General features: G+C 41.2%; 1 protein-coding gene across 3 annotated transcripts; it reads left to right on the top strand.

The window, feature by feature from the left end:
• The first annotated feature begins 66,728 nt into the window (after nt 1-66,728).
• On the top strand, nt 66,729-133,984 carry LOC117475521 (semaphorin-3F-like). Of its 3 annotated transcripts, XM_034121762.1 has the most exons (19): nt 66,729-67,103; nt 69,419-69,580; nt 106,772-106,932; nt 107,245-107,307; nt 107,769-107,888; nt 110,069-110,158; nt 111,845-111,938; nt 114,399-114,518; nt 114,743-114,882; nt 116,233-116,347; nt 122,496-122,565; nt 122,673-122,817; nt 123,317-123,539; nt 124,637-124,725; nt 125,649-125,690; nt 126,606-126,763; nt 127,156-127,223; nt 128,427-128,560; nt 130,674-133,984. In XM_034121762.1, the coding sequence occupies exons 2-19, from the start codon at nt 69,463-69,465 to the stop codon at nt 131,124-131,126; spliced, it is 2,403 nt and encodes an 800-aa protein (XP_033977653.1). In that variant the 5' UTR covers nt 66,729-67,103; nt 69,419-69,462; the 3' UTR covers nt 131,127-133,984. The 3 variants fall into 3 exon arrangements, with proteins under 3 accessions (XP_033977653.1, XP_033977652.1, XP_033977651.1); XM_034121761.1 differs by lacking the exon at nt 110,069-110,158; XM_034121760.1 differs by lacking the exon at nt 110,069-110,158 and having other exon boundaries at nt 127,141-127,223.
• The last annotated feature ends 10,195 nt before the right edge of the window (nt 133,985-144,179 follow it).

Genomic DNA, 144,179 nt, shown 5'->3' with positions numbered 1-144,179 from the left:
TCTATAGATAGGTACTGAAACTTTGGAAATTGCTCCGATTATGACAAAAAAAGTGCATACATTCCTCAAGACAGTAAGGGAACAGGGCAAAACAATTACTAATAAACATCACGACGAAACAGAAAACATGGCAACAATTGTTTTTTTATTGCAATTTCCTGAAATGTTGTGTTTAAATAAGCAAATGATGCATTATCTCATGTTAACTTTTGGTGAAATTAAGGGAAATCTATGTAGTGTAGAAGAAAACTCACTTAAATCTGTGTTTTTTACATTTTCTTTCTTTCAAAGTGACTAGTTTATGAACAATGTTTCTGCAGGGCGTTATATTTATTCCGTTAAGTTTCCATCCTCCACTTTGTTATCACTTGTTGAAAAGTTGATGTCAATTCTTTTCACATTCTCACTCTCTTTCCTCAGTGTTGCAACTCGGTGCCAAAATCCTCCACACACAGCGCTTTCACAAACAGCTTGTTTACTCACGCAGAAAGTGTAGAAAGTGGTTCTCAAAGGGGGTCCGAGGGGCTCTCCGTACAGAGGTGATTATGTCAAAACAAGCTTTTTTTCCCGAAATTATCTTCCAAGTTTCCCAGCAGCTGTCAGGGGCAATTATGGCAGAAAAGACAGAATGAGACAAAGAAGTGGAGAAAGCAAAGGACCCAGGAGCCTGATTCAAAACAGAGATGGGTATGGCAGCTACACTATGTGCCTCATGAAGAACTAGCATCCATTAGTTATAGTGCAGTGTGAGTCTACATTGTTGTTTTTCTCCCAAACAACTTCTACCTTGCCATAGAAATATCTTAAATTCTCCAGATCCTCGCCTCCCTTAATAATAAATGTCAGAAACATTGCCTCGATTTGTCTTTCTGTGCAGCACCCTACTGTCCTGAACCTCCAAACTGTTATCTTTCTGTCCTGGATGACATTCAAAACTGTTTTTTCCCCCCTAAGAATATTAGTGTAGGACCTAAGAGATCAGTAAAACTAAGAGTTATGTGTCAAAGCTCTAATGGTCTGTCGGCAGCTTCCACATAAACAACAGACACGGGCGCGTGGCCTCGCAGCGCAGAGAAACATAAATTAGGCAGAGGTTGTGATCTGGGGCCCTGAAGCCTCTGAGCTGGGGAAGTGAGAGTGTGTTTGTGGAGAGGTGAGTAAAAGTTTGTCTGGAGGTGAAGGCACGGGGGGAGAAGATGCTGTGAGGCTGGGACTGCACGAACTGAGAGCTTGGATTTGGGAGTGTGTTGTTTTTACTCAGCTTGGTCATGAAAGCTCCATCTTTCCAATATTTTTGGAGCTCAGAGGTGTATACCCTTTTTCTATTAACATACAGTACATGACACTTTAAATCCACCATTCGAAGAAAATATCAAAATATTAAAACATCAGAAAAAACTAAAGCATAAGTATATCCATAATAGGGAATGAAGGAAGCCAAATCCTAGTGTCTTAATGTGTTAAGTACAATATGCAACATTGATTAATGTGCAGAAAACAGTAGACAAAAGGGACGTATCTGGTGAAACATTAAACTACATTTATTACAGGTTTCATGTTAGTCACATTTCAATAAGTAACAAATACAGGTTTGGTAAAGTCTGTGTCCAATTGGTTCTTCTTCTGTTATTTATGATCACCTTAATGGTCACCAAAAGAGAATGCTAAGGACACAATGACATTGCTTCAACTATGTTTAGTGGAAAATAAAGTTATCTTTTTCTGTATCAGACAGTACACGAGACAGCACTTTATATAGAGGTAACATTACAAATGCCTTTTATATCAGATGCTTTAAACCTTACAGTAACATTATGTCATATGTTTGAACTGTAGGATTCAGAAACATCTATATCTAGTTAAAAAGGTTAAAGGACACATGTCATGCTTTTCCGGTTATTACCCGTCCCCTTGTGTGTTATGAAGGTTTTTATGCATGTAAACGGTGTGCAGAGTCAAAACCCTCAAAGTACACCCTGTAGCGAGTAAAACTCTAACACAGAAAATACCTCCCCAAAACGCCTCGTTGGAGATACGTCACTGTCCATTTGATTCTTCCGGGTACGGGGTGACGTAACCCCGTACCCGGAACGAAATGGACCAATCCGTGGAGCCGTTACGTTACGTCCGCGGAGCCGTTACGTTAAGCCCCCGCTGATTGGTCCAAATTGACCAATCCACGGACTTCCTCACACACACAGTGCAGGCAGCTCAGCTGATTTCTCCTCCCTGGCTGCAGGCTGATAACAGTCAGTTGGGATCGCGGCGAAATTCTCTCTGCAGACCCATTCTCACAGCGTTTATCAACCTTTTTCTTACTCAATATCAAGCCACACTTATTGTTTTTACTTCGGCTGTGACTTTGTGTGTGCTCAGGATGAGTTTGGCTGTGTTTCGCTGTGTACCGCTAAACAAGGAAACAACACCTCCACGGAGCTCAGCGCGATTCACAACGTCCCGACCAATCAGAGCACACTGTGCTCACAGGGAGGGTGGGGGCTGGAGCTATTGGAGCTACAACGAGCCGTTAAAGGCAGAGAGTGAAATTCAGTGAATACACGTAGTTTACAGAGATGCTGTATGAGAAACCAATGTGAGTTTGGAAAATTGCACAATATAAATCTATTCTAGTAGACCTCAACAATGGAATTATGATCAGTGGAAATGGCCATGACATGTCTCCTTTAAGAAATCTTTCTCTGAGTCTTCAAAATATGAGCCAATAATGGTTCTGTTATCAAGCCTCCGGGCACTAATTCTACTCTCTTGCTGACATCTGACTCTACATCCATTACCTGCCATGGGATCATTGTTACTACTTTAGTTGCCTTACTGTACAAGAGAGGCCTTGTTCTTTGTGACTGTCTTCATGTGAAGCCTTTTGTGCCACAGGGCCTTCTGAACTACCATGTTAAAGCATTAACTTTAGCATTCCTGCTATCTTTGGCTTTAAGCAGACAGTCACTGTTCAACATGGCATTATGATGGTATGCTTCAAAGACCACCCACTCAATACACGCTATGAGAGGGGCTTTTGAAATGTTCTCTCTGTGTCTCTGTAATCAGATTGTGGTTATATGTGTTCTATGTCCCTGTACAATGGGACAAAGTGGAGACGTTATGTCACTGACCACATGGAAGCGAGTCATCACGGTGACATTTAAGTGCTTTATGTGAAAATAAGTTTTTACATACATTACATATTTAGTGTAATATGTAATGTAGCTGGTTGATGAGAAACCGACTTCAAGTTAATTGGTTCTGGCATCTTCCCATCCATTTTGTCGGATGCACTCGCTCAAAATGTTTGTTTTCATCACGATAAGACAAAACAAAATATGCATATCGTGTTCTCATGATCTCATTGAAGTCCAAACTGATTAAAAGCTCTCTGCTTTGTCCAATTTCCCCCTGGAGACACAAAGGTTGCATATTTTTAATGCGACCACTCACTTATCTTGAGTGTGCGTCTTGATTGCGGAGAGGGAGAGTCAAGTCTTTCATCTTTTTCGTAATGATATGAAGCAGACACTGACGTCTCTGAAATCAGCAGCGTAGTGGTATGACAGTTTCCCCTGATTGAGTGTGTTTGTCTGTTGATCTTTTATCTCTCTGTCTGCTGGTATCATTGGAGCTGAGTGTGTAACATGACATTGTCTAGTCCTTTGGGTCTAAGCAGCTGGTTGTGTCACCACTTTAGAGCAGATACAGATAAAAGTTACAATAGGTCAATAAAAAGGACGATGAAATGAGTCATGTCTGAAATATGTTCCCTAAAAGATATATAGTGAGGCTACATCGAGAAGTTTGGTTAGCCTTACTGTCAAAACATGTTAACAACTAAAGAGTCATATACAGAAATATATGTTTCATCTTCACGTCAAATGCATATTTTCTACTTTTTAATTTCTATTTTGATATGTTTCAAATTTTTGAAATGTTTATTTCTACTCTTTTAATTTCTAATGATGTGCAATGCCTTGTTTTTTATGCTGCTGCAACGCAAACATTTCCCAATTTGGGATCAATAAAGTACATCTTATCTAATAGGAACCAAAAATACAGTTACGTTGAAGTTGCACTCAATTGCATTTTGATAAAGTGCCATTTTGAATACAACTTTTTTTTACAGGATTCCCTTCAACACATTAACTTCAATGAAAACATTTCTCTACTAAAATATTTTTTTATGGTGATTAATTGTCTCTTTGTTGTAATTTTCTGTCTCTTTGCAGCTGTTTTCCATCTAATTGTAGGACTCTTTAAAGTAAAGACACTACATACCGATATACACCTGAACATCAGCAGGAGAGGACTCTTTAAAGTAAAGACACTACATACCGATATACACCTGAACATCAGCAGGAGAGGACTCTTTAAAGTAGAGACACTACATACTGATATACACCTGAACATCAGCAGGAGAGGACTCTTTAAAGTAGAGACACTACATACTGATATACACCTGAACATCAGCAGGAGAGGACTCTTTAAAGTAGAGACACTACATACTGATATACACCTGAACATCAGCAGGAGAGGACTCTTTAAAGTAGAGACACTACATACTGATATACACCTGAACATCAGCAGGAGAGGACTCTTTAAAGTAGAGACACTACATACTGATATACAGTACACCCTGAACATCAGCAGGAGAGAGCTCTTTAAAGTAGAGGGACTACGTACACCTGAACATCAGCAGGAGAGGACTCTTTAAAGTAAAGACACTACATACTGATATACACCTGAACATCAGCAGGAGAGGACTCTTTAAAGTAAAGACACTACATACTGATATACACCTGAACATCAGCAGGAGAGGACTCTTTAAAGTAGAGACACTACATACTGATATACTGTACACCTGGACATCAGCAGAAATGTAAAAAAAAATCTACTTTTGCTGGTGCTGTTGCATTTAAAATCAAATAGTTGACTAAAACAAACTTGAAAGAAATCAAATACATAGTGTTGTTTTTTCATTTGTTTATATTTATTATGATAATTGTTGAATGTAAACAAGGTAATAAAGTAAGTACTGAAGTAGCTTTAAGTCAGTGTATTGATCAGGGCAGAGCCAGGTGAGCTAAAGTCACTCAATACAAAGGTAACTTGACAAAAACAGGAGGAACAAACGAGAAAGAATTCTAGTGTTATTTTGAATTTGAATGTCTTTGTATTGATTGTTATTATTAGTTGAATTCTCAGACTAAATCTCTGGTGACTTGAAATTAAAAGCAAGAAGCTAAACTTAGACAGGAGAAACAAACGTGAAATAAATCAAACGTGTCAGTATTGTTATCATTATGATTATTATTTTTTTATTGATTGACAAGACTTTAACTTAACAAGAAAACAATGGACTAAACATAAATATAGAAATGTACTATTAAGTAAATATGAAAAATATAAGATACATATAAAAATGGACTATTAACTAAACATGATAAATATAACATAAATATAAAAATGAACTATTAAGTAAATATGAAAAATATAACTTAAATATGAAAATGAACACTATAAACCAAACATGACGATATAACATAAACCTGATAACTTGTAATGACTAAATGTTCCTCTTATTTAGGGGTGCTAGAAGCAAAGGAATAGTTTATTTATTTTAATATTAAGGTTGTTTTTTTGCCCCTAGTGGCTAAAACTGCACATCACTGTGAGTCTCTTCTGGAACCTTTGTTGATGTCTAACCAGATCTAATAACTGTTAAGTGTTTAAATATATATCCTGACTGGCTGTGAGTATATGTTGTTGCTCACTCACTTTGAGCTTTAGACTGTACTTGAAATGTTTTAATGTCTTACTAATTTTTGATGTTGTGAGTTTGTTTTTTAAAGTTTTTAAAGCCGATGTCAGGGCTGCCTTTGAGTCTTATGTTTTCCTTTTTAGTCATCGTTGATGTTTGGGCGGATACAAGAAAAGGAATTGATGAATCTTCTCCACCGTGGTGTTGTCCTCCTCTGCGTTGTTGGGATCGGCTCATTGGTTTGCTCAGGTGGATCCACCCTCACTTCCTGTTCCACCTCCAACTCCACCTTTACCTCCACAAGCTCCTCCTTCACCACGCAGGGTGCCTTTGGTGGTTTTTTCAGCTGTTTCTTCAGCAAGGCCGCTATCTCTGCATCCTTTTCCTCAACACAACGTTCCTTCTTTTGTTCCAGTTCCTGGTTTCTATCATGCAAAGCAACTATCTCTGCATCCTTTTCCTCAACACAACGTTCCTTCTGTTGTTCCAGTTTGTGGTTTCTCTCATGCAAAGCAACTATCTCTGCATCCTTCTCCTCCACACAACGTTCCTTCTGTTGTTCCAGTTCCTGGTTTCTCTCATGCAAAGCGACTATCTCTGCATCCTTCTCCTCCACACAACGTTCCTTCTGTTGTTCCAGTTCATGGTTTCTCTCATGCAAAGCAACTATCTCTGCATCCTTCTCCTCCACACAACGTTCCTTCTCTTGTTTGAGTTCCTGGTTTGTCTTTTGCAAGGCAGCCATCTCTGCATCCTTCTCCTCAACACAGGGTTCTTTCAGTTGTTTGAGATCCTGGTTTGCCTTTCTCAAGGTGGCCATCACTGCTTTGTCCTTCTCGTGCATCTTGAGGAGCTTTCCATATTTCATGTTCAGTTCCTCATTGTTTCCGCGCAATACTTTCTTCTCAATTTCCAGGGCATTCATTTTAACATCATGCCTCACTTCTGGTTCCACCTCCACTTTCACCTCCACATCCTCCTTCTTGTCCACCTTCTCCTCAACACAACGCTCCTTCTCTTGCTTCAGTGTTTGGTTTTCCTTCAGCAAAGCAGCTATCTCTGCATCTTTCTCCTCAACGCAACGCAACTTTTGTTGTTTGAGTACCTGGTTTGTTGTTTGCAAGGCGGCCATCTTTGCCTCCTCCTTAACACAACGCTCCTTCAGTTTTGTGAGTTCCTGGTTTCTCTCACGCAAATCAGCTATCTTTACAGCTTTGTCAACACAATGATCCTTTTGTTGTTGGAGTTCCTGGTTTCTCTCACGCAGAGCAGCTACCTCTACAGATTTCTCCTCAAGACAACGCTCCTTTTGTTGTTTGAGTTCTTGGTTAGTCTTTTGCAAGGCAGCTATCTCTTTATCCTTCTCCTCCACACAACGCTGCTTCTGTTGTTGGAGTTCCTGATTTGTCTCACGCAAAGCAGCCATCTCTACACCTTGCTCCTCAACACAGGGTTCTTTCAGTTGTTTGAGTTCCTGGTTTGCCTTTCTCAAGGCAGCCATCTCGGCTTCGACCTTCTTGTGTGACCTCTGGAGGTTTCTGTATTTCATGTTCAGGTCCTCATTGTTGACGCGCAAGACGTTCTGCTCAATTTCCTGGGCTTTCACTTTCACATTGTGCTTAAACAGCAAAGCTGATTTCTCTGTATATGCTTTGAGCATCGCTTCCTTCTTTTTAGTGCCTTCAATCTCAAGCTTATCCCTTAAAGTCCTCTCCTGCTCCAGCAACAACTTCATTTCCTGATTTTCTTTTTGCAGAATCTCGAGCTTGACTGCCAGCTCATCTTTATTGTTCATCTCCATCTCTACCGCTGTGACGAAATGACCTGTTGTTTAGCAAACTAAATGTAATTGTTCGACTGAATTAACGTCACAAAAATCCCACAAAAGTTGAGTTCACTTGTGAAGATTATCTCGCTAAAAAACACTGCAAGTATCCCTAATGTTTGCTTGCAACAAAACCTATTTCTGCAATGATCTGACACTAGCTGGACAAATTGCTTCTGTCTGCTGCTCTGGTGCTCTGATGCTCTGATGAATTCTAGAAGATCAATGCAGAATTCAGAATTCTACATGAAGGCAAAAGATGATGTCATAATTCTGAAGGTTCCATTCCAAATAACGAGTGAAGGACATCAGCTAACAGGAAGTAAGAATGGAACCATGCTGTTGCCTAGCAACGCAATTGTGTTTAGATAATATAAAGAAATGTAAACAATCGAAATGCTTTATTAATTCCAATGGGAAGTAAGCAACATGTTCTATTATTAGTACAGCGGATAAGCTCTCATATTATAACAATTGTGCATTTTATGAGAAAAGCATGACATTTCTAACATAGTTAGAGCATACCATAAGGTTTATTTTCAGATGTGGAGGGAAGTCAGATTTGACCCGTGAGGACCGTGAGAGGTCAAATCCAAGATGGCCACCAGTCTCTCGGGTCAAATGTTCAAACACGCTTAATTTTGGAACCAAACATTGTAGAAAAACATTTAAGGTGTCATATCCAACTAAATTAGGGATGCCCAATCATTTGGTGATACTTTTGAGATCGCCAGAATTCAAGAAAATGAATTTAGTTGAAGATAAAGGTAGAAATTGACCAAAAATAAGCTGTCAATCAGTTGAAATTTGGTGTGTGTGTGTGTGTGTGTGTGTGTGTGTGTGTGTGTGTGTGTGTGTGTGTGTGTGTGTGTGTGTGTGTGTGTGTGTGTGTGTGTGTGTGTGTGTGTGTGTGTGTGTGTGTGTGTGTGTGTGTGTGTGTGTGTGTGTGTGTGTGTGTGTGTGTGTGTGTGTGTGTGTGTGTAGGTGTGTAGGTGGATCCAACTAAATTAGGGATGCCCAATCATTTGGTGATACTTTTGAGATCGCCAGAATTCAAGAAAATGCATTTAGGTGAAGATAAAGGTAGAAATTGACCAAAAATTAGCTGTCAATCAGTTGAAATTTGCAAAATGTGTGTGTGTGGTATATTCCAGTGGATTTATGGTCACCCAGCGCTAGCATTACTACAGAGACTGGAGGAATATGGCTTTACTTGGCACAGTCTGCATGCTGATGAAAACATTTGTTTTTGTCTTCAAATACATACTAACATGATTGTGACGAGCATCATATTTGTTCCCCGCCCAACTCTCTAAGTCTAAGTGCTTGAACTCCGTGACAGGAGGATGAAGTATGTATAAATGGATGGAACTATCAACAAAACAGCGTTTTATTCCCCAATGTCATATTTAATAGAAAAATAATAATAATAATGTAAACCAAAGAGGGAGATGGAAAACAGTTCCATGTAGAGCACAAACAGCTCTCTTAACCCTCGCTGTTAACAAAGGGCTGCACTCAACTATAAGGTTCACCGCTGTCCCTTTCCACTTATAGAGGGTTGGGGTTCGATTCCCTGCCTGTCAACCTATAAAGCCAAGGTAGCGCAGCTTTTTTTCTGTTCTTTAGTGGCTCACATGGACATTTAGAGGTCATGCAAAGAAAGGGTTATGTATGTTGTGTGTGTGGCAGAGAGAACATTGGCAAAGGGGATTTGTTTGTCCTAGCATGGCTGTACAATTACAAATACAAAGGTTTACCCATTTAGACTCCATGGCATGGAGAAAAAAACTCATTTTAAATGACTCTAAGGATATAACAAGTTTTAGAAAATTGAAAGATTGATGGATTTTTGCCCACATGCGGTAAACATCTTAATTGAATTTTCTATGTGCAACATGAGGACAATAACCACAAGTGTACTCGCAGTACCTTTTTTCTCTGGCACTGAAGTTGCAAGGTTTCAGCATGTTGTCCCTCTCTAAACCTTTCTGTTCCCCATTCTTCTTTCTCCAATAAGAGGTGCATCATTATTTTTCTATTAAATATGACATTGGGGAATAAAACGCTGTTGTTTTGTTGATAGTTCCATCCATTTATACATACTTCATCCTCCTGTCACGGAGTTCAAGCACTTAGAGAGTTGGGCGGGGAGCAAATATTATGCTCGTCACAATCATGTAAGTATGTATTTGAAGACAAAAACAAATGTTTGCTTCAGCATGCAGACTGTGCCAAGTAAAGCCATATTCCTCCAGTCTCTGTATTAATGCTAGCGCTGGGTGACCACACACACACACACACACACACACACCAAATTTCAACTGATTGACAGCTTATTTTTGGTCAATTTCTACCTTTATCTTCACCTAAATGCATTTTCTTGAATTCTGGCGATCTCAAAAGTATCATCAAATGATTGGGCATCCCTAATTTAGTTGGATATGACACCTTAAATGTTTTTCTACAATGTTTGGTTCCAAAATTAAACGTGTTTGAACATTTGACCCGAGAGACTGGCGGCCATCTTGGATTTGACCTCTCACGGTCCTCACAGGTCAAATCTGACTTCCCTCCACATCTGAAAATAAACCTTATGGTATGCACTAACTATGTTAGAAATGTCATGCTTTTCTCATAAAATGCACAATTGTTGTGCTTATCCGCTGTACTAATAGTACATTTCAAATGTTATTTATGACAAATAAAGTGTAACAAATTCAATAAAACAATAGATAATGATAATAAAGATTGAACCATGGTAGTTGTTCAACAATAACGTGAGGTTTCTTGGAGCTAAATGCTAACAACAACAGGCTAAAATGCTTGTTTGAGTTAATTAGCACCTTGCACACTTTAAGCTGGCTGAATCGAATGACATTACTTTGATTTAGTTCTAAACCAGTCCAACGTAATAGTCAAATCACATTTGTTACCTGAAAATGCAACGTGTTCTCACTTTCAAAACATCATTTTTCACGAGACAAGAGTTAACCAATCCAATCCAGCCACATACTAATTTGAATTCAAACCTGGATCTTTTTCAAGACATTGAGCATTTTGTTGCCTAAAGAAGTCTTTAAATGGTAAAATCACAACGTTAACTAGATGTTGAATTTCATTGGACATCCTTGATGCTACAGCTGTATGCACTCCATAAAAAATAGATGCCAGGGGGCTTTTAGCAGGCTTTCCGTAAATTCTGTATGCTATAAAATAAAATAGGTCCTGCCATTAAGAAGGGATAGTTTTAACACAGGATTTTTACCAGTTGTCAATGACACTAGAGTTAAGGTAAAGCGATCGCTAAAGTGGTTATTTATTATGAGTGGAATCGTGTATGTCTGTACCAAATTTCTGGTAATAATGGAGGGGGAACATGAAAAGCATTACGATCAATTATTTTTGAATTCATGGAGGTCTATAAAAAATGCCATGTCATGCAAATCAGTCTTTTAGTTGTGAAATATTTCAATATGGATTAAGGTGTTGGTCAAACCTAAATACAGACATTTATTATCTGAGCTGCTTTAACGGCTGAGTAAGAAGGGCCACACAGCAGGGATAAAGAAAACCTCTGAGTTGGACCTAGCGGTGTATGAAATGTCATTTTGTGTGTCCCCTGTAACCCGTGATTACAAACGCCAGTGAGGCGCTGAACAGGACATGTTTTCATAGACTTTTTTTCCAAAGAGAGGCACTGCAATTTTCCTTTATTAAGCCTTAAAGTTCGAGAAGAAGGATTGGATTTCCCTCATATTGGGGGACCAGTGCCAGGCATGACTAACTCTGGGTCATGTAAAGAGTTTGCTCGGTGCACACACACATGTGTACGCATGATCAAACATGCACATTGGCGCATAGAAATGTAGTTGCATGCAAAAACACAATTATTTTCTTTCTTTCCAGAGCATTTTAGTTCCCTTTTTAAACACCAATTAGGGTTGTCTGAAAACCGCAGTCACTCTCAGTTGAAAAAAAAAGTTTGATACAAAACAAAAGTCACTTTGACCTTTTCAAATTGACAAGCCGTTCCAGCCACACCCATTACTTGAGAGAATGCCAGCGTTTTCGTGCCCTTTTTGGAACAAGCTCCAATTTATATGGCATTATTGCTGCTATAATAGGCTAAAAAGACCTCCCATTGAAAAAGGATGGATTTAAGACTAGATCTAACGTTTGGATTTGATCTTTTAATATATGTTTTCCTACCTCAAAGCTGCTTAAGGAATGCTTGGGAGGAAAGGAATTTCAATTTCCAGAAATTCACACCAACACAATGACATGATACGCTTCCCCTTCCTCCCGCCCCCCCACCGGCTCGCTAATAGGGTAGGAGTGATTGACAGGAGAGACTCATGCCTTCTGCCCCTCGGACTTCTCCTTGTTAGGAAGCACGGGTTTCTGCACATTTCAAACCAGGAAACAGAGGAATGCAGCTTGCTGTTTTAATGACATTCTGACATGTATTTTTCTTTCTTTGCCTACCGTGTTTTGGCATTGAAACGATCACATCTACAAATTCTCCAAAGTGCTAAACGGAAAATATCTTCCTAGCCTTTTACCTCGTTCTCATTCTTTAGCTCTTCCTGTTTAGCACTTCAGTTATATGTCCCTAATACTTTCTCACCCCACGTGTCCTTCTGTTTCACTGCCCACTGTTGTCCTGCCTGCAGATGTGATTCCCAGGAGCTTTAGGGGCTCCACACTCTGTTACCTGCTGACACTAATCTACACTGAAAGTCTCCAGCCGCTACAAGACCCAACAGCTAGCTGCAAAAAGCTTTTCAGGTCCCACCGTACGTCCATTTCTTTCCAACTGAGTGGACATAGGACTTCTGTGGTGTAGTACATGTTGGTGAACTCTTTCATTCTCACTATGTGCATGAGTGCTTTGGCCCCCATGTGTGTTTTGCCTACATTTTTCTGAATTTCACAGCACCGATAAGTCTTTCCAATAGTATTTAGAAAGACCTGAATAAAATAATATGTGTTCTCTTATTTGTTGTGCTATTTCTCAATCTAGATTGTTTTGTTGTGAGTTTTTCGAGGACTGGAGATATTGGCTGTCGAGATGTCTGCCTTCTTTCCAATCTAATGTTTCTAGATGGCACTAGTGGCAAAAAATGCATTTGAGAAACTCAACAGCAATGTCTCTTTCCAGAAATCCTGACCCCGTGTCCCTTGATATTCCACAGACCTTGTTTTGAGCACTTTCCCGTGGGAACTATTCTCTTTCTACCGAACAACATGCGGCAACCGTATCACCATGCAGAAGAAAGCATGCTTCTTCTTATGGACGTGAAGATCTGTATTATGTATATCTTTTATTTTAGGTTTCACTATCCCTTTAAAAAGCCCTATTATGCTTTTGTGGGTTTTCTCTTTCCTGTATTGTGTATATAGGTTTTTGTACATGTAATTGGCCTCAAAGGCTAAAATCGGAGTTTCTCTCCCACACACTCCCCCCCTCCACCTCCATTGGACTCCTCTGTTTACTTCCGTAACATAGTGACATCAAAATGTAACACTTGCGTATCTATAGAGAGGCGAAGTCCCTCCCTTTCCGGGGGAGCTCCATGGGACCTTATTTCGGAAAAGTTATGCATTGAAGTCAATGGAGAGAGAAAGATTATCTTTCGATCCCGTTTGAATTGTGCCACGAATGTTTGTCAATTTAAAAGATAATTTTACAAGTCAAAAATAAATAAAAATGTGTCGTAAAACTGTGAAGTAACACTTTTTCTTGTGTGAAACCGCTCAATGAACTACATCTCCCGTCTCGCACCACACACCAAGGCGGCCGTCACGTTGGCACATTTCACTTCTTTCTTTCAGAATGAGGCGAAAAGTATTAAAAGAGGTGAAAATCACTCCAGGTCTGGGCGTGTTGAGAGCTGTACATACACACAAGGGGAGTTAGTCGGTTCCGTAAGAGCCAGCATGCGGGACCGGGATTCTGGGATTTGTAGTCTTTCTAGTTGCGTATTTTTCATAGTCTTATATTTCAACAGTTTTACGACAAACTGTGACTTTTTTTACATGGAAATACTTTTTTAAGATTGACAAACATCATATGTGTAATTCGTGGCACAATTCAAACGGGATCGAAAGATAATCTTTCTCTCTCCATTGACTTCAATGCATCATTTTTCCGAAATAAGGTCCCATGGGTCGGAAGTAGATGGGCGGGACTTCGCCTCTCTATTGGCTAGTGCTCTAACATATTGTATAGCTAAGGGGCGGGACAACTCGGTTGACCAATCACGGCCGGCCAGCAACCAATCAGAGCAGACTGGGCTCTGGTTTCAGACAGAGGGTCAAAAAGAGGTGCTGCACAGGCAGTATGAGAAGAAAAAAAAACCGTTTCCAACATTAGAGCATGGAGACATGTCCCAGTAGAAACACAAAATACAAATATGATCTTGAAGAAAAGCATAATAGGGCCCCTTAAAGAAAAGATGTGTTGTCAATTTGGGATTTTTTAGGCTATTGTTGATTAAATGTATGCACACTGCACATGACAAAAGCTGTGTGTGCAATACAACCAATAAGCAACATCAATTGGATGTTGTTTCCAATTATCTGATTACAGTCAAGATCAGCTCACTGCCTAACACAGATTCCTTTAAAAGCCATTGCACAACTGCTGACAAAATCCATCCGGGGTCAGAGAGCAAAAGCATGATTTGTGTTTCCACTTGGGACAGCTGACAGGGACTCCTCCTCGTCCCAAAAATCCCTCGTTGAAAACTTTGAAACACTTCAAAAATAACTTCCACAACAGTTGTAAACATGTCAGCTCACAAAGTGGTGCTCAGAGGCGTCCGGGGAAGAGTCGACGCCGATGAAAGAGCCGAGAACATTGTTGTGAAACCAGAGAGCTCGTGCATGAATCTGATGTTGTGTCATCACTTTTTGGCCTGATTTTGAATCTCTGTTTACAAACTGTGTGTCACGCAACCCGGATCCATTCATCTGTATTTTGTTAAAGTTGGCTTGAAAAGTCATTGTTGTCATCACTGAGGTCAACATCCAGTCAACATTTAACAGAAATCATGACGATCCAGGCCTCCTGCATTAATCAGCGGAGAGCCGCAGCGTGTTGCTGTACACGTGGAAATGAGGCTGATGTGATGACAGGCAGGAGTTTGCCAAGAAAATCATAACTCTTCATCAGCGAAGAGAAATAAATCCATGTCTTGTTTTCCCTCCGGACTTATATTTAATATGGAAGAACCACAGTAATTATGCATGAAGACATACTGCATCCATTATTGGGTCAATTTTAAGCTCTAAAATATATATATATTTTATTTGAACGCATTGGTCTTATTTAGAGTTTTCAGAAAAGTTTATATTTGTTTATGGATACTTTTTGGTTTACATGGCTTTATGGCCGTGATTTGAGTACAATTATATTCTTCTTTATTTCGAATAAACAGGCAAACAGGCGGTTACCTTTCTTTTTAATATTGAACATTAATCATTTGAATTGGCAAGTACAGTCTTTGTTGATTCACCAAAATGATTTATGGTGGATCTTACACTTCTCCCCAACACATGAATGCATCATAAATCAGACAAAAATAACACTTGATACATTTACTGTAAGTCTTGACGATGGCAAGTTTTAAGCTTCTGCAAGTGTATTTGTGTAGTGCAATGATATACTTTACTGTATGTAATACTTTGGGGAATGATTGCTTGGTATGTAAAGATGTTTTGATATATGGCTAAAACATGCAAGCAATATTTATACATTTAATTGTGTATCCAATTTAAAGAATTGGCTAAATTTGGATTTGGGGGAATCCCTTGAAAGGATAGTTCAGATTTGTCTGAAGTTGGGTTGAGTAATTTACTTATTTATAATCAGCAGATAGTAGATTGTTGTTGGCACACCCCCAGTTAGAAGAAACAGAGGAGTACCAGCACAGAAGCAAAGCAATGTTCTCCTTTGGGCGAGGGAATATGCAAAGTGTATGGAAAGAAAAGAAAGGTCCACCTTAGAAAATCTATACGACGGCCATATTAATACAGTGATTATGGCAGAGTACCTCATACAACCCAAATTAAACATATCTCAACCATCCGTTTAATGTGTAAAGCAGATAAAAAACGTGCAACAAAGCATTGAATGTGTTTAGTGTTTAAAGAAAACAGGCGGCAGCTTCAATTGAAGCTAAATTTGTCAAAGTAGAGCTCAATGAAGTCGGGTCAGGGGTAATGCCATGTACTGTGTGGACCCCCTGCTACTGACTAAACGTTGAACCTCTGTTCAGTCAGAATGTGGTGAAGGAGCTCACATCATTAGGCCGTCTTGGTAATTAAAAATGATTGACAAGCAGCCGGGTTAATCCAGCAATCCCAGCGTTGCGTAAAATGTCCCCCTGAGCTGTTTGGGTCCTGGCTCCAGTCCACCCAGGGCCCGAGCACATGTGGCCTCCAGATGTGGCCCCTGGGACGGATGCGGTCAGGCACGTGCACGACTCTGTGAAGAGAAGCACTCAGCACAGATAGCCTGCAGTGATTGAAACACGGACACAGTCACATCCCTCATATGTGTCCCCTGAGGGACCGTCCTTTTGGCAACACCCTGTAGATTTCTGAGAAAAGGAAATGTGGACAGTAAGAGAAATACCTGTTGGCCGACATCAACCGCAGACGGATGCAAAATGAAGACATGTGTCTAAAGAATTCACTGATAAAATGTTACATAATCCTACCGATGACATACTCAACCCTGACTTGAACATCTTTACAGTAATTATGATTGATTGGTGCTAAATGTGCACATGCTCTTACAAACTCAGGGACTATGCCAACAATATTAAATCCTCATGCTATAGGTGATGATATCAAGGCTTTAAGAAAGTCTACGGACATACAGCTCTTATTAAAAATGTTCAAATGTTGAGTAAATAATGATGATTTTTAGAATGATCAATCTTTTTTCTTTGACAGCAGGTTTACGGTATGTCTGACCTTTGACACAGAATGAACTAACGCTAAATGCAGGGTGCAAGTGATGAATTACATTTCTTCTCTTTACTGTTAAACAGTTTGTGTATTATAGTAGTATCATATCATTACAACCCACACCTCCTTTCCCTTTTAAAAGATTCACACAGTAACGTTTACTCAGAGTACATTTTAACTGACATACTTTTTATATTGATCTTAAAACATACATTTAAACAAGTGCATTCATTTTTTGTTTACAAATCATCCCACCACTGGTTAAATGGTATAATAAAGTTGACCTTTCTGGAATATGGGGTAAAAATTATCACTGTTGTTCTGGTTTAATCAACACAGAACAACCAACAATATTGTGCTGTTTATTAATAGATGCAACAAGCCATGCAAATGTAAAGACAAGATCAAAACTGAAACATCTATATTTGTCTATGACACTGTACCAATTTTATATAAAAACATCAACATTTACATTTTAAAAACACTTCACTATCAGTATTTTGAGTTGAAGATTTTCACTTCTGTAATCAAGACAGCCCAACACGGTTTGTGGTTACATCATATACTGTATTTTTGACTATATTCTCAAAGGTTTGTCATTGTAAGTTCTACTGGGAAATCAAATCCTGCATCTTTTGTATATTCAGTAGGCAGACCTGCACTAAAATAGATGTAAGACCATCAAATGTGTGTGTATGTTAGTACAGTATGTGTTGGCATTGCCTGTGATCCTGTGGTCGTATGTGTTGGCATTGCCTGTGATCCTGTGGTCGTATGTGTTGGCATTGCCTGTGATCCTGTGGTCGTATGTGTTGGCATTGCCTGTGATCCTGTGGTCGTATATGTTGGCATTGCCTGTGATCCTGTGGTCGTATATGTTGGCATTGCCTGTGATCCTGTGGTCAATGTTAAGTTATTTAAGAGGTAAGTAGAACCGAGGATTGTCAGCATTATAACCCTTTGCAGTTTTATAGGGAAAGGTCCATGACAAGTTGATGAACCTGGAGCCAAAACCTCTGAATATTCACCTTTGGCCTGCCACAAGGAACGTGGATTTTGTGGATTGAGGGTGACAGGGTACACTTATGGGGACATCTTACCAGACAGATTGGTTATACAGAGAAACTGGAAAGGAAAAGAGCAGTGAAGATACAAATTGAGTGGCTGCTTGAGTATGATGTCTTCCTAAGCCCCTTTGAAACATTCCTCACTGTTATATCCCTTTTGGATCAGGATGAAAGATGCTGCAGGTGGAGGAAACTTCGCTGTCATTCATCCCTGGGATAAAAGCACAAAAAAAGCCTTTTTCCTCTCATTTAGACTTTGGAGTCTGGACAACTGGACTCTTCAGTCAGCAGCTCTGTTTGATCATTTGATGCAGTTTGTGCTAACCTTGGAAAGACTGGGAGACATCCTCACCACGTGGCTGCAACCAGAGAACTGAGCGCACATACCTCTGATCTCCACAGCAGTCCCCAGAGAACAGGTTTTCATCTTCATTCCCGATAAATCTCTGCACAAAAACAAGAGATTCTGATATTCTTCAAAGCAGGTTGAGAAAAATCTATAACGTCTGGGTGGAGCCTTTCATCAATATCACATGAGGATCTCACAGTGTTCTCATGTGAAGCTGGCTACAGGGTTTTGCTTTCCTACGACCGCAGAAGGCCGGGGGTTTTCGTGCGGAGCTCTGGGAATGTGGCCGTAGAAGACGTAATGTGGACACTGAAAACAAAGCAGGTCTTGACAGGTTGAAGGTCCAGCGCAATGGAGGGATTGTAGGGGTTTGCCCACAGTTGCAGTTGTTTTAATTGGCTGAAGCTGGATGTCAGCAATACTTACTTCTCCTTCAAAGACAAAAATCAAAGGTTATACGTTTACCTGCCTGTTGTGACCTGAATAATGGATGGATGGATTGATGGATGGACCAAAAATAGCCGCCTCCTCTGTATTTATCATATTACATTGCATTACCTTACATTGTAACCAAACCTTTGTAATGCTACGTAGAGAAGTGAGTCAAAGGCCAGTTGAAAAGATGCGTTTTCGGTTTGCGACATAAGATGTGTAATCTTTCAGCTGATTGGTGCAGAGCAAGGTGTTCATCTGTTGTGTATGGTTTTTGCACGTAGGGATATTGTGCAGAATTCCACTACAAGGCTACAGCTCAAGCAGTCTGAGACACACACATACACAGAGCTTAGCTTAGGATTTAGTTGTCTTGAATTATTTCTTAAGGATGCACACCGTTTTTTACCGAATTCACCTATTTCTCTTTACAGACTTAACGTAAACTAGTAAAACTAATGATAAAAAAAAATGTTTCTCATCCTTTTATTATTATTTACATTTAAAAGAGCTTTGGCCCCAAACACACTGTTGCATGAAAGGTGAAAAAATTCAAATTACCCTTAGATTTTTGTTTTTTTTCCAGTCCAGAAGTGCGTGACCCTGGATCAATAATACAAACAAATCACAAAGAACAATAAAATACAAACACAAAGGTAAAATAGTGTAAAATAAATTAACAAATAGATAATCCAACATGTAAGACTGGCTGTAAGGCGTAGAGGCAAGTCTATGTAAATCTGCATTAAGGTTGGAATCAGAAACAGACAGAGTACAGACTCTGGGACAGCTAGCAGGACTAACTCATAGAGGCCTTTTTTGGAGAGTAAGGGGTTAAAAGTTAACTGATGCACTCCTTTATATGACCATGTCACAAGTTTGCCTCTTCCCTCTTCCGTCTACCTGTCAGTGTTATCTCTCTGTTCAGACTGCAGCCACACCTGTGCGTCTGTCAGTGCTCCGACCTCTCTGCAGACCCTCAGGTTCACACAAAGAAATGCACTGTATGACCCGGCACACACCGAACAAACAGCTTTATTCATCTCCAATCGCTCTCCACCTTTTCTGTTCTCATTCACCCAATTCAAAGGAGGCAGACACCAAAAGAAAGTCGTTATCATATGGTGGAGTGCTAAATGAGCCATTGCTGACAATGATGAAAATCACAACTAATCCCTCATTACAGGAAGCAACAGTACAGTGCAGAAGTTCAGGTCGCGCAGGAAGGACATTCTGGTACCCTGACCTGGAACTGATACTGTTCAGGGTCGGTTTAGATGGAAATCTTTGAGCCTTATAGAAACAAAGTGAGGGGGAGTAGCGTAAAGACCTCCTGCTGTGAAGCTGTGACGGTGAACACTTCTGTTCCTTAAGTCTTCCTGCTTCAGAACACTTCCTCCATAATCGTTATGCTCCGGTCGGCACATTGTCATCTTGCAGATTAGGCATGGAAAGAATAACAGCACCTGACCACACATGATATACTGTAGTGTATATAGTGTAATGAGTCCTAAACCGTGAAAGTACTTCGCATTTACCACTTTTTGTTCCATTGTCTCAAAGTCTTTTTTGGAACTTGTTTATGGTTAGATGCCTGAAATAAAGTCTATGGTTAAAACAAGCTGAAAAGGTTCTGCTCTTACCTGACTCCTAAATGTCCAAAGCTTTGTTAGCAGGTGACAAAAAAAACACATGTCATTTTGCGGACACAAGTCCTCCTATAGCTTACGCTGCATTCACATAACAAGCAGAACAGGTCTCTGCCCTGGCACTGCCATTTAGTTCTACTGACCTTTTTGATACGCAACCAATCAGATGACAAGGGAATGATCAGGCGCAAGCTAGCAAGGGAGGTAACTATATGAATAAAACTTAACTAGCTAAATTCACAGCAAGGTGAATTCATCCAAGGCTCACTTCCTGTGGCATTCATCATGGTGGAATATAAGCGTTAAAAGACCTGCAAGAAATGCAAAAGCCTTGTAGTGAGCAAGCCATGATGTCGTTTTTTTTAATAGCGTAGCATTTTTGAAACATAATGCAAAGTGGTGTAACTACGTGGAGATTATCCTGTGGAACAAAACATGTTGAGTACCAAAAGTGTGTGTCTGCAATATACAAAAAAATCCAATTGGGATACTCCATTGCATTTTGTCAAGGGATCCATGCTATCTTACGGGTCGGCCTGCAAAAATACGTTGCCACTCTTTTGCTTCCTCTTGTGTCTCGTGAAAGCAGAGGGGGGACGGAGTGCTTTGTTGAACGATCAGATCTTGGTATGTGCAGAATTTGTCCAGAGGTTTGAATGTCTGAGCTGTGGCTTGACCTCTCTCTGGGTCCCATCAGGCGTCTCGGCCTCAGACGAGGAGGCAGGAGGTGACTGGCGCTTCACCCTGGAGGAAATGAAAGAGGCGACGGTTCCAATTCCCCGCTGACCTCTCTCCCTTTACATTGTCACTCAGAATGACCTCAGAGAACCTGCCTACAACTTGTATGTCTGTCAAAGGGGCCCCCCTCAGCATGTTTTGAATACTTAACAGTCGCTCATTTACAGAGACATACAGCACACTGTGGTGCTTTCAGAAGAACTGGATAGGAGGAAAGAGTCTGCCGTCTATCAAAATGAGCATTTCCTCTGTCGGTTTGACACATGACAAAGTAACACCTGTGGGACATAAAACAGACCCTGCAGCCTTTCCAACCAGCAACTATTGAAGGTGTTTAGATTTAACAGTCGTATACAAACACACCCTCACTGGTGCATGTGCAATAAGCAGCCAGGAATGAAGCTCAGCTGTGAGGACATTTGGACATAGTCATGGGTCATGTTTATGAGACAATGGACCCCTGGAGACATGCCAAAGGCTACCTATTCTACAGAGTATAGCATATGTTGTTCTTAAATGTCTCTTTGTTCAAATGTGCAGTTTCTTTGTAGTTGAATTATGTCTTTTTGTTGACATTTTTGGTCTTTTAGTGGTAATTGTGTGTCTCTTTGATGTCATTTTGAGTATCTTTGTAGTGACTTGTTGTCCCTCAGAAGTTTAACTGTCTCTCTTTGTGGTTATTTCTTGTCTATTTGTAGTTCATTTTATTATTTTTGTTGTGACTTTTTGACCCTTTGTGTTGATTTTGTGTTTCTTGGAACATGTTTTAGAACTTTGTGGACATTTTGAGTCTCTATGTAGTTGCTTTGCGTCTCGTTGTGGTCGTTCTTTGTCTCTTTGTAGTCATTTCATGTATCTTTGTAGTTCATTTGTGTATCTTTGTATTGATCTTGTGTTTCTTTGCACTTGTTTTGGAACTTTGTGATCATTTTGCATCCCTTTGTATTCATTTTGCCCCTTTTCATAGTCTCTTCGTGATCTGTTTGTGTTCGCTTTGCAGCAATTTTGCCTCACTTTGTAGTTATTTTGGTCCCTTTTTTGGTTTATGTCTCCTTGTAGTCATTTTATCTTTCATTGCAGTCATTTTGAGTGTCTCCCCGGTCGGTTTGTTTACCTTTGGAGTGACATTGTGTAAGTGGGGCTACAAATTTCCTTCGGTAATCCATCCATGGATCCATCCATTTTTCCTCATACACAAAACTGGCTGAGGGTACGACCTTTAAAATGTATCTTGGACATCTGCAGTGATGAAGCAGCAGCTAGAAGTATTCAGTATGAGTAACGTAGTGAGTCAGGTTAAGTAAATATACTGTTAATGGTTACGGCCTTGTGCAATAGGGTGAGGTTGGTGGAAAGAGGGCATGAATCGAGCCAATATTCTTGCTGTGTGTGCCCCTGAGTAAACATGGAGTCATTAGCTTCCTTTCCTCAATGCCTCCTCATGGCCACTTGACCCTCATAAAAGTGATGAACAGTGTGTCTAGAGATGCTTACTTGTGTTAACACTCGTTGGGTTAGACTTTCACCTTATGAAGCACCTTTTACTGTTGGCTCGCCGTCGATTGACAAAGACATATGATAACTTCTCAAACTCACATGACCTGTCTCTCAGTGCCTCCTCGAATCATTGTTAAAAAAGCTCTCCTGCCGCCTTAGACTCATGAATGGGTTTTAAGACGTCTCGAGCCCATCGCTCAGTAAACATACGACATTGGTTAATGCACAGCCAGGATAGTTTCATGGGGTTCACTGTAATGCTACACCACAAGTTGGAGGGCATTAACTCTGCTCGTGTGACTTTAATGGGAACTAAAGGGAGAGAGGAGCCTCCACCTTCGAGACTTCAGCTCTCAGGAGCGTTGGCTAACAAGCAAACATTTTCCTTCCTTCCTTACAAAAGACATACATTCCCCCCTGTGTCTGTTAACAACGACTTTTATAGATCACTGTGTCAGGCCGTTCATTGGTTAAAGTCATGAAGCAAAGAGGAATGTGGTTAATGTATGTCACATAAGCATGAATGAATAGGTCAGCAATACTATGTGACCAAATTGTATGTTATGTACTTTAAAGAGCTTTATTGTTGACCCTTTTGCTAAGCCCTGACCTATTGTTACTATGTCAAGCGTTCCACTCTCACAAAGCACATATGCCATTACTTTCTGAAACAATAGACCCTTTATCGTCCCCCGTCTGAGGCAGGGATGGGACGATATAGGATTTTATTGTGGAGCTTTAAACATCAAATTCAGGCATCATTATCAATGTATAGATTTCAAAATACTGCTGCTGGTTTATAAAGCACTGAATGGTTTAGGCCCTAAATACATTTCTGATCTACTGCTAAATTATGAACCATCCAGATCTCTCAGGTCTTCAGGGACTGGTCAGCGTTCTGTCCCCAGAGTCAGAACTAAACATGGGGAAGCAGCGTTCAGTTATTATGCTCCAAATATCTGGAACAAACTCCCAGAAACCTGCAGGTCCGCTGCAACTCTTACTACTTTTAAATCCAGGCTGAAGACTTTTCTTTTTGCCGCTGCTTTTAATTGACATATTCATATCTTAAAGGTGGGGTAGGTAATTTTGGAGAAACCGGCTCGAGTGCGCTAGAATTTGAAAATACACAGCCGAAAAAAATCTGCCACTTCCTTACAGAGCCCCTCCTCCAACACACACGAACGCGCACATGACCAATGAGGGCACGAGATCAGTTTGTGCACAGATGGAAGGCTGACAGGCAGGTAGGCCATCCAGTTATTTTAGCCGGGCCGGCTCAGATGATTGGTCGTGCTTTTTACAGTATTACGGCTTCCACAGATGACATTTTTTTATGGATTTTTTGTCAAAGCACTTAAGATATTCATTGCTATCGGGATGTTAAGAGCATTCCATGGAATATAACAAAAAGTGTATCTCGAGCCAGTTTCTCAAACTTACCTACCCCACCTTTAAACTGCACTGTAACTTTTTATGCATGTACTTTTTATTCATGTATTTTTTCATTTTTGTAAAGCACCTTGAATTGCCTTGTGTTGAAAGGTGCTATATAAATAAACTTGCCTTGCCTTGTCTAAAATAAAACAGTCTTAAATGTGCACTTTCTGTCTACATACATTCAAATTATGCAAATATGAACTAATGCTAAAGTGATATGTGTAGCTACAAGGCAGTGCAGGGTATAGACAGTTATAGCACTAATGTTATAAAGTATTTCTATTTTGAGAAGAAGAAGAAGCCACATTATTATCCCACACAGGGAAATGCTGTTTTTGACTACATACACAGCACAAATACAGACCTTCACAGGACCTTCACACATTAGGTCAGAATACACACGTGCAAAAACATATGCATATTTTTTTCAATGGAGTCAAGATATTTCACGTCACCATGGATCAGTTCGGGGTTTGGTGCCTTGCTCAAGAGCTCTTCACTGATCTATTGATCTATTCAGCATCACTAAAGAAAAGAGAGTTTTCAAAGTGGCTTAAGGATTGTTAATCTGCTTTCACACCAAGTTCAACCATTGAGCAATGCTGTTACTTAGCGGTGGCACTCGCCCGGGGGTCGCTGCACGAGCCGTATCAGCTCCACACAAGGACCTGGTTTTTATAACTTAATTGAACTCTGACCTTTACGGCGTGTGTCCTAAGACCTTCCAGAAGTGACGGATATTAAAGTTATGAGGGTGCCCGATTTCACACATAGCAGAAAATAAAAGGAATACTGCCATGTCTGCTTTGTATGAAAGGTATTTCCTAACATAATGTCTTTCATCCTTCTGCCCTATTTTGCTTCACCTCTAACTGTGCACATGTGGAGAAAAAGACCACTGGCACTTGCACTTTGGCCACCATCCTGCCTTTTTATATGGGTGTTTTTGCCATTTCCTCATTTGATTTGACCTTTGGTCAGCAGTAGGCCAGCATGGTGGCAGCCAGCCTGCACCATCCACATCTTAATCGCCATCTATCACTTTAAATGATGGAGTAACTTAACACTAAACAGCATACCCAATAAAAACACCCTACCTGATCCCGTAAGCAAGCGCTGGTAGGAGGGCTCATTACGGCTCACATGGGGCACAGTGTCATGCCACGACTCATAAAAAAACACGGTCACAGCAGCTGTGGGGGGGACGCAGCTCACTTACACAAGCATTATTTATGCTGGGGGTGTGTGTGGGAGCAGTGTGGTGCCCTGTCTGTCACGCTGCTCGAGGGGTTCAACCTGGGCTCCGTTTTATAAGCCTTCGGTGCCAGGGGCCCCAGCTCTCACCAGCGTGGGAAAGAGGGTTAACCATCAGGCTATGTGGAGCTTTTTTTTATAGTGCATTGTCCAAAGTGAGAGTGGAGGTTGGAGCCCCCAAAGACCGTGACCTTTGTGACGTCCATAAGCAAACATAGGAATGGCAACATCCGCATTCAAGTGCATAAGTAAATACGGTCATGTATGTGCCTATCTTGAACGTTAAGCTCCTGTTGCTCGTCTCTCTTTAGTATCGGATGTTTTCAGCCAGGATATAAGTGTGTGTTTACAGTATGAGCAACACATCAGAGGGCCCACATCTAAGAGCCTCAGTTGATTATTCTCCAGTCCAACGCTGAATCATACCTCTCTGGGTGAGTGATTCAGCAGTGACCAAAACTGAGGCACTCATATTACGCACATTATCACTACGTCTACTGAAGAGTCATTTAGTGTCATAAGCAGCAGTCGTTTTCGTACACAGTGGGATTAAAAGTTAAATATGTTTGTATGCAAAGTATTCAGATGTGTTTGCTTTCTCCCCTGCTGAAGAAATAGGAGTAATCATTTAAGCAGTGCAATAATTATTCGAAGCTTGAATTAGTTGGGTACTGTTTTGCCGCTATGTCAACTAGTAGATGACCTTGTCTGTGAGGTGCAGGTTGAAGCTTTTTCTTCTGTATTTGAACACCTTTTAAATAAGTATGTATCTTTGTTTCGAAGACCTTGCGACACATTAAGTCCTCTTTTGACCCAGGGGCCACAGCTTTTTTAGTCAAATGCATATTCAATATTTTATAAAGCACACTACAAATATTGGTGGTGCATGTGTGTTAATGTGAGTAGGTTACAAAGATTGGAAAAGACAGGCAAAGCTGTATTTTCCAATCATTTTGAGCTGCGTCTTTCCGGCCCTCCAAAAAGGGCAGATACAATATTTCCTGCATAAATTATTTACTAAGACTCAAGACAATTGTTAGGAACCTAAAGCAGGGAATTGTAACAGGGAATAATTAATGCGGACACGTTAATTTGCTCAATTTTTTAACATTCACTTTGTATCTGCAAAAATGTTGATACAGGAACTTTCACCTGTCACCATTTTGCATTCTAAGCTGATTAGGCATGTATAATGTCCTTTAAATCATCAGTGTGTAACTCAACAAGAACAGCCTCATCTTGGCCCATGCATGTACATACCACTCAACCACTTGGTATGGCTCTTTTAAAGGAGTGATTTAAAAGACATTTTAATGGTATGGCTACAAAGCACACAGTGTAGCTTGTGTCCTAGCAGGTGTCTCTTCTTCCATTCGTCCCATGTGTCCACTCCATCAAAGCTTAACATATGACTGGGCTTCTGGTGGAAGTGCGCAGATACAGCGAGGTTCCCAGGGTAGAGCATGAAAAAGCCTTTAGCGGGGTGTGTTCATGCACCTGTCGGGATACACTGGAGTATTTGTGTGCTGAACGCGCAGGTTCCAGACAGGTTGAAGACGGATGTTTCCACACATTTGTTTCAGGATTTAGATGTTTTCAACACCTGCTTTAAGCCCTTCTGGAACAACTGTCTTGTTTTTATAGCAGAAAACACAACGTCTGGCATGGAAATATAGATAAATAAATGGATTCTGAGATATATCTTTTTGCTTTTCACGATTTCTTATCAGTATCTAAACACGCCTCCTGCCATAGCTATGAAATAATATAAATTAATTACATTTTTCTAATTAACTGTCAGTTTCAGTTGGTTTTAAGAATATTGAATAATATGTAATGTTTTCTGTAATTTAGCTTTGAGCATATGGATTGATTTTTATGAATTGAACTGATAATAATATTTATTGTCAGATTTTGTGGTTGCAAGAATATTAAGTCATATTTAATGCCTGGCATTTTTCTGCAATTTAGTCATTTAACAATATAATTGTATAATTGTTGATTTCTGGGAAAAAAAACTTAAATGTGCTTTTTCACTAATTTACCCCACACGGATTGATTCATTAGAGTGTAGGAAAATGCTTGTGTCCCCAGATGTTTTACATGAGTCCCATCTGCTGATCTGTATTACACTACGTTTATCTTGCCAACTGCCACTTATCTGTTCCTTACCCTAAACAATCAGAGATATCCCCTGAGCTTTTAATTCATCTGCATTGCATCATGGCGGACATCTGGGACCGGTTGTTTGTGGCATTTGAAGCCTCCCGATGAGCGGATGGAACCTGAGACCATGTTCGCTCCCATGAGTTCACGATGTGCTCCATCTCCCCTGCTGCAGCACACTGCAGAGCCCAAACCGCAGCAGACGTTAGTGAATTTGTAAATATTTACCCTGTCGAGGAGCCTATGAATCTGAGGGAGGTGCACCGTCGATGGCGACGCTGACAGAGCGGCAGATATTTTGCCTCTGTGTTTTAAATTTGAGAGGTCGTGATGAAAAGGTGCTGTTGCGATACAGAGCATTCCAGTTTTTTAAGATTAGGGGAAGTTTAAAACCAATCTATAGGAGGATGTGATTAACTTGGGTTGTAGAACTGGCCAACCCTGTCTCCTAAAAAAGTATGTTCCTACACAACCGCATTCTCCCAACGTACTTTCTCTCTGAAAGTTGCAGTTTTTAAAAAGTCACTATTATGCTTTTTGGTGCGTTCCCTTTCCTGTAGTGTGTTATAGGTTTTCCCAAAGTTCCCTCAGAGGGAGTTTCTCTCCCACACACTCCCCCTGCCTGAACAACATAGTGACATCATAATGTAACACTTGCACTTCTATTGGCTAGCACTTCAACACATTGTACTAGATAGGCTAAGGGGCGGGACATCTCTTAGCAGTCGACTAATTACAACAGCACTGGCCAGCTAACCAATCAGAGCAGACTGGGCTCTGGTTTCAGACAGAGGGTGAAAAGAGGTGCTGCAGCACAGGCAGTATGAGGAAAATAAAGAGCTTTTTGAACATTAAAGCATGCAGACATGTCACAAGTAGAGACACGAAATACAAATATGAAGCAAAAAATGAACACAATATGTCCTTTTCAACAATAAACAGAACAGATTAAAACAAAACAAAAACTGCTTGGAAAAGTTTAGTGAAGGATCGTGGTTTGGCTTAAAATTGTGTCAACCTTTTTGAAGTCACAGACATCTGTTTCAAACAAAGTTGACTTCTGGTTTCACACGGGACACGAAAAGCAATCTCCTGGGTAAAAGTCCTGTATTTAAAGGGGTCTTTTTTAGCAATACGTCCAGAGCATCCTCCTACAGTATATTTGCAGACCTTGATCAGAAACGTATTTGTCAATAAAAGACACAATACAGGAAAAAAATATGCTTCCCTTAAAAAGGTCATTAATAATAAAGTTTTGTTGTACGGGAAAGTTATTTTTTGTAAACCAGACTGGAGTGATATTGAACTGAAGCCCAGTAATAGCATCAGTTAACTACTTCCATCCCTGCAAAGATTTTACATTACAGTTCCCTGCTGAGCTTTGAGTGGTTAAGATATCCTGATCTACTGTTTCTCATATTAACCTTACATCTGATTAGACCGATCATAGCAGCTAATGTTGGTCTATGACTGTTCTTTCAAATAAATGAAATGAAAGCTTCGGAGAACCTCTATTTAACCTCTCCCAAGAGAGCATGTAAAAAGCATGTGCTCTAAGAACAAGACCAGAAAGGAGGGGAAAAGGAATGACTTTAAGTCTGATATGAAGCCTGACCTGCTGCCAAGTGATATATCCCAGGAGAGAGGGGTCAAAACGGGCCTCGCTGCTTACAGCCCGCTTCTTTCTAATGAAGATAAAACAGGCACGCTGCACAGCATCTTGCCTGGATTCAAGCCATTACCACGGCTAATTGGTAATTACCAGATTAATCAGCAATGGAGGTAGCTCTCAAGGATTCACTCAGAGGCAGGTTTTTCAATTTGTAGAAGTTTAGTATCAAGTACTTGACTGGATTGTGTGTTTTTGGAACATCGTGTTCTTGTGTCTGCCCGATATACAAACAAAATGAACAGTGGAGTAAACTGCTATTCTGTTTTATTACATCTCAAATATGTCCTCGTAAGTAATTTCATATGCATACATGAATGTTGTTTCTGAGAAGAGCGTATATTACATGCCTCAGGAATGTTCTGAGCATTTCTGAAGCGCCTCCATGGTGTCAGACATGATCTTGCATGTTTAGTCCATGTAGCTGGCAGAATTCCTTCGCTTGCCAACACGACGCTCCAGAAGGGAATTAAAGCATCAATTATGCATTATTTGAATGATTATACAAGCATATGAGATTAGGAAGTGCAGTGATCTTCCATGTTGCAATAACAGCCTGTCTATGTTAGTACAGCACTCCTCATTAGCACCATTCCCATGCACCGCTGGATGTGGGCGAACAAGATAGCCGACATTCACTCTAATTAGCTCCTCTGGTACCCTCAGTTCCCTCTCGGAGCTCAGCACCGGGCCTCACTATCGGGCCTCGCTTTGCTTCCACCATGCAGGGGGTGAGAGATATTGATTGTGCTTCTTTAATGATAAATTCCCTTTGTGCTACTGAAGCCTGTTAGTAGGATCTGTAGAACTGGGCAGACCTTTTCTCTGTGAAATGGTTTTGGCAATAGAAAAATATCAGGGTATATCCTTGGAGTTCTGAATCTAAGATGTGCCGTCTGGAATTTGCCTTGGGTCTTGAAGCAAAGCAGCACTATAGGGAGGAGGGTCAATAGTTTGCTGAGTGCACAGCAAGCAGAACATTTGCAGTAAATTCTTTAAAAAGTATTTGAATGTCATCAAGAATGAGATGCAGTGCCTTTCTGTTACAAAAAAAACATCCTTGTTAGTGACGGACGACGCTGCCCTACCAGTTAGGAAGCAATGTTTGGCAGGTCAGCAATGACAGGAGCAGCAATGGGCATGAGAGGTTGCAAAGAGAAGGGGAATGAAGGGGTTAAGAGGGCACATGGAGGGTCAGAAAGTGGGTGCTGTGAACAACTCGGGGTGAGCAACCCTTTCAGCCAGGGTGTCGGGTGTCTCCACACGACATGCCAGCGTTTATTTAGCACCAGGCAACAAGTTGTTGGGAAACCTAATCTCCTTGCGGGCAGCCGGCAGATCCTCCTTCAGAAAGGGCCGCCCTGATCTCCATGGCGTCTCCCCGCGCTCGTGTCTGTCCTTCCCTGCATGAAGTCCCCTGTTCGGTGACATGGGACGCCTCTTATAGCTCAGCGCTCCGGCTTTTCTACCGCGGTGAAGTCGCCACCTCTCGTGTTACAGGGAATGGTGGGTACTCTGTCAATGATGGCCCAAGGGCAGATGCAGAGCAATGCATGAAGTTGTAAGGTTGGGGGGGTCATCGGTTACTTTCCAAGTATGGCGGTGAAAATAATCCAAAGAAAGAGGAGAACCTTCCTCTTCGAATGTGCTTTCTGGACCTGTTTCAGCAAATGCAACCAGATGGTGTACATGCGACCGCAGAATCAGAGTAACACTTTGGCTGATCAGATGTGGTATAGTTTCCAAATGATCTGTATCCTATTTTAAAAGTGTATGAGCTCTTGACTGTGTATTCAATATCAAAAGTCTTCACATTGCCAACATTGACGTAGGATGACATCATTGATCTAAGAAAGGCACCTTATACTGTTAAAAGAAGGAAGTTGTACCTCTAAATACTGTCATGGATAATGGATTATAAAGTGGAAACAGAGGCTGTGTTAGCGAGCCATCACCCAGATCTCGGACAGGAATGACCTTTTGGCTCACTCGTATCTCATTAGCATGCTAACATTGATTAGAAATTATCTGTGTAGTATTTGAAGGCTTAACTGTAGCGCGGCGTTGTTTGGGGCGGCATGTCAGACACACGCAGAGTCGCGCCTGGCCCGGCTGATTAATGATGGGAAAGGTCAGCCAAACAAACTCTCCGGCTCTCCATTTCCAGACAACAACCAGAGGTGTAGGGTTCACTGTTTTCAATCAGCGGAGGATTTATCAGGGCTGTGTTATCACGGCTGCATGTTGCAAATCTCTGGAACAATGATGTGGCTGTAATGGGTTCCCCCTTAAATGGACTTTTTAACTGGAATCTGACGACCAGAATGAAACTGTGGTGACCCGGTATATTATTGTTAGACTATCAGGTGAAGATAATTTGTGATGTATTGCACAGTTTAAGTGAAAAACAAGCTGTTGGTCAACGAATGGCTTTAGAGTTACTATCTAACGTTGAAATAATGTAAACAATAACTGCGCAAAATGATAAAGTCAGGCATTGTAGTGACAGTGAAAGATGCTGCCATTAAAGAAAGGCAAGAAAAAGTCATTTGAGGATGGAAATGTTGGTTGGTTCACCACATTGGTTCAGACTGAAATAACTGTGGATGGATTGACATTCTGTTAAGTTCATGTTCCCAAGAATTTTCCACCAGCACACCTTTGAGGTTAATATTTCAAGCTATTAGTGAAATATCTCAGCAACTGTTAAATCGATTGCTGTTGTCTACAGACATTCATTGTCCCAAGAGGATGATGCCAATGACTTTTGTGATCCCTGGATGTTACCACAATCCACAATTTCTATCCAAATTGGTAATTAATTAATTAGCAAATTAATTGACCATTTATTCACTTCTCATCTGCCTCTATCATGGATTCATTCGATTTCATGATAGGGATAAGGGAGGAAGGTTTCTGCAATGCAGCATGTAAGCATTTTTTTTAACTTACTGCAAACGTAAATCCGACATTCATAAAAATATGTTATTCCTGACATCATACAAACTTATTTTTAAGCATAGGTTGACTAGCTAAGGTTGTTATTCACTGTGCAATTTTGGGCTGCCTGTGAAAAGTACAAGTAAATGTGAAATCTAATAAAGGATATACATACTGTAGTTTACTGTAGTACATTGTAAACTGAGTTATCACCATATCATGTTTCCCCTGTCGTAACATATCTGAGCCCTACAGTGATGGCTGCAAAGCAATAAGCCCATGCACACGTGTGTTAATGTATTATGAGCAAATAAGAAACAGACATCTGACATCCTCTCAACTTCCAGTACCACATTTCACGATTGCCTTTTAAACGTTCTTTCTTGCTTAGAAGCGACACCTCATCAGCAGTTTCCCATGAACCACACATTTTCAATCACTGCCTCCATATGAATTCTATTTTCACCTGATAATCTGTAATGCGACAATCCGTTTGCGGATTTTGAACGGAGACCCGATACTACCGTGGTCTGTAAAAAATCATGCGCAAACAGCTGTCTGATGAAAAGCAGATGTACAGAAACAAATGTAGAAGTAAGCTGTAAAGATGATGTACTATGTGGCAAAACTGTCGTGGTCATATGACCCATGTGTGTGACATACAGTCGTGGCTTCAGAGCCAGATAACGGAGAGGCTGCGAGGGAACGAGAGGCTTGAAGCCTGTGCGTGAGCGGTTTGGTCAGACAGGCTCCATGTGCGAGTGATAAAAGTGTAAAACCATCCAAACAAAAGGTTTATGAGATCGAATCTCTATCTGTCACATTCTTACAATAATGATAAGACCGGGTCCCATTTGTGCCTGCATCAGTGTCTGACAGACTGGAGTCAACACTTTATAACCACAGCCAGTCACAGCCAAATACACCACAAGAGTTATATAAATGTGCTGATTCTCTGCATAAAATCAATCAATTTCAACCATTCATTGAAAATATATCACCACTGTTTTCTTTCTGGAGTTTTGGTAAGCAGAAATTATTAATGCTTGTGCTGAAAGCAATGCTGGTTTATGAATTCCCCGGCAGAAAACACAATTGAGAGCTGCAGCAAATGGAGTGTACCCACGGCCCACAAGCAATCGTGTGGATCTAAGTCAAATACCCCTATTCCCCATCATGGCACAACAAAGGCTTTCCCAGCAGCCACTTGTTATTCCGTGCGGAGTACTTGCGTGAAGATGCCTCGACCCACAGCGGGGTGAAGCCTCCCCTCTTTTATATCAGGCATTGTTTTACATACTGTCTGTCTTTTGTTTTGAAGTCCAGAGATTAAGAATCACCAGGAACAAGGCAGGTAATCCTCAAAGCATTACAAGGCAATTAAGGCGATTAAAAGATAAGATCAATTTATGATCATGCCGTTCTTTTATGGCAGTTATCACTGGGGATATAAGTGAATGCTCCAGGGAAATGCAGGTAATTAACAGGGCATGATGGGTGTAAACATCAAGCAGTCACACGGGAGACAGGCTCAGATGGAGATGTGTTGTTGTTCATTTGCTCACACAAGCTGAGACCACAAGTGCCAATCTAAGACGTACAGTAGATTGCTTGTTTGCATTCACCAGATTCTGTACAAACATTAGCATTAGCATCCCAAACATGGGCAATCACAACTGCCTGGAGAAAGATTGTTCTTGGTAAAAACTGCTTTCAGTCTACTGTAGGTTTTATGATGCCATGGCAGCCAAAATACTAGAAGTTTGTTTTATTGATGGTGTGGCCAAGAAAGCCTGGTATGCTTTCAAATCAAATCAAATCAAATCAAATCAAGTTTTATTTATATGGCACATTTTTTAACGATTTTTGGTCGAGCCAAAGTGCTGTACATATAATAAAATACCCTACAGTAAAGACACTTTACAGCAAATACAACAGCACAGTTTGTTCAGAATATCAGTATGAGAAAACGACACCCTCTGTCCTTAGACCCTCACATCGTACAAGGAAAAACTTCCAGAGAAAAACCCACATTTCAAAGGGAAAAATGGGAGAAACCTCAGGGAGAGCAACAGAGGAGGGATCCCTCTCCCAGGACGGACAGACGTGCAATAGATGCCATGTGTAAATCGAAGAGATAATACATTTTACAACATAGGTAGACCGAATGTTTGGAAATGCATGTGTCTATAATAAGAAGATGAATCCACGAGGATGTCAACAACAATCCTGTGGGAGCCTTCAGGGAAGCAGCATGACGAGAGCCATGCAGGACCGCAGAGACAGGCCCAGCCACGACCCGAAGTCCACGACTTAATCCAGAACTCAGGATAGAGGATCCAGGGCACAGGACCACAGCAAGAGGATCAGCCTCGACTCCGGATCCCGGCGTCGATATAGACACAAAAGAAGAAACATTTGGCTGGGTTAATCGGAACATGAGAATACACAGACACAGACAGACAGCAGGAAGAACAAGCGCTCCCTTAGGATAGGTTGAGGGAAAAGGGTAGCAAGTAAGAGAGTAAGAAACAGAGGTGGAGAGGCACACGCAGGAACAAAGTCCCCACTGGAGCCTTAGTTGGAAATTGGTGAGAGCTTTGTCTGGTTGTCTCTGCAGTAAGAAACATAGCACAGCTTTATGCGATGCATTTATGTAAAAGGGTGGAGCGTATGAGTGTGGAGGTTCAGTGGAGTACTTAAAAGGTCATAAAGTAAACCTGACCTCTATATCAAGTTATGGCCATACTGGTTAAAACAAAAAGGGAATATTGCTGATGGCATATCCTGGATGCCATCAGTGTGTAGACGTACAGTTTGACTTTGTCCTGTCCTTTATTGGATTTGGAAAGTTTACCCTCCAGCTTCCCTGGTCAATGTTACCCGAGATAGTTGTTTGCCAGACACATTCCTTAAAGAAGGTATGCCTATGTCATGAAAAGTGAAAATAAACAAAATGAACAAGCTATGTTTACACGCTAAGCTAAGTGAAGCTAAACTAGGCATCAATATGATTGTAAAGAGAGTACAAGTCTGATCTTATAGTGTTCCCGATCAAATACTAGCACTAGCTAACTAGTACTTCATGGGGGTAACTAAATTCCTGTGAAATGCAGCTTGCGTTTCTTAGCACAATATTATGTATGCAGCCATGACGTGCATGTTTGAGAAGAGAGACAAGACAAGATTTTTGATGTAAAACCAGTTTGCTCTCAATATTCAGTAAGCTGTACAAAGCGATAGAACTAAAGTTACTTTAAGGTTAACAAACCTACTTATTTAAACCCAAACCATGAACAAGAAGTCTTGCTGCCTTAACCTGAAAGAGGCCAATGGGGAGCAAGTGTGTTCAAAGGGGGTCCTGAACCCCAAAACAGACATTTGGCTTGTGATGTAAAGTTTTGTCCTTCCCTAACCTAATCTGGTGTTTAAGTTGCCTAAACTAACCATATCTCAACCTCGTGTCATTCGTCATGATATCTTCCTAACCTTAACCATATCTCAGATATAAGTGTCAATTTAAGATGTGAGATTTATCAAAGAATGTAATCTAAAGATGTTGACATTCTTGTCTGGCAATATCACACATAAACACTGGAGCTGATAGCTGAGAGCTGGATATGGTTTGGGTTAACCTAATCTAAATGTAACTAAACTTCACACCCTGTAGTGTTTTCAGTACTTTGGGTAATGAAACCCATAGGGACTGCTGGCCTGTTTTAAAACGCTATTGAGAGCAGAAATCAATATTCTAGGTCATCCCCGCAACACAAGAGCACCAACTGGTTTCAATAAAGTTCAGGATGAGGCCAAATCCATTCAGTGTGGGCTGAAAGGGTTCAAGAACCCGTAACATTGGAGTTTGGATTCCCTCACTGTTTATGATTAACATTTCTAAAGTTTAGCTCGTGGCTACAATCCAAGCGAGATTATTGTTGTACACAATCTCCAATGTTTTCCGATGGAAATATGCAGATTCCAAAAGAAGAAAATGCAACACAGCTGTATCTGTCGTTTCCCAAAGCACATGTATAATGATGCAATACAGAGGCCGTAGGTATTTTATTTTGTGCTGCTTTCACAATGATAATGAAGTCTTGAATTGAACCTGATAATACAGTGAAGTGTATCAAAATGCTGATGCTTTTTGGGGATCCAGCCAATAGGTTTTTCACGCTCTCTTTGTTTCAGGGTGAAATAAACAGTCAGTCATAAAGATATCACAAGCAATGATTTCTTTAAACAGAGCCATTGCTAGCATGAGGAGCCCAACCCAGGGTGAAATGAGTTAGTTGTCCCTGTATGCCAAACTTTGGTTTAGCCTTAAAGAACTTTCTCTTCTGGTAATCCCGTTTCAAATTTGTCATAGGGAGCTGATATTTCTGTAATAAAGCTATATTTAAAAAAGGATATCCAAACCAGAAGCATGAGCAGCCCCATCTGCCATGTACAATATTTAAGTGAACCAGTGGAAAGCGGACGTTGCATGCATAGCATTATAAATATACTAGCGTGCCTTGGATTCAGTCTTGAGTTGTTTTGCCTTCAAAGCACGCCTGACTGATAAGAAGGGAGAGATGAAAGGTGTGATAACAAGTCCTGTGCTCCCAGTTTAGAGTTCAACGGCTGCATCTGAGTTATAGAGACTGATCTGGGCCGACTGGGAGCATTTATTGACTCGTGCTATTAGCAATTAGCATTTCTAGTAGACTGTATATAATAAGTGGAGGTGGAGGATTTGCCTGGTACCATCTTGGTTTTTTTGCAACCAGAATTTAAACAAGAGAGTCAAATTATACAAAATTCCGAAAAACATTACAATACAGAAAGTGAAAATATATAACGCTCCCAGACCGGACCCCACTGTGGAATCGACCTTCACACGGTAGCCATGCCCTAAAATGCCCTGAGATTAAAAATGTATGGTTACCACGTTTAGTGAGGTAATAAATCAACTTAGTTATGTCATTTTCTTATAGATTTTTATACAAGTGTACTTCTTTTTGAAAGCAGTTTAGTAAGATTATCATGGCTGCTTTATTTGCAGATTAAAGTGAGCACACATAAATATGGATAATAATCCCTTATATGAACAGGACAGTTCGGTTAATTTCTCTGTTTTATGAAATCCCAGTTAGGAGGCTTCGGCTCACAGTTAAACAGCTTTGTCCTTACCTCCATTTCGATTCAGATTGGACAAAGTTCAAGACAAAGCAATCATATCACCAGACCTTTTAGGTAATTGAATCTTATTGTAAACCTTCTCCCAAATAAGTAGGAGTTTGATTAAAACCTGTATGATCATCTGCCCTCTCTGTCTCCTTTTTAATGATGTTCGCTCGTTCTAATCTCAGCAATAACTGCAGTGTGCATAATTATATCATAAAAGATAGAAATGATGGTTAAATACACCAATTCAAAAGTATTGGTGGTATTCAAACTCAGACGCCTTTGTTCAGTTGGTTGTAGGAACATCATTAACCTATCCATGATTGAATCATGCATTATTTAGTAGGAACATCTAACATGTAAGCCTTTGCAAATATTTCCAAGGTGGTATACGAGGCGCTTTGTTTGGTTTGACGAAGATGGTGGATGATTTAGTTTCCTCGGAGAGAAAGTGAAAAGGTCTTTGTGTGTTTTGTGTCCTGTGTGTTTTCTGTGTGTGTGTCTGTATATGTTTGAGTGGGTGAGAGTGTATTAACCAGACTCTTGGGCTTGACAAGTCTCCTTTAGAGAAGGAAGGAGAGGGGCGGCAGAACAGGGACCGAGGCCTGTCACAGCACATTCAACTGCCAACCAGTTAGGATTAAATTCAGCCAAGTTTAACACTTCGGCCTGCAGATATCCGCTACACTGTAACACGATAAACCAAAAAGGAATTAGCCACCTTTTCCGTAAATGCAAAAAAACAGAAAGCTGCTCTGGCTCGAGTTCATGCTTATTCCCTGATGAAAGTAGGACGTGGAGGCTCATCTAAATGCTCGGTCAGGCCTTCACCATCAGGGCTGTTTATCCACCCCTCCCTTCATCGTGACCTGGCACTTTCTCAGAGTTCACTTTTCTGAAAGCTTCACAGAGCCTCTGCTGGCGTGAAGCGATTGGACCTCTACTTCAGATCACACAACGTTGCCTGTCCTGAATAGTGTTCATTTATAGGTTTTGAGGCCCCATATGTTGTCATTCATCCTCTTTTCCTAATCATGCTGTGTTGTTTTGCCAGTGGTAGTGTTTCCCTACATCTGTTTCTGATTCCTCTGTGGAAAGCAGGAAAATAAATGCATCTCTATCAGCAAAGATTTAGTAGGAAAGCGTAATTGAGATACGGGGATCTTAGGATCAGATTACTCCTGTAAAAGCTTTTATTTCAAGTAAGAGTAATGGCTTACTTCAACTCATTTTCCTTTTCATTTTGATCTATGTACATGTATGGTGTTTGTAAAAAAAAGTTAACCTCTACCACCATTATGGCTCCCTAGAATCACAGTTACACACTGTTGTTAGTTCTCTTGCTCTACGGCAGGGCAATTCATTTTTTTTGTATGTCTTTTATGAATTATAAACCAGTTTTTCACAGAGAATCATTTTCAAAACAGAGAAACATTCATATTCCTTTGGAGTCAGAAGTGTTGATTGGCCACCTGAGTACAATGCATCCATCAGGTTTCCACCGACTATTTAGCTGCTTCATGGGGCAACCACAGTATGTTTGCCAGCTTGTCACTTACTTTTTATATCTGCCCTTTTTAGATACTGGGCAGGTAGCATACCAGCGGCAATCTCTGAAATAGTGACCCTACTTCTCAATGTATTTATAACCTCGGCAAACATGAGTTTATGGTCTCAATTACCAGCTTCTTCAATACAAAATGATCTTCCTTTTGTATACATGTGTCCCATTTAGAGTACAATAGACAATAAAGCAGTGTATGCTTTAAGATGTAGCTTGGGTGTGTCCTTGTTTTCGTCCTAGAACTTAACTCTTTCATATTACGAGTCACCTCAAATATCTTGTTCAGCATTCGATCGCACTTAAAGCTCCACATTCAGCAATTGAGCTTGTTAAAAAAAAGAAAAATTGAGACAGCCAAAATCTGGGCAAATCCAGGCTTCAAAACCATAGTCCACAAACCATTAGCTGATGTCACATTCAGGGCCGGCCCTGACCAATTTGCTGCCCTAGGCAAGATTTTAGCTGGCGCCCCCCCCCCCCCTATTTTAAATTAACACAAATACAAAATTAAAACCTATAGCCTAATTGCACACAAAAAACATTATTTAAAAAAAGGAACAATTTCACATAAACCTCTGGATTTTACTGTAATTTACATTAATTACAGCAGAGGGAGCTGTCCTAATCAAGTGAAGAGAGGGCTGTGATCTACTTCTACATAAAAAATGACACTTGACCCGCCCCCTCGCTCCTCCCCTGCGCAGCCCCGGCTCCGGGGGCAGCGGGGCTGGGGCAGTTCAACTTACCTGATTTGGGGGGGGGGGTTTGCGCCATAGTTTATGGGCGCTGTATGCAATATAGGCGTAGTTCTGTTAAGATAAGATAATAGGATGTACTTTGTTGATCCAAAATCGGGAAATTGTTTTGTTATGAAATTTAAATAAAAAAATGTTTTTAATGTTTAAAAAAATGTTTTTTAATAAAAAGTGTCGGCGCTCCCCGTAGGTTGATGCGCCCTTAGAATTCGCCTGTACTGCCTATGCCAAGGGCTGGCACTGGTCACATTGACCAGGACCGCTCCTTACATTATATATATTAACCCTAACCCTATGTTGGCATACATTGGGTTTATTACCTTAAAGGGGACCTATCATGCAAAATGCACTTTTGTACGTCTTTTACACATGAATGTGTGTCCCCGGTGTTCCAGGGAACTCACCAAGTGTCAGAAAACACAACCCTCTCTATTTTCCTCCATACCCAAATCTCTAAAAAAGGGGCTGCAACGGATCTGATAAAAACTGATCCAGATTTGAACACTGTCCTGACGTTAGGACAGTGGCGCTACGGCTATTGGGCCAACTCCACCAATCAGGAGGAGACAGCCACGGCCATTGCCGTTCGAAAGCGCTGGAGACGATGTAGTACATATGCCAGGCCTGTAGATGGTGCTGTTCTCACAGAATCAGCCCTTGCAAAAACAGAGCTAAAAAAGTGCACATTGAGCGAAATGAGGCATGGCTAAAATGCATGATCTGTTTTGTATTTTGAAAAAAAAAAAGTATAAATATGCCTTATATAGGTATGGTCCTACACTATATTATTCAAATATAGCATGATAGGTCCACTTTAATTTACCTCTAGACAATTTTGTTCAATATAAATATACAGTAAAAACAATATAATGATGTGTGGGTGTATGTTGTGTATTCATTTACATCAAGAATATGTTAAGCAATACTCATCTATTTTTCTTTTTGTTTAATCCCACGGAAACATCAAAACCATTAAAACCATTTTAAGTACTTTCCATCCTTCTTCTTTCCTTCCTTATCTTGTCCTTTAACTTCTCGTATTTAAAGACTAATGGACTCACTTACTTGGAGTTTTGAAAGATAGAGGTCAAGGGTGCTGCAACAATCAGCGAGAAGGAAACCGCGAAAAAACCAGGGTCTTTCTGCTGCAGACCCTGTTGTACATCAGCCAAAGTGATGGTGAAATGTTGTCACATACGGTCCTGAAAACAAGGCACCTCCTTTCAGCACTGTGGTTTGGTCTGACTCAACTACTCTTTAGTCACTGACCTTTAACTTGACACTTAGCTGCGAACAACCACTATTTAGTTATTTATGTTTGGGTCGAGGTGATCGAATTCTTTGGCTAGATTGTACACTAGCGCATTATACAAAATGGATGGTATCAACAGAAACTTCCTGATACTTTGCCAAATTGCCAATTCTCTGCAAAAACTATTTTACGTGTTGCTCATTATTTCACTGCTCTGCCCAGCCACCACATCTGTATTTGATGATGCTTTCAAGCTGAGTTCAAGGTAAGGTCTCTACAAATTACAAGAAAAGTCACTACATTTTATTACAGAATGACAACAGGTATTTTAACTGAAGACAGTGAGTTATAACCAGGCCTCCCATTGAGGAGAGTGGCATTCCTGTACTGAGATATTATCTTTTATTGGATATTTCACTCTAAAGCTGGCTACACACCAACCCGATTTTGGGACTCAGAGGCCGTCAGAGGCAGTCGGGCATTCGCGGCGCCCTACTCAGGTTGGTGTGTCCCGCACCGTCGTCTCTTTACGGCAATCACTCTGATTGGCTGGTCACACTACCGCTGCCTGCTGGTAAGGACAGTTATTGCCACTCGTCGACTGAAGTATTTGCGGTGTGTTCGTAGGCGGGCGGCGTAGCGGGCGGCGTAGCCGACGCAGGCGACGAAGCTGACGTAAAAGTCGGGACGCCTTCGGTACGCGTTCTTTGGTCTCAGGTGGGTGTGTAGCGGCCTTAAGACCAACCACAAATTTCAGCCAACCCCCTGATACCCACATTATTTCCTCAAAACATGTCTTCCAACACTTTCGGACTCTAGCCAGTCACCGCAGTATCCTGTGTGACTTCCCTCGTGGAACAAGTGTTGCTTCTAATTGCCCCCAGGAATATGGGTGATGAGAGGATTCAATGGGGCAGTATTAGTTGGTGCCCTCTGCCAAACAATGATGACATCAGGATGTTCATTTTAATTACCCTCTAATCCTCTCTGCTTTGAACAAGGCTCATGTTAAGCCTGGTGGTAATGGGCTGTCATAAGCCAGAGTAGACATGGTTTAGGCTTGTTGGGATAATCAACCAGCTGATGAAGAATGGAAAATCTGGGAGGAGGAAGCTGGCGGTCAACTCCCACGAGGCTTGAAGTTTCAGTAACTCTCACTTTGTTTTCTCAGTGTGTGAGGGGAACAAAGACATTGAATGTATCAAAGTCTTTTAACTCTGCTACCTTTGTAAGCAGAATGATTGATTTTGAAACAAATTGATTTGGATAAGAAAACATGAGAATGATTTCACTTTTATAATACTTTGTTTTAATTTGATTGTATAATCATTTTGATATTTTTGAGTTTTAGCACAGGTAAACTTTTTAACCTGTGACATATTATGCACTTTTTCAAGGTTCTTATTGGTATGTTGTGCCTCTTCCGTGAGATGTTTACATGCTTTAATGTTCAAAAAGGTCTTCATTTTTCTCACACTGCAATGTCCCACCCCTTAGCAAATCACGTACCATTTGTTGGAGGGCTAGCCAATAGAAGAGCTAGTGTTACATAGTGATGTCACTGTCACATGCACAAAAACGTATATAACACACGCAGCTACTAAAAAATACATAGAAGTAGTACAACTCATGTATCTGTTTTCTGACTTTAATATAACGAGGGTTTGCTCAATAAAGAACAAGAAATATGCACATGTGCAAGAAATAAGTGTAATGTGCCAGCTCTCCTTTGTGTGAATCCCTTGTTTAGAGAATGGCAAATCCTATATAGGTCAATAACTGATTTAATGAATATAGCAAATTAAATAACAGACAAACTAGCATGAGAAATTGGATTTTTCAGTTTTGACCAAAGCCATAATTGTCTGCATTGCTTCTGCATGCGAGCACTGTGAGAAAGCTGGTGGTAGAGCTGCAGGGAAACTGAGCACTGAATTCTTATTCAGATTGTATGTAAATTACCTATTTTCAAAGCTTCCAGAGGGGTGTAATGGATTTAATAACAGCACATTGTGCAATAGCATAAATGTGCACATAGCATCCTACTTTGCATTGCCAACCAGATAATAAATATGTTTAAAGAAATGTATTATTGTGTTTTTAGACAGCTTTACCCATTGCACTTTGGTACAAAGCCATGTGCAATACATTTGGAAATGGCTGGAGGCCAAGCGAGTGTCTGCTGCTCCACACTGCGCACAGCTTACCTTTGATAATGGAGGCTTTGACAGCACTTTATCAGTGATTGCCATGCTGCTACTGGGACTGTGGTCAATGTGTTACAGTGGCTACTGTCAATTAAAATGTAATAACTCTCATAATTAGGCTGTAGTTTATTAATTCTAAATACATTTTAATACTTTAATTTCAGTGTTCATTTTAGTGTTGTTGCAATAAAGTTAGTGTTTGGTACATTTCTACTTGTGGTACCAAGATTTGTGCTCACATCAGTGTGTACCATCATTCACTACATATTATAGCTGACCACATCTGCACTCTTTAACCTCTTAAATGGATGATAAATGACATTCATTTTGTGTTTGCTGGAGAGACAGAATATGCACACAAAGTCTACTGAAAAGTAGGAATTTGACCTCTTGGAGCTGTTCACCCTCAGATGATATCGTAACAGCTGTATTCATCTGCAGAGTGAGTGTGTGAGGGACGCTCTCTTTTGAAGTGTGAAGGGGAGAGCCAGTCAGTCTTTGCAGGTCAGAGTAATTACAGAGCGGCTTTAAGAGAGAGGTCAGAGAGAAGTGTCTGTTCTGGCGTCAGATTGCTGCGTGACAGCCTGAACGCACTCCAGAGGTTAATGCTAATACTGTTAACGCCTTTATGATATGTCCTACTTTGACATTGTGTTTAAATACATGTCAGAGTTTAAAGTCAAGTATCTGGGATCAGAATCACAATCATAATCAGATTACCTTTATTCGTCACAGAATGGAAATGTACATTTGTTACAGCAAGTAAAGAGCCAAAGAAAGCTTAATATTAATTAAGGAGCATGCATACAAATATTTTCAAAATAGAAATTACACAATCTACAATTTACAAAATACACATCCACAACCAGTAACAGTTTTGAGATATAGCACCAGGTGTAACAAGAGTTTAACCGGCAGAGAAACCTTGTCTGCGTGTCCACAATCAGGTTTAAATTTAGTTTAGGCTCCAATTATCACTAACCACCTAAAGCACTGAAATAAGTTCAATAGTTCAATAGGGTTGTGATGGTATTTGTGTAATGTTGATAAGACTTGTTAATCTGATTAATTGGTGCTGGAAAAAATATGTTTTATACCGCTTTCTTTCTCTTCTTGGAGCTGGTTCTTCATATGGAGCGCAGGGACCCAATCTCCCTACAGAACCATTTCACATAATTAAAATAAGTAAAGTCATCAAATACCATTACATTGTACTGTTGGATACAAAATAAAACTTGTTAGGTCCGGTCATTTTTGATAGCCCCTTGTCAACGTTTTAGAAAAATTCAACAAATATATTTAATAAACATTTGAATTATTATATCAATTATAGTTGAAGTTGTATTTTTCGAGATATTTTTTTTATTTAAAAAAAATAAGAATGTGTGATACTATTATCAAAGTCAATTTATTCACAAATATATGATAGACTGAATGTAAACAGGTTTTGTTTTTTTAATGCATTTGTAAGCTAAAATTAAAATAGAGTTACACTTCACTGCTTGTTGGATAAACCCAAGATAGTGCAGATGCAGCAGAGGTGAGAGTGGATCTGTAGAGGTAAGATTAAACCTGTCGTTTGTGTCTATGTGTGGAGTTTGTTGTCGGTCGTCCATGTTACTGTCCCGCTGTGTGACAGAGCCGCTGCTGCTCCACAGCTGTCTCCTGGCTTACTGACGCTGAGATAAAACACTGTAACATGTGTGCCAAACATGAGGTCAGTGTGTGGGAAAGCATGTCAGTCTGTGTGTGTGAATGTGTGTGATAGGTCACAACCCTGGACTGCCCCAGATACCGTGAATAGTCCTATGACAAGCAGCGTTTTAGCACTTTCATAAATCAATTTTAGATCAATGCAATTCACTTCGTCCTTGTTCTAACATCATTGAAGTCTGATTTAAGCAAACATTTATGAGTGTGTCATACAAATGAAAACAGTGTATTTAACCATCGGCGTAATTGAATCTTAGTAAAAAAAAAATGTAAGCAGTATTGCTGCTCTTAAACACTGTGAGGTGTGTCTACTGATGGCGCCAAAAACAACACTATACTGTGCAAATACATATGCACAGTAAATTACACATTGTTTGTTTGACATCTCAATATTGCCCGGTACTTTTGCTCTATGAGCAGAATTTGTAACTCAGAGTCTTGGCCCTATACTAACTTAAAAAATTGATAATTCAGTTTGCAGCTCTTCGAGGCTTTTAATGAAATCGGATGTCATTGATCAAATAGTACAGTGAGGCGAGTCATTTTAGGGGTTGGGGGTGGCAAATAATATTCACAGTTTGACAGTCCCAACGGTGGCGAACAGTCTAGGCTTGATGGCTGGTCAAATTTGAACTTGTTTTTTGACGGTACATGTAACCAGGTCACGCTATGCCAGATGGCCAGTACACCACAAGATGGATTTGTTTATAGTTGTTTTGATGGCCTTTTGATTGAGTGATAGAACCAGTCAAATGCACTCTATAGTGTTAGGGAAGCGTTATGCTAAGCATGGCTCTAGTGCGTCACCAAGCCATGATTTCAGACCCACCCAAATAATACTCAACAGAAAAATTGTATAAACAAGTTTACCAGCCTGGCTCCACAGTTTGGTACTATGTGCTTCACAGTCTTTTCACGTTTTAAACAATTATTTATAGCATTTTTTATGTTTTTAGAATCAAATAATGAATTTTTACTGTCCCCAGACTTGAATTGTTTCCGTAGCATTTGCATATTTCTTCAGGTGGCCAAATTGCACACATGAGAAGACCTTTTCCATGTGCTTAACCAAACAAAGAGTTCATCAAAAGACACCTTCTACTTATTGATGGTGATCTCATTCATGGGCAGCCAGATGACATGTGTCACCATGGTGGAGACATAATGTAGTCCCCCCTCATCTATTTTTCTGCAGCTCTCATTATGTGAGGCTGGGTCCCATGAAAGAAAGAGCAGGTCTGGGCCTGAGATGAAAGGGTATGTCAGTCAGCATCTGCAACAAGGCTGCCCACCTGCTCCTGATACCACAGAGCCGGAGAGCTAATGAGATACCTGCTTGGATTAGAATACAGTATTTCATTAAGGGTCACCGCTCGCTTGCTGATTTCAGCCCAGCTCTGGTATTGAGCGGTGGCAGGACATGGATGCAGGACAATGAGGTAATTATCCGTCACTCGATAACGCTGCCAAATACCAGCAATGCCATGTTGATTGAGTTGCTATCAAATGCCAGGATCATAGGGCTCTTGGGAACAGGTGGTAAATGCTTATCAGAGCCTCAAAAGCCCCTCCCAGGTCCCTCCTAGTCGGCTGATGCTTATTTTATATAATATGTGACAACTGGGTTTATTCTTTTGTGCGATTTTGCCACATTAAATGCACAGGGTTACCTTACTATAGAGTGGCGAAGTCCCTCCCACTTACTTCCGGGGTATGGGACCTTATTTCGGAAAAATTATGCATTGAAGTCAATGGGGAGAGAAAACTTATCTTTCGATCCCGTTTGAATTGTGCCATGAATTACACATATGATGTTTGTCAATCTTAAAAAATCATTTCCATGTCAAAAAAGTCACAGTTTGTCGTAAAACTGTTGAAATATAAGACTATGAAAAATACGTAACTAGAAAGACTACAAATCCCAGAGTCGCGTAAGTGATGTCACAATTGTTTACCTCCACCATTCAGATACCTAAGATCAGCGCAATATAGATATAATCTATCTATATGGCGCTGGCTAAGATAAGATAACTTTAACAAGATGCCTGTGTGCTTAGTACCAGGTTGTTATTATACCAGCAATGGGTCTTGCTCGTTCTTTTGCTTCCCGTCTGATGAAACGACCAGGAGTGGCTTGATCAAGTTAGCTACCTAGCTAGTAGCTAGCACGTTAGTTAGCATTACAGCCTTGTCATTTTTATTAGCCTTAACATGAAGTAACATTAAGTAACCCAAAATGTTAAACAGTAAGAGTAGTAGTCATATTTCGTGAACCCTTTGAATAGTACTGTCACCGGTGTGATCATTCTATAATACACCATTTAATTCCGGGGGAGAAATGCTAACGCTAACGTTAGCATCGGCGATCTTTTCTACTTCATGCTATCTGCACAAATGGTTGACATTAAACATTAAAACGACCAGGCAGTTCAGAGAGAATCAAAGGAAGGCAGGCAGGCAGCTTTGCATGACATTCTTCAGGACGTGTTTCATTGTGGTGATAGTCAATCGTTTGTTGACAAGACAGTAGTGACGGCCATCTTGGTGACGTGTGTGGTTGACCAGAGATGTAGTTCATTTAGCGTTTCACACAAACAAATGTGTTACTTCACAGTTTTACGACACTTTTTTTTTTTTTTTACTTGCAAAATTATCTTTTAAATTGACAAACATCATATGTGTAATTCGTGGCACAATTCAAACGGGATCGAAAGATAATCTTTCTCTCTCCATTGACTTCAATGCATAACTTTTCCGAAATAAGGTCCCATGGAGGTCCACCGGAAGGGGAGGGACTTCGCCACTCTATAGGGTTTAATGTGGTTAGGAAAAACTACTGTGTTTCCTCAATCATGTATGGAGTGCTGCATGATTGGCATACATTTATGGGACAAAGCAGAAGCTAGAATCTCCCCTTGTTCCCTCAACAAAAAGTGATTTTTCCGTTTTGATTGGATTATTGTAGTAAATAAACCCTGTGACAAACATTATCATCATAGTGCAATCTGACCCAAAGTCAAGAGATCTTGCACTATAGTCTTCCAGCATCTCTGGTCGCCTATGGTAGTCACAAGGACCCCTCCAAGGCTTCCATAGGATAAGATCTGAAATGAGTTCACATTTGGTGGAGAAACAGTGTCCAGTAATCTAGTCCTCCATTGAATTAGGGGTTTACTGAGACGTGGGATGTTGCCATATCTGGTATGTTGGGTAAATCTTCAGGGATACATTTTGTACCTTCATCATCATGACATGTCAAGGTCTCGGAGCCCTACATGAGGATGTGCTTCACAGGTGTCCTGAACAGATAAAGTCTCATTGCGTTCGTCAGGTCAGATCGCAATATTTGTCCAGTTTATTGCATGCCAAACAGGTTTTGGGAAATTGGATGTAAATACAACACATACTACATATGTGTATTTCAATATGTCATTAAAAAAATCACATTGTATTTAGTGCATTCCTATAGAAGCAGTGTTACTGGAGCTCAGAGATGGGGTCGTTACTAAAAAAAAGTAATATATTACATATTACATATTACTTTAAAAAAAAGTAATATATTACACTACTTCGTTACTCTCTACATAAAGTAAAACTCGTTACTTTACTCGTTACTTTACTCGCAGGGCCGGCCCGCCCCTCCCTACAGGCAGATCACGCAGACTGCTAACGTTTCAAATGTTCTCTTTAGTTCAGTTTCCATTGTCGCATAAGACTGATCCAGATAGCTCTGACCATGGCTGTCCTCTGTCTCCTGCTATCTGTATTTTGCGCAGTATATCTCTGAACGATGCGATGGTGATTCCACTGTGCAAATGGGCAACATTACCTCTACTATGAAGGATGCTACAAGCCTGTCCATCTCTGCTTTGGTTACCGGTCCTCCAAATTCTAATTTGTGCCGCTTCGGAGTCGGCGGCCGCGACTCACAACATCCTCACTCTGGGTTCGGGGGTCCTTAGCTATTAGCTTCACCTTAGCATGTGTTCTTTGCAGGTGTTTGTTGAGGTTTGACGTGGTGTTTGCAGCAGTGTATAACAGCTTCTGGCCTGGACACAGTTTGCACCTCACCGTCACATTCCTGTCTATTCTTCGGACGAACTCAAAATAATGGGCATACCTCCACCCCTCGAAAGTTATCGCTGACTCAGCCATGTTTATGCAGCACTGCACGTGGAGATGTGGAGGCGCAAGTCGCGCAGATTACGTACATATAAACCTGCGGCGGAAACCCCTCTTGTCTGTCAGTGTGATTATGACTGATTTTATAAAAGTAACGAAGTAACGCGTGTCGGGGCAATGTTAGTAACGCGTTACACTACTCCGTTACCGACAAAAGTAATATTATTACAGTAACGCGTTACTTTGTAACGCGTTACACCCAACTCTGGGGCTGTATACTTCTTTGAATTGCTGTGGGCTAACACGGTGTAACAATTCTTGACTCAGTAAAGAGTAAGCTGCTCAAAAGTGAATAGGTCTATATTATTTAAAAAGATAACAACTGTGGTGCTTCTCACACATTAGCATTTCTAAATAAGAAAAAGGTTTTCTTGCCAGGTTCCTTTGTAGTTGCAGATGAAGTCAGCAATTTACCAAGAAGATTAAAGCTGAATTATTCACCTGTAATTTCTCAATTTGGTTTCTTAAGACCTGCTGATTTTGCCATTGCTCTTACAAACAAATAAGAAAGCCAATAGTGTTATCCACAATCCAGTGGCCAACCGTGGCGAACCGTGTCTATCACAACTGGACCTTCTGTAGACACACACACACACACACACACCTCCCGCCGTTATAATGTCCGTCTTTTCACTGAATTGTCGTCTTGAAAAGGGTACTCACAACAATTCCGCAACAACATCATCTTCGCCTGTTGCACTTGCCATTTCAACGTTAAAAACAATAAAACGGCGTATTAATTGCTTCGTGGCATTTATCTAGATCCTCTGGTCTCGAGCCAGTGAACTACCGGGCCTTCTAGAATCTAGAGTACCCTGGCACCGAGGGAAACTCTGAAAGAATACGCCCATTGGCTACAAATCAATATATGATTGGTTGATCAAACTGTCAATCCAAACGTACGCTCTCATTCAGTGTGAGGGCCAGGGCATTCTATCAAGGATATCGAATACCTTGGTTGAAGGATATTCTACCCAGAGACCCAGAACAATATCTGATTGGTTGCTCTTTTTTTTTTAACACAAAACCACTGAAATGCGTAGTGCATGGACCGAGAAGGACAAACAAATCAACGTAACACTGTAATGTTACATATCAACAACACAGATACCATTCTCATTTATTCATTTTACATACATTTTATTACATTTTATTTATATAATTACATACATTTTTTGTTTGTTTTATCTGAGTGTTCCAGGGTATTCTCTGAATACCTTGAAGGCCCTGACGGTTCGCCACTGCCACAATCACTGGTTGCTATGGCACTTTCCAATTAAAGCGAGACTGAGCTGAGTGCTGCTAATACAGTTCTGTTGAAAGTAACATTAGCATGGCTCTGATCTAGCACATGAAAGCGATGCGTGCCAGACTCGCTTCACCCAACTGGAGACGCTCACATGGTCTAGACACACACAATGCTGGCAGAGAATCCCTGCCTTTAACTATGGGCTGGTCACCATGGATACCACATAATCATCACCAATTTATATTACTCTCCACATGGCACTGTGTGAAGGCCACCCTACCTCAGAGATACAACTCAAAGCATCTGAAATGAAAGCTTTTACTCTTCGTGCCGGTTAAACTATCACAGGATAGAGATCATTATCAAACAGACTGTCATTAACTCCATCTTGTCATGTATGAGCCACGAGCAAGGCTTTGAATATGGGGAAAGAAATCGAGGTATGACTGGATTATGAGGGATTTGAATTTGACTCGAACAATGTTAACTCCAAGGCACACCTTCAGTATCACAGCACATGTGCTACTACAGTACTGCATATGCGCTTTCATTCATGAGGTCTCCCACATGAAACTACCCATACTACAACCACAAAATGCCTCAATAATTTACAAAGTTTCTTTGCCTGTATCTCCTCTGTTTTTATCAGATATTCCTTTTGCTTGGTTGCTCTCCTGGGAACAACAGTGCAGGGCTTTTTCAGAATTGAGAATTTCAATCTGGTTTATTAATTCCCCCCCATTCCATCTCCATGTCAGTCTGAATCCAATAGTAGTATTTTGTTGGCTCAAACTCACCTAGCATGCCATGATTCAGATTTTATTTTACAACTGGCTTTTGTGCACTTTCTGACCTTGTAAATAGTGCCATTGCAGATATTGGTAGGATACTGAAATCTTGGAACTAATCGGCTATCAGTCTGACCATAATTAGCATCTTGGGGCAAGGGGCTATATTTCTGGGGTTTTGGTTTAGCGAGCGGATATAAGCCGAGACTTCCTCTGCCCCGAGCAGGTCAGTTGTTTATAGCTTCATTAGAAAACTTGAAATGCGAGCCTTGAGTTGGATTTGAGAGAGGTCTACGACCATATTGTTTTACAAGTAGCCAGCTTATTAGCACATTTTAAGCTAATAAATAGCAACAATTATCTGTTGTGTCCAACCTGATTAGCCGGACATGGTACATAATTCAGATAAGAAAACAGCTAAAGTTAAAATATGATCTCTTGATATTTAGCTTGTTAAATGTTTACCCTGCTCACCACCTTAGTTCAGCTTGATAGCATGCTAACTTTTGCTTATAAGCTCTTAAAGAATTGATTTCAAAATATTGCTGCTGGTTTATAAAGCACTGAATGGTTTAGGCCCAAAATACATTTCTGATCTCCTGCTAAATTATGAACCATCCAGAACTCTCAGGTCTTCAGGGACTGGTCAGCTTTCTGTCCCCAGAGTCAGAACTAAACATGGAGAAGCAGCGTTCAGTTATTATGCTCCAAATATCTGGAACAAACTCAGAGAAACCTGCAGGTCCACTACAACTCTGACTACTTTTAAATCCAGGCTGAAGACTTTTCTTTTTGCCGCTGCTTTTAACTGAACTATTCACATCTTAAACTGCACTGTAACTTTTATCTATGTATTTTTTCTTTTAATGTTTATTTTATTATCTTTGCTTTTTAATGACTGATTTTAAATGCCATTTTCTTGTCTTTCATTTTTTGTAAAGCACTTTGAATTGCCTTGTTTTGAAAGGTGCTATATAAATAAATTTGCCTTGCCTTGCCTTAACACACAATTCAACTCAGGTTAAAGAGAATGGCATGGTTTTGCATTTGGTCACAAACTAAAAGTGTAAGGCAAATTTATAATTTTGGACCTGATAATAGCGCTACAAGTTAAATTAATGAATCATCAAAGTTAAACTTGGTCATTATCAAACCATACATTTCTTTACAAATGTAATTTCTTGGTAAAAAATCAGATTTTTGTTGAGATATTTAAATCTGGAGCAACATGTCGATCGCGTGGCTAAATATTTGTGCCAAATTTCTTAATTGTGCCACAATTAGGATACTTGCTGGAAGTTTGGGATTTGGTTCTTCACTCTGGGCAGAAGCAATAAGTCTGCAGAAAGTCAGGCTTCATGTGGACTTGATGAATTGTGAATTTAAAAAGCCCTTGGCACAAAAACTTAAATAACAAATTCCTGCACGATCTGAAAATCTGAAAGTGCTAGGAGATGTGGACATTTGGATTCAGCCTGTTTCATTGTCAAACAAACTGCTGTTTGCCATTAAGAACTCCATGCTATTCTTAACTTTATTTCACATTATTGTCCCTTCAAATTAAATATCTATAATATCTAGAGGCAGGAGACCAGTCTGCAACAACTGAAAGTAATAGGTGGGATCCTGAAAGTCACTTATATTGATCTGTTTGTTGTTGTTAATAAAACACAATTTCCTCTTAACAGGCACATTTCCCCATCAATAGACCACCAGAGTCCTCCTGGGGCTGATTGTGATGCAAATTCCCGCAGCAGGAAAGGGGTGAGGTACAGGTAGTGGTCGAAAGAGTGTGTGTATGCATGTTTGTGTGTGTAGGGGGTTTGTGTTGGGTTGTTGTGAGTGTTTGTTTTGACATGAATGCTGAGGAAGAGGCAGAGCAGGACTTCTGTCAGGCAGGAGCTCTGTCAGGCCAGGTCAGAGGTCACTGAGCAGTGTGCTCACTACAACCTCTGATGATGTCGGAAAGTGTTTCTTCAGGCTGAAACATGATGGATGGGTTTGTTTCTGTAAACGGAGGGATTTCTTTCTTCAGTGTCTGAAAGGGATACATGTTTTATGTAACAGTGCTCAAGTGACTGACCATTTAACACAAAGAAAGTTGGTGTGTGTGTGTGTGTGTGTGTGTGTGTGTGTGTGTGTGTGTGTGTGTGTGTGTGCGTGTGTGTGTGTGCGTGTGCGTGTGTGTGTGTGTGTGTGTGTGTGGTATTCAGTTTGATCAGCTGTTGGTAAGCATCACCATGCTGTCATTGTAAGCATGCTAACGTTAGCATTTCAATGTAAAACACTGCCTGCAAGTCCAGCATCAGAGCTGCTAGCATGGCTGTAGACTAGTTTTTGTATTTTGTATTGTATTGAAATACACTATCATAGAGAAATCCTTGATGCTCCTCAGATTTTATTTAGTTTAAAACTGACCAGATAAAGTTTGCTAACTGATGCTAATCACACGTCAACAATGCAGTTGTTTCTCCAGTAGTTAAAAGAAAAGACACAACGTGCTGCAGGTTTGTCCATCTCTTCCAGGACTTTTATTGTGAGACAATATGTTTAATCTGATTTGTCAATCCTTCCTCTCTCATCCCTGGGCTGTGTGTATCCAGACCTCCATCAGAGAGGAGCTTGCTAATACCTGAGTGTGCTGCTGGGCTACATGCTGGGATAGGGGGATTATCTGATCACCTGTTCACGCTGCATTCCCTCACTCTCTATCTGGGAGAGCTGCAGGTTTTATAGTCATGTTTCCCTCTTTAGCCCTCCCTCTGTTATATATTCCCTCGTTACCTTTCCTCACCTGCTAAGTAGTGACAGTCCTCAAATTACTGCCTATTTGCACGCATCCCTGCAGGTATTTCTCACGAGAAAAAAAAACGTCTCATTCAAAGGTAAGCAGTCCTTCCATTGCCACAATTGTTACTCCAGAGCCAAACAAAAGATCCTTTCATCCTTTCGTATTCAGGAGGGAAATAGTGTGTGTGCCCCGGAGACATTTGCTAACACGTTCCTGTAGTGGGTCATTTCCTACTTTAGTACTTCCAATAAAGACAAGCCAGTGGCGTTTACATTTAAGCCAGATGGCAAAGTATTACACTGGAGTTATAACAATACCACTGCCCTTCTATTAAGTCATAAACCTCAAAGTGACGATGCAGTCCATGCCGGACGCATTCCCTAACCCCAATTTCTTCACACCCTATCTCATGATCCATTGAACACATTGAATTGCCAAGATGGGGAGATATGGAAGGGGAATTTTTGGGGATTGACAATTTAGATACACTTGATCCTACAGGCCTCGGGGAGGATTTTGATTGAGGGTTATGCAGTGATCCACGGTGTTTCTTTTCTTCATTTCTCTTTAACATGGGAGGTCTATAGTTCATGATTGCAATTGCCTGAACCCCATCCATAAACCTTTGTTCCATTTTTGTTGTATTTTTGCTTTGACATGCTTGTAGTTTCTTATTGATCTGGGGATCTCTGATATGTTCTGGCCCAAGACTGATCCTTTCAAAGCCCCTTTTACTATCTGATGATATTGCATGATACTTTTATAATGTGCAAGCTTTCGTCAAGGAAGTCATGTTTTACTCTCTGTTTGTCCGTCAGGAGGATTATAGGAAAAAAGGCATATTTGATTAGACTGTGAGAAGAGTGTAGTATGTGTCAATGAAGAACCAATTACAATTAGCAGCGGATGATTATTAATCAGGGGCTGATAGTCAGTCAAAAGGCCCCTCAATTTGGAACAGCAATTCAAAAACAGCTATCAAGATGTTATTTAATCTTGATAGCTTTTATGTGTCAAAAGTAATCTTTTGCGTTGCCTCTATGGTGTCAACACATTGCGACGTAAAGCTTTTGAGCATACCAACGTTGGAAAACTGACTTACACATCTATGCCCAATGGGCCATTGCGGATGTCTGAACTCTTCTAGTGCCATACTAGCAAATGCTTCCTCTTTATTCTCCCTATATCCACTCCTTTTTGTATTTTAGAGGATTGCAAAGGTGTGTTGCATACTGGCAAGGATTTGTTCACAGTCTGTCTGTTGTTCAATCATGTATGCTCTGATAAAAGCAACGTTCAAGTCCTGTCCTAAAAGTTTGAGTAAAGTGAAACAATGCAGATACTAAGTGTATGGATATCTCTTTTACTGTTTCACACACTCCCCAAGACACGCACCCCAAGACATGCAAAGACTGATGGCCCCTTCAATAGTAACCAGGCCAACATGCTAAGCCATTGGCTCCAGTCTGTGCTGTTGCGATCTGCTCATCAATCATGTTACAACTCATACAGTCTCTCTGCACAGCGGATTTATTTCCCCATTTTTTATGAAGCGTATATGACGAGTTCTTCGCCTGTCATCAATACAGCCTGCAGAGAACTAAGAGCCACAGATCCACCCTTGGAAATAAGTAGTGTTTTTGAGTTTGTTCCATCTGCGGCCTGTTTTAATGACCTGGCACCAGTCCGAATGCTTACATTGTCCTCAAACTCCCCTCACACTTTAGACCATACTAAGACTTGAACTCCTGGGTCAAATATGTTTTCCTTATGCAAAACTTAGAGAAGGAGCTTTGAAGTTAAGTATTTTATAAATGTGGGTGAAAGGGTGTTTTCTGGAGCGTGAGTCATGCTAAAAGACTTTGTCTCTTTTGTACATCAGGCTAATGTTTGATGCCAGGGAGCAGATCCGTGCTGGAAATCCCTCTGGAGGTGACACTGCCAATAGTTCGTATAAAGAAAGCATAAAGGGTCTTCAGGGAAGGACAGAAATCCAGCCAAGCCTAGAATCCAAAACGGTTTGTGGTTCAAACGGTTCACGCAGAGGACTGTTTGATGAAGTCTTCTGCTCTGGTTTTGAACGAAATGAAAGCGAGTGTCATTTCACGCAGCGCGGTACTGACAGGATTGCTGTGTTATTGCTAAATTGAAAGCTATTAAAGGACATGACAGATGGTGTTTAGAGGGGGGGCTTTTTAGCACAGGCCTTGACGGAGCTTGCTCGTATATCATCTTAATAGAGGATGAGCCACCATGGCGCTCAACACTACAAATAATTAGAAAGGCATAAAACCAAATGAGTTTGTCACCTGGAGCTCTGGGTAAAACATCTGTAGGATATGAGCACGGGATGATATCTGATCATGATGTGTTTCCCAACTGTCTGCTGAGTCATCCACGCACAGCTGAACCTACAGTGACTCTTTTTTATAGCTGTAAATGGAAAATAATATAAATTGAAATTAGAGACCGAAATAGAATCACATTTTCCAACTGCGGTTTCTACCGATGAAGATGGTTTCATTTGGACAGGTTTGGAGATTTCGGTTGCCACAACAATACAATGAAGGTAACTCGAACTTTCTCAGAGACTACGGAAAAGGACATTTGACAGTTTACGAGGTTATTTTAAGCAGTGGGGCGAGTCTACACTTGTTTTACTGGGGTTGCCCAATTGGAGCACACACACACACACACACACACACACACACACACACACACACACACACACACACACACACACACACACACACACACACACACACACACACACACATACACACACACACACACACACACACACACACACACACACACACACACACACACACACACACACACACACACACAGTCATGATTCCATCATTACATTGAATTACAATGATTTCCTATAACCCTAACATTGGGAATCCCCTATCTTACCTAAACCAAACCCTCACCTAACTTAAAAAGAACATTTTCAACCAATATTATTATAATTTAAAACAAAAGTTGGATTAGCACCAATTTACAATTTCAGATTGATATACTGTAGTCTCATATACTTAAATTACTACACATACCATTATTGCAGTGTCTTGCTGCTTTCCGCACTAACACATCCCCTTCTTCTAACATGGGTCTGTATTTGGCTCTTAATGCCTGATCATTTTTGGCACCTGTCACATAACTTTGTGTTTTTATTGAACAGAAGAAGGACCATTGAGGACATCCAGGGACACACAATGTTCAGCCCAGCCGCCGCTCCCATGACATCATTGAGTCCCAGTGGGTTTAGTTCACACCCAACACAATAAAGGATTAATGTATTATAAAGGATTGATCCTGTTTGCGTAAAATCTGCAAAAGTATATTGTAGTGATTAGGGATAAATCAAAACTTTAAACCAGTAAAGTTAGTGTATCTTTTAGTGATGTTGACAGTGTTACTCTGTTCCCAACGAAACTAATTCAACCCAGGCTTTGGCCTTTAGCGCTGTTGGCGCTGTGTAGTCTACGAACTGAGAGGCAGAGCTGCACAGACATGCAGGCCCACAGCCCTCCGGCACTAAGGCAGACAATACAAGTACCTCACGTAGAGATGTGTCACTGTACTTGACACACAATGTTACTAAATCTCCCGTCACCCTCAGATCTCACATGCAGGCATGTCCCATACAATTTAAGGAATGTGGGGTTATTTTTTTCTCATTGCTATCGCTGCAGTCGGAGATGGCTTTAAGGACATTTTTAGGATGCCGATAGAAATCCTTCCCGTTTCCAGTTTTTATTAGATTCTAGCTCAGAGATTTATGGGTGATACTGAAGTGCCAGTATTTTCCTCAGACTCACACCTACTGTATCTCTGTCAAAGTAGCACAGCAACAGAGACATAATGTGAGTCAGCATACTTGGATTTGGCATAGGAGCGAACAATTGTTTTCAGGATGCCATGCTGTAACAGTTTACCCTTTTTGTGGTGAGTTTCCGTCGCTATTGGGTGGTTCAATGCAAGGCACTGACTAATGTGTGTAGAGCACACCCTTGAATAATGGGACTGTTACCATGGCACTGTTGACCTGTGAGCTGGTAAAGAGGAAAGGACCCAACGTCAGAAGGGAAAGGGAAACAAGGAGTGTTCCTTAGCATCCCTGCAGCTGTAACCTATATGTGACTTTTTTGAAAAAGTGTGACATGGGAAATGTACTTCAGGGAAAAGTTCAAGTGAAAACACAAATGTGAACCCACCCCTGTAACTTTGGGTCAGGGTTTTTAATATCCACACCTACCTACTGTACAAAGGCACCCTTTACACTTTGCTATTGCAATCATACCCAAATAAGGGTATATTGCATTCAGCAATGAACTCAGAATTGTAATTACTTTGATTATTCGTATTATTAAAAGGATTAGTGATAAGAGTATATGCTTTAAATTGTATTTACATGGGTTTGGCTCATCTACTGGGTTTAAATCAGGACATTTTAATTAGGTAGAGATTCTGGGGGTGACTTCATGGTGGGATGGGTGAGGGTGTGGGAGAGGAAGGGAGTTTCCTGTCTCTGCAGAAACAATAGTTGTCAAGGCCAGTCTCGAAGGTTTGCAGGATTAGGTCCCATAGAGAGTTAAAGATAACCTTTCAGCTCAGGCAGCAGCAACTCCCAGCACTTCAACCAAGCTTTACATGGTTGGCATGGAAATAGAGACGCAGATAAAAAGTGGCACTGCCTTTGTTTTACTGGTTGGGATCATGCCACTGATTTACCCTTGCATAGTTATACTTTTCTTTAAAGGTACAGTATATGCTTTCTGGGGCAATTAGTGTCAGAAGTTTACACTGAGTCACATCAAGGAGTAGTACATTTGAAAATCATATATAAAAATGAGAGATTACCTAAAGAAATGTTCTGTTTGAATCCCTATAGGAAATTGACAGGGAAAACGTACAAAAAAGTGAAAATGGTTGCAATGTTCAGGTTTTCCGTCACTCTGCTAAAAACACTGTAGTTACGCATGCTTATATGGGCATTTCATCATTTAACATTGAACCGGTCAACTATCTGAATGTGTTTCAATACTTCACTTGAATTTACATGTCTTTGCTATTGATGTCTATAATCAAATCACGGTGCAATGGGTCAAGCAGGTTTGAACAGTGATCACAGTATTTAGCGCCAATGTCAACATGCCAGGAGCTCAGTCAGATTAGTAGAAGCTGAATATGCTTGACAGGGTCAGGACCTCACAGTTCCTATCAAAAGGCAGGAAGTGAACGGGAGCCTAGAGGAAGTATTGCACTCTTACTCACTATGAGTCCCATGACATCCTCAGGAAACTTCCATGGAGTGGAGCAGTATCAAAAGCACAATAGATAACTAGCCAATGGGAGAGAGGGCACAGATTGTTCCTAATTTTCACGGTCTCTTATCTAACCCTGACCCAAATTCAATGGAAAGGGTCTAGCCACTTTTAGGCAAAGTACTGAGTTTAACTTTGAAGAGGAGAGTTAATGGCATGCACTCTCTGCTTCTCTGTGAGCCAGACTGTCACAATACGTGTTGCTGACAGAGGCGGAAAGAGTGGTATTAGTTATTAGTGCAGTGGTTGTGTAATGGGTTTCTCGTAAGTGTTTGATATTTGTAGAAGCATCTACTGCAGCTGTGGGAACAAAGTGGGTATAATGTGGATAGCTTGTTAATATGAACACAAGATTAGCGAGCACTTGTGTTACCATGCCTTAAATCGGTCAAAGAAACCACCTTAACCAGAATAATAGCTAGCTCACTATACATAATGTTTTATCCATCTTTAATTTGTACAAAAACCAGTAGGTACCAGTAAGTATATACACATGTTGTGGTATTACAGGGGGGTCATGTGTGGGACTTTTTTGTGGCTAGGTAAATTCTTGACATGGACTTTCATGTAAGAAATTGAGTGTGCAAAAGTAGTCCAGTAAGTGAAATAGTACATGTGAAGTATGAAGGTATGCAGCATCACGCAATAGCAGACAATTTGTTGGAGGAAATAGCTCTTGTCAGAGTCTTTCCCATTTTTCCTGTGACTGTTATGCTTTTATTGTCCTGGGATGGTAGCTGGACCTCCCAGATAACTACTTTTACAGATTCAGATATATTTTGATTATGTGTGAAAATGATTTCTCCAACATGCGTATCTAAACACTTCAGTGGCGCAGTGATGTAATCCAGTTTTTACCCCTCCCGAGAGTCCTAGCAGCACAGCATAAACTCTGTCCTCGTTCAGAACCTCCCAGAAGGTTGGTGTGAAGAGGAAGTATGACGCATAGTAAGTATGAATCATATAAGACCCACCTAGAGACTTTTTTACAATCAGACCCAGTCCTCTGCTGAATGAAATCACCATTCAAACTTGGGTGGATGGATTATTTGTTCAAATGTTGCCACTCAACTCTACAGTGACAGCCAAAAAAATACCGGCCTCGGAGAACAGAGGCGTATTGAGAATCTCAAAGTGGGTTGGCTTTTCCCCCGCAGGCCGATGTCTCGGTTTGTGATTTTATTCAATTACATAGTATTTACCTTTCACATAATGTCAACACTGATGTAGAGCAGCGGCGGGTAGAAATTAAGTCACCTGTTCGTTAGCACACACGTTATATTGTGTCCAATGGGCCACAATTTAAACGACACAGAAATATGTGCTCACACACCGTGGTTTGCGTTTGTTTATCCAGCTCGGTCAGGACCAGCTCGGACTTTGTCCCTTTCCCAATTTGATGTGTGAAAAGTGGAAGGAAATCAAAGCCATTTCCTTTATTCTGGCCGCTGTGGGTTGTGGTTCCCTGGGGTAGGAGGGCCGAGACTGGCAGTAAAATATCGTTGAGCGTGCAGAGTCTGGGAAGTGTATGGAGCACCATATGTTGCCAAAAACAACAGAGGAAACCATGGCTCAAATGCACCAACCGCAGGTAGGGGAAAGGAAGGTGGACCAACCGCTGAATTGTAATCTCCGCTCCAAGGAGTTGCATACTCTGGTTCAGTGCGATCAGAGCCTCAAATCCCCTTCTTCCATCCTCTTCCACCTAATTGGTTCTTTTGGTTGTTTGAGTGAACAAACTCACATTCAGTCACTCACCTCAGGAGATATGAAAAGTTTGTTTTAAACACTCTTGAAATGTTGAACAAGTTTTACATTGTGGAGTGTACCTGTGATATCTAGATATGATGCTTTTCTTTTCTCATTTAAATGCTAATAACTTTGAGAACATCATCACAGAAAGTGCTGGGTGCAAAGCTTTTCTGCTATCTTGTTGCAGCACAAGGTGAGCACCTGCCTGCTGAATTTGAAATAAGTCTTGTTGTCGGCGCTCCAGGGCAGTCTGAGCTTTGTTTGAACGCTGTGTGCATTCAGTGTGTGTTTATGCGAGATAGAGTGTGTTAGGCGCAGACATAATGCTTTCAGGAATCAGAATTATGTTCAAATGCCTAATAATGGGTAGACCAAGCCGATGTGAAACAAAGAGCACATTGTGATTTAAATTCACTCCTTTTGAAAGAGGGCCATGGTCTGTGCTTGAAACAGTACCTCAGGTTGTGATCAGAAAGCATTAATGTGATTGCCTTTCTTCAGCAACAAGTAGGGATTACTTCTAAATTCAGTATTTATATAACAGTTACTAATCCCAGTAACGAATCGATCCATTTATTTTGGGGCTAGATTTGTTTACAGAAGTTTCATTCAACACTGATATCAACGATACTATGAGTAGGAATTTCTTAAAAACAATATATTGACAATGTAAATATTAATGCGTAATGATTATTAAATAAATATAGTAGACTATGTTAAGATCCACAGGAAAACTTTGACTTTTTAAACATGTATCTGCTGATACTTAAGTACTTTTACTTGATTAACTTTTTATATGCATCATTCATTTACTTTTAATGCAGTATTTTTACAATATTGCAATGTTTTTTAACTTATGTAAAGAACCTGGATTTGTTTCCACCACTCTTTCTTTGAATCAATGCATGTCACATACCGTTGAAGCAATGTATTTTGGCTTCGTAATGATTTAAAGACACATTTAATGAAGTATGTGTAAGTTTCAAAAGAAAAGTAAGAGTTACAGTTTTTTAGGTAAAAGGCCAAACACTGGTTGTCATACATATTTCCCTCAAAACAGAAGTTAGAAGGAAGGGTTATCAAGAGGTGGAAAAGATGAATCAGAGCAACAGCAAGAGAAGAATCTTGTCACTGCATTTTCACCTCCCCAGCCCAAGATAGAAGCTGACACCTTTCATGGTTCAACCCAATACAAAAACACAAAGCAGCCTCTACAGAGCATGCGACAGAGTGTCACATCTTTCCACACACATTGAAACTGGGATTGTGATATGGATGATCTTTTGAACCATGTAAGAATCACAAATGCTGATATAACACCTGGCATGTGTTCATGCCCTGCAGCAGAGACCCACAGAAAGCACTGTTCACACCTCGCTGGAATGCAGGCTCCTCTGCAGAGCATTAAAACAACTTCATACACCACTAAGATAGATGTCAACAGCGACTTGGAATCAGGCACTGGCAAGATTTTATCACAAATATTACAGTTAAGGCCCACTTAGTAGCAAGAAGTCCTTCTGCGTATTGCACACAACTCTCCTTGGATTCCCATCAAGCAGAAAAGAGGGACTGTGGGCAATCAGGGCCGACAGCTGACTTTTTAAAATGTTTTCAAGCCCTTTTCACTTTCCATTGCACTGCAACACCTACATGTGCTAGTAGTGCTACACATTCCTCAGAGGAGCTGTATATGATAATTGATCATTCAAATGTGCCATCATTCATACCCAACATCATACTGACCCTATCAGACACTCAAATCCAGCACCTGACACTTGTTACGCTGCTATGGACAATCTTGCACTAATGTACATTTCCCAAAGATATTGAAGTGACTGTTATTTTGTATATAACGATTGTTGTGCTTTTATTTATGTCTTAACGTGTGCATATGTATAAATGTGTCTGTTGATTGTGTTTATAGGCTATACATATTTTATACATATTTGTATTTTTGCATTCAGGATTGTGGGAAACGGTATTTCGATCTCTCTGTCTGTACACACAAACTGAAAGATTGACAATAAAGTTGACTTTGACTTTGACTATCCTACCAGCTCTCGAATACAAAGTCTTTGTAGTGTCCGATTGAGCAAATGTGTGAATGGACCTGATCATGGTTGGAGCATTCAAAGCCAGGTAGTGGACATGTTGAAGAAACTCCTACCGTGGCATGTGCGGAGCTAGAAGAAAGCAAACATTGGAGGGCAAATAGGAATGTTCATTTCCATGAAGATGCTAAGGAAATTAGTCTGACAAAAAAACGTTGGTCATGAACTCAAGTAACGTCTAGTGACTTGGTTGTTTTTTTACCAAAGTACGAGTCAGCTTTGTGACAGTGATGTTATCTGTGTCATGACCCACTAGCGCATTGAGTTCCAATAATTCAGGGTTATTGATGGTTCCTAGAAGTAAATCCAACTCAACATCCAACTGACTCTACCCTGCCAGCTCTCCTAATATAAACTCTGTGTAATTTCAGATTGAACGAAAGTGAGAATAGAGCCAATCGTGATCAGGAGCATTAAGCCTTTGGACTTGTTGGTTAAGCATAAACCCCGGTTGACCTTCAACAAAAACGAAGAAACACTGAAAGATGTAAAAGAAAGGGCACTTACACAAAGATGCTGAGGAAACTTGTCAGACTAAAAATCAAGGAATGATAAGTGACTTGGTTGTTTCTGACCAAAATATGAATCGGCTTCATGACTGTGATGTAATCATTTTCATGTCCCAGTAGGGCATTGCATTCCACGAATGCAGAATAATGATGGTTCTTTGAAAAGGCAAATGAATGAAACATTTGTACCAGACATCAAAGTGACTTTATCCTACCAGCTTCCTGGAACACAATATGAGAAATGTCCGATTGAGCCAATGTGCAATAGAGACTATCATGGTCAGTAGCATTATAACAAGCAAATTACTTGGTTGTTTATGACCAAATTCTGTAACCGTGGTGTAATCTGCATCGTGTCTTGCCTGCTGCAAGACACCAATCCTCGCCTAAACCAAACCAAGTACTTACAGTTCCAGAAAATGCTTCTGACACTGACAATCTTTGGTTTTGTTCACCAGATGTCCGGAGTTCACGTGAGAAGACATCTTCAGAAGACTGGACCAGGTGACGAATGTTTAACAATCTTGCCTTGGAGAAGATAAAGGGCCCAACTCTCACCAAATCTGCCGTGTCCTCACTGAATAGATGACTTGTCTGGAACAGGAAGAAGTCAACTCGGACTCATCAAACTGATCCCTTTCTATTTTACCTTTGCCAAGTCACTTAAAAACCAACCTTAATGTTCGGCCAAGCTGCAGAGTGGAGGCGACAGTGCCAATGTCATGACTTTATATGGAAGAAAAGTTGGGCAGGACAGCTTCCTTTGACCCCATTGAGTCGAACACTTCACTAACTTTCTCTCTGACTCCCAGGCGGCTTCATGGTAAATCAAGTACATGCAATTTAAAGCTCCAGATTGAATGAGGGGCAGATAATGTAGGTGTGAAAGGACAGTGAATAGAATATGATTAAAAATGGGAAAAATGTTAAATTTTCTCAATGAGCTTTAGAAAACCTGAAGTCGCTTTGAAGCGTCCAATCAGTGTTTGAATAGAGGAGCAAATTAAGCATTTTAATCGTCTTTTCCGTGTACCATCAAATGAATTACATTGCTCACCCTTTTCTCAAATCAATGGGTACATAACCAAGATAAGACTTTTAATTTCTGATAAGTTGGACTCATCAATTCTTACATTGTCAGTGCTCTAAGTGGCTAAAATTGACTTGAGAGGTCAAATATTCAATGGGAAGAAATGAATGTAACAATGTTATGAACTTGTATAATGAACTTTTAAACACTTTAAAAAGTATAATTCAAGCAAGAAAAGTCAACTTGCATTCAAAAAGGATGTATTTTTAAAGGCACTCACTTGTTGATTGAGAGAAAACTAACACATGTAGACATCCCTTAAGCCAGATCCTGTTGAACAGTTTCCCTCCACACCTCATGTGTGGGTGGCAGATGGTAGCTGACTGGTTGTCACGGTGAAAGAAGATGAAAATACAGGCGACTTATTCAAAGCAAGCAAACACCCCTCCTGCGAAAAACACATAGCAGCTGTAAAACATATAGAATATGAACATACTGTACATTCACAGTCATTTTTTCTTTCTAATCGCTAAAAAGGAAAGCATAAGTTTAAAGTGTCCTAAAAATTGATAAACACATTAGGAAGAACAACACTCTTTAACCCTCCTGTTGTCTTCGGGTCAAATCTGACCGATTTACAACTTTCATCAATCATAACTTTTTTGTTTTACATTCGATTGCATTAAGGCTTTATGATATCCTTCACAGTAGACATTTGAACATATAAAATTGCTGATCACCACTTTCATTGAATTTTGGATGATTTAGTCAACTTTGTCCCGGTCAAAAATGACTGCCATAAAGAAAAGGAATTAGTAACCATCCGGATCAGATCAAACACACACACAAACACCCACACACACACACACACACACACACACTCTATATGTGTTCCCCCGCCCTTATGTGCCCAATCCCCCCATGTGAATCACACCTGACCTGGCACACACACACACACACACACACACACACACACACACACACACACACACACACACACACACACACACACACACACACACACACACACACACACACACACACACACACACACACACACACACACACTCACACACTCTAGATGTGTTCCCCCCCTTATGTGCCCATCCCCCCACATGGATCACACCTGGCACACGCAATACATGTTCAGTGTCTATTCTTTGTATATTTACTGCAGTTTTTCATGTATACCAGTAGTCTGATACAATATTTACAGTTTGAAAGGGTGTTCAATGAAATTTGCTGATGATGAATGGTTTTTGTGTTAATGTAATAGCAGTTAAAACAGGACCGGTCAAATTTGACCGCGAACACCAAAGTAAGGGGGGGGAAACGAAGACAATAGTAGTTAAAAGTAAAAACTGCAAACATTACAACTCCAAGATAAAGGCATTTTTATATACTTTAAAGTTGATGGAATATATATATTTTTGTGTACAGTTGATTTTATTTATGGGACAATTTCACATTCATATAAAGAGATGGATAGACTCCAAACAAGCTGTGCCTTCCAGCTGTTAATAAACTGTCAATATCAGAGGAGACAACATCTAATTTGATGAAGCATTAAACTATCTGTACATTATTCCATTTTGTTGTCCACTATACTTGGAAAAGGGTATACTGCCTGCATTTTCATTAAGGTTTTATGTTACTTTTATTATCTTTTTTACATCTTCCTTTGTTACCGCATGTAGACACCTAATGTATCAAACAAAATACAATTCTCTTCAATTTATGTTTTAAACTTAAACATATTTAGTTAAATTGTATTGGCATTGCATTTGATATCGAAGGAATCCTTAAGTAACTGAAAGTAAGGTTACATTACTTTTACATTGGGATACTTAGTTACTGATTACATTACAGGTTATCAGTAATTGTAATAGCATCATTTTTTTTAACCAAACTTGAATGTAGCCTATAATGTTCATACTGTTCTCTGAGAAAAAGTTTTTAAAAAAAATGTAACGTGTAAATAAATCTATACTGTTTATATATTATGGTCTTGGAAAGGTCAAATTGAAAAATAAAAAAATAAAAAATATTTCTATTGTAACGTTAACCTTTACATTTGATATAAAGGTAATCCAAAAGTAACATACAGTAATCAGATTACATTTAATATACTATTGTGTGATACTTAGTTCCTGATTACATACAGGTAATCAGTCGTTGTAACGGAATATATCTTACCATCCCTGAATTTAATGTATATTGTTGTATGTTATCTTTCTATTGTAACGGAATACATGTAAACTAAGACTCCAAAGTATTAATATAGGATGTTCAATCTTAAAAAAAAGAATATAAAAAAATAAATAATAAAAGACGTAACGGAATACATTTTTAAAGAAACCCTCCCAACCCCTGAATAAAATGAATGTTGTTCACATGTTTTCTTGAACAAATAAGATCGAGAAGAGATCCCTCTCTCCCGGCTGCCCGAGGGGCGGCTCTGCTCAGCCCGCCCTGTGGGTGTGTTTCCGGGCCTCTGCATCCACCTGCTCGCGCTGCCTCCCTCCAGTCAGGAGCGCCCAACTTTCCTGAGGAGGAGCACGCGCCGCTGGACCTCTCTACACCACAGGGACTTTGTTTCCAAAGCTTTTTCCCACGAGATGTTGATTGTGCTCGTGCGACGCCAGTATCTCCTCGCCTCGCGGTCTCGCACAAGCTCCAACTAGAGAAGATTTTCTGCTTTAAATTTTTTTTTTTCATTTTCCCATTGTGCACTGCCAAACTCCGGGGCCAATAACCGCGCAGTGTGCACAGGTACGGACTGCCCTCCTGAGCAGCACCGGGATTTTCTATTCTTATTTCAACTTGGAGACGAAAGTGAGCGAGCTGTTGGATTTGGTTTATTCAATGACTTGCGGGGTTGGATCTGAAGTTATATTCGGAGAGCTGTAACAATAAGGTAAGCGTTATTGTGCTCATTCATATCTATTTAAGCTGCGTTGTTATTTTTTATTTATTTCTAATGCATTATTTTCTCTCATACACATTTCAACCAAAACATCTTATCATCCCGATAGATCACACCGTTTATTCTTACATTATCATTATTACTATTTAGTGTATTGCTATTTCAATTTACGCTGCGCTCTAATACCACACCAGACTGTTTACAGTTCTGTCGTCCATGTGTGGCCAAGGCTGCCAGTCTGTCACACACAGTCTGTATCATTCAGCAACATTCAACCTTTATTTCTGCTTACATTTAGTATCATTCACTGCTGAACAACATAGAGCTCGAAATATACTAATAAAGTTTGATATTATTATATTTTTGTTGCATTTATTCTGATGAAGAAGAGTATTATTGTCTTTTAAATGTTCCACTGAATATACCAGCAGGATTCAGGAGGAAGGTTATGTTGCCGCTGCCCTTACTTGTGGTTAATAGCTGTTGTTTTATTGGTTGCATTACATTTGTCCAACATGTGGCAGTTAATGACTTGCAGACAAATAAGAAACTGAGAGCATTCGTGGATGTAATATCTTCTGAAGGAGCATGGATTTAAATGATTTCATGGTGAACTTACGTATTCATTTTACAACATTAGAATCACCTGAGGACAGTATAAATGTTAATCTTTATAGCACAGTTTGAGCCAGTGGACTCAGTCTTTCAGGCTCCTTGGTGCCTTGTTTGATTTCATCTGCTTGTGTGAAGGACTTGGCCTCTGTCTCAGAATAAACAGCTGGATGGTTAACAAATTGTCAGTAAACAGCCGAGGTTTAAACAGCTGGGTTCTGCTCATAAATCCACTTGCAGCCACGCAGTCTGAGGACTCTTTGGCTCTGAAGGTGCGTTTGAGATGGAGACCTTTTCCAAATATTCAGGGTTTGTAGTCAAAGAAAGAGAGAAGAGCTTTATCAGCTATTTTGGGAATAGTGTGGTGAAAAAAGTTTCATATGGGATATAAGAATGCAGTGCAAGTGGCAACATGGTTCAATGATTGGATGGGGTATATAGCCATAGGGCAGAGTGGCTGTTAGACAAGTCTTTCTGCTGATTTGTGACAGTGTGTGGATCATTGTGGTTGCTCCCTGGTGTTAATGATTTATTAACTGGAGATTTTATTGATGACCTCACCTCATTGTTTGGAGGACTTGTTCAACTGAGCGCTTAAGCCTGTCATCATTTGTAACCCCTTTAGTTAGGAGTTAATATTTTACTTAAATTACACCAATCACAACTTTTTGTGTCTCTTTCTCTAGACCACAACCCGGTATTAGGTGAAGCTATAATTACAGAGCAGCACACACACTCTCATACGGTGTCATGACGTAGGAATGTGTTTTGGGTGCGTGGAGAAGATCACTAGAGTCAGCATGATCTTCCCATCAGTTTGTCACACAGGCACACCCCGAAAAAAACAAACCTAATAGTTCCCAAATGGAAGTGTTTACAAATATCTCTAACAGCTTGGCTCTTCTCCATCAGGACTAATCAGTTTTTATGAAGCTCTCAGAGATCTGGGTGTAATCTCTTCACCTCAGCAGGGATGGGTCCCTTGGGAGCCTTGATTTGACATGTCACATAAACTAATAAAAGAAAACGATGGCAGATTTTCTTTTATTGCAGAGTACAGTTGAAAAAGCATCTTGTCTTCTCACGTGTTTGTAGGCCTGTTGAAATAATTACATTACCCTGTTATTCTACAATATATTAATCTTTTTGACTTATTCTACGATTTATGGACTTTCCATGGATGATTTTCACACTAACATCTCATTGTCTTATGAACATAACCCTGATCATTTTTACGTTTACGACTTATTGTATACCTTTTGGAATTGAACCTCCAGTTTATGTGTTTTTGTCATTGTTAAACCTATACCTAACTTGTAGCTAATATAATTTCATATGTCCCAATGGTCCTAACCATTGGGAATCAGGATTGGCAGTATATTACCTGTGAGGAAAGAATGACTTTATACTCCTTTGCCAATTGTATTTTATTCATTTAGCTGCAATGTTGGTTATAAGAGCCCAAAAATCTATTGTATTTATTGTTTTAGCTGTGTGGTTTTATTTCAATTATAATTCCTTCACTTAGTTCCTTAATCCAATGTCTTGTGTGAATAACTAAACGTTGATTGATCTTTGAAAGTCTGTACTTGCACTATAATGCTAGTATATTGTCATTATTATATCAGGTAGACAATACATCGTCCAAATACAGGTCACAGAACAGGTCTAATAATTTCTTCTTGTCCTTGCAGGTGTTTTTTTTATCTCTCTGTGTGCTGCTGGAGGTTGCTCCACCATGCAGCCGGCCGGTCTGTGGACGGCCCTCTTCCTCCTGGCTCTGTCCAGCTCCGCTCTGGGGAACCTGCTGATCAACGACCCGCTGGCCGCGCCCCGCGTCTTCATCTCCTTCAAAGGTAAGAAGAACCAGAACCTGATCCTGCCCTCTTTACTCCCACCTGCCTCTCATTCCTGGTTTGCAACCGTTGTTAGGACTCTTCTAATCCTGTGCTGGTTTAATCAACTCCGCCATGTGTTTGCTGGTTGTATGACTGATGACTTGACAGCTGTGTAATTGGAGCGATTGTGGCTTCGATAAGCGCTTAGGGGTTGTTGCAAAGGGGGAACTTACAGCATCACCAGACTCGTGTTTCACTGCAAGGAACACCGCAAACAAATCATGCCATTCTGATTTGCTGCCCCCCTCCAATAGACCTCCAGGCGTTTGAATAACCACCAGATGCTTCCATTGGCTAATAACGTACAAACAATTAAGAAAAACAGCTGAACAGAAGCACATATTGAAGCGTCTTGTTCCCTTCGAAACAATATACATGATTGTTGTTTTAGCCGATCCAATGCAGCGTCTTTATCTTCAATCATCTTTATTGTGGAATCCCTAAATTGGAGGCACAAAGAGAGACGGGATAATAAGCAGCATGTAATAACTCTACGGCCATTATGTGATTATTCCCCGGGGATGCAGACGTGTACTTTAGGGGAGCTGTGTTGGTGCGTTCCAGCGCCCGTGCTTACGTTAGGTGAGATGCCGCCGGGTTTCCAAAAGGGGTGCAGAGTGAGAGCGAGGGTATTATCAAGAGCAAATTGCCAGGATCAGCCGAGCAGAGCCACGTCCCCGAGGCCTGTCCTGCTCCGAGATCAAGCCTTTGATTAGCATCCAGAAGAGGAAAGCCGAGGGAGAGAGAGCAGAGCGCCCCTGTTTGCTTTGCTTTCCATTTCCCAGCGCTCCCCGCGTACAAGTTGACTTAATTAAGTGGACTGGCACAGTTCATTGTCGAAGGCGTTTTCCTGCTTTAATCAAGTAGGATTTACCACATCAGTGAGCACACATCCAGAGCTCAGCAGTATTTCTTTTTCTCCTGAATATCATTTTAGTCCCACAAACGCTGTGTTGTTTTCAAGAGAGTAAATTGTGTTTCACTCTATAGGCTGTTGTATAGGTGCATCTTTGGATGGCTGAACTCACTAGAAATATATGTGAAAGCAGAATACTGTGGGGCAAAGTGGAAAAAGCTCGGCTCTGCTGCTTACCTGCGTGTTTGCCTCTCCAGTCAATATGAATTTCACAGTCTACTGCCGCTGCCTCTCTCAGAGGAATGCACCCCCCCTCTCCATTCAATATTATGACTCTCTCTCCCTTAATTGCTTTCTGAGAGGCCCTTGTAGTCCTTACCTTGGCAAGAAGGCTGCACTACTTCCCCTGATGCATCATGATGTGTTAAGTTTGTGCTTGAGCTGCTCGCTGTTTTCGTCTGAGCGGCAACTTTAATGGAACCAGAATGAAGACAAAGTGTGCACGATATGCAGGCTTTTATTTTACGACACTCAGGAAAAGAATGTGTTAATAATCAGTCCCCTGTTTATTGTTATTGATCATTATGGCAGCACTGTTAAGGAAAAGTTAGATTGAGGCTATAAAGCGGGATGTTTCTCTCTGCGTTGAACTCGACACATGTTTCAAACTGATTAACTCGGTAGCTTGAGGAACGAAGTTGAGAACCGCGACCTCCATCTGGGAGGCCCTCACTTCCCTATTAAAGCAGGTAGAGTAAATCATGGGACCTAATTGCTTGGTGTAATGCGCACAGGAGGAGGTATTGGGTATCCAAATATTTAGAAGATATAAGCAGAAAAATGCATCCACTTGTACACATTTCAATGAGATTAGAGTGTGTAGAGTCTGGGGGGGATAAACCTTGGAAGTAGACTTTGTTCGGGCTTATCAGGTTTTTTCTGAGCTAGCAAGCTGAGTCGGCAAAAAGAAAGAAGTCTGCCTGAGTTCAGACAGCAAATAAATGAAATCAATGTCAGACGAGTGTTTTGTGGAACGAGAGATGGAGCAAAACAAATCCGCCGTGGATAATCAGTAGATTTTAAGGTTAGTTTAGACAAGACTGCTGTCGCCAGAAACCCCCAACAGAGGGATCAGAGCAAATAGTTGAGGGGCTGAGAATATGCTAGTTACACACCCAAAGTGACTCATGGGCAAGACACTTGATTGTATAGTTCAGTGTTTGGAGCAAATGTCATCTACAGTATGTGAGCATCTTGCGCTTATTTGAAGTATTGATTATTCTGCTGATTATTCTTGCAATACTTAATTTTCTTATAGAAAATAGTGTAAAATGTCTGTTATAGCGTCCCACAGCTCAAGGCAATGTATTTAGATTGCATATTTTCTACAACCATGTGTCCAAAACCTAAACATATTCAGTTTGTTGACATATGTTACAAACAAAGCAACAAATCCTCAAATTTGAGAATCTGGAAACAGTGTGTTTTCACCAATCTTTGCTTGAACTGTTACTAAAACTGTTAATCGATTACCAACTGTCTTCACCAAAACGCCAATGTTGACTTATTGATAAATCAACTACCTGTTGCAATAGCATTTTTATCCGAAGTGGGAACATCTTATAATAAAACCATTTATTTTGTTGGTGAATATTTCTTATCTGGAATAGTTTAAAACTTGCTTTGGAGACATGTAGGTGTTTAAGCTAGTGACCATGATTATTCATCGTGTACAGGAGTGAAGTACTAAGTCAAGCCGTCACTCTTTAACTCCGTTACAATCTAGTCCCGCCAAATCAGCCCGCTCTTTTTTTTTTAAGCTTTCCATCAAGGGAACTAGTGAATTAACATGTGAAAGGATGGTGTGGGAGCATCGCCTCTCCGTGAGACTCCTAAGTCATGCAAGTGCCTTTGAGGCGTAAATCCATTAAGAGGTCGACTGATTTAAATGTGCTGTTTTTTTTAGATTCTTGCTTTTGTATTACACTGTGAAAAACACTGCGTTTTCTGAATGAACAAAGCACTCTCCAGGGAAGTTTTGCCATGAGTGTAACATATCGCTGCTGGCCCACATTCCCTCCATGACATATTTGAGTTCATGCATTAAGAAGATCCCAATCTAAATCCATGCTTATGCTCTGGCACATAAACCACTGCTTCCACAACTTCATTCACTCACAAACTGAAGCACTGTCCAAGCTTTGTGCAATCGTTGACACGGTAGAGGTAACAGGCAACTAAAAGCCTTCAGTGGCATTTTAAAGGTCTTTAAACAACAGCTTTCTGCTTAGATAAACAGACAGCAGGTAAACATTTGTTCGGAGTAAACAGAGGCACAGGGTCAAGTATCCCCACGATTGTACATTTTTGTGCAGACGTCATCTCATGCTGAGGGTGGGGCCATGCATCGCACCATGAAGTCACGTGAGAACCGTCAACACCTCACTGGGTGTAAATGAAACTAAAACTGCTGCTTTTACGGCTACAGCGATTGAATTATGGTGTGTCAGTACAAAAGAAAAGTCCCTTAAATGCCATAACATAATAAGGATTACAGCCTAAAAGCTCCCCCCCCCCTCCTCCTACTGTGTACATACAAGGCCAAATCCACACGTGAAACACCACAATGTGGGTCAGCTTTGCCACAATGCACAAAGCTCAGCACTGACGGGGCAGGTGGCAGTGAAAGGAAGCAGCTCTGGCCCGTCATTATTCCACATATTTCTCATCTGCACGCCCTCCTGTGAAGGGCTAACAGCAGGCTCCTATTTTTACTCCTCAGCAAAAGTCTTCAGTCTATATCGGGTGTGACTGTGTGTGTGACTGTGTGTGTGTGTGTGTGTGTGGGTGGGTGGGTGGGTGGCAGCGTAAAAGGTTAGAAACTCCCCTTTGGGGTTAAATGCCAGGCATTCTGATATGCGTCACCCCTTGTTATGCAGTCATTTGTCTTTTTAATGCCCAGGAATAACAACAGATAAGGATTACATATAATAAATGTGCGCTAAAAAGCAGCTTAGGAGTGAGGTAATTGTTTTGATAAGTCAACAGTTTGCTATCAGTTCATCTCTGCGCTTGCCCCATTACTGCCGCCCCGTCACTCATACTAGTCAATGTTTAAACTGTTATTACTGTCGTGCACACAACACTCTCCGGTGGTCACTTTCTTCTCTGCGCTCCGGAGGTACATATCAGTGGTCAGGATTTTCTTATCAGACCTGATTGGCTGTGGCAGAATGCATTTATGAGGCTGGAGCCAAGTATAATCTATATTGATTTTTGGGTCAACATCATTTTTTTTTAATTTAGTATATTTGCATCTAGACCTCTTTTGCTGCTCTATCAGCTAAATGCAACCTGACTTATTTTTATGTTTAATAACAAATTATTATAATCTTATATAAATATTTTTTTTGTATGTATATTTGAAATGATTGTTTATACTATTTCTATTATTATTTATGTTTTATTAATATTATTATTTTTATTTTTATTTTCTTTAATTTCTTCTTTTTCTCTGTAGATCCCACACAAACACACGTTGTCATTTGTTTTCGATTTACCTTGTAAATTCTCTTTTGTCTGTATATCTGACACTGTACTTGTCTCTACCTGCACTGTCAGTATATAAAATACTCAATAAAAATACAATATGCAAAATATCTTGTAGATTTGCTCCGGGGGATTTTCTATTATGATTAGCCGCTGTCTAATTTCCAAGACACCCGGAGCACATTGGCATACCTCCGCCCTAACTGAAATGTTGCAGTATTGTTGAACCACATGCAGGAGCCACTAAACCGCTGCCCCAGTAGTTTGGCACTGCCGCTGTGATCTCTAATTACACTTTGTGAGAGCTGAGTCCATATATCCCAACGGCAGCAAAGTAATGACTGACAAAGCACTGAAAACCACTATTGCTTTGGCCATGTCCCAGACCTCAGCTTCTCTCCACACACAGCAGCTAAGCCAGGTTATATTTAGTGTAAAACTCTCTTCTCCCTCAGCAGGCGCACAGCGGTCATTTGTAGCTCCGCGGTTCACCATTGAGCGCAGTCGGCAGGGTGGTGGCGGCGGTTTAAGTGCAAACGCAGCTTGGTTCGGAACAACTTGCACTCTGCTGTGATCCGGCTGTCAGGAGTGCCACTTTATTGTTAGGTGCTGGCTAGCTAGGAGCCATCTTTGACTGTGTAAAACATTTGACATGTGATTGAGTGGGTGTAGAGAAGACAGCGCGTGATGAAGCGAAAAGTGTGAGGCCCAGAAGCAGTGTTAATCCTTCATTGTGATGCACGTGACTTGTATGTGTTTGTATCTTGGAGGTCACCATACAGAAGCTCCCTAAGCTTTGTGGAGTGGAATTTGCGTCACATTTCAAGCCAAATATCAGACATAGTACACATGCCTTCACCTGTTTTGTTTTTTTAAAGATATTTTTCAGGCCACCAGTGCCTTTGTTGAAGTGACAGTGTTGAAAGGGGGAGACAGAGGCGATGGCATGTGGTAAATGTAGAGCTGGATTTGATCCTGTGTCCTCCACACGGGAACCATGTTTAGTTTAGTTCATTCAAAATCATGTTGCAGATGCTTAATACTGAAATCATGTCAACAAATCGTAAATATCACCTTGAAATGCATTAATCTCATTCGAAAAGACTTTGTTCTGAGCTCATAGTTTGATCTCCAACTGTCATGGTACTCTTCATTGCATTTTCATATCAAAATCATGCAACAGCCGTGCTAAAATGACATGTGATGGCTGACCTGCCGCATTCCTCCGTCCAAACTCGGAGCATGTATGATTATCTAGGTAATCGTTAGACGCCTACATGTCCAATAGTCTCAGGTTGACAGGTCCAGGAGATCGATTAGCTATCTGCCTGTGAGCCTCTGTCACATCAACTATGTCACCTACTTGGTGTATGACTGATGGGTCTATGATTGCAAATTATTTCCGGACCAATTGGTACATTGTTTGAATTGGTAATGCATTGAATATGATTGTGACAGCTGGAAGAAAAGTGCACTTTGGTCACATCTGATGCACACCACAAATGGAATTCAATAAATCTATGTGGATGGTATTTCAACGCTTCATAGAGTTGAGGCACAACATTCTGTATATAAAGCTTTTAGTAGCAATTTGCTTGGAAAGATTTATGAACATCAATGCATTTTATTTTGGCATGTTATCCACACAAAGTAATGTAATGTGTGCAATGCATTTATTTGAATATGTCTCAAATTCTTCTCCATGAAGCTTTGCAATTCACTGTTATATCTGTCAGCCTTGCGAATCATTGTTATAGAAGGCAATATTGCTCCTTTTCTCACCCCTCTCTCCTTGTCAGGTGTATGTGTGGGACAGGAGTGTGATTTTTTTCCTCAAAAAAGATGAGCATGTTGGCACCTTTCAGCACATTGCCCCTGAATCCAGAAGCAATCTCTGTGCTTGTCTCTGATGGTGCCAGCTTCCCTTTGCAGATAAGATCGCGGTCACAGTGTCATCTCAAAGCCGAGTCAGCCAACCATCAGCACTGTCTGCCTCCCACCCAGCGCTGATAGAATATCTGTTTTATTCTCTCCTTCCCATGGTTGTTAAACGCACACAACCCTTTCTTTATTAAGGCAGATGAATCGAGTCATTGTGCTTGAGTGTTATAGAATATAGCCACTTGGCACCTTGGTGTAGTTGATTCTGACACCATATGGCCGAGAGGTTGTAAAGTGTATCGCTGGCAGTTTGGGTGGTCCTAATATTTGATTAAGAGGAAACTGTATCAGCGCTTGCCTACTGATTCTCCAACATCTGGCCAATGGTTGCTGGATATATCTTAGATGTGCATGTGTTTGCAGGTAACAAGGCTCTCTGAGGGATTATTGTGTGCAGGGGAAAGTGAAGGTGACACAGTGTCGTCTAAATATAGTCCAACTCATCTTTGAATGCTCGGTTTCCTGCCGCAGTTATGTCTGTCTTCCCTCCCCTTCTCATTTCTCTTCCCCTGGCATGGGAACGGTAGTAAATGCACGGCGCCCGGGGTGTTTGGGATTCCTGGCATGGAAGTCCTGCTCTCTTTTAGCATCTGCAGAAAGAGGGATATGTTGTGTTGAGAGCGTGGTGTTCCCCTCTTTGGTCAGGGCTTCACCTGAGGAGCAGACCCCTGAGTCGGGTTACGGTGCTCTGTCAGTGCCTCGCCTCCACTGAAAACAAGATCGTGTCTCCAAAAGACTGAGGACCCAGTGTTGTCTGTCCGGCTTGTCTTTCACAGGCATGTTGTTGCATCTGTTGCACCCCCCCCAACCTCTCCTCATCAGACCAAAAAAGAAAAAATACCAGCCGAATTGTCCAGATACTGTGAATCACTTTCTCCTCACTAGTGCACCACATCCTCCCATGTGCTTTTTATTTATGGGACTACAATTGTATGTTTTCAATTAAAATGGCCAAAACTACAGGATTAGAGCAGCAATTACAAACAGAGCGGAGCTAACGCAATTATGTATTGCAGAATATAGGCCAACATGATAGAGATGTAATTGATTTCACATGTTCAAACCAAAGACAGTAGTTGGTTATTTCCTGTAATCAAAGAAGGAAGGTTTTACTCTGACTATGGTTGCTAAAGTGACATCATGGGAGCCCTGTCAGGTGGCATTACACTTTAAGAAACTCCTCAGTGCTGTAGAGAAAACTGTCACTCAGCATCCTTTGTTATTATACTACCCCTTTGTTCAAGAAACTGTCAACAGATAATAATGAAGAGTTCTCAAGACATGACATTGTTCTCAATCTGAGCCTGCGACTCGGTATCTAGCACACCAGCCAAGCTTCTAGGTTGGTCCTTTTTCTAGGTGGCATAATTACAACTTCCTGTGGGATTGTGTGTCTTTTCTCCCCTGTGAAAGCAGGGCATTATGGGGACTGGATAAACAGGTTGAGGAATCAGTCTGGCTTTGTCTCTGTAACGCCGTTGGGACTGAACACTGTATATTCTTAGCGCTGGTGTTTCTCTTGTGGCAGATTAAGGTGTCAGGTAGAATAATGGTCCAGGCGGATTAGACACGTTCGTGCAGCTGAAACCTGCCCTCGGGTTTACACTTTACAATGTGATCTAATGTGATAGATTAACCTCCAACTAAGGAACTTGTGTTGAGCGAAGGAAGAACCCAACATTTTTTGGAGCAGATCCAAATATTTTTTACTTCAAAATGGCCTTGGCCGAAGTCTGCCCTCTCCTAGTACCGTTAAGTGTTTTTTTAAGGGAAACAGTAAAATTGGAGAAGAAGGCGTTAGGGTTAGAGGATGTCGGAGAATATGCATGAAAAAAGGAAATCATTTGGCACACGGGTGAACAAATATACATTGAGCACCTGCTAGGAAGTGCTACTTGTGTGTCTCGATTTGACCATGACGGCCTAGCATTTAGCAAACCCAGACAAATCACGTTGTCTTAGTTCAACAGACAAGGACATGCACTTTATATTTGCTGTTTTAAAAATGGACAGTCAAAGTATTCCCTTCGGCCCCTGTCCAAGTCATCCAGAACAGGGCAAACTGCCTGGTCTTCCACTTCTGCAAATTCTCCCAGTATCTCCTCCCTCCCTTCCTCCCTCCCTTCCTTCACTCACTACCCTGGCTGTCTGTTACTTACTGGTATCATATTCAAAGCCCAGTGCTGTGGCATACCATCCTTTGAAGGGATCTGCTCCCCCGTACTTCCAGGCCTGTAACTCCAGCCCTACACAACACAACGCCCTCTCCCTGCTCTGCGTTTAGGTACAAGAAGACTCTTGGCTCCCACTTTGCTACGAAACGCCAAGTCATCACTTGTTCACTCTTGTTCCTTCCTTCCGGCTCCCGAAAGGTTACATCGCTCTGGTCTGCCCAGCGGTGTCACTCCCAGTTTTGCTCACAGTAGTTTTTATTTCGAAAGAAACACTTACAGTGTCCTTGGGTTAAAAATGTTTTTCATGCATCAAACCTTTTTCTTTCATGGACAAGGTGTAGTTATGAGAAACATCAGATTCATGCGCTTGTTTTATTAGTTGGCTGCTTTTTTTTTGTTGATCTTGGAATAAAATACCAAAGACTGAAGTTGATCTTCTGCGGCTTGGATTGTATTTGGACATTTATAGTATTATTTTTACATCTTATATGTATGGGGCACTTCCTGACCAATTCAAGGTTTGCTTAAAGCCCGTCTCCATGCATGTGTAAATCCCTGAAGACGCTAAGTATATGGGAGTTTTTGGGAAAGGTCAAGTGGTGAGGCATGACCCTGACTGAAGAGGTCAAGGCCACTGCACCCACTCTGATCTACAACCTCAACATAATTTCTCACCCTCTGTCAGAGGGAGATTGAGTTTCAGATACGTCTCGCTGCCTCAGAGACTCCGGCCCACTAATGTGACCTCCCTTCTTTGAGGTCTACAGTAAATACACCGTGACTGAGATGCTCCACTGTACCGTAACCTCCGAATGAGGCGGAAAACAAATGTGTGTCATTCACAGATCACACACAAATGATGGGCATTTTGCAAGTAAAGCGGCGACATTGTGAGAGACAATCAGTTTGTACTGCAGTTGTGGCAAAACATATTACCCATATTCATGGACTGTGCATGCAAAATGGAATGGTCACAATAAATTGTTCTAGTTTTCAACATTTTAACCATTTATTCACTTAATAAAATAGTCCAACATCTTGGTGGAATGGGAGGTTTTGATTATTGTCTTATTTGTTAAGTTCTGACCTAGAACAGAACTTAAAATGTACAACAATGTAAACCCTAACCTTTACTCCCCATATAGTTAAAGGGGTAATACAGAATGAAGCATTTGGAGCAACTGCAGTATTGTTATAAGGGATCCTACGGTATTTATTGGATAACATAGCTAATAAGGTATTTAAAGTTCACTTGCCCCTAATCTTTGTTTCACAGTCTTCTTGAAAAAAGGTTGCAATAATACTGATTACAAAAGTAAACATTATGTCACGCCAATGATGATGAGGTAATGGGAATTAAGTGAGTATTTAAACAGCTGAGTATGTTCAAAACCGAGCTACACATGCAAGATTAGAAGCTGTGCATAAATAAACTCTCCGTCTGCAACATGTTCTGCATGTATGATGTGTCTCAGGAGTTAATCAGCGCAGTTTGCTGCATTGATTAGGTGGAGTAATGGATCAGATCAAAAGGTAAAACTGATGGGAACCAGGCCGGATGTGTTTTGGCTTTATATTACAAGTATAAAAAATGTGAACCTACAAGATTAAGTACAGACACGATGCAGCTTCGCAACTGTTTCTACTCTATATAAGGCCATACTGTTCTATTTTTTTAGAAGTTAGAACCAAAGTAGTTTCTGTTAAGACCACAGTAACAGGATGCTATACTGATCATTGTTTCAGAGTTCACTGGAGCATGTTAAGAGTAAATTGCAGTCAGCATTTCACCCAACCCTCCAATCCAATCCTTTCAACATGTTTGCCCCTGCTTCCCACCTCCTCATCTGGTCAGTGATGAGGTCATATACTTTTCCACTTTTGAAAAGGGAAATGAGGCTGTTTAGAAGACACACTGAAGAGTTTAGCCCATAAGAGCACTCGGGGATATTTCAATGCGTGCACTTTGATGCCTTTGTAGTGGCGTGTTTTTGAAATGCTGATTTTGGAGATTTCCCTATTGCTGCCTGTTGGTGGAGTAGGTGTTAATTGCAATGCGTGGGGATGGACTTTCATTTACATCCATTGAGGCCGAGCCAGGGCCAGCGGTGACCCCCCGACAGGCGTTTTTTTGTCAATGACCCATCCTTTCAGGCCTCCCTCCTGTGGTGGAGCCTCCTCTTGAAGAAGTGCACAAGAGGAGCCCTGGCATGCAATTCCCCTTGTTGTTGTTGTTATTTGGCGTCGCCCACACAATCTTCCCCACTGTGACGGCCCTATAGCTGCAGGGGTGTTTGTGTAGGTTTGCCTCTTATTCACAGAAGTTCATTCGCATTCTGGGAGACCTGGGGTGGGCGTCTAACTGGCATCAGACCCTTTTTTTTCAATGAATGCGCTGCATAGCGTCCCGCAGGCCTTTCTCTATGTTCCCTTTAGATTTCTCAGACCAGGTCCAAGGAGGGCCGCTGTGGAGCTGCAAAGGGAGGACGGCGGTTTAGAATGGAGGTGAAAAATGAGGTCCTCGGACGGAGGGAAAATGAAAGTCAGGAGAATCTACAGCCTGGCCTTTTGCCAAACCAGTAGTGGGCGATGTGTTGCAATGTGCACAAGGATTACAAGTATTAGGGATAATGTTTGTGAAACAACTTGGTAATGCCCTAATGATGCTCACTTTGTTCAGTGACGCACCCGTAGTCTTTGATCTTGTAGTGGGGTTTACGTACTCTTGAGCTCTGCGAATCCTCTCATTGTTTTGTCAATCCTGGAATGAGAGGGCATGGTGTTATTATGTGCGCTAAGTCCCTGTTTGACTTATTAACTCAGCTGCTTGTTTTCCTGCTTAGCCCCTTCAATGGAGGGTTAATGAATACTTTATTGCTACTTTACCATGTGGATCAGAGTGAAGGTATTTAATTTCCCCCCTGGGGACGTCCTGTGGCGTTTCCCAGAGTTTCTGAGCAGCCTACTTTGCATTTCCTTTCTGTGAGGAGACAAACAGGCCTAGAGTCCAAGATGAACCTCTCTGTCAGAGGGAGGGCATACGGAGAATATAGGGGACAGCGAGAGGAAGAAGGAAGGCTTGGATTTCACTCCTACTTCGTTCACTCTGAATCCCTCAAACGTCTCTCTCCTGGGCTGCAGTGTAGATCAGGTTTTACCCCCACTTGTCCTATCCCAGTTTTGACATGCTTATGTTGTATCTTCCAGGGTTGAAATAGAAGACGGAGTGGTGCTCGCTGAGAAATTGGAGTTGCAGAAGGTGTAGAAGTTGTTGGATGAGATTTCAAGGGTAGAAAGTCATGTCAGTAATTGTACACTGTTGGACGCGTCTATATTCTGTCACTTCACTGGAGCTGCACAGTGTAATCAGGCCGCCAGCCACACATTTGTCACCATTTTGGCTTTATTCCTGTCCCCTTCAATGCTGTACACTTCCCAGCTCCACTTCAGGTATTGACTGATTTCCTCACCCACCTTTGCAGTGTTTCCCCTTTTCTGCCCACAAATCTGTCAGGCGGATCTCAGTAACGCCGCTCAACCGTAGCGAGTGTTTACTATTTTAAAGCCTGTAATTAAGCAAGTTAACTTCCCCTTCTTCAGTCGTACTACGCGACCAGAGAAGGGTTTCAGGGGGTCTGAGAGGCCACCTCTGTCAAATTTTTTAGACCCCAAAGTGAGGGATAGCTTTTTAATGGAGGCCTCCCTGTAGAAAAAAAAGGCCCTAGCCAGTGAAACCAACTCGAGGGAATATTTAAAAGACAGGCAAAAGAGCAGTAATGAATAAGCAGCTCTTCCTGTTTTGCTAAACGTGGAAGCAGCATTGAGTAAAGGTAATTGATCGGAACTAATTAGTGGCGGAGGGATAAATGATGGTTAGGTGAGATGCTTTTAATGACGCGCTGTGGGGATGGAATGCACTGTGGAGTTAACTCTTCAGCGAGTGGAGCTCAGTCATGTGTTTGTGTTGTGTTTGTGTTAATCTCCAAGGCACCTTAGGACCCATAGGCAGCTCTACAGCGTATACATCAAGTACATTTTCCAAGCTGTTTTTGAGCTACGATTTTTCCCGAAAGAAAGTATTGCATTGGAAAAAGAATAAGCATTGTAGGGCCACTGAAGGTGTTTAAATGTGGACACTTGTTGCCTGTAGTGTATGATCCTGCTGGTTGTGGCCATTAGGAATGCAGCTTTAGGTTTTAGGGTTAGGGTTAGGGTTATCGTGCAAGTTGTCCCATAAGTGTTCTTTATCCTTGGTTTCTTACTAAGAAAACAGTTTTGTTTTTTGAGATGGGGACTAACACTGTATCAAAAACAACCATAACTTTGATATAATTATATAAAGACTCCAGTGCCTTTTGGCTGAAGCAACATCAGAAAAAAAGTGAGCAAAAACCATGGGATTCTTAAATGAAGTGCTGTTGAAGTTGCATAATACCAGCTTGCCATTTTCACTTTTATCAAAACATGGCATGAATAAAAACCTCAAACATAATCCAAAATCCAAGTTGTGTCAAGTTCTGAAATAACTGGCTGATACGAGATTCGCTGGTAGATGTGTTGAGGACTCTTCGCACAGCTGGGGCCGACCTCTGCCTGTTCTCAGTTCGACACGTCCTCCCCAGGTCTCTTCCTTTGCAACATGCTTCCGCTGCTTTGCAACGGTTGTCTCTTGAGATGTCAAAAAAGAAAATCACTTTCATGCCTTAACCAGAGGGGGAAGATCTGAAAAGAGCTGTCATGACCCGGGAACAAACACTGACACACCTGATAGTTTACCTGTCAAAGAGTTTCCTCTCCTTTTTCATTCTCTGCTATAATTTGTGAGTTTTTTTGTGATGGATGCTTTCATCTTATATTTAGCAGGCGTTGATAGCCCTCTGGACATTATCATTCTTTTATCAGTGTCTCAAGTAAGGTCTACATTTGATCAAATGCTATTTCTAAAGGAGATGCAAGATACAACACTATGTCGGTATACCATTAGATATTCTTTCTCTCTTATTTGGCACAACATTTGTTTAGTCAGACATGAGGAGTGGCAAAAAAATGAATGTTGGAAGGGAAGTGCTACTGTTAGATGCTTCATTTCACTGGAAGCTGCAGCCTTGATTCACACTTCACTCTTCACTTGCTTGTTAGGGAATAAAAAAGGCCTTGAGGTTGTTTGTGATAGATATCTGAAAAAACAAGTCTGCACCGGTAATACATCATTGTTAACCTCAGTGAGCAGTGGAGTGGGCAGATATTTATGAGGTATGTCTCTTTTATGCTATGAAACTACTTGGAAAAACCGCTGCTTTAAAAGCGACATGTTATATAATAAAGGGGAGTCAATTAAACACATAATCCTGTGCACAAATGTCTTTTAGCTCTTAGTCTCTGCGTTACAATACAACAATGAGTGTTTCCAGATCTTTTCTTCTGTGGTTCAGAGCAGCTCACCCACAGTATTTTGTTGCCAAACCCAAGTGTGGTTTATACGATTGGTGATGTCTTTTAAGGATAATTACAGTACTGCATGTCTTACTCACTTAACTGCTAAATGAATTGACTGCTGATTTTAATCCAAACTATGATGCAGATGTTCTGATTTTTTTGTATGTGTTCGTCATCAGAAATCCACCAACATCAGTGTAGTAGAAATCCCTATTTGAGATCATGTCAGCTGAGATTTTAGCACGAGTTTTGAGATCACTTTTGAACAGCAACCCTTTAATCACAACAAGCTGTCAGATTGACATCCCAATAATGGGCTGGAGACATGCAATACTTTTCAGTTATGGAAACAGCATTTGCAGAGATCTCCGAGTTGCCTTCAAGTTGATCTAGAAGTTGGAGGTTTAATAAACATAGGACTTTACATAATCTTCACTCTCACTTTTTTCAGTAAGTTTCAAACATCAGCAATTGTATTTTTAAACAGAAATGAATGAAAACCTTCTTAGTGATAGACAAAATGCATCCAAGTTTAATAACCTTTTGTTCTGGAAAGATAAAAGGTTGGTAGTCATCTAACAGTTGCACGATTGTTAGTAAACGGGCTGAGATATGCAGGAGCATTGGCATGACCCTTTCCCTAATTTGTACCCATTAATCCCCCCCCCCCTGTTTCCAGTGGTGATGTATTTCAGTTAATCGCACATCATTCCCAAATATTTTCTTTGCGGTGAACTCTCTCTGGCTCAGATACAAGCCACACATCTCTGATGAATAGTCGACATTCTCTAGATAAACTTGCCTGAGGAAGCAGATTACTCGCTCCTCACACAAAGGTTCCACGAGATCTCTGTTTTGACTTGTCTCGCTTAATTGCTGAGTCAATTAAAATGTTTTTCATAGAAATCATGTGGGCAGGGAAGGGGCCGCGAGGCTCCGTCTTGTTCACAGCTGTGGATTGCCTGCAGTGTTGCAGCAGAGAGAGCGAGCGAGTGAGAGACAGTGAGGTTGGGTTGCCTGAGTGAGCAGCCAACACAAGCGATCGTTTTCCTGTCCAAATCAGATGAATATATTCTGAGATAAGAGTTACTGAGAGGAACCTTTATCAAGATTAAGGCAGAGTACTATAAATCTGTAGGTGCTGTTGATTTAAATAAATACATATTATGCAAATGTTCAGGTTCATATTTGTATTTTGTGCCTCTACTAATGTCTGGATGTAGAATGGGTTGGAGAACTAGCCAATAGAAGCACAAGCTTTACATAGTGATGCCACTATGTAAGGGAAGTAAACAAAGGAGACCAAAGGAGGGGTTTCATTGTCACACTACAGGAAAGGGAATACCTCAAAAAGCACAATAGGGCTTCTTTAAAATGTACTTCTTAGTTTGGTAAAACATCTTAATGGTGCAGTATTTAGGACATGTATAATAAACTAAATGGAGTCACCATTACAATCTTTCTTGCTTTTAAAAATGATGGCAAATTATGTGAGGGTCATCACCATGATGACTATCTATGTATCTCTTGCATGAATAGGGCCAATGATAACATTCCCTATTAACTGCTTACGCATTGGAGCTGAGTTTTGTTCTTTTTGGCAAAGTGTAAAATATCTATCAATGTTGTCTTTTGGGAGAAGAAGGACTCGGCCCATGAGGGGTTTCATACCAAATTGACGGTTAATTGTCGAGGGCTGCAGGGCCACGGACAGTGTGAGAACAGGACATCCACAGTGGAGTTTTCTAGGTCTTTGGTACTTGACAGTGTAAATCTAGATTTGGATATTTTTGTATAAAGGTTCACCTTGTATTACAGATGGATTCTGGGTATTCTCAGGAATTATGGGATGAATAACCTCACACTTTGCCGCCACGCTATGTGCTATCCTCCAGCTACACATTCCTGAAATATTCTACCATTAACCTCATGATAGCTTAGAAAGAAGATCAAATGGATGTATACTTTCCAGTTAAAAGAGTCTTCTTACTGCAGAGTTGTGAGGTGGGTATAGCCTTCAAACTGGATCCAAAACGTCCTGTATCATTGGTAATCTTCTCCACACCTGTAGCAACACGCCTCCACAAACACAGACCCTTGTTTGTTTATTTTAAACAATGCTCTTTTTGGTCTGAATACCCATGTCTTCTTCAAAAAGACGCCCTCAAGGTCCATCAAAGCAGAACATTGCCTAAAACCAGGATAAAGTAGAGATAACTGCAATTATCTCAGTTACTCTCACTGAAAAAAACAACTCTCCGGGCCCGGGATGCTCCCTCCTCCACGCAGGATTCTTGTCTTTAGCATCTAGGAATTCAATCTAAACAAAAGCTGAGTTTTAGTCACTTTGCAATGTATACTTCCGGCCTCTCCTGAAGCTCATTACCTGCTGCCAGAACTTCTCAAGAGGGGGGCCGCGGGGTCACACAGGAGGATATCCTGCCTGTCAGTCAAACGTCAGGGCTGTCAGGTTTTATTTTTCCGCTTTGCAGATTTGAACCCAAGTTGGGGTAAGACGGACTAGTCATTAAAATCTCGCAGAGGGAAGCCGAGTTTTGATTTTCGCCAAAGCTCAATATATTTTTCCACAGCTGTCAAACTGTCTTTATGTCTGCTGCCATGTGTGGAAGTCACCTGCAGGCACGACTGAGTCAAGAGAGACAGGTTTCCTCTGGGTTAATGAGGAAGATGGGAGACAGAGGTGAGGAGGACTTGCAGGGTAGATGTGATTGCTCTAACTTTGTAGAAGTGTTGTTGTTATGTAGACCCCTTCTAGGGTCATATGGGACATGTCGTTTTGCATTTCTTAATTTTGTTGGAGGGAGAGCTTTTAAGTCATTTGACCATAAAGGAATTTGGTATTGGAAAATTAAGTAAAATGAACAGACGTGTTTGTGTGTCGCAGTGGATAGAGCCTTGGTGTTCGGATCAGGGCAGCACAGGTTCAAACCCCACTGCAGTCAACATGTCGTTGTGTCCCTGGGCAAGACACTTCACCCCAAATTGCTCCTGTGGGGATTGCCCACAGTATTGAGTATGTAAGTTGCTTTGGATAAAAGCGTCTAATAAGTAACATGTAATGTAATGAACAATGATTTGGGTTTCATTTAACAGGGTTATAGTTACTGTTTTCTGACAAAAATACTTTCTACATTATCTAAGAAGCATTGGCCTTTAGGGTACAGTTAACTTTTTATTTGCTCCATTTAGACTTGTCTTTGCTCTTCCCCTCCTGTGTGCCCACTCCCCCTCACTCTGCTGTCATGCCCGCCTCAGAAGTTATAAATGGCGGTGGATTTGTGAGCCTTTCATGGGTGTGTGTAGGAGAGTCCCTTTGTAAGCTTCAAATGTTTAGGGTCAAAGCAAGGCTATCATACACCCAGAAGAATTATGGATGTAAGAAGTGCGAGTTTGTTATTGAAGTGATAGAAGGAAGACCTAGAGGGATAGTATATCATACCACTCTACAAAACAACTAGACTGTTGTTAGAGGGAGTGTGGATCCGTCAAATAAGCAGGGGGAATTCTCAGAATGAAACATAAAGAGGGGTTTTCTTCCCCACCTGGCATGAGTGCAACACTATTGGAAAGCGCAGCTCTGACCTCTAAGTGCACTCGGTCTCCCGGAGAGATTTCAGCCTGTGACAGACCATGATGCCGTCCCATTAGCTGAGATAAGGCAGGCAGGGATTGAGAAGCTCAGATCAATGAGTCATTACGGGGAGTGCAGGGCTCTGGCCACAAGCGGCATGCTTATAGTCGTGGCTTAGCGGCAACGCAGGCCAGAAATCCCTCCGCCGCTTCCCACCAACCTGCAGTGAGGCCGTCCTGGAGGGAAAACCCAGCCGGATTTTCTCTGGATTAAAGGCTGATTCCATGTCTAATATGCTATCGAGGAATGATGAGACAGGGCATCAACCTTTCACCTGACACATTTCAGATGTGCAGCGCAGCCAGTAGGTTTCTTACCTTGACATGGTTTACATTAAGCACCATTTATGGATTCTGCTTTTCCGTGGAATGCAATAACTGGCTGATAAAAGATAGCTACTTATGGCGCATTTCCATTGCAGCGCGTAGCTCGCTTTAAGCGTGCCGTGTCGTGCCGTCCCCTTTTTTGGTTGTGCTTCCACTAGGCCTCGTTCCGGCGCGGCACGGCGCGGGGCCACTTTTTCCCCTCTTTTCTGGCCCTAGAAAATTGTGGTTCTATCGGGGCCAACAAACAGGGCTGAGTCGGGCTGAGTATGCTAAACTAGAGAGAGGAGCGCTGGCAAGAGGGCTAGAACTACAACAAGATGGACATATTTGACCGTGATTTAATTGTAATACACGTTTCAAAATGATGCCGAAGTAACAACATACTGATACCGGTTAGTAAAAACCATGAATTAATGCTTTGTCAAGTCTGCAGACAGACGGCAGGCGAAAAACCTTTTAAAATTCGTGTTTTTCTAGATGGAGATTGGCTAAGCTAACGCAGTATATGCCCCGACCGTCCACACTCACAACAACGGCCTATACAGACATAAATTAAGCAGCGACTGTATTCACCATGACACAGGCAGTCTGTGGTGTGTACTTGTTTAACTTTTGTCGAGTTTCTGAACATATATAAGGAGCTGTGAGCTCTGAGTGCTCACAGCTAACGGCTGTGTTGTGTTTCTGGATTTCTCATTGAAGATGACGTCACGGCTCCGCCTACACTGCGTTACTACCCAGTTCCTAAACTGTAATGGAAGCGCAGCATGAAGTGAGTCGGCCCTGTTAAGGCCCAACGCGGCCAAGCCGTACCGAGCCGTACCGAGTGTGGCCGAGGCCGACCGTGTAGTGGAAATGCGCCATTAGAGGTAGGGTAGGTAATTCACTTCAGAAACACTTTGTTATATTCCATGGAATGCTCTTAACATCCCGATAGCAATGAATATATTAAATGCTTTGACAATAAATATATACAAATATTTCATCTGTGGAAGCCGTGGCGCTGTAAAAAGCACGACCAATCGTCTGCCTCGGCCCGCGGCAGATAACTGGATGGCCTACCTGCCTGTCAGCCTTCCATCTCGTGCACAAACTTATCTCGTGCCCTCATTGGCCATGTGCGCGTTCGTGTGTTTTTTCGGTGGTGCACTTTCAAATTCTAGCTTACCTACCCTACCTTTAACAGGTGCTTTCACTGTTAAAGGTAAAGCTGAATGTGAGCACGCCCAGAATCGACCAAAAGGGCACTCGGAGGTTGCAGACCCCCGCTAAGGAGGAATCTTGCAATGTTAACAAAAGAAAAAAATGCATATATCTGCCCTGTGATTCACATCCTGTCCAAAATGTAATGGGGTCTTCCTTGGCCCAGACGACCCCTTCCAACAAGAATCAATACAATTCAGCCTGGAGTTTTAAATAATTCTACTTCAAAACAGACGAACCAACACAAAACTGTTAACTACTGTATGATAGTTGTTTACAACTCATAGTTTGGGTAATAGTTTGACCAATTGCTTTCGCTTTCAGTTTGTCTTCCTCTTCCAAAGAAGTACATTATGGACAACCAAAGGGTTTCTCTACAGCCTCTCTGACTTCTTGTGTTGGTTGCATGTTTAGGACGCATTAGTTGATGTGTATGAATGATTCAACATTTATTTCAACAATATGTTTACTTGCTAGTTTGTTGTGTCCCCACATTGGAACACAAGAGCAAAATAGTAGAAGGAAATACTAAGGGCTGCAAAGATTAGTTAAATGATGAAATCATAACTGCTAACTATTTTGATAATTGATTAAGCTTTAAAAATCGATTCTGGAAAATTGCTATTTTCAAACCCTTAATAAATATAGAGATTTGTTACTTTACTCTGTTTTATATCTTAAGTGGGTATTTCTGGGTTTTAATCCGACAAACCAACATTTGAACACATCACCTTGAAGGTTGAGATTTAATTTGAAAGTTGTAATAAGTTCTACACCTATTCTTTAAATGTTTTGTTTCAGTTTGATGGACCGTGGTACTGAGACCCCTCCCTCATCCCGTGCTCCTGCTTTGGCAGCCCATTTCAAATCCTCCCTGAGGCTCAGCGCTCCCTTAACAGCCACTCCCGGGTTACTCTCTGACTACATTTTGCCTGATATTGATCAAACTTGAAAGGGGAGCCCTTAAGTGAATGTGTAAAAAGTCCTGGTAATCAATGATTGACAGTTGGTATTTCGCTCATCAAGGTCACTTTGCCAATTTCGGCACGATGAAAAGCTGCAGGGCAATCAAGTGATGAGCGAGAAAGAGTGTTTGTTTTGTCTCTTCAGATTTTTGCTGTACCAAAGGGAGGTCAAACTTAGAAGGACTTTCAATCACAGTAGTACTTCAGCAGGACAGAAAACGGCTGAAAGGAGAAACGGGGAAAATCGATCTTTTGTCTCACAAGCATATCTGCACCAAGCTGCTGGAATAATGCTGCTTCAGTCCGCTATTACAGCTACAGCTAATCAAACTGGGACAAAACCACATCTCTGTTTTTCTCCTTTTCAGAATGAGTAAATCACATGTTAGACTGTGTTATTCTTAGCCATTTGATTCCTGTAATATATACACAATGTTGAAAAGAAGATGTATTGCCCTGTAGTCAGAGCTCAGCCAAGACAACCTGTGGATTGGCATTTCCACCCTCACATTACTGCTTAACCTGCGTGCACCTCCAGTCACTAAATGAATTTTGACAAGCACATTTCCTCGTAATGTGTTTAAGTGAAAGTCCTGCTGGGCTGTCGGAGGAAACCAAAACCCATCAAGTTCAGCACTTATAAGCTCCTTATTTGAGTTCACATGTCTGCATCGCTCCTGGTGCAGTTCGTAAAGGTCCCACCTCTTCGAAAACTCATCCCATTTGGCTTGGAATGGGAGAAACAGGAGATGCGTCCCCTGATTTAGAAAACACATTGCCCGAGTTGGGAAAGAAATGAAGTGTTTATGGTGGGGTTTAGAAAAGAGGCCGTACTGAAGGGGTTTGAAAGAAGATGCTTTGGCAATGTGTCTCTCTTTTTCCCCTCGAGGTCTGAGGTTTTGGTCAACATCGCCAAAGACAACACCTCCGTATTCCACCTCAGAGGAACCTTTCACACGCTTCTCTGCCTTCTCTGCCTTCCAACTGGATTACCCTCATTTGTACTTGCTGGTTTTGCACGAGTAGCAGAACAGGCCATTTTCATTTTCTACCCATTACAATATATCATGATAGCTTTGTGTTTATGTTCCTCCAGCTGCTGCATGTCCAAACCATCACAAGTCACACTTGTTGTGTGCGAGGTGCTTAAGCTAACGTGTGTCCATGTGCATGCTATGCATATTATCTGGAGTTTGTGAGACAGAGGGATAACACACACACACACACACACACACACACACACACACACACACACACACACACACACACACACACACACACACACACACACACACACACACACACACACACACACACACACACACACACACACACACACACACACACACACACACACACACACCTCTCTGTCCATCTCCCGCAGTTATTGAGCGGATTGTATCACCCTGTTAGCTGCAGGGAGATTACCAGTGACAAACTGGGATGGCTAAATCGGCTAAACTCTGTGACCCCCCCCCTGCCTCGCTATCTCCGTAACACCACCTTACATGGGCATCGAGCAAGGTCTGCCAAAATAAGTCTTAACTCAGATAATGCTCTGAGGATTTTGGAGCTGAAGAATTTAAATATTATGCCCAAAATTCAGACCAATGTAATCAACTCATAAACCAAATACTGAGGAAATCAAATGGACTTTGTTGGTAACATCTTCCATGATCTAGGGTTAGGGTGTTGGACAATGTGCTGGTGTAGATGCAAATGTTCCACAAGTCTGGATTATTTTTACACAATTCTTACATTAACCCAAATAGAAAGAGAAACTGGTCAGCTGGGGACATCTTCTCCCAGTAGAGTGCTTCCTCACGTCTTAAGGGAACCTATTATCTTGTTCTCACTCAGAAAGAGGATAAGAGCACAGAGACTTAGAAGGCCCTTTAAACACAACCGTGGTTTAGGAGCCAGCAGGCTTATAGCAGAGAGTGCGCACGATTGAATCAGTGACTTCTGATCTTCCCTGCTCTGACCTCTGAACCTTCAGAGGCTGAAGACACCGTGCTGGGTCAGAAGGCGCTAGGGAAGGATTACTCCTGAATAAGCTAGTTCATAAGATAAAGGCAAGGACATGGTTTACTTTCATGCACTGGTAATGTTGAGATGTGTGGACTATTGGCCTCTATACATATCTTTTGGAAAACATTTAGGTGTTTTTTTATTTACTATCTTTATTTCGTTGCATAAAGAATCTCTCTATTTGCGCTGTATGGATGTCGATTCAATCCCAGCCCCTTTCAGTCAACATGTAGATGTGTCCTTGGCAAGATACTTGACCCCCAGTTGTGTCCAATGGCATGGCCAACGGCGTGTGAATGTGGGTGAATGATGACTTGTTAATGTAAAGCGTTTAAGGAGTTGTAAAGACTGGATAAAGCGCTATACAAATACAGTCCATTTACCATATGTAGATTTCTCCTAAATCCCCAAAAGCTAAAGCCTCATTTACATAGTTAAACGTAACATTTCAGAAAACGTTTAGTACAAATGCCTTTGATGTATATAATCAAGCAGGGAACTTTCATTGCGATATATATTTTTTTCTTACCCGTAAAATAACTTTGAATGTAATGTGTTAACAAAATAAACCTACAGTAGCTTTTACTGTATATGATATCTATTCTGGAAATATATGGGAGGCGTGTGGCGCAGTGGGTTGTACGTTGGTGTTCGGATCAGGGGGTCACAGGTTCAAACCCCACTGCAGTCAGCATTTCGTTGTGTCCCTGGGCAAGACACTTCACCCCAAATTGCTCCTGTGGGGATTTCCCACAGTATTAAGTCACTTTGGATAAAAGCGTCTAACAAGTGACATGTAATGTAATGTAATATGCAATTGGACACATATTAGATCATTTTTAAGTTGCATATTATAACATTAACATTATTAAACGTTTGCATAATTCAACTCTAGTGTCTCGTCAATGACTGCAGAACTTTGCCAAATCAGAAGAAGTCAGTCAAGGATCATGCTTGAACAAAACTAGTTTGTACGAAGTTGTGAATGTGTCCTTTTTAGTTTTGTGTTGGAGACGCTGACCATTGCAGGCTTCCCCCGGCTGCAGCCGAAAACATTGAGCTGTTTGGAAAAGGCTAATCTGCTTAATTTCAGATGAGCGCTCTTTGAATAGAGAAGGTAATTGATGAGGCAAAAAGTGATGACTCTGCTGACATACGCGTGGATTGTCTCCTAATCCCACTTCCTGTCCCCAAGGCCTGGGAATCAGGGGCGCATCGGAACTCAACTCATCGCTGATCTGTTCAGAAGGGATGTCCCGTCTTGCTTCGGTCAACATCCACCGCCTCTTGTTCAGAATAACTGATGATAGGACAGAAAAACGGTAAAGGCTTCCGCGGCCCGACTTCTCCTTCACCCTGCCCCCCCCCCCCAAGGAGGAGGGAGATTAGCGCTGAGGTGGCACCACATGCAGTAACACAGGACTGAAGGAGCAGCGGGAGCCTGGTGGGAGGAAGAGACCTGGAGCAGAGCCACAATGGCTGCTGTGACAATCTGTCCTGCCTTCCTGTCACTCTCAGGAAGGGGGCTAGAACAACTGGCCTCCCACACTGCGACCCCACACTGCTGCAACAAACAAGGCATTCATAACCACAGGGCAAGATAGTGGGCCACTGGTGTCACATACATTAGGTTGCTATCCTGTGTCTGGTCAATTGTAAATCTCCCACTGGCCTGTCAGGATGCACCTGAGAGGAATGTATTGTCGCAGCGAGGCAGTTTTCAGCGCCGCCTGACAAAGTTCTCTCAGTGGTGCATTCAAGCTGCCAAGAAAAGCTTTTTCTCTTTAAATCCACTGTTTTCAAGGATAAGATGTTGCTCCATTGTTACAAATAAAACCGTATTTGGATGGAGACTACTTGGACTGCAAAGGATGCAGAATTACTTTAACAGAGCACAGCGTGGAAAACTGTCGACGAGGTATGAGAAAAAAGAATTGAAAATTGAATGCCTGAGCTGGAAGTCAGCCTGTGGGAGCTTAAACCTGCCTTTTTGACGCCTTTTGATGCAATTTATCATGTCAGGAAGTTGACATTAACTTGACATACTCTCTGTTATACCAGAAAGATCAACATTTAAAAAATATATATGAGAAGCAGTGTTATATATAATGACAAGTAAATATTTTCCCATTGGAACCCCAGGGCATTTTCAAAAAAACAACAGATCCGCTGTAAATTCAGCTTTAAAAAAAATGGCTTTGTTGCTAATATTTGACAGATTTATACGTTTTGATACAACTAGAGGTAGAATTTGTGGTATTAAGAGCTGGATGTTGGTTTAAAACAACTTTAATAGGCTACTGTCCACAGTCTATCTCCTATAAGTCTCTTTTTGCTACTGCATAGCAGGGTTTCAGATTCTTTTCGTCCAATATTCCCATGGAGTTTAAGACCTCTCCATTTCCACCAGCTTTAACATTTTTGCGAGGCAGATCCATCTTCATTACAACAAGGCTGTTCTGGTCTCATGCCTGACTGTTTCTCCCAGCTGCACACATCCAGACAGCAGGACCAGATACGGTAGAGTGTGTCTCTGCCCCTGAGTGTGTCCACTATGTGGGGATTACAGTCTGTCATGAGGCTGAGACATGCCAGGTAAAGATAAGGGAGGTTAAAGGTTTCATTCTGGGCTTTATGTTTAATCTTTGTGGCTGCTCCCACAAAGTTCTTCTGCTAATTCTGCATTGCTGTTCCTTTGTTCTTCTGAAGCAAACACTTGAGTGCATGGTTTAAAGGCATTTGCTGAATGCACATACAGGCTGGAGAGATACCATATACCATAGTGATGCATTGGTTCACAGGCTGTATTCATTCACATGTGTATCTCCACTGGGCTGGAACTCAGGGCTGGGAAGTGTTCGAGTGATGGCAGAAAGGTTGCAACCCAGAGCCCAGAGAGTCATGCTGAACATACACTCTCTCTCCTCCTTTTATTCCCCTCGCCCCTGTAAGCACAGCCTCATTGGGATTCTGGACAGGCCATCCAGTAATGCCACTTTACCCCAGGCAATCCCTGCTTCCTGATTCCTCTCAGGCGGAGGAGAGATAACCCTGACCCTGAGTTAATCCCAGATTAAACCAGAACTGCCACTGCTGCCCAGCGACCTCTGAACTCCCCACGTCTCCCCGCCGAGCCCTGCTGACCAGCGCTTGCAAAAAGCAGATTTAATCCATATACTATATACAAGAATTGGACATTTAAACCATCAACATCTTGTTTTTGTGGAGCCAAAAGTGACTTTGTCAGAGTGTGGAGCTGGAAGAAAGAGACCCAGTGGGGCCTGCTAAAATACAAGCTAACATTAGCTAACTAGCTTGCTCAGCAACTGTTATATTAACTAGGATGCTTATTTTGGCTAGCAAAACAATGCTTGAAACAACATGTAAAAAGGTAACAAACTGAAATGAACATCATGCTATCTAAGAGACCTTCGACTTATTATGAAAATGTTAACTGAGACAATAACTCAAGTGAGAGGCAGGGTCATTTTTCTCATACACTTCTCATCCAACTTATATTTGTGGAGTCCCTTGCTCGTCATTCAAAAGACTATAGGCCTATACTATGCATTTCAGACCAGGAGGTTGCCGCTCGGCAGCAACCAGTAACATTTCGGTCGGGTTTCCTGTGATTGAATAATGCAATGAAGGGGTTGCAGGAGGATTGAAGGTGTTGACATGTGGGATGGGAACAGGGCAAGATGTGTCGCTGCTGAGCTGGAGACTGTTAATAAAACACATGTCAGTTAAAACAGAGCCATGTTTGTGCAGATGTGTGCGATTAGATCAAGACTCTCATGGGAGGATCTCCTTCCCTACTTGTTCTCCACGTTTCACAACCCTTCTCAGCTGGATCTCCACCTTTATACGTTTCTGCTAGATTGAGGGAGAAAGGTGCTCCATTTGTTTAGAGAGAGGTCCATCTGTGCACATTATTGGCCTTATAAGATTTAAAGGAGGAAACATCGGAGGAATGTTTTGTAATATAAGTTTTCAGCGTGGATTTCTTATCTTCTCTTGTTCAAGCGATTCTGTACCAAAGCACATCTGTCTGCTGTTACATGAGTTTACATGAAAATGGAGATACATGTGTACCCTCTCTACACCCCACCCCCTCTGCGCCTGTCCATCAGATTCTAGGCTTGGCAGGCAGGAGTAGAGGGGCTTAGGTGATGGGAGCCAGAGGCCCTGTGATAAGACCATTTCTTCGCATGAGAGCTGACAGTGAATACAAATTGGTGCCATTAGCGATTGGGGGGGGGGTTGGTCAGTGGAGGGGTGGGGCACTACAGTGGCTCTAATTATAGAGCGGGTGAGCCCCCCAGGTCGGCAGGGGAGTGGCGGTAACGAGGTGGCGACAGTAGTAAACAGGGAGGTGTCGTGTCTCAAAGAGCATCACTGTGCAACTTGTGGATGTGCAGTCAGGAGTGATGCTTAATGATGTGTGATATGGAAGCGCTTTTACTGTGTATCCATTATGAGGGGTCGCATTTAACACGTGTTGAGACAAGAGAGGGTCACACCTTTTCCCTAGCGAGGGGGCTCACAGCAACAGAATACAAACAACATGCCATGAATAGAAAGTAGCCAGGAGTCAAATCCCTGATTGTGTTTTAGCGTAATTCTGCTTTGGGGATTCATTCCAATGATATGAAGACATATGGATGTCCCTGACTCTTTTCCTACATCACAAAACACACCTAAACCCTTCTACTGTGTGTTTTCAGTTAATAAGACGAAAACACAGAGAGCACCCTAACCAGACAACACCATGGTAGCAAGCTGACAGTCACAGTCTATTTTACTCTTAATGAACATCATGCCGTAACAAAAAAAAGCCTGCATACTAATGATTACGACCATCAAATCAAATCAAATCAAATCAGGTTTTATTTATATAGCACATTTAAAAGCGATTTTTGGTCGAGCCAAAGTGCTGTACATGTAATAAAAACACATTACTACAAATCACAATAAACGACAATAAATTACAACAGATATATCTTAAAAACAAAATAAAAATAAAACACACGGAAAAGTCAGGAATCGTGCTCCGCTCTAACTAGAAAGCCAGAGAGAAGAAGTGTGTTTTTAGTTTTGATTTAAAAACCCCTAGGGTCTGGGCCGACCTCACATGGAGGGGCAGAGTGTTCCAGAGCCTCGGGCCAGCTGCTGCGAAGGCTCGGTGCCCTCGGGTTTTTAGCCTGGTCTTGGGCACTACCAGCAGCAGCTGGTCAGCAGACCTTAAAGCTCTGGCTGGGGTGTAGCGCTGGAGGAGTTCAGCTATATAGGCCGGAGCCAGACCATTTAGTGCTTTAAAAACAAATAAAAGGATTTTAAAATCAATTCTGAACCGAACTGGAAGCCAGTGTAGTGAGGCCAGAATAGGGGTGATGTGGTCACGCTTTTTGTGGCCAGTCAGCAAACGTGCAGCAGCGTTTTGGACTAGCTGTAAGCGTTTAATTGAGGCCTGGTCCATACCCACATACAGAGCGTTACAATAGTCCAGTCTCGAGGTTACAAAGGCGTTAATAACCCTTTCTAAGTCATTAAAAGATAAATACGACTTGGTTTTGGCCAATAGTCTTATTTCCACCATGAATGACCATGAAGTCATTAGGAAGGTTTAATAAGGTAGTTATTAATTAGGTACTTTTCTCCTCTAATTTTAAACACTATTTCGACCAAGACCATTCATTTGAACAAATGTATATTTTTAGGGCACTTTCACTTTTAACATCCTGTTTTATTTTTGACTTTATAAGACAAATAACATTACAAAAAAGGACGAGGATATAAAATGTGTTATAGAAAATTGTTTGACAAAGAAAATAGTGTTAAATTACTCTTTAAGCTGAAACAGATAATCATTAGCAGAAAAATTATGATCACAGTGAACAGTGTTTTCAGTTTCAGAATAACTGTGTGGCGTAGCTTTGTGATTTATGGCAATTCTAATTTCACAGAGTTTGAGGTTCGATGACAGCGAGCAGAGGTGGCAGTGCTGATGCTTTGTACGTAGAGGACAGGTGTTTGCACAGGCATGCTGTTATGTCTGTGTTTCCTCTCCGAGCAGCAGAGCCTGTCTCTCCACCAAGATGCACACACACACGCACACACACACGCACACACACACACACACACACACACACACACACACACACACACACACACACACACACACACACACACACACCGAGGATTCAGCGAAGCTTGACCACATCACAAAACATTAGCATTCCTTTCTGTTGCAGGCTCTTTTAGCATAACCAATGGGGTCAGATCATATCTCCGGATGCCCTTGCATATTTGTTATCTGCTGAATGACGTGTCCTATCTGATGTGACACAGCGGCCCGAGTCTCCTGACCGCTTTTATTAACCTCCGTCCCACAGTGTGACTAAGCCGAGGCGAGCAGCTGCTGCGTTCACATGCTGTTATCGTTCCTTTTCATTTAGCTGCACAGCTAACCTCAAACCCACTCTCCAGTAATCACACAGGCATTCTTTAACCGCTGTGTCACTTCTCCACTGGCTTCGGAGCGTGGAGCTTAGACAACCCCAAATAACTCATGTAAATGTTTGACGTGAAGACAAGTCGCGATGAAAGGAGCTGTTGAAGGAGAGTGCAGGAAGGCACTGTGGGCGAGGGAACTGATTTGTAGTAACTCTGCTAACAAGATTGCAATGCAGGTGCCAGGACAGAGGCCAGCACAGTTAGCCATATGCAGAACAGGGCCCTTTAATCTCCATCGCCTTGTTTGTTAGCTCAGTAATGGCCCCTATATCAGGCGCTTCCTTATCCGAGCAGATACAGGAAATCACTGTGAGAAAGTTTTGCTAGATTAAGATAAGATAGAGAACCACAGCCGGTCTCAGATACAGGCGTCTGGATTCAAGCCAACTCCACTCTTACTGTGTAAATGCATCTTATAACAAAGTGATCTAAAAACGCATAGTCACATTTTGCAGAACGTACACAAAACAAAGCGATGCCTGTACTCTTTTTACGTTGCTTCAGGGCACTTTGTACAGTTAGAAGGTGCAAATTAATTTCAACCCAACACCAAAATGCCACACAAAGTCAATAGTTAAACACTAAGGTTGGAACTTTCGGAGCTCTAATCCTTTTTTCTTTTGAGTAAGTCGTGATTTCCTTAACATGTTCAAATCAGACCAGATAATTACTCACAGTTTGGGCATGTTTGCAACGGTTAAGTGAACAGAAATCTTGTTGCAACATTTGAAGGCCATGTTAGAAGAAATTAAGAGACACCAGTCCTCCCTGATCACTAGAGCTGCAACAACAAAACAGATATTTAGATAATTGTTGCATTATTCCTGCAAAAATGGCAAAAACAATTGGTTCTAAAATACAGAGATCTTCTGCCTTCTTCTATTTTTAACATTTAAAGTGAATATCTTTTGGTTTGGAATTACAAAACGAGCGCAGTTATACAGGTACATGGGCAGCAGACACTTCCTGAATCATTCACCGACTGAGACTCAAATTAATGAGATTTGGTAATGCACATTATGTCCAGCAAGGCTCCTAAACCTGTGGCACTGTCACCTGTGGCGTCTCAACTCATTACCGCTGCTTGTTAAAAGAAGACTGCCAACATTGCAATTCCCCCCCCCCCCCCCCCCAAAAGCAATGCGTCTTTTGTGCAGAGCTCCGTCACTGCTGTTGAAATGAAGCATGTCTTCTGAAGGGTAATAATACTGTCTTAACTGCAGTTTTCCTCCTCTGCATTGACAGCATTCAAAATATTTGGCCAGGTTTCCTGACAAGTGCTGCCTTTGAAGTGCGAGAGCATGCCACCTCCCCCGCCCCCTCTTAAACACCCTAATTATCACTCCTGTCACTCCGGTGCGTGTGAACCAACGCACCTCTCTCCTGACGGCTTGGAGAGTGCCTCAGGTAGTGCAGATTGTTTTTGATGCACCGTGAGCTAACAGGGTATTTCTGTCGCTTTGTTGCACAAACCCCACAAACTGAACGCTAGACTTTTCAGTTTAGTGTTATTTCAGTAGAATTAAAGCTTATGTGCTGCAGCTTTACTGTGATCTTTGGACAGAAGGACTCCTGGTGCAGTGGCTGCACTTTCAAATTATCGACCACACGCTCCACAAAGGGGAGAGCACAGACCCGTGAACTGAGCAGGTGATTGCTACACACTTCGCTCCACATTGCTCATCGCTCCCTTCCTGTTCGGTGTCAAAGCAACAGACCGCAAACTTTTTTGTCTCTCCCCCATCACCATCCCCCATCCTCTTCACCTTCTCGGCTTCAAGCAGCAACACGCTCTGCACTGTCATTGGCAGCCGCCTGCTCTTTTAATTTACCCAATTTCAAAGCAGGGAAATATGCAGCGGGCTGGAACACCCATATCAGTGTCATGAAGTGAGTGTGCGCCATGCTGTCAAATGCCAGGATGTGTAAATACCCCCCTTCAAATTTCCTCAGTATTCTTTGTTTTGTTTAAACACAGTTTTCCATGATCCAACCACTTACCCAATGTTTCTTGTGAATTTGCCAGGAAAGTTACGAGTGTGGTGTACAGTTGAATCACACTGGATGCAGCAATACATCCCTAATGTGAGGCAATTCTGATGTTAGGATGCATTAACTGCCTGAATACGATGCATAAAATCCAGTCTGTTCTTTCCAAGCGTGGCAGGAAATCATGTCATGCAAGAAAGCATGAACAAGTTTGCTTTTTTTTTCTTTCTGGAGCTCCTGAGAGTGCAGCGCTTGACATTGAACTTTCGTGTCCAAACATATTTCCAAGGTAAATTTGGCCCGTTGGCTATTAATTTAAGACGGGGAGATATGCTATAACATGCAGGCCTGCAGTCGGCAGCCAAGTGTTCTCTCAGGAGGAGGCTCAGTCTGACAGAGAGGCATGATTCTATACCTCATTTCACCAGGCAAGCTGACAAAAAGACTAGTATTATTTATAATGGTCTGAGGAAGGGGCTCAGACGCTTCCCAGCACAACCCCTGTATTGTATGAGGGCTTAGCAAGAAAAACTGCAAACAGGAAGACAGTGGTTCCAAATGTACAGTGAAAGATGAACTCAGATATTAACATCAACCTGTCAATCTCTGAAAATAAATCTATTGGATATAATATATTTTGGCCGGTAAATGAAATAAACCATCTGTACTTTCGCAATTTCGCTCCTTGTTTTCGTGTTGAACCAGAGCCAGGGTTATTGGATAGACTTCCCTCCTTCACAAATCAGCAAAGACACTATTTCAGCAGGTAGTGATGGTGATTTATTAGGCATGCTGTGTGTAAGGAGACACAGTGAAGTCTCATGAGTATACTCTGGAAGCATATGTACATGCAACTCTGTCTCCTATAAAATTACCTTCCCATGCAATGTGAGTGCATTCTCAGTTTTGTTTTTTCTCACAGATTACAGTAACAGTCCTAAACCTGTGGTTAATGGCTATCAAAACAACACAACTACTCGGTAAGGTTTAGAAAAATATTATGGTTTGGCCTAACAAAAAGTACATATTACGTTTTTGAAGTTACGGAAAGAGTTGACTTTTGACTTCACATGGAACAAGAATAACGGTCTCCTGGGTGAAAATCATACCTCCTATACATATGCCAAAGGCCATGAAAGTACCCTCACTCATTCAAAGGGTCATTCGAGAGCTATTTGGGGGTGTTCCCTTTCCTGTAGTGTGTTATATAGGTCTTTGTGCATCTAAATGGTCTGCAAAGGCTAAAATTCCAAAGTTCCTTCCAGATGGAATTTCTCTCCCACACACCCCGCCTAAAACAACACATTTTTAAACATTAAAGCATGTAAACATGTCACAGTAGAGGCAAAGAATACAAATATGAACCTGAAAGTGAGAATAATATGTCCTCTTTTAACATTACAGCTGGTGTAGAGAACCATAAGCTTTAGACAATGAGTAAATTGTCTGTGAATTTGACTTTTACATCTCTCTCAGGACATGCTATGACTCTTGACATTGAACTAGAATGTGTTCAGGACTCATCTTACTCAGATCCCTGTTCTCAAACACTGGCACAAACCGTTCTACCGGCCAGAGAGGAGTGTTGAGTTGTGGGAACCGGCAGTGGGCTGTGTCACCTTGAGATGCTGGGAGAGAGGAGAGGATTGTCTGTGTTCAGCAGACTGGAGACAGCGGACCGGATTGCCTCTCCCTTCTGGAATGAGAGCTCTCTCCTGTATGCATTACTTGTGTACACGAAAGATGGAGCAATGAGAAAAAAAGAAATTAAGGATGTCAGTCTCATTAAAGGACTTCTTATATGCGTGGAAGTGCATGGCTGGGGAGACCTTGAGTGAGGGTATCATGTTCCCTCTCCGGCTTACTTTCACCTCTAATAGAGCCATTGCCATTCCACAGGGGGAAGCGGTGCGTCCCCGAAACAAAGCCCTCGCTGTGTGTGTGTGTGTGCAGACCCCCCAGAGTGAACCTAAACCATACACACAGTAATGGGCTACTTCAGGAGTTTATCTGGCTCTAATAGACACACTTGTTCGCTGCTCCAAGCCTCTAAATCTCCAGGATAAGTCTGTGTGTTGGGGAAATGCTGTCATGCCCTAATGTGGAGGACAAAGAGCACAGCGGCCACTCTGAGCTGCTCCTGTTTGAAAGTGTAATCTGCTACTGAGGGCATGTAGTGGATCGAGTGCGCAATGTATCTGCAAGAAGGAGCTTTTTGCAAATTGAATTGAGATGTTTTTAGTCTATTGAAGGCCAGCTATGCTAATTTTTTTGCACAAACATGCTACCTTTGGGGAATTACCACACACTTTAACACAACCCTACACAATTCTTATAGATTTTACAGTGCAGGCATCATTCTTGATCTGTCACATTGCGGCACAGTCTCTCTCTTCATGTGGCATTGCTGGAATATGACTATTTACTCTGTACCTCCGTAAAATGTTGATAATCCAGTAATTTAATATATATAATTTCAAAGTGAGACATTACCTACATTCGTACTGTTAACTTTGGGACCTGAGTTGACAATACTTTTGTACTATAGGATTTTTGATTGCTGGATTTTTCCTTGTTACAGAGTATTTTGACAATTTAGTACTGCTACTTTTACTTAAGTCTTAGTACTTCTTCCACCATTGGCTGGTTGTGATTGTGTGTTTGCCGGGCACCAGTCTGAGGGTCCTGCTGGTTGTGTTTTCACAGGCGGTCTGACCCCCAGGCGAGTGTCTCAGTCCAGCTCAGTTGCCATTATGCGTCCTCCATCAACATTTCATAGCAGCACAATGCCGGCTGCCCCTGCCCGAGGCGAAGGTTGACTTTGGGACTGAGCTCAGAAAGGCTGACAGAGTAGGGATTGATGTCTAATAGCTGGATGACTTCACACTTTTTGTACCAGATCCCTTACTTCTTTCCTTTGACTTTATCGTGGTGAGATGTTTCAACAGTTTCATTCTTATGGTATTAAACAGCCCAATGGTATTCAGGCTAAATCATGAGCTCCATATGCAACCTATTCAGCTTTACTCCTGTTGAGCTTTAAAAAGTCTTACATAAAGGACTACTTCAACCAAAAAAAGATCCTTTTGTATATCATTGACTCACCCTGTGTAAACATGAATTATTTATTTATAGAGAAAGAGAAATATTTGATAAATTAAAGCAAATGGGTGCCGTTTCTAACAACAACAAAACTGAACTAAAAATCTGTTTTAAACTCACACAATTATATTAATTACATCCAAATGTATGCTCACTACAAAACACATTTTCACTATAATGTTACAATTTAAAACACACACACACACTTTGCACATCTGCACAGTTAAAACCAATGTGTTTATTTGGACGTGTTAATGCTTTAAATAGTACGTTTTTTAGCAAAAGTGCATGTGAGTATGAATAGTGAGCATACGACCGGATAAAAAACACTTGGAATGTACTGAAGGAGTTGTGTTACACTTTGTAAATAGAAGCCTTCACATATTTGTATTGTTGTTAATACATGCAGACTTTTCTCAATGTTTGAATTCTTCTTTCACAATAGCATTCCCTTAAAGAAACTTCAGCCCTGCATATTTCTTTCATAATAAAAACAAGGATTTTATTTTTACAACAACACCATCATCAAATAGGCAACGCTCCCCATGATGTAGTCTATATTACAATTAGATTTGGAGGATAAGGTATGAGGAAAGTGTTCATCACAGTGTTGAATATTTTGGCAGTATTTGAACATGCTGTGGGGTACACTGAGACTCCCCGCACGTTATTGTGTGATTATGAGATTAGATTACAATGTGTTTGTTTGGTAATGTGCGGCTCTCTATAGGGTGTGTTGTTGCCATGCACTGTTCACATTCCCTCTTCAGCTGACAGATGGTCCCATCCAGCTTCTCTCTGACAACAAACACACACTGAGAAGTTGCTGACAACCTGCTTCAGGAAGGGCTTCGACGAGCCCTTTCGGAATGTGTGTGTGTGTGTGTGTGTGTGTGTGTGTGTGTGTACAATGCGTTCTTATCCGGTGTGTTTCACTCTAGCCGCACGCACATATAAACATAGTAAGAGTGCATGGGGACTCATCATTCAACTTAGGTCTCCAACACAAATAATCACAGGGACCGGCCACATGTTGCATCTCCTCCGCCGTAGGCTCTGACAGCTGTCAATCACTCTGCTGCCCCGTAAACATTCCTTTTGGTGGGCAGTTATTAAATCAAACTGTACAAATATAGCAAATCTAATGCTATTAATCATTGCTTATTGACGTAACCCCTGCGTTAAATTTAGATCTGGCAGGAAAGACTGGTAATATCAGATTCCATTGGGAGTCTGTTTAAAAAAGGTCTCCAGAAGGTGTTTATTTTAAGGCCCAATGGTGGACATGTTGATGGCTTTGCATGCTTTGGTGTCCAGACCTCTTCCGCTGAACCACCTAACAACCGCACAAGAATATTTCCCAGTTACTTCAAACATGCTGAACATGACTGCGCATACAGAGCTTGCAAAAAGTGGTTATCCATCAACCGCCCTAAACATTTTCAAATCTTGAAATTACTTATTTTTATAAGTCTTGGCCGCTGCTTAGTTAGGCCCGACTCCCCACGTCGACTTCATTTCACACTGCCTTGCTTTTATTATACACTGGCACACCTCTGCTCTGATATATCATTTGTAAACATTGAAACAAAGCTAACTGTATTTGACAGTTTATCCTTTGGTTTCCCTTCACCACATTTCTCGGCTGCTAAATCAACAGCGAAGAACTCGGGTTAACCTCAAAGTGTGGTTCCCTGTTTCTGCTTTCTGTGGTCTGTTGGTTGTAGAATAAAGCCAAACAGTGAAACGGGACTTTCCAGCTGTTTGAGAGAAACCTCTGTATTTGTCCAACAATATGTCAGGGCCACCCTCCATTGCCTCTCCCTTATAGATTGTCGAGGAGTGTGTTTGTCTATGGTGCGGCCTGGGGCCTTCGCTGTCTTAGCTGTGGCCTCTTTGCCCCGTCTGTACGTGGCTGCTGAACCAAGAAGAACACATCAAACAAACACTCAAACACGGAGCTGAAGGAAGATTGGGTTACTCTCAACATGAGTGGACTAGTCTACTGCATTGTCTTACCATGGTGCACACTCCTCTCACCTTTAGAGAGTACCGTCAAACCAGGGATGAAGCAGTAGGACCTATTTCTAGCAATGTTTTCTAGGTTCCCATTGGCAACCATTTGGAGGCAATGGTAACCAGTTCTTGGCCTTTAGGTGCCATCATTGGCTATCACTTTTTACAGATAAAAAACTCAACAAGAGACAGCAAACTGAACAATTTGCACCCCAGCCCATCCACTTTATGGGAGTGGGAATTCAGCTTTATCATGATTAAAAACAATTCAAAGTCATTTCTGGAAGTAGACATGACTTCGAAATGATGGACAAGCCAATGTTGGTGTGACTTGATGGACCCAAAATGTAATATTTCAATAGTTAACATCCAATGGATCTTGGGTGGGAATCAGAACAAAGGTTTAAAAAAAACAAAAAACAAGGTTTGAAATGGAGAAAACATTTACAAATAAGTGACTTGGTTGATTCACTTCGTAAGAGTCCATAAAGAACATGAAAATAGCTTCTACTGATATTTTGTACAATGAAGGTCTGCACAATTGATGGTAACTACATCTAAATCGCAATATGTATATAAATGTTATGTTCGTAAATGTTGTATGTGGCGGGACTACGGATGGAAACTAGCTCAAAGCTAAAATCCGGCTCATTTACATTTAAAAGCATTATTTTGTTTAAAATGTTCATTAATGTGCACTGTCCCGGTTCAAATAAACAATTAAATGAAAATGAAATGAATATTGACTAGTGCAATATCCAAATAGCAGTAAGTACAATATGGCAAAATATGTGAAAATATGATTCTATATTAAATATTGTGGTGCTGCAGATGATTTCGTATTTGAAAGACCTACTAAATAAAATCCTTGTTTAGGACTAATCCTCCTTTTCATTGATTTTGTGAATGAAAATCGCATTTGCAGTGTTAGTCAAAATCAATGCAATATAATGTGTTTCTACTTGTTTCTTTCCTTAAATTATATGGTGAGTAAAAGTAGAATATGTTCAGTGTTGGCAACCACTTTTCAGACACCTTAACTTCTTCCACACGGTATCATTTGTAGTAAACACATCTATCCGTCAAACTACCGTGTCTGTCTTTTCTAACTTCTGTCTCGCACTCAACGGCAGCCATTGATGACTTTTCTAGATCCTCTGATCCACTCAGGAGGTATTAAGCCATCAACACGGTGTGACAGACGCTCAGTAGCACTTGTCTCTAATGCGCAGTGTCAAGTTACAGCCGTGTTGGTGGAAAAAAACATCAGTAAACTCCACACGGGTATGCAGGAGTGGCACAAGGAATGTGTCAGTTGTGCATGCATGTGCGTCTGAAAATGTGCATGTGCACCACAGCTGTCATTAAATGGTGTATTTCTGTCTCCGTGCAGAGCTGAGATCCACCGGTACCGCTCATCACTTCGCATTCATCCTCAACACCAGCGACTACCGGATCCTGCGTATGGATGAGGACCATGACCGCATGTACGTGGGCAGCAAGGACCACATCCTCTCTCTGGACCTCCATGACATCAACAAGGAACCACATATCGTAAGACCATTCCCATCATGCACTTTCCCTAAACTCTGGCCCCTTTACCTCAGCACTGCAACAGCTGCCCCTAAGGGAACAATCCTCTCCTTTCTCACACATGTTGCTCACATCTAGTTTTTCTTGGACTGGTATTTCTTCTGGTGCCGGTTCATTAAAACACTGTAATTGGGTTATGACAATCCCAACAGGACTAATATTAGCCTGGGTGGATATCCTTTTTGCAGTTTCAGCCGAAATATCTCATAAATGCCAGTGATGTATAACGGGTTGGATTGTAACTATGAAATGTCCTCTGTTCCTGCGTCACAGCTCCACTGGCCGGTGTCCGAGCGAAGAAAGATGGAGTGCCTTGTGAGCGGGAAGGATGCCATTGTAAGTACGCCTGTTGTTGACAGCACCCATAAGCTCAGCGGGGTCGTTCTGCTGAGGTGATTTCCATCAACTTGATAGGCTGAGAATGAGAAAATACGAGCTCCCTCCATTGTACAAATGGTTTGCACAAGCGAGGAACCTTGTTAAAATCACCTGTTGGGTTCGGAGTTGGCCTAGTAAAAGTGCTGGTTCCCTTCTGTCTCGCCAAAGAGACAGAAATGGATTTGGAGCTAAGTCAATCCCACCATCCTCCTCTCTGCCAGGCCAGGGTGGGCAGCACAACACTATTGGCAGATAGTTTGATATATTGTCCAGATATATAGAGAAGCACAGTATAACAGGTTTATTTGTATCCACTTAGACGTACGGTAAATCTGCAGGAGGTGTACCAGTAAACCACGGCTATAAATGTATTTTTATTTAGACGTTTATTGCCCACTAATTGGTCTTTGTGTCTCCAGGAGGAGTGTGCAAACTTCATCCGTCTGGTCGAGCCATGGAACCGGACTCATCTGTACATCTGTGGGACGGGAGCTTACAATCCAGTCTGTACCTTCGTCAACAGGGGACGCAAACCCCAGGTTAGGATGAAAGAGGAGTGTTCAAGCAAAGGAGATGAACTCCCTTTACATCAACTCAGCAAACATTAACAGCTTTCTCCATCTGCGTCATGAATGGCATAGCTTGGCCTCTCCCTTTTTGTTTCTCTTACCAGGGTTCTCCATCCACCTTACGCTAGGTTCCCTTTACGATTTCCCTCCATCATTAAGCCTGCTCGAGGTACCATGTCTCCGCGTCTGGCCAAGCAGCACAGCTTCACCGGCACACAGCTGTCCTCCCCAGCGAGCTGTTAAAGCTGCTCTGTTTAGTCTCAGCCTTTTAATGGGACCTCTTGAATTTCCTAAACCGAGCCAGGCATCGCTACCTTTGCGTTACTCCCCTTTAACACCTCACTCTTCCTTAAATATCACACTTGTTCCCCTAATGACGGCCGGGGGAGTTTTAAAAACCGGATAAATAAAATGTAAATTTCCCCATTGGACTCTCCCTGGAGATATACAGTGCTGTTGCAACGGCGTGCCTTGCATGAGTCCCTTGTTGCATATGGTTCCTACATGACCCCCTTTACTAATGAAGGGCTTCCATCCATTCACTCACCTATCCATTCACCCCTTCATGCATCCAGGCCACCCGCCAGCCTCCAGCGTGTGAGACGTTGGGTAATTGGAAGTGGGAGCTCCCATTATGGGGTGCCAGTGGAATGTTCCAATTCTAGTCCATTAATGAGAGGACTGTTTTTTCCTCCGTCACACTGAACAGACAGGTCCGAGTCCCCCCCCCCCCCCCCCCCCCCCCAAAAAAAAAACCCATCCATGACCATCTTTCTCAGCTGGGCTGGGGACTATGATTGGAAATTAATTGATACACACATATTCAAGATTCAAGGCTTTTATTGTCATGTGTGCAAAGCTACAGTGTAGTTATGACAATGAACATCTTAGGTCACATGCTCCTCCAACACAAGTGCAACACAATAAAACGGATAAAATAGTGCAAGTAAATAAAATGAAATAGAATATAATAGTGCAGAATAGTCTATGTATACATATATCCTGCCGCACACCTTTCTATCATTAATAATTCAACTTTCAGACAGATTTTTGTCATTTGATTTCACCACTGCAGGGTATATTCTTAGGCTCGCCAGCTTTAAGTAGGGGCCCTGTAGTTTTTGTAAACGGTAATAGCCAAATGTTTTGCTTTGGCAGCAGCTTTTAGGGGAATGTATGAAGCATACTGTGAGCGCCTTTATTGACTCAACCACAGGATAGGGAACCATCTGGTCAAATAAAGCTACACACATTTGCTGCACAATCCTTCACACACATAGTGTATGTATATTTTCCTAATTCACTTGCATTCCGAAAGGTTTTCACGGGTCGTTGAAATTCTTAAATTCAATTGTCTTAAATGTAGGCCTTAAAATAGTGCTTTACTCTACAGCAAATGCTCAATCTGATTTATTTATGTTTTCCTCATGGAAGAATGGGAGCTCAACTGAAACAAAAAAAGCTTCCTCCCTGATCAGTTCTACTCACTATTATTCTACCCTTCCAGCTCCTTAGGATTTCAATCTTTAATTTAACAAGATTAAGACTCAGATGCAATTCTTCTACACTTTGCTGCGATGGGGAAATGTACAATTTAACCTGAAGTGGATTGAGAATATGTCATTGAAGCCAGCTGGCAGCTGTATGAAGCCTGGTGCTGCCTCTTTTTTTTATAAAGAATGTAAAATTAGTAATGGATTAAGCGTTTGAAACCCAGGTGAAAAGTGTCAAAACGATTAAGCCACAATGACAACTTGCCAACAGACTCCAGCAAACCTTCATTATTGTTTGGCTGCAGTCCGCACTACAGTACCACAGCGGCCAAGATGAGCAAGTGCTTTAGCTAGAACTCTATCCGACCTTTTGACAGCGTTCTGGTCTGACTCAAAGAAATTCTATCACTTATTTTCATTCTAACACATTTTTGTTGAATATAACCACACAAAAGAAACCAGTATTACATCTAATTCTTACATTCTTAACCTTCACAATCCCTGGTTCCATTTTCTAGTCTCGGTAGCATTGGTTTGGTGAGTTTCTGATCCTTTCTAAAAATCAGGACAGTTTCAAGAGATGAAGCTCCGAAAGGTCCCTAATCCCTCCTCCTCAGTGGCGTAACATCCAGACTCTGTTGCTGTCTCCTGTTTTAGACCTCCATGTATCTGCAGATGGCCCAGGCCAGAGGAAGGGCTAGCCGCGCAGCTGAACCCAGCGCGGTGCACGACACGCTTGGACTTAAGGTGCGATGTGGGCCCTGTCTGCACCGCAGCCCTGCGTTCTGCCCGGGCTCGCGGTCCCCAGCAGCATGCTCCCCCCCTTCCTTTTTTTGTGTCTGATCACATTTTGTCATCACCATCCCTAACACGGCCATCACTTGTTTATCTCCGTAACATTTAGCATGCATCCCTTCCAGTCCGTGCATAACCGTTGAGTTTTGTGTGATGTGGAATTGCATTTAATGTCATTTTTGTTTCACTCATGTTCTCTTTGTGTGAGCCTCATTGTCTAAACACCCCTTTTGTGTTCGCCATTGTCCATTCGTGCTTTGCGTCTGTGCTAAATGTCACATTTTTGCATGAGAACTGGGTTATCAAGTGGAACTGGCTGCTAAAAGAAATCAGTTGACTTTTGCAAGACTCAAATTTAATTAAACAGGCTTTCACTGCTGTTCAATGCATGGCATACTCTTTTTTTGTGTTGCATTTAGCAGAGCCCATTAAATACAGATCAAATGATTCCTCCCGCTTATCTGAGACAACGCAGGATGTCCCGCCCATCAGCCCCTCCCCGCATCGGGCCCTCCTCCACCTTCTGCAGGAATGTGGTGCAGTCTCTCCCACTCCTCAGCATCTGACCTACTCCCACAGCAGGCTCTGTTAGCCCAGAGCAAACAGCAGCCATCTGTAGCCAACTAGCTGTGCAGCAAAGGAAATAAAATAGCTGCATACTTGAACATGCCTCCGCTGTTTGAGCTCTCCAAGCACTTTGAAACACTGAGAGGGACTCATGCAGGACATAAAGGCTCAAGGTGCAGGGGGACTCTTTGAAAAATGTTGCAAGTTTTTTTTATTTCAAACATGTTGCAACTTTTGGGAAGGGTCATATTTTACGGCAAGGTTGTAAAAACACGTTCAGGGCACAGTTTCCCTCTGGTACACATAAATGTTTGTGACCTTTTTTTCTTACACGTCAACATCTGGCATGGCTGGGAGTCAGCCGCCAGCACCTCCTTACTTGCACGAGTGCTGATTTTAATCAAAGATGAGTAGGGAATTACACAAGGCTGCGTGTATGATCCAATGAAGTGAGTTTGGCACAGTGCTTTATTCGCTCCCCTGATTTAGCGCTGATGGACAATGACAGAAATGTCTCCATCGCTGTACCCGTTGGGAGTGAAATATTTGGTTTTGGACATGCTTTGGTTTTTGAGGCGGAGCTACAGGACATGTCATCGCACGCCACTAATTCATTTCCCAAGCTCTCATACGCAAATTCCTGCCAATCAACTCGCAGTGCTTGCGTGCAGTGATGCCACGAGCAGTGAGCATCAGTCATCCAGCCTCCATCCCCGGCTTGTTTTCACTGTGCTGGATTACAGGTGTCAGCAGCCATAGGCACCGAGAAGCTGAGAGATGTCTGGCATGTAGCTTATAATGCCGAGAGAAGAAGCCCACGACGTATTGTTTTCCCGCAGTGAAGTGGCATAGACATGGATCAGAAATTCCTTGCTTCCCTGCATGTATTTTTCCGTAAGAACGCACGCTCATTATTCTAATACTTCATCCCCCATCAGGCCGTAGAGGTCCCACAGGAGTCAGACGGAGCACATTGGCTGCCTCGCTTTCCCCACACAAGGGAATCATAGTGACAAGATGAAGAGTGCTGAATGTATTGCTGTATCCATGTGATTTATTTTCCCATTTCAGGAAGAAATCTTCCATTTGGAGCCGGGCAAAGTGGAATCTGGGAAGGGAAAGTGCTCCTACGACCCGAATGTCAACAGCGTGTCAGCTTTGATCAGTGAGTATCGCCATGGGTTTGGTCACATGAGGGCGTAACCATAGCAACGACAGTTTCATGGATTGTTTATCTTTTTCTTCATATGGCTCACAATGCATATTTTTAAAGTTCTTTTCCGTCTGCCATTGAAGAAGAAGAAGTCAAAAAGGTCACGCTCAGTGTCCTTTACATTCTTTGCCTATTTCCCACAGTTAGCTGCATTTACAAATCAGCCAAATCATCAGGAATATGTGCTTGTTAAGGTGGAGGTGGACATTATGTGTCTCTTAATGGGAACCCCTCACTTGGGAATCATGCCTTCCAATACAAATACTTAAAGCATGTTGGGAAAGCATTGCTGTGCTTTCATTACCATTTGAAGAGTAAGATGATCTCTATTCACGTGTGTACCAAGGCTCATACAGTCTTACTTCCCACAGGGCCTGAAGTATTTGCACATGTTTTAATAGTTAAACAATCCTCTGCTTACATACCATTATATTTACAGACAGGTTACCAAGGAACTCTGTAGGGGGGTAATGGCGTTGCGTAATTTAATTACAAAATGAATGCAATTATAATCAGTTACAGTAACTGGGAAAAAATATGTTATTGAATTACAGCTACTAGAGTAGACCTTATGTTAGTAATTACATAGATATTATTTTCAAGTTAAATATTTTCATTAAAGAGCTTATATGCAGAAGTAAATTCTATTGGTTATTCAAGTTATATTAAGGAACTTTAAATACAAGTTTGACTGTTTACTACAGGGTAACTAGTAATCTGCTACCTATTACATTTCAAAAGTATGGATACAGACTCAGATTGAGTGGGAAAATAATGTGCAAAACATTTTGAAATGAGGGAATAGTTTTTAACTTTTGTATTTTTTTTAATTGTTATTTATTTTGGAGGACTCCTTTGGGGTAAAATATAGAAAATAAATTAGATCTACTTCAGCGAGGAAGTGTATCCCAATGTTTATTTACTATCTATCCATTATGTCCTGGTGAATCTACACGTAACCATGATTAGTTTAGCCTTTCATCTAGTGTAGCATTCATAAGGGCAGTGTCCTCTGTCTCTTCGCCCAAGGTCACTTAGTGAGACAGACCACACAGTTGCCACCAGTGAAAGGCGATCTTCTCTCTGTGGGGCGAGACAGCGGGTGTAAATCACTGCCAATGCGCTCCCACATTAGCGCAGTGCCAGCTGACCGGTATGGAACCAGCACTGTCATCCAAGATGGATTCATCCCCCACTTCTTCCAGTTAGCATCCTACAAGGGACACAAGGTGTTGATAAGGACCGAGATCCACAACAATAGATTTACCGGTGGACTTGCTCACCACATTAGACACCCCATCATCCGTGGACGTTTTAATGATGCGTCATCAATCTCCATATAGCGCTGATGAACACCATGACATTGAATATAATGGTGGTAGGACAGGGTTTTGTGTTTTCCTCTGCTGTACCTCCTGCTGTCAGCTTACTCAATCTCTGACAGTCCCACCTGCTCTCCAGCGGGGCCCCAGCAGCTGGAGGACCGACACCTTGCCTTTCTGTGCCTTAACAAGGCTGTTGTATACATTTGTCAGTCTGCACACATGGATGTGCTCATAGTTGATGTCTTTATGGAGTGCGTGCGAAGGCTGTTTTCAGGAGGTTTGAGCACTGTTTTTGGTAACGCTTTAATTGATGTGTGATGAGTTTTTCCTGGAAGGAATGTACTATTATCTTTCAAGAAAATGGCATAGTGGTCTCAAAATTGGGAGGGATTTAGAAGAGTCACAGGAAGTGCCTTGATGCTTAAACCTTATTGTCCAGAGTTACCAATAGTATTTGTTTTAGTCCAAGTATTTAACAATTGGAAACGTACTGATCCATATTTAATAATACTCTGCAATTTACAACTTGACGATAACATATACTTCACCTGCTGTGTAGGGTTAATGACTAAACTTTGGTCGTACTTAAATGCTAACACTGTCCAGCTTGACTGACATATTTTAGGATTGTTCTATATTACAGACAATATGTCCACGTTTAGATTTGATATACCTCTTGTTATAAATACATAATAATAATAAGATTGTCTGGTTGGCAGTGTACTGTGAGCATTACCTTACATTAGCAACTACATGTAATAGAATATACTGCATATATATCACGATACATATTAAACTGCATTGTGTGCCATGCTACAAATAAAGCCTAATAGGGAAAGCAAATGGACTGTGGTTAGGCAAGTTGTTTTCATTTTCCCTGTCATCGGTAATAAATGACACTTCTGCACATATTGAGCATCTTTGGCTTTGTGAAGCTGAGCGTCCGTATCATAAAATAAAACATTCCTGACATGCTGAGTTCTAAATAGGCATTTTAAATAAAAGCCATGTTTGGTTGTGCCAAGGTCAATGCTGGTAAGCCAGAGTGAAGGAATGTCCCTAAACTGAGCTGTTTCCTCTCTCTTAGATGGTGAACTGTATGCCGGGGTCTATGTTGACTTTATGGGAACAGACTCTGCCATTTTCCGGACTCTGGGAACAAAGACTGCCATGCGGACCGATCAGTACAACTCCAGATGGTTAAATGGTAAATGTTCTTTAAAACCTTCAAAATGATACTCATCCAGTGTGTGAGGAAGATGTTTTATCCCAAATGTGTGAGTAAATGTTAAGATTCTGGTGTTGGCATGTGTGAAGAATCCCCCTACAAATGATAAACAGGAAATGCTGACAGTTTATAGAAGATTTCCAGCCAGATGTTTCCCGAAAGGCGTCTTCGACCTTAAGATCTCACCACCTCTTTCCCCACAGACCCTACTTTCATCCACGTGAAGCTCATCCCTGACAGCGCAGAGAGAAATGACGACAAGCTGTATTTCTTCTTCCGGGAGAAGTCTGCCGAGATGGGCCAGACTCCGGTGACCCAGTCCCGTATTGGACGCATCTGCCTGGTGTGTACACAGTGGGAAGCGTGTTTGTTTTTGGGTGTAAACATAATGAAAAGAAAACCTGCGTCGATATGAAGAGCAGGCGGGGGGACGGGGGACGGCTCCCCAGGCAAACTAGTGTTTGGTCAACGCTGACGTGCTGGAATCCACATGTGTCTTTAACCTTCCTGTCTACAATGCATCCCTCTGTCTGGGAGGTCGCCCTCTGACCTCTGACCCGGTGACCTCCTGACCTCTTCTCCCTGGTAGTCCTAAAAACATTTGAAGCGTTTAGTGTAAAAAAATGTCATTCGTTTTTTCGCATGTCAATATATGTTATGTCATGAATTATTTTTTAAAACTGAACGCAAGCACTACGCAGCGTAAAAGCGACATCGTTTTTTTCTGGAACGACATCCATTTTTTGGAGCTTTTCCACTTGAGTTGGTTGAGTTCTGCCTGTATTTAAAAGGATTATAAACTAACAACACTGAAGCTCCATAGGCCGACACCTCATACCATATACTGTACTTCTTCCATTCTTACTTTTCACAATCAAAGTCCTTGATATATACTATTGATATCAAGTCTTTTGCATTGTTGTGTTATCCATTCACAATATTCCTCCTCTTAAGCCTGTTTACACTACAAATGCAAATGTAGCTTAGCAACAAAAACAAATATCAACAAATGTGAATAGAAAGTGTTTATACGGTGTTAGCGTGTGTCCATGCGTCCCCTTATGGATTTGCGTGCATATGTGAGCGGTGCAGGGAGTGTATGAGCACGGGTATAAGTGAGAAAATGTGGCGTACGTGTGCTTGTCGCCTCAGCTGTTCACCGTTTTAATTATTTGAGGGGGTCAGGTGCTGACCCGGCACACAAACACTCGCTCGCCTCTCAGTGGGCTGTCATTCCCACTTCTCCTCACATCTGGATACTTTTATTGCCACTCTCTCCGCACCCTGCACACCACCTTAAATACACTCAGTATACTGTAATTACACTGGAAATTATAAAAACATTTCAAATCCCAAAATGGGATTCATCAGAAGTGCATGAAAGAGCCTACATCCAGCCTTCAAAAGGAAAAATACATGCTTTCTCTAAAGATGCTGATTATGAAGGAGCACATACTGGTCTCAGCTCTTTCTTACTGGGATAGATTCTGGCCTCGCTCCACCACAGATGGGAGAGTCTAAATAGGAGGAGACAGTGTTTACCATCTCAACCCCCCCCTTCCTCTTAGCTTCCTGGCTTTGCATCATGTACAGTGTGTGTGGGTGGCTCCACCTGGGTTTGTTTTCAGAAGGAAAGACGGAAGGATGTGAGTTTGATCGAAACTGTTCTGTGTCTCCACCCCTCTTAATACAGAATGATGATGGCGGCCATTGCTGTCTGGTGAACAAGTGGAGCACCTTCCTGAAGGCCAGGCTCATCTGCTCCGTGCCGGGCGCCGACGGCATGGAGACACACTTCGATGAGCTCCGTAAGTACAAAAACCTTCACGAATATTGCAAACTGAGATTTTGCTGTGGTTCCTTACACAATGTTCAGTTGAAGCAGTGATCTGTGGGTCACTTGGTGTGGGTGGGGGGTGTTGATTAGACATCATTGTCAATCAAAGAGACTGCCAGACATCTGATGTATTTTCCATTTGCTTTCCAGCGATTTTGCCAGATTACATCCTACACATCTAACCTAGCAACTCATTGTTTTATTTAGTGAATTTGCACATTATTTGTCCTATTATAAGCATAATATCCGTCTAAAATCAAAGTGAATGCTTCAGAGTTTTGTTTGTCTGCCCGATGTTGTCATGAATTTACTTTTTATGCAGTTTAAAGCCACATATTTAAAATACACTATGATGATCTTTGTCGTTTTACAAAACCAGATGAATGGTTTTAGCTATCTGAAATATAAACACACCTTTTTTGCACCTGAATAAGAGATATTTCATTTTTTCTGAGAATTGTATTATGGAAGTTATTGTTAAGAAGTGTATCTGTAGGCTATATCATTGCAATTAAAATGAGTCAAACTGTGACATGGAATAGCGGACTTCTATTTAACACAGAGGCACTACTTTTTCACTACAGTCTTATGCGTGTGTTAACCACTGTTTTTCGAGAGAAACTAAATCCTCTCTTTGTGCAGTTAATCATTTTTGACAGTCAGTATCACATCGAAAAGAAGAAAATGGCAGAATGACAAGACGGAATTTATTCCAGACATATTCATTTTCAAGTTCCTGTCACGTATGATCACATCTGATATATTAAGTAGAGAATAATCTACTGCGGGGTCTGATTCGACTGCAGCACCTGCCAAGAACGTATACACACACACACACACACACATTCACACTAGAGCTAAGTCCTTGGCCCACTCCCATCATTTGGCCCCTATAGTGTACTGTAATGAGAATGACACACATGCGGTTGTTGACGTTTTCTTTCAAGATGTCTTAAACAAAAGTGTGTGTTTTTTGGATGTGTGTAGGGGGGTGTCCTGATGGCGTGCAGATCAGATCGCCAGGCAGGAATGTCTGAGAGTGTGAGACTATTAGCATCTCCAGGAGAAGCTCTTTCCCTTTCTGTCTCACTGGTTTAAAATAAACCCAAACAGTGATAGGGGACTGATGCGTGAGGCAACTGTTGCTCTTGAACTAATCTCAAGAATGAAAAGTGCCATGCCTGTTGAATCTGATGATTGTTTTTGTGTCTCTTTATCTGGCTGACACATACCATGTTTTTATCTCCGTGCAGCTCCAAAACTTTGTTTTTACAAGTGACGTTTGTTTTATACCTCTTTAAACAACAAAATAATGGACACACGTTTTGTCTTGCCATGTTTGCAGCCTTACAAATGAGGATTCTGTATTTTCCCTGTCAGGTCAGGGTTGACACGGGCGTGATGCTGCAGAGTGGTTTCGTGACAGAGCTGGAGGGTTGTCAATGTTTGGCACCAGTGATGGTTTAACGCTAACTGCTTAAATTAGACTGTAAATGTGTAGTGGAGCATGTTGGGGAACAACCAAGGACATGCAGACATGCCTAAAGATAAGAAAACTGCATGTTTGAATAGCAAAGTGGAGCCTTGCAGATGGGGGTGCTGCAGCCCCCTCAGCAACCCCCCCCCCCTTCCCCCCCCTTCCCGCATCCATTCGCGCTGTCTCGCTGTCTCGCAGACCCCACGCAGCAAGCAGGAAATGAACCCAGCTCACACTGTCCGCTCCTCGCAGCAGCGAGCCGCGCAACGTCCCGCCAACACGGCACCCAGACCCCACGCAGCATTCTCATCTGTTTGTCATTACTGGTGTCATTTCCTGGTTGCTAACGCCATTGTAACACATAATCACTGATGTTCCGCTGTAACGGTGGTGGACTCATCAGAACAGAGTGGGCAAGCTGACCAATCAGAGCACACTGGGCTCACAGGGAGGGGGGGGGCAGGAGCTCCAACAAGCCGTTTAGGACAGAGAGTGAATACACATACTATACAGAGATGCTGTATGAGAAACCAATGTTAGTTTGGAAAATTGCACAATATAAACCTATTCTAGTATACCTCAACAATGGAATTATGATCAGTAGAAATGGCCATGACATGGGACCTTTAAATAACCCTTGTAGTAGTTAGTTAGTTAGTAGTTAGAAAACTCTCATGCTGTAACCACAATATGAATCCTACAGCCATGAGACAGTTAGCTTAGCGCCGTTTAGCTTAGCCTAGCAAAAGACTTGAGATGAGGCTAGTCTGGCTAAAAGTACAAATATCATACTCCCAGCATGACTAAAGTTCACTAATCAAGTTATACATCTTTTTTTTAAACAAAGTGTTAAGATTACAATGTTCTTTTCAGGATTCCAGGAAGACATTTCCCAGATTTCCACAAAACCACAAACTTTTTTCTTTTTCTTTACACTTCACTTTAAAGGTGCTGAAAGGCAAACATATTACTTTTCAGTTAGCTTTTTTACGCTGTTTCTAGTATTCATGATAAGCTTAGCTTAGCCTAGCTGGCTGCTGGCTGTAGCTTCATATTTACAGTAGCCTACGCATATGAGAGTGGTATCAATCAATCTTCTCATTGAATTCTTGGCAAGAAAGCTTGTGAGCATATTTGCCAAAAGGTTAAACTACTTGAGAGTCTACATGTATACGAGATGTAGTACTGAGGCACTGTAGATGTATTACATTACACAGCTGAAGATTGTTTCAAGCCAGGGAAAGTTCAGAAAGATTTGTTAGCCTTGCTTGAGTGAGTCTTAAACTTTCCCCCCTTTCTTTAAGGGTTTTAATAAAATGACTCTACAAGTTATTACTGACAAGTTTGTTGAAATATCCTGACCAGCTGTACAGTATTCCTAGTGTGGAAGTCTTATTCAGAAAAAGCATTATGGCAAAGCACGCCTGAGACCTGGGGAGTTTTTACAGTTGGAATATGAAACACTTATCGGCTCTACCTGACAACTTGTACCTGAATGACTGAAAGTGATTTAAAACACAGACCTAACATGATTTCTTACTGAAAAAGAAAGAAAATCCTTTAGTTTAGATGTGGAACATTTTAAAACAAGTCATCAATTGATAGAGAGAAGTAAAGGCAAAGGCAAGTGCCAAATGGAAAATGTAGAGACACTTAGAGGCGCGGACAGCAGATTTACAAAAACAACCCAAAGGCTGATTAAGTTAACCTTTTTGTTTAGGAAATGGGATGTACAGTGTGGCTGGGATTTTATTGCTGTACAAATATTTAAAAAAATGCTTTGCAATATGGACATTTTCCTTACTCTTATTAGCACACAAGATCCCCTGGAGCTAAGTCCTCACTGCCCTGTCAGTATAGCTTTTATTCAAAATCACAAAGCTTATTTTTCCACCTTTTCCTGAAGACTTGATCTGATTTTAGTGCCTGTATACCTTCCATGATGATAGCTCTATCTTGACCTCAGCAGTATCTTGTCCACATATTTACGCACACTTACATGTTCTTGCGTGCAAAATTGCTAATTTCTGCAGTACAACAGCTGTATGTCATGACAAGGATCATCTGTTGTGTGACACCCATTGCAGCTCGTCGCGCTGCGTCCATGCTACACCATGACCGTTCCACTGCTCTACTGTTGTGTGTGTGTGTGTGTGTGTGTGTGTGTGTGTGTGTGTGTGTGTGTGTGTGTGTGTGTGTGTGTGTGTGTGTGTGTGTGTGTGTGTGTGTGTGTGTGTGTGTGTGTGTGTGTGTGTGTGTGTGTGTGTGTGTGTGTGTGTGTGTGTGTGTGTGTGTGTGTGTGTGTGTGTGTACAGTGTGTGTGTGTACAGTATATGGGTGTGACTTTGGGGAATTTGGTAACTTCAGAGGAGCTGTAGGAGCTCTCAGCTTTAGGAATGAGATCAAGGCTGGAGACAGTTCCCAGTGGAGCGCAATTATGTGGACTAGTAGTTCAGACTTACAGACAATGCTAACCCTAACCCTCCATGTATCATGATATATGCATAGCAGCCTGACAGCTAATTTCTCATGCTGGTCCATATGGCTCTGTACGTGTATTCAACTGAATTGGTATACTCTCTTTCTCTTTGCGTTGATCATTTCTCCTTCTGTTTCCACGCTTCACACAAGCTGTAATAGTTATATTTTTAGCTCGATACCTCAGTGTCTATTGCTTGTTGACTCTCTCACCAATCATGCCTTTACTTCACGGTCATTTACCTGTGCAACTAGGTTGGGAACGCATTCTTTGTTTTGTGCCAAAGGCCCCTTGTTCCTATTGTTGGCTGTGCCTCATGGGACTTGTATTTAGGTCAGGTACAGAACAGGAGGGAGACTTATCACCCATCACATGTAAACATTTTTATTTTAGAGATCTCGGGAATTGGCCTAGGAATAAAGTTTGCCCTTGTCTTTTGGGAGAGAAGATATATTTCCTTACCTTTTTGAAATTGACGACATGAAAAGGAGAAAACCCTGTCACATTGTCTTTTAATATTCCTCGGGAGGTGGTTTAGCAATCACGTTGTTCCAGTCTAGACAGTAGAGAACCAGGCTGTGTGATTTCACTGCTCTGCTGTTAAAAATCATTGCTTTCCGTCCCATGCTTGGATTGGATTACCTTGTTGATGTTAAGTGGTAAAAGATTCAGTTTTGATGTGTTATAAAGCCTTCACCTAACTCGTCCTTCCTGAGTCCCTTTCCATGTGTACCCCTTCCCATAGTTAGCTTTAAAGTCAATTCCTGTGGTTTTACACCTACTGTTTCCGTCGGAAGCAAATGAGAATGGCAGGAGGGCTGTCTAGACGGAAGACACTTTTTTTCGTTGACCTCTTGACATATTTACACCAGAGTTCCCGTTAGAATATTTTTTTGCCGGTCAACATGTCCGTTAAAGTTGAAATCTTCCGGACAAAATTAGATAAGTGCCGGTTAAAGGTCTTCTTTGTTATTTATTGAGCTTTAAAACAAATTGATATGATTCGACATTAAACAAACTAATTATAGTAGATTAACTACATTATTCAAAAGTGTACAGTAATTTACAAAAACGCGGGAATAATAAACGGAGCGCTCTCTCCTTCTCCTGACAGCCCGTCAGTATCATGCAGCTCGCGGATCCAGTAATGAGTGACCCGACAGTAAAACTAAACATATCTATAACTAGTTTAGGTAGTTTGAGAGGTAATTAAAATAGCTACGTGTGATTTTCTAACCTGAAGTGTGTTTTGCTCTGCTCGCCGCTGCAGGGGATCATGCAGAGCTGCGTGTCGACTCGTCAGCAGCAGCCGATCTCTCTCTCCTGTCAGATTAGACTTTACTCGCATTTATGTCCATATCGATCAGATCTAGCTAGTTCTAGCTAATGATATGACTACCTGCTTGTTAAAAGACACCTAAACAATAAGCGTCGCTATGCAACCGGATGAGGCCACAAAGTATAGCGCAGCATTATGCATTTGTTTACATGCCCACCGGAACCCCGAGGCATTACCAACAGATCAACGCACAATCAACCCATACAGGACATCTCTTTCTCCACATTAAGTGTTAGACATTAGAATTGACAATTTTTGTCTGTCACATACTCTTTTGTCTGTCACATACTATTCTTGTCTGTCACATAAGTGGCGCAACTGATGCGGTATTGCGCTAAGGGAAAATTATTTTGACCGGACATTTTGACCGGAGAGATTTAGATTTGCCGGACTTCAGCATATTTTACCGGTCATTGTCCGGTAATTACCGGCTAACGGGAACTCTGATTTACACTCTAAGCTAATGTTTCTAGTCATTTGAGCTTATTAAACAGAAATGTGAAAACCTCTCACATGAACCCCTGACCTTTACTCCTTTGATGTAATTATGGATTTCAGAAGCATAAAGTGTCAACACAAGATCCCACTTAGCTCATTATTTAAAGGCAGTAGTGATTTCCATGTGTTTAGATTAAGTTTCAGCTTGCCTTCTATGGTCAGCTTCCGGCTGGATGTGTAACCAAAAGGTCTCTGGCTAAAAAAGAGGTTTGATTGCCTCAAAGCTGTGTAAATATTAGTGAAGACGAGTGCTTGTGCTGTGGAGCGTGATGTTTCCTTCATCGGGTATGTTTGCACCGACGTGATTTCCCTCCATTTTCTTACAGGAGATGTTTACATACAGCCAACACAGGACACGAAAAATCCCGTGATATATGGCGTCTTCTCTGTCTCTGGGTAAGAGTGTTATTACAGATATTGAACAGACACAACTTATTTATAAGGCTCTGGTTGAAGATTTTCCTGACTTTTTGTATTTTTCTTACTTGACTTTCTCTCCACAGCTCCGTCTTTAAAGGCTCAGCAGTTTGTGTTTATTCCATGGCTGACATCCGCATGGTCTTCAACGGACCCTTCGCCCACAAGGAGGGTCCCAATTACCAGTGGGTTGCCTACTCCGGGAAGATCCCCTACCCTCGACCCGGCACGGTGAGCTTCATGTCCACAATGATCCCACAAATGAATCCCACGGCAAGCTGGCATAACAGCTTTTATCTGAGTTGAATAGAAGCTGTTTTTCCATGCTCAAATGTTATAGGCTCAACAATGGTGGAACAAGCACCCTAATTTAAAATAAATCCCTTATGTTTGGCTTGTTCCTTGACTCATTAACCAAAAATAAATTGTACAACTTAAAATATGTAGCTAATTTGAAACAATTGCACCACCAATGGTTTGTCAGGATGCTTGTTATTCTTAGTTTGTATCTTCATGGTTTATTGCACTCATTGTAAGTTATTTTCGATACCTGCTTCCTCTAAATTAAATATATGTAAAAATCATCCAACAAGAATGAGGCATCAGCATAACCAAACTCTGAATATTACTGCAAGAAAGTCTCTCAAATGTGCTTTTTTTACTTGATTGTGTCAATTATATTTTCATCCTTTTTGACCAAAGCTCAAACTTCTCTTCGTGTCTCTTTCAGTGCCCTGGAGGTACGTTCACCCCCAACATGAAGTCCACTAAGGACTATCCAGATGAAGTGATTAACTTCATGAGGAATCACCCTGCCATGTACAATGCCGTGTACCCGATACACAAGCGCCCCCTGGTGGTCCGGACCAATGTGGACTATGAGTTCACCACCATCACTGTGGACCAGGTGGCTGCTGCTGATGGAAACTACGAGGTGCTCTTCTTAGGAACTGGTGAGTGTTTTGTAATTAGGCCGGAGTCTAATCTCTGCTTATACAATTATCTCAGCTTTGTTTTTTTTACACAAAGTCAGTCTGAACCCTTTGATCATGGTCATTATGGAGAATGACAGTGTCAGTAAGAAGCTAAATAATGGAGGAAAAAGCCGCCCTATGGAAATAAATCCCATGTAAGTGGAGGGCTTGTCTCCACTGCAATCATTTATCATTAAAAGAAAAGCATTCTTTCCCCTTGTGCTCGAGTAGAAATGTAACCAATCAAAGGGTTTGTACCTCGCTCTATTCACATGGAGTAAACAACAGGAGATTTGTACCTGGAGGGCAGGGGTGGATCAGCAGCAGGAGGGAGAGGAAAGAAGCAGGGGGTAAGAAGAAGAGAAAGAGGGAGAGGTGGGGGGGGGGGGGGGGGGGGGGGTACAGTTGGGACATCCATCACCTTAATCTCGCCCACTGGTGTAAGAGAGATTATCTGTCTGTCTGCATGCCTTGAACCTTTACTAAGGCCCCGGGTATGACAGCAGCAGCCACCACACAGGATGCAGCCCTCACATCTCGCACATGACGCCACTTAATCGGCTTCTTTGTTCATGTGGGCATTAACAGGGAGGAAACTAATGGGTTTGTGTGCGATGGCGGGCCAATGTGAAGGAATGTGTCCTTTCAGCTCCTGTCACAGCCCGCCATTCAGCCCTGCACCGGGGCTCAATGCACAAGTCATAATAAATCTCAGGTATCCCGCTCGCAGGAATGCCAAACTCTTTGCAGAAATCAAACATGCCAGGGAAGGCCAAGGGGATGTCTTATGGCATCCAGATGAATAGGTCAAGACAAGAAGGGAGCGGAGGATGACAGAAGGGGTTTGTCACGGTGTCGGCAGCGAGTACACTAAGTGGAACGGACCTTGAGGAAAGGTTAAAGCGAGCAGAGCCACGTAGCACACGTGGAGAGTACAGTGCAGCCTGTTGATGTGAGGATTATCCCATGTTGGAGGCTGCTGAGAGAATAAAATGCTAATCCAAGGGGCTGTTGACAGGCGGAGGGGGTGTGAGGTTGCAGGTATGTAGCTGACAGGTGTGTGTTGTGGTCCACAGACAAGGGAACAGTTCAGAAAGTCATCGTCCTGCCCAGAGACGACCTGCAGACTGAGGAGCTCGTCCTGGAGGAGGTGGAGGTTTTCAAGGTGAGCTTTTATCTAATCTTTTGCTCTAGCTTCTTCTAGTATACTCCATTTTACTACCTACTTCGAATGATATCACCCCAGAAATCGCCGTTATCAGTAGTTTTCTGCGACTATAGGTTAGAAGCAGCCTGCTGCACTTACGAGTAGGCCGCCATTATTTTCTGTTCATATTTGTTGCTCCGATAGGAAGACAAGAAGACGATGGTCCTGCCCTTTAGCGGTCCTTGTTCATATGACAGGAGCAAATAAGAAAGTCTGATGGCATAGTATATCAAAAGTCAGTGGAAGGAAAGGATGGGTCAAATCAAACATATTACTTTTATTCAGAAGACCAGAGTTTGTGTCCCGTGTGATACCAAAAGGTCAACGTTTGGTCATTTGCACTGACATAAGCTTACGTCACTCACTTACTTTTGTAATAAAGCTATGTAAACTTGGTAAATGGTCAATGGACTTCATTTATAGTACTTTGGCCAGTTTTTACGACTTCTCAAAGCACTTTACATAAACAAGTCATCATTCTCCCATTCACTGGCAAGGTGCCACCTGCTCAAGGAAACTAACATTCACACATGGTTGGCGATCCCACCGGGAGAATATGGGCAACCCTTTTTTAGCCCAAACCATCATACGAGAAACACAACTTTCTTGACATTTGATATCCAAATTCTGACCTAATGGTGGTTGCCCCCTCCGGAGCCTTTCATTGGAAGAAAAAAATTACAACAATTTAATGGCCTGATAACATTAGAAACTAGTGATCTCGCCTTCAATGCTCTTCTGTTTTCGTTCTAACATCAAAACCTTGCCCCTATGTCTTCAGTCCTTCTGATCTTCTTTTTACATTTTGCTCTCTATAGACATTTCTCATCTGCTATAAAGACAACACGCTGTACTCACAATGTACTCTTTTCTCCTTCAAGGTCCCTACTCCCATTACAACAATGAAGATCTCCTCCAAAAGAGTAAGCATAGCTGTGCAGAGAATTTTCTTAACCTTTGTCCACATAAAGAGAAAATAAACTGTATTCCAAAGAAACACATATACATATATACAGTTGTTATTCACTGTTGCTCTCCTTCTTAAGTCATAGAAAAGCTGCAAGTCTGAGGGAGAGGATGAAGAGAAAACATTTGGAAAAAACCCTTAGTATTGACTTTCAACGCCTGGCGTTATTACACAAAGCCTGCCAAGCTGACACATTTCAAACAGCTGATCATGAAGTTATGATAGTAACCTGATAGATATGAGCTCAATGTTCTCCTAGGAAATCCAGAGTCTGTTGCTGTGTCAGCACAACACAGAATTAGATGTGTTGCAGTTGTTTTATTACATACATCTGGGTTTGCGAAGTCTTTTTATGGAAGCACATTATGGACAAAAAAGGTTTTAGTCTTTTGAGCCACTGAAAATAGAGATTTTTAGGGTTAGGAAATTCTGATTTAAAATGAAAGTCCCTAGGATCCTTCCATGGTGTCTCAGATGTTTAGGTATGAATTTCACATCTTGATATTAGTGTCATATTTTTCAGTAGAATTGCCTCTGAGATATCCAGTATTTGCAAACTGAAGCTAGATTTTACAATGGTTTATGGAGGGCATTGTATGTTTCGGATAATTGTATTTTTACTGAGTGAGCGCGGGTTTGAATATTCTACATTAAGAATTTCAACGTGTAAAAAAGTTTAAAAAATAAATAATCAATACATCAAAAAATAATAAATAGATTTAATAATAAATAGATTTAATTAAAGAAACAGAAGAAATCATGGAACAACAACCAGTTGATGGAGAACAGTTGTCGTCAAATAATATTGCATCCCAACACATATTGTTACCTAGCGTTACATATAACACCATTTTCTGTTCTCTCTCAACAGCAACAGCTATATGTGTCCTCTGATATTGGACTGACGCAGTTGGCTCTTCACCGCTGCGATGTGTACGGGGAGGCGTGTGCTGACTGCTGCCTGGCCAGAGACCCTTACTGCGCCTGGGACGGGAAGTCCTGCTCCCGATACTCCGCCTCTCAGAAGAGGTGAGCAGCGGTAGCAGTGTTAGCATGAGCTACACTAACTTAACAACTAACTGGATTGGTTTGTTGAATGATGCTCAATTAGACGCCTGGGTGGCTGATTGGCTGTTTAACGGCATCTTTTTAATGTGTGTTTCTAGAATATTGAGCTTTGGGTAAACTGTGGTTTATGCTCCCCTAATGCATCATAAACGTGTGGTTTTATAAGTGTAACCAGTAAATGAGGTTCATTTAAAGACCTGTTATGTCGTAATGGGGTGATGGTTTGTGGTTAGGTCTATTTAATGTGATACTTTAATAGCTCTATGTGTTGTTGATTGGCTTTGAATGGCTTGCGGTTGCTTTATTGCGTTTTTTTCTCTCCTTATTCGACAACACTGGTCTGACCCCTTTAGACGTAGCCGAAGGCAGGACGTCAAATACGGGAACCCCATCCGCCAATGCCGAGGCTTCAACTCCAACAGTAAGGCACAACTAAAATCAACAAAATTTTTTATTCATACTCCACGTCACACACAACACAACACAACACACTGGTTCCAAAGAATAAAACTAAGTCCCAATGATGGGAAGACATGTTCAGAAATAGCTCATAGTAAAAACACAGACCGAGAGTGCCTTTTTTTAAGATGCAGTGTTGAAGGAGTAGACTAAAGGGGATCACATTCCCTAATATTTGACAGTGGAATTTGCGTACTTGGCAGTAGAAACCGCATTCAAGCCACAAGCTCTAACCACTGAGATATCTGGCGGCCATTATTATTATTTTTCAATTTGATTTAGCTGATGCTTTTATGTAAGTGACTTACAAAACACCTCTACACTGTTTGCCATGCCTCCTGGGGCAATTTGGAGCTGAGTTTTGCCCAACGACTATTTGACATATTAACTGCAGGGGGGCAGGAATCAAAACACTGACCCTGTGATTGGCAGAGGACCATGTGCCCTTTGAGCCACACTTATATTATATACAGATCTGTAATATAAAGGGGGAAAAAACATTTTAATACCTCTTAAACAAACATGAGGATGAGGATTTTTCCAGTTCAGAAGTACAGAGAATTTATTGGACATGATGCAGTTTTATGAAGCTTATTTTTTAATACCTATTCATTTGTTTGTGTTGCAAGAGACTAAGGACAGAGGGTGTCATATGCTATAGAAACTGTAAAGCCTCTTGAGACAAATGTGTAATTTGTGATAATGGGCTGTAGAAATACAATTGTATTGATTGGTTGATTGATTTTATCCAAAATTCAATTGGTCCAGATTCCAGATATTTGCATGTGGTTTACAGAGGAACCATGGTGAAGAGAAATAATGTTTAAGAAATGCTGTGGTCCAAATGAAATTACTTCAGCTTTATTCTCATTGAGGTGAAGACTCCTGGTTTGCAACCTCCATCTATTGCTTCTATTTGTTTATTAATGACCTAAAAAGGTAGAAAATAATGACACGTCTCATTATGCCGCTCCTGGTTCCAGGTTGTCACTGCTTTGGGCTGTAATGACTGCATTCTGGCAGCTTTATGGTAATATGGTAATTTACGACAGCCCGTGTTGCTAAAAAGGACTTTGATTTGCCACGACTGAGATTTTGGCGGTATAGGGGTTCACGGTAATGATGTTTTGGTTGCCATGGTAATCCCCCTCTGTCTGCCCCGCAGCCAATAAGAACACTCTGGAGATGGTGCAGTACGGGGTGGAGGGAAGCAGCACCTTCCTGGAGTGTCAGGCCCGCTCTCCACACGTTCTGATCAAATGGCATCTGCAGAGAGACAACAGCGACCGCAGGAAAGAGGTGAGGCGCCACACTCTCAAAGATCCTGGTTAAAAAAGCAATTAAGTCTACTCAAATTCATATTTACCCAATACAAAGCACAATATACAATTACCAGAGTATAACATTTGGTTTAATATATAGAGAGAGAATCAGAATACTTTATTTTTCCCCAGTGGAAATTGGGTTGGTGACAGTTTCTCTATTTTGCAATTAAATAAATAAAAGATAAATAAAAAATAGACAAGAAATATGTATATATAAATAAGTAGTTTAAAGGGGACCTATCATGCAAAATGCACTTTTGTACGTCTTTTATACATGAATATGTGTCCCCGGTGTTCCAGGGAACTCACCAAGTGTCAGAAAACACAACCCTCTCTATTTTCCTCCATACCCAAATCTCTAAAAAAGGGGCTGCAACGGATCTGATAAAAACTGATCCAGATTTGAACACTGTCCTGATGTCAGGACAGTGGCGCTACGGCTATTGGGCCAACTCCACCAATCAGGAGGAGACAGACACGGCCATTGCCGTTCGAAAGCGCTGGAGACGCTGTAGTACATATGCCAGGCCAGTAGATGGTGCTGTTCTCACAGAATCAGCCCTTGCTAAAACAGGGATAAAAAATGTCAAATTGAGCAAAATGAGGCATGGCTAAAATGCATGATCTGTTTGGTATTTTGAAAAAAAAAAGTATAAATATGCCTTATATAGGTATGGTCCTACACTATATTATTCAAATATAGCATGATAGGTCCACTTTAAGCAAGAATGTGCAAGAAAAATGTTCAAATATGTATATGAAAATATGAGTTAAAGCAAGAATGTGCATTTAAAAAAATACAGATATTTAATTTATATATACATAAGAAGTTGAAGTCAAATGGCCAATAAAAGATTAAATCAAATATAATATAACTATTTATATAAATACAAGGCATGGTTTAGTGGTGGATTTTTTTTTGGATATATCTAGGTTTCATTTCAGTTTGTTATTTTCTCATTATGAAGATATCATTTAAATGCTGTATGACACATATATGTTATGATTATCCTCCAACACCATCAAGTGATTGAGGCTCTGACTTCTTACACAGACCTCCGACTGTCCTCAGGCCCGAGGGAAGGACATATAAAGGGGAGCTGTGAGAAAGCCCTCTGCTATGAAATACAAGCCTGAGGCACTAGTTAAAGTTTTATTGTGGAGCTATGTAGTGTTGCTGCCTCTCTTTTATTGACTATTCTGTTGGATGAGCCTCTGGTCCCACAGGCAGGGCTGCTTTCTCGCACTTCTGATGCTGAGCTAAGGAGCTGTCAGCCCCTCATCACATGCCTGGGTGTGGATGTACGGATAGAGATGATATTCATAGGTGCAGCTCTAGTTACTGTGGGATAGCATTAGATGTGTTTGATCTTTAGTTTTTTTAAAGGATATTATTCTCCAGTACAGGCCAAGACATTAGGAATTAGACCTGATTTACTATAAAAAGGTCAAAATCTAAGATGAGGAATCCCTGAGGAAAGATGGCAGCAAATCTATTTAGAAATCAGAAACAGACACTATGTATAATCATAAGATTTGTACTTTGTTTGCAGTTTTAAAATATTCTAGGGATTGTTGTTGTTGGTGTAGATAGTTTAAAGATATAAATGTATTCAGTGAGGTCCAAATACCTTTCATGTTGCGTATCTTTTATTTGTATCTCATGATAGATATTGAAGCCTTGCACCATGACACGAGATGAGCTGAGGTTAGGGACTGTCTCAAAAGTGCAGACACACAAATTAAAAGGCAGCTTTTCTGATTGTTGACCATTTTTTATTCTTTGTTTTGTTTTTAAACATACCCATTTCTTTTCATATAAAAAAACATGGGAAAAATGGTATTGTCTACCTCCAGTTTTTAAGGAGAATTTATGCAATTCTGCACAATTCCATTTTTATTTTCCTTCCTATTGTTAAAGTATCCTCTTCTTTTTCTATGGTTGATTTTATAGAAAATAATTAAGGTGGAGAATTTGAATTATAATACTGAAAAACTAATTGAGAGAAGGAAGATGAGCTTTTTTTTAGCATTTCAAAATGCTAGTTATAAATCACAGGTGTTCATGATTCTGTTTTCCTCTGCAGATCCGCTCTGATGGTCGTGTTTTGAAGACAGAGCAGGGTCTTCTCCTGCGGTCTCTGCAGCCCTCCGACTCCGGCATGTACCAGTGTACGGCCACGGAGAAGAACTTCAAACACACGCTGGTCAAGCTGCAGCTGGTGGTGCTGTCGAGCCGGGCCGTCAACAACGTGCTGGTGGAGGGCGGAGGAGGGCTGGTGCCATCTTCTATCAACTCAGGCAGCACCCAGTGGACCCCCAGCGCGGGGCAGTACAAGGACCTGCTGACCATCCTGAGCCAGCCGGAGATGAGCCTGATCAATCAGTACTGCCAGGACTACTGGCAGTACGGAGACCCGCTGATGGGCGCCCTCAAGACCAAAGACCTGAAGGAGCTCAAGGAGCAGAAGAAGCCCCGCAACCGCCGGCATCACGGGGAGGGGGAGGAGGAAGAGGAGCAGGAGGAGGTAGAGACATGAGGAGCCCGGCTTTGCATCTGAACCCCCCTCAACCACCCTTTCCCCCCCCCTTACCCTGTGAAAACTGGGAGAGACTCATTGAGAGTAGCAACAAATATTCAACCAACCGAGAAAAAAAAGCAAACTGAGAAAAAAAGAGGCTTCCGAAACAAAAACCCCACATACACCCTGTCAAACAGTAAGATATATGATACACAGTATTTATTGTAGGTTGTATATAGTATCATTCTGTGGATTTCTTTGTACTTATAGAAAAAAAAACATGCTCTTTGTGTATAGGTACCTTTGGGGCAAATATTATTGTTATTATTGATGTTGTTAATTTTATTGTTGCTGTTACTGTCATTACAAAACTCATCTGTCAGCATCATGTGACCTCGGCGACTGTTGGGAATGTGTTATCAGCGTGTAAGCTGTTCGGAGCTGTGAGAATGAGATGAGTTGATGATAAGGGGTGATGGGATCTCTGTCGTTTCTTGCTTGCTTTGACTCGATGCCAGGACTCTTTTTATTTCTGGACGCTCCAGGGACGCCTGCGATGCATCCTCCCTCGTGGATGCATGCGGACAGAGACGTATTATTGCAAGGGGACCATCGACACATGGTCCCAGTTAGAGAGGAAACAATCCTTTCTCCATGGGAACCCGGACGCACAGAGGACTGTTCCAATATTCTCACTGGTGTAATTGGGTATATTAAAAGGAAACTGGTACTTGCCCCTCTTCTAGTCCCTTTCTGATTGGAGGATTGAGGATCCTTGATATGGATTCTGACATTTGAATTCTCAGTGTTACTCTACTTTGAGTTAACTAATTCCTTTTCCAGGCCATGAACTCAAGCTTAGCTAGAAGGGCGGAGATTGTAGACTTCAACCAAGGCCATTTGGATAAGTGAAAATGACTGCATGTATCCGCAGCCATGAGTCGGATCCACTTCAAAATTCAAAAGGTTCTGCCTTGGCTAATGCTATACCCTTCCACCAAGTTTCATAACAATCGGGCCAGTAGTTTTTCCGTAATCCAGTTTACAAAAAGACAACCAAACCAACAAGCTGAACACTGAAACAATTTGTAGACGCAAGCATTAGATCAGTTCTTCTTATATTATGAGAAAAAGTAGTTGGGTTTTTTACAAATGCAAACATCCTCTGAGCTGAGGTTGAGGTGCAATAAAGGGTCAAGGTTATGCACAAAGGGCATTATTCTTTTACTTTCAGGGGATATTGGCTGGGGCCAATTGCAACAAGCACACTCGGGCAAGTTACTTCTGTAAAATATTTTTTTTAAATCCAATTTAAGATGAAAGCTGTGCCCAGATCAGGCATCAGTTGTTAGCTCTGAGATTTATTTTGTTCTTTCTTCCTTTGACATTCATATGTGAAAAAAAAATTATTGCCCGTATACACAACAGAGCATTGTAACAATGTTGTGACACTAACCAAAATGTTGGGAAGCTGGCTTTCATTGTGTGCATGAACCTGTATTTGTACTGTAATTCTGATAAGATTCTGTGTGGTCGTTTTTTGTTTTTTTTCTGTTTTTCATCTCTACAGGTGTACAGTATGGTCTCTGAGGGACATTCTCAGTACAGTGACACGGGGACAACAAATGCTTTAAGAAGCCCTTATTTCAAATATACCCCTGTATGAAGCACGATGCATCTTTTCATTGATATCATTTTAATTGGAGTATTAAGTGATATTATTTCACGTATGTGTTTGGAAAGCACATAAGCGAAAGTATCATACAATGGCATATTATCTATGTAGATAAAGCAGATTTTGATGAGGGCAACAACACATTATGTTATAATATTGGATTCAATTGAGTAATGATCTGCTGGAGTCTGTAACTACCAGTTTGAACACAAAAACTAATACATTTCCCAGCATTTTGTAATAAATATATTGAAGAAGATAATATACTTATCTACTGAAATAATTGAATTTGTTTAATGTATTTAATGAGGCAGTATGATTCATGCTTGAGTGCATAATTATAATTAGTTTAAAATTCATTGTTATAATTTTAAATCTTTTTTTATGAATCAAGACATCCATTTTGTTTTGTCATGACATGATGTATTATAATATTATTAGAAAATAATAACACAATGCTGTTTTATCACCTTTATCGTTACAGGGGTTTTATTTAAAAGATGAGTGATAGTTCTATTGATGAGAATTGTTATGCCATATTCAAAATATTAGTACAGCAGTCCTTCAGCAAGTCAAATGAATGGCTCTTTCATGTATAAGATTATATGACGGGGGAAAAACAACTGAATTGTTCATTTTTATGTCATTGTGATATTTCAAGGCTTTTAGTACATGTGCCTAGCTTATATTCAGACTGTGTTGAATACCTTTGGGAAGATGCATCCATAATTCATACAGAGGTATCCGTATCTGCTATTTAATCTGTGATGTATGTCTGCGTTCCCAGAATCAATCACAGCTCCTGATTGTCTCCTCCAAATGAGACCAGGGGTAATACAGCAAAAAAGAAAAAAAATGCAAAGAAAGGTTGTACAAATTGTTGGTATTTTTAAGAAAAACGTGTCTGTAGTTTTTGAGTGTTTTTTTTTTTGTTTTGTATTTTTGCATCATCAGACTTTACGGAGAGAAAAAAGAGAAAAAAAACGAAATGCACAAAGGTGATGTTCTTGTAATGACTTGTGTAAATTACTCTACCTTCCCTTTCCATTGTTGTTGCTGACTAATAAATTAAAGCTCTATATTTTATAAGAATGGAATGCTCCCCCCACCTTCATTGTGATTGGCTTGATACTGGATGTTTTCCATGTTTCTGCCCAGAACCCTCTGGATCCTTGGAATAAAGTTGTACCTGTTAAAGAGATATGTATGCACATTTGTATAAAACATACACATTGCATTTGTGTTTGTAATGAAACTATTGGAAGGTAAAAAACCTCCAATGAAAGGATGAGATTTTCTCTATGGGCCTGATAGGTATTGATTATGCAAGTTCCTAATCCCCGTCGATTAATCAAGCTTGATCACGACCTAAAGGTTAATAAACTCTGATTAGAGGTGATCAATAGTGCTAGATAATCAGAATATACCTGTGGGAGATAGATAGGGTTGGAAATCAATCCTCATTTCTCCAAGTTTACCAGAGGCATTCTGCCTTTGAAAATCAAATTAAACACACTAGCTTGCGTTTTAAACTAAACAATGTAAAAAAGAAAATTACTCACCCATGGTCAGCTCAGGCGTAGGGACCCAAGGGTCAACGTTCACCCCTGGCCCTGACGTAAAGAGGCCGAAAACAACAAGAATGTCTCGCTTCAACTGTTACCAGATCGAAGTGGTGGTGATTTTCACTTAGCAAACATTAGCATAATCTTTCTAAAAGTTAATCTACTAAACAATTACTACTTGGTTGACAATAAGTACAATTGAGTTAGCTTGTTGGATAAAATCCCATGTATGTCAAGTAGGCCTACTGAAATCTTAGTGAATAACCTGTGCCTAAACTCACATTGCCTTTTACATTTTTTTAATAAAAAATCAAACATATTTTCCAGATTTTATAATGCCTCTCCTTCTCAACACAATAACTAATTTACAATGTGACTGGGCTAACAAAATCAAATATCGCCCATACAACAAGTGTTAAAATGGTTTAATTTAGGGGGTTAAGAGGTTAATGCACCACCCGGTTGGCATGCTAAGTGATTCAAATCAAACACACCTGACAGGTGCATTCTGGGTCTGGCTAACATGCTAAATGCTAACCAGATTAATTTCAAGACTCAAAGGTTTATTGCCATAACATATAGCCTACACAACTAAAGTGTAATTATGGTGGATCCTGAGGAACTGATACTGTATGTGTGTGAGGACTGTTTCTGACTGCAAAGCCTCATTAAACCATGGATGTATAATAAGAAGTAATGTGACAGAGACACTGGGATTGGCAGCTATGCTCTGAGATTAAAAGGCAGAGGAGTTGAACCATGGAGCAGCAGATTATGGAGGATTTGGCGGTGCTCAGTACTCAGACTACGGTTCAGACAGGTGAGTACAACAACAACAACAACAACAACAACAACACCACACTGTGATAAATCTCTACAGAGAGGAACGTCAATGTTGCTAGGCAACGAAGCGTTGTGTGTGTGTACAGTCTGAGGCTGCTGTGGAGTTTCTATGCTTCTACAAGAGGTCCTCAAAACATTTTCAGGCAGACACCTTACAACATGAGCAGTATTCAAAGAACCCCCTCATGATCCTTTCAATAATTTCCAGTACAACAATTTAGTGGTCTTCGTTTAAATCAATGTATATTCTACAAGCTATGGGTTATGTACAATGTAGTTAATTCACAAACAGTTGAAATAGAAGTACAAACATAATACATTATTATATTATTCATTGGACTAAATTATAAACCCTTTGTGTAGACTAATTAATAAATACTTTTTCTATATCAAGATCATCCAAATTGAATAAATTTAAAACCTATGCCAATTTGAGAATTACTTTGTACATCTGTATTGTCTGCTTTGGTAATCTTTTCTTTCTGTTGTTTATTCCTGGCTGGCTGTGTAACTTACTGTGGCTTTATAAAAAAAAATGTATGGTCTGCGTTTTGACAGATTGCTTTTATTTCGTTTTTTTCCTGGTAGAAAACCTCCTAAATAATGATTAAGGAAGTAATCCTACTAGAGAGAAGCTGACTGCAATAGCAAACTCTAATGAGCCACTACCCAACCAAACTCTATATTTTGTTGTTGTTTCAATGGAGTGCATGCTAGTGGCAGAAAATGACATGTTGTACTCGAGTAAACGTGTCTGAAACATTTTAGGAAGGAGCCCTTAAAAATTGCCTCCAGTCTTTCTAATACTGTTTGTTTTTCTATGTCCATCTTTGACGAATATTTCAACTATCAAGATTGCTTACTCGGCAGTGTTGTTTCCAACCCATAATGAATTACAATAATATGTGCTTGAAGTACATGAAGGCAAGTCTGGCTCAGAGCAGCCAAGGGGAACGGGCTGTTATCGGGTCAGAGAAGTGTTCTTCGGTCCAGCCCATCAGGGTTTCTGCACCTCATAAAAGCCTAAATGGTGGAGTCGAGCCCTGGTCAGCCCCAGAGTGACTCACATCCCCTTACAAATATCTAGGTCGGGAACAAAGTGGCAAGAAAAGCCATAGATGGGGTTACATGGAGTACAAGAATGTATGAAGATAACCTCAGGTCAGCCGTTTATCCAGGGTTTAAGGCATTTTTCTATATTTTGTTACTTAAGGAGCCTTTCTGGTCGTTAAAAACGTTCAAAGGACCGCTTTACTTTGTGTTATGGCACTGTCAGCTGTATTGGCCACACCAAATATTCTGCCTACCATCACCCATCACTGCCTGTTGTTATGATTCGGTATTCATTGTATTCAGTATCATATTTTCTTACCACTCGCTTTGGTGCAGGGTTTTCTCCCACATCACTTGGAAACTGATTAATTGAATGTCTTGGCATTTTAGGGAATGTGGCTAACAGTGGCGAAACCTGTTTGTCCCTACGTACTTACCTACCTAGAGCACATATATTCAAATCAACATATTTAAGAAATAATACATTTGTAAGACACCGATAGACTCTAGCAGTGGTTCCCCAACAAAGGGTTGGGACCCCAGCAAGGGGTCATCAGGACTAAATATCACAGTGCTATTGAACTTCTGAAGGGAAATTTGTTGATAAATGTACCAAATAATTACACTCAATGCCTGCCATGGGGCAATTACTGCAAGTACAGATAGGCATATGCCATACTGTTTTGGTCATTGTTGTATTTAGGTGAGCAAATTAATATGCCACCCATCCTCAAATGTCTGTATCAGATTGAAATGTTTCTGCTGTTATAGTAGTTGTGAAGTAAATATGTGAAAATTGAAAAAATAATGTTTTGGAGAGTGTTTCACATCCTGCAGACACCTGGCCAATAACTACGTGAAGTGTGAATGCTTGTTAAATTGTCTGTTTTTGAATAATACAAAATAGTTTGACACAGTCCCCCCAGTTATGATTTGGGAATGGTGTAGTGGGAGGGGGTTCAGACGCTTTCAGTTTATATAACAAGCAGTTTGTTGAAGCATATGGCAGCTTAAAGTGGACCTATCATGCTATTTTTAGGCAATAGCATAGGTCTCAGATATATAAAAATATATAAAAAACATGTCTATGAAGTGTTTTGCTCAAAATACCAAACAGATCACCCATTCTAGCCATGCCTCATATCCCTCTATTTCACTTCCTGTTTCAAAAGTGCTGATTTGGGGTATAAAGCTTTATGCAGTATGGAGCTCAAAGGCTTTCTCTCTTGCCGGTTATACCACAAGTTGAGTTCCTTTTTATTTCCTGCTTCTTCACACACATGCTCTGTGCAGTACAGGTTAGCTCTGAGTGTTAGTGATGCTAATAACATATGGTAACTATATGGTCGGTGTATGTAAACATGCACCGACCATATAGAGTGCCACAGTGACGCGTCCTAAAACCCGGAAGTAAGCTGCGCATGGGTTCCTTCGACAAAAAAGCAATGCAATTTCTCCATAGGATTTTGGAAAATAGCTGGAAATAAGGTCTGTGGTTGACACACATTTAAGAGACGGATCACGTTTTGGTCAGTCGGATAATCTCCACATCTCTACCCTACTTTTATAATTAGATAGATTTATTAGATTTATGATTAGAAAATTATTATTATAATCACTGTGGCACTCTATTACGTCCAAAACAGTCGGGCATTGTTTCTGATAGCAACGTTTCTGATAGGGCCGTGGGTGTAAAGCCAGCCTACATTTCCGATATTACGTCATATCTGACGCAAATCTGGATCAGCTCCGTTGTTCCCCCGTTTTTAGAGATTTGGGTACGGAGGAAAAAAGAGAGGGTTATATTTTCTGACGCTGCGTGAGTTCCCTGACACACCGGGGACACATATTTATGTATAAAAGACATCAAAAAGTGCATTTTGCATGATAGGTCCCCTTTAAGTATCATTTTGTGGATTTTCTTATTTCTCAATCATTTCAAAGCCACCTATGTTTCATGGTACACCTGCTGTGTTAGTGTTAGTGTCTCTGTTATGCAACAATAGAAGCAAAAAGGCGATGAAATTAAAGCGTATCATTTCACTGTACACATTGCTACACATTGCATGTTCAAACATAAATATTTGGCAAGTGTAGAATGCCTCAACAAACTGGGATTTAAATAAGTTACAAGGATTACATGTTTGCTGAACCCCCAGACCAACACAGATGCTTCATAATTCATGGAAGTTAAAAACAAATTAGCAAAGCAGAAGAAGCAAAACATGTTGCATATTTGTTTCCACTTGCATAAATTGTGAATAAAAGCAGAGCACAGTGCAGATGACATTTGTTCCTTTCTTGTGTTCGACAGTGTCTTCACGAATACATACATGAAGTGTACATCATGTAGGTCTAGATTCTTGTTTGGAGATTATGCTCTTCGTGTAATGTGTACAAAGGTTATCCACTTCATCTGCTCAATTTAGCAGCGATGACATATTGTAAAAACACGTCTCAAGTCGCCTTTTTATGCTGCCATGGGTTTGTTTCAGGACAAGACGGAAAGAGGTCAGATGGTTCGGGAAACCATCACAGGGCATTCCAGGCATCAGATGACATCTGGGCTTTCGAGAACTCTTTTGTCCCCTTTTAATTTGGCCCCATAGACGGAGCTCTGTTCCCTTCTCTTATCTGATCCCTACGAAGGACGCAGAGTCGGGGTGAAAGTCTGACGGTCCTGAATAAGGGACACCAATCACTTCAAACCCAACCACCTCCGCCTCTGAATCAGAAACTGGCTTGAAACCAAGAGACTGATCTACTTTTTGGAAATTCAAAACTACCCACAACAAAGGTCAACCCAACCAAATCTGATCAGACATTTCTGTGCACCATTCATGTATTATCTCCTCAGAGGCGTATCACATGACATAATGCCAAGCTACGGCATCGCTAACATCATTTAATTGACTTTTCAGACGTGGAACCCGGCTCGGCGTTATCGTCGTGTACGATCTGGGGCTCGGTGGCTCAGAGGCAGTCAAGACATTCTGTGGTTATCTGCTTCGTCTCTCGGACACTTACTGCTTTGTTGGAGCAGAGACTCAGAAGTTGGAAAGTGAGAGGCAAGGTTTGGCATGTCGTGTGAAACTGGTTCCCCGGGCATCCTTCTGACCTACAGACTTGGCAGCTGTTAAATACTAAGCTCGGTCCATTGAGGACATGATGAGCTGACATTAACTTAATGCCCCAACCTGGGATCTGTCACAAACTGGGTTGCAGGGTTTAGCTTTTAAAGTGAATGGGTGTTTTATTTGAGGCATTGCACCCTTTTTTGGTACTAATGAACTTCTAGTTCTCATATTGCCAGACTTTCTCAGGCAGTGTGGAGTAACTACTGGAGCCATCTAAAGGAAAGCAGAGCAAATGGGGAGCAACACTGCTCTCTGTTGCTTCAATGCAATCACAACAGCAGTCGTAGTAAAAGCTGCATTGCATGTAGTCAACCAGCAGATGGCAGGATTTAACAGTGTCTGCAGTTCTGTTCATATGGAATAGAAAGCCTTGAGAAAATAAATCTACTAAGCATACAAAAAAAACAACACAAAAACGGATGCATAAGTGTGAAACTGGGGTAGTTCAAACTGTAATGTCAAATTGCTTGCAACATGTTTGCTGAACAATACACAGGGAAATGGGAAGCAGTTAGTGCCGGAAGAGATACCTGTATATTTGACTTCAGTAAATGTAATTCATTCTAAAATTGACATAACAAAACTGCATTAAACATCCACCAAATCACTGTATGTTGATTTAGCTATTGAAGCTTTTAGATGTTGACATGGTTTGATAATGGCAGAGCTCTGTTTTAAGTTCTGTTAATTGATAAAGAAACTGCAATTGTATTGGTATGTTATTTCTGCAGGAGCTCAGTGGCAAGCTGAAGCAGTAAACTGATAAGGGAGGTTGTTGATTGATGCCTTTTAAACCTGTACTTGCCAATATATCAATGCACCGTAGCTCCTCCATCTATCACAACCATAATTATTCTCTTGGAAAATTGTCATTAGTTTGCATCCCATGCCTGATAGAGTAACCTATGAGATGGAAACATCGATAGAAGAGCATGGAAACACGTATTACATGCAGACCTGTGTGAGGTGTGTAAGTAGAGTCATTCTTGCTTGCGGCTGAGTACTTCTGTATCGATTGCACTTCATGTTAACAATGCACTGTAACATAAATTCAGGATTCTGGATACCACTTCAAAACCATGGTCAGAAACTATCATTAAAAAGCAACAAATCCTACTTTAACATACACACTTTTTGTCACACTTTATTTTGTTAATTGTTTTTGTTGGGAAGTTTAACAGCTCATATTTCTATCTATGATAGCTATGATTGCTATGAAAACATCTCCTGCACAAACTTTAGTCATCATGTGATTAATACTTTTCTCACCATAACTTCATTGTACAAGACTATATTTGATTACATCATGAATTTTACTGCAAAGACCATTCTTCACCTGCTTACAGCAAACAAACAGCTAACGGATAACACAAACTAACTTACCAGGATTTGTTGTTCACTAGGTAGCAATATTGGGGGGGAAATAGTGATGCGTCGATGGTGTGTCATCCCAACTACATATTTTATCGTCCCTGGAGCAACAAGACTACATTAGTTTTGAGTCCTCAGGGTAACGTTAGCCTCCCTACCTGCTGTTCTTACTGTCATGTTTGCGTATTTTACCTACGACTTTGTACCAAAGTATCTGTGTAGGTAACACTCCATGTAGCTCTTGTATCTATGTAACTGTCTTTGCTAATTAGTTTAGTTAGTATGTATTCTAAATGTGGTTTTGCCAAGAAAAGATAATATTCAGTAAACTTTCCTTTCCTCCAAGGACAGAATCTGATCAGTAGTCTTTCATCCTTTGATTGCCTGTTGAGAGAGACAGGAAACACTTCTCCCACCCTACCAGTCTTAATGAAGTCATCCAACTACACAGAGCCGGTGTTAGGATCCCCCTGAGCCCCGATGAGTGTACAGTATGGATGGCTGCATACCTTTGTACAATGGGCATGAAAAAGAGAAGAACTCCAGAGAGGAAGCCTATTGAAACCCCAGAGGGCCTAGAGAGTGAGCTCTCTGCATTATTATTCCAACAACATGCAATTCGAGTATCTCGGAAAGTGTCACCAAATGGCACTGCTGGGATTTTCCGAACACGAGGTCACACCCCACCAGGAAGGCTGCTAAGCTTGTGCTAATTGAGAGTGTGTAACACAGATGCTCTCCTCCGGGTTAGAGGGAAATGAGTGAAATGACACAGGCTGTTTCCCACATTCTCTCTGAATAATCCTGCAGATCTTCAGCAGTCGCATGAGACATGGCTTTCCTTTTGTTGTCCTCTGTGGGGGACATGACACCGAGGCCTACATTTCCATGCATGCCGTTTGTTTAAGTCTTAATGTACTGTAAAGAGAACATTCTGGACTTTCTAATGATGTAACACACATCGCGGTGCGGACGTCTTCCATCTTTTTAATTGGGAATTGCACTGCATACTGTAAGTGATCCCATCTATAAATATGTATTGTTCCTGCTCCCTTAAAGTATGTTGTTTTTAGTTACAGTGTTAGCTGTATTATCTTAACATTTTAAAGGTTTACTTCAAGCCTTTCATAATGCACATTTTAACGCATGTACTTTGTAGGGGAAAGTTGGAACTCATTGTCAACCATGTTCCATAATCCAGCAAAACATGTTTTATTTGTGTTTCCAAAACTCATCAAATGAGAAAGAATATATAAGAAAATGTATTTTATTTTTACCAACTCAATGCAGTGTTTGTGGGAAAGATTGAGCTGATGTCCTCCACAAGGGAAATGTTGTAAAACATATAAATAAAATATGATTGATATGATCCCAATTACTTGAACTAAGATTTAAAGAAATGGTAATAATTCAGCTTTTTTTCTTTTTCATAGATTCTATTCACCTTCAGCTCACTGCCTGTCTATCTAGAACACACGTGTCAAACTCAAGGCCCGGGTGCCAAATCAGGCCCTTGGTGGATTTAATTTCGGCCCGCAGGATAATTTTTAATTACTATTAGATCTGGCCCGCCGGTATATTGCACGCACACCTTCACTCAATCCTGAGGGTCTCCTCAGCTCAGAGCCTGACCCCAAACATTGATGAACTTGCACCCAAGATGAGATGCCAAGTATCTGGCTTGAACTAGCATCACAGAGCAGCACACTGAGTTTAATGGATGTTTCCTTCTGCACTTTTTCTCTCACGACAACAGGGCATGTTTGTTTTTTTCTTTGAGGGAAATAGTTTTTTTGAAGCTGTTGTTGGCCTGTGGAGAAATGTAATCATAAGAAATTACTCTGCAGATAGAGCCATAAGAAATGAATGCAACTGATTATTTAAAGGTAGGGTAGGTAAGTTTGAGAAACCAGCTTGAGATCGCTAGAATTTGAAAATACACAACCGGAGAAAATCTGCCACTTCCTTACAGAGCCCCTCCTCCAACACACACGAACGCGCACATGACCAATGAGGGCACGAGATAAATTTGTGCACAGATGGAAGGCTGACAGGCAGGTAGGCCATCCAGTTATTTTAGCCGGGCCGGCTAAAATAATTGGTCGTACTTTTTACAGTATTACAGCTTCCACAGATTACATTTTTTATGGATTTTTTGTCAAAGCACTTAAGATATTCATTGCTATCGGGATGTTAAGAGCATTCCATGGAATATAACAAAAAGTGTATCTCGAGCCGGTTTCTCAAACTTACCTACCCCACCTTTAATGTTTAATGTTGTTTTTATAGGCAATAATTTAAGCTTTGTTAGTTCCAGGTTGAATATGTGCAATAAGTTAATTTCAATAAGTTCTGCAATAAACATTGAACCAGTCCGGCCCTCGACTAGTACCCATTTTTTAATTTTGGCCCACTGTGTATTTGAGACACCCCTGATCTAGAAGATAAATGATGATAAGAGATGAGTAAACAGATGAATTAGAATTTTATTACCATCAAAGTCATCAACTCAGTACAATGAGTACGGTACAGAGCTCACAGATGCAGGACAGGACCTGCAGGTGACCGCCGGTCCTGGCAAACATCACATCTACAAATACACCTGTAAGTGCGTGGCCAAATGAACAAACATGGTTTTTAATAAATACAGTGAGAAATGTATTGCAGAAAAGAAAGCATTGCTTTAAACTGTGTTACAGTGTTCAAACAGTATTTATTTGCCATCTAAACAAAGAGAACGGACTACATGATATAATTTATTCACATACAAATCAGATATTTTGTCTCTCGTTAAAATCTAAATATTTATCTTCAACAATGTAAGAAATAATGTAGCGATATAATCTGAATGATTGGCATTTCAACCAATCTATAGAGCAAATCAAAGAGATAACATGTATAAATAAAAGACTCTGCGCTGAACAGAGTCAAACCTTAGATTCTACAGATTATAAATATCATCATTTTAATATAACTTCACAGGTGTTTACAGTCAACAACAGATTGAGTGGATTAAGACAGTGGCCGTGCACGAGCCGAAACATATTTAATTTGATCAATTTATAATCTTTTTTACCTTTTTGACTGCTGTCTTTTTGTGACCAGCGAATTAAAACCCCATGGTTCAGTGTGTGAGTCCCCACATTAGTCTCGTGCTAACACACACACTGAACCACCACTTATCTGACAGCAGCAGACATGCGTTAGTTAGGCGGCCATGATGGGCCTGACAGCCGGCAAAAGGACTATAGACTTTTACTTACAGGGACATGGACTGTATCGAAAGGACACCAGGAATCACAGTTTCTGCAGCCATTCGAATATTGCTCAATTTCCTCTAGAGTGATTACAGAGAACTCTTTTTCTGTAGCTCATTATTTATACTCGAGGGGACCAGCGACAAGAAAAGAAATATTGTTATTACTGT

Source organism: Trematomus bernacchii, unplaced genomic scaffold (assembly GCF_902827165.1).
Source record: "Trematomus bernacchii unplaced genomic scaffold, fTreBer1.1, whole genome shotgun sequence".
NCBI lineage: Eukaryota > Metazoa > Chordata > Actinopteri > Perciformes > Nototheniidae > Trematomus > Trematomus bernacchii.
The sequence above is the reverse complement of the archived record's forward strand: the minus strand, read 5'-3'. Positions and strand labels throughout refer to the sequence as shown.

Coding starts and splice junctions, on each gene's coding strand:
- LOC117475521 (XM_034121762.1), top strand. CDS start 69,463: ATGCAGCCGGCCGGTCTGTGGACGGCCCTCTTCCTCCTGGCTCTGTCC. Junction 69,581..106,771: donor CGTCTTCATCTCCTTCAAAG/GTAAGAAGAACC, acceptor GTCTCCGTGCAG/AGCTGAGATCCACCGGTACC. Junction 106,933..107,244: donor TCAACAAGGAACCACATATC/GTAAGACCATTC, acceptor CCTGCGTCACAG/CTCCACTGGCCGGTGTCCGA.